Below are 144,179 nucleotides of genomic sequence, written 5' to 3'. Positions count from 1 at the left end.
AGCAGGGAAGCGAGCATTTCAGCAGTATAAATTCAGCCTGTGAACAACACATTTTGACCCTCCCTTGTATGGGAGAAGAGTGGTTCAAAAGACCAGGATTCGACTGAACAAACGCACGAACAGAGTACAAAATGGGAATCCACCAGAATTCGCATTTACCAAAACGCGAGGAAAGTACATTTTCTAGCTGTTTCTGCTCGTTTTTAGCACGTTTCAATACGTCTAGCGGGTTACACCTATATGTTGAATAATGGGTGTTATAAAGCATTCTGAACACTGTATCTTGTGGAGCTCATTGGAAGGCTGTCGGAAGAGGAGAGAAGGCAGGGAACACGCATCTAAACCAGAGAGCTGGGAAGCGAGTACATGCAACGCGAAACGGTGCAGGGAGCAGGGACAGAAAGGATGAACGCCTATGAGGAGGAGCAGCTGGTAGTCAGCCTGCTCTGGAGAGGCGAATGTGATCACCAGGGGAGTGCAGCCTGTAAAGTAGAAGGGACGATGAACACAGGGCGACTGCATTAACAGATGGCAAATACACGTTCCAAAACAGTCAGGAAAGCTGATAATGCCTTGAAGATTTCAGCCGTATACATTCAGCCTGTGAACAGCAGTAGACGTTGACCCCCCCCCCCCCCCCCGTGTATGGGAGAACAGTGGTTAAAAACTTCAGGATTCGACAACAAACGCACGGACAGTACATACATGGGAACCCATCAGAATTAGCATTTACAAAAACGCGAGGAAAGTACATTTTCTAGCTTTTTTTGCTAGTTTACAGCACGTTTCAATACGTCTAGCGGGTTACGGCTATATGTTGAATAATGGGTGTTATAGAGCATTCTGAGCACTGTGTCTCTTTTGGAGCTCATTTTTTGATTTGAAGGCAGCGGGAAGAGGAGAGAAGGCAGGGAACACGCGTCTAAACCAGAGAGCTGGGAAGAGAGTACTTGCAACGCGAAAAGGGCAGAAAGGAAGAAGGCCTCTGAGAAGGAAAAGCGTCTAAACCAGAGAGCAGGGAAGCGAGTGTTTGCAACGCGAAACGGTGCAGGGAGCAGGGACAGAAAGGGAGAACTCCTCTGAGGAGGAACAGCTGGCAGTTAGCCTTCTTTGGAGATGAGAACTTGATCACCACGGGAGAGGATTGTTGAGAGGGTTACAGAGGGGGAGGTCTGAGATCAGAAAATCCTGAGTATTCCCTGCAGTGTGTAGGGCCAGCGACATGAAGAGTTGCAGATCTCGTAAAAGTCCAGGTCAGGAAGCATACAGGTTCATGTTGAATTCTCCAAGTAGGCGGAGTTGAGTGGTAGGAGGCTAGGATGGAGAAGTCCATCCACTGAGAGAGGAAGGGGGTAGGCAAATTGCCACGCTGAGAGAATGGCCAGGAGAGAATGCATGCAGACAAGGCATTCGTGACAGGAGTCGGCCTGCAAAGGAAATCAATTTACTACAGGAATCAAGGATAAGCATTGAGATATCACATCTCATGCTATAGGAATGTCTCAGGATTGGAATGGGAAGGACTTAGATATCACATATGCTATAGGGAGGGTCTCAGTTTTGATATTAGAAGCAATGAGATATCACATCTCATGATAAAGGAAGGGTCTGAGGTTTGGAATGGGAAGGAGCTGGATATCACATCTCATGCTAAAGGAAGGGTCTCAGGTTTGGAACGGGAAGGAGTTGGATATCACATCTCATGTTATAGGAAGGGTCTCAGGTTTGGTATAAACATTGAGATATCACATCTCTGCTATCGGAAGTGTCTCAGGATTGGAATGGGAAGGAGTTGGATATCCCATCTCATGTTATAGGACGGGTCTCAGGTTTTTTATTAAAATCATTGAGATATCATATTGCATGCTGTAGGAAGGGTCTAAGGATTGGAATGGGAAGGACTTGGATATCACATCTCATGCTATAGATAGGCTCTCAGGTTTGGAAAGTGAAGGAGTTGGATATCACATTTCATGTTAGAGGAAGGATCTCAGGTTTGGTATTAGAGGCATTGAGATATCACATCTCAGGCTATAGGAAGGGTCTCAGGATTGGAATGGGAAGGAGTTGGATATCACATCTCATGCTATAGGAAGGGTCTCAGGTTTTGTTATAAGCATTGAGATATCACATCTCATGCTATAGGAAGGGTGTCAGGATTGGAATGGAAGGAGTTGGATATCACATCTCATGTTATAGGAAGGATCTCAGGTTTGGTATTAGAAGCATTGAGACATCACATCTCATGCTATAGGAAGGGTCTCAGGATTGGAATGGGAAGGAGTTGGATATCACATCTCATGCTATAGGAAGGGTCTCAGGATTGGAATGGGAAGGAGTTGTATATGACATCTCATGCCGTAGGGAGGGTCTCAGGTTTGGTATAAACATTGAGATATCACATCTCTGCTATCGAAAGGGTCTCAGGATTGGAATGGGAAGGAGTTGGATATCCCATCTCATGTTATAGGAAGAGTCTCAGGTTTGGTATTAGAAGCATTGAGATATCACATCTCATGCTATAGGAAGTGTCTCAGGATTGGAATGGGAAGGACTTGGGTATCACATCTCATGCTATAGGGAGGGTCTCAAGTTTGATATTAGAAGCATTGAGATATCACATCTCATGCTATAGGAAGGGTCTCAGGATTGGAATGGGAAGGAGTTGGATATCACATCTCATGCTATAGGAAGGGTCTCAGGTTTGGTATAAGCAGTGAGATATCACATCTCATGCTATAGGAAGTGTCTCAGGATTGGAATGGGAAGGAGTTGGATATCACATCTCATGTTATAGGAAGGATCTCAGGTTTGGTATAAGCATTGAGATATCAGATCTCTGCTATCGGAAGGGTCTCAGGATTGGAAAGGGAAGGAGTTGGATATTCCCATCTTATGTTATAGGAAGGGTCTCAGGTTTGGTATTAGAAGCATTGAGATATCACATCTCATGCTATAGAAAGGGTCTCAGGATTGGAATGGGAAGGACTTGGATATCACATCTCTTGCTATAGGGAGGGTCTCAAGTTTGATATTAGAAGCATTGAGGTATCACATTTCATGATATCGGAAGGGTCTCAAGATTGGAATGGGAAGGAGTTGGATATCACATCTCATGATAAAGGAAGGGTCTAAGGTTTGGAAGGGGAAGGATTTGGATATCACATCTCAGGTTATAGGACGGGTCTCAGGTTTGGTATTAGAAGCATTGAGATATCAAGTCTCATGGTATAGGAAGGGTCTCAGGATTGGAATGGGATGGAGTTGGATATCACATCTCAAGCTATAGGAAGGGTCTCAGGATTAGAATGGGAAGGAGTTTGATATCACATCTCATGCCATAGTATGGGTCTCAGGTTTGGTAGAAGCATTGGGATATCACATCTCATGCTATCGGAAGGGTATCGGGATTGGATTTGGAAGGAGTTGGATATCCCATCTCGAGCTATAGGAAGGGTCTCAGGTTGGAATGGGAAGGAGTTGGATATCACATCTCATGTTATAGGAAGGGTCTCAGGATTGGAATGGGAAGTACTTGGATATCACATCTCATGCTATAGGAAGGCTCTCAGGTTTGCAAGGGGAAAGAGTTGGATATCACATTTCATGCTATCAGAAGGATCTCAGGTTTGGTATAGAAGCATTGAGATAGCATATCTTATGCTATCAGAAGAGTCTCAGGATTGGAATGGGAAGGAGTTGGATATCACATCTCATGCTAAAGGGAGGGTCTCAGGTTTGGAAGGTAAGGATTTGGATATCACATCTCATGTTATAGGAAGGATCTCAGGTTTGGTATTAGAAGTATTGAGATATCACATCTCATGCTATCGGAAGGATCTCAGGTTTGGTATAGAAGCATTGAGATATATCTTATGCTATCAGAAGGGTCTCAGGATTGGAATGGGAAAGAGTTGGATATCACATCTCATGCTAAAGGGAGGGTCTCAGGTTTGGAAAGGGAAGGAGTTGGATATCACATTTCATGTTATAGGAAGGGTCTCAGGTTGGAATGGGAAGGAGTTGGATATCACATTTCATGTTATAGGAAGGGTCTCCGGATTGGAATGGGAAGGAGTTGGATATCACATCTCAAGCTTTAGGAAGGGTCTCAGGTTTGGTATAAGCATTGAGATAGCACATCCCATGCTATAGGAAGGGTCTCAGGATTGGAATGGGAAGGAGTTGGATATCACATCTCATGTTATAGGAAAGATCTCAGGTTTGGTATTAGAAGCATTGAGACATCACATTTCATGTTATAGGAAGGGTCTCAGGTTTGGAAGGGGAAGGAGTTGGATATCCAATCTCATGTTATAGGACTGGTCTCAGGTTTGGTATTAGAAGCATTGAGATATCACATCGCATGCTGTAGGAAGGTTCTCAGGATTGGAATGGGAAGGACTTGGATGTCACATCTCATGCTATAGGGAGGGTCTCAAGTTTGATATTAGAAGCATTGAGATAACAAATCTCATGATATCGGAAGGGTCTCAGGATTGGAATGGGAAGGAGTTGGATATCACATCTCATGATAAAGGAAGGGTCTGAGGTTTGGAAGGGGAAGGATTTGGATATCACATCTCATGTTATAGGACGGGTCTCAGGTTTGGTATTAGAAGCATTGAGATATCGAGTCTCATGGTATAAGAAGGGTCTCAGAATTGGAATGGGAAGGAGTTGGATATCACACCTCAAGCTTTAGGAAGGGTCTCAGGATTGGAATGGGAAGGAGTTTGATATCACATCTCATGCCATAGTATGGGTCTCAGGTTTGGTAGAAGCATTGGGATATCACATCTCATGCTATCGGAAGGGTATCAGTATTGGATTTGGAAGGAGTTGGATATCCCATCTCATGCTATAGGAAGGGTCTCAGGTTGGAATGGGAAGGAGTTGGATATCACATTTCATGTTATAGAAAGGGTCTCAGGATTGGAATGGGAAGGACTTGGATATCATATCTCATGCTATAGGAAGGCTCTCAGGTTTGGAAGGGGAAGGAGTTGGATATCACATTTCATGTTAGCGGAAGGATCTCAGGTTTGGTATTAGAGGCCTTGAGATATCACATCTCATGCTATAGGAAGGGTCTCTGGATTGGAATGGGAAGGAGTTGGATATCACATCTCAAGCTATAGGAAGGGTCTCAGGTTTGGTATAAGCATTGAGATATCACATCTCATGCTATAGGAAGGGTCTCAGGATTGGAATGGGAAGGAGTTGGATATCACATCTCATATTATAGGAAATATCTCAGGTTTGGTATTAGAAGCATTGAGACATCACATCTCATGTTATAGGAAGGGTCTGAGGATTGGAATGGGAAGAAGTTGGATATCACATCTCATGCCATAGGAAGGGTCTCAGGTTTGGTATAAGCATTGAGATATCACATCACATGCTATAGGAAGGGTCTCAGGATTGGAATGGGAAGGACTTGGATATCACATCTCATGCTATAGGCAGGGTCTCAGGTTTGGAAAGGGAAGGAGATGGATATCACATTTCATGTTAGAGATAGGATCTCAGGTTTGGTATTAGAGGCATTGAGATATCACATCTCATGCTATCAGAAGGGTCTCAGGATTGGAATGGGAAGGAGTTGTATATCACATCTCATGCTAAAGGGAGGGTCTCAGGTTTGGAAGGGGAAGGATTTGGAAATCACATCTCATGTTATAGGAAGGGTCTCAGGTTTGGTATTAGAAGCATTGAGATATCACATCTCATGCTATAGGAAGGGTCTCAGGATTGGAATGAGGAGGACTTGGATGTCACATCTCATGCTATAGGGAGGGTCTCAAGTTTGATATTAGAAGCATTGAGATAACAAATCTCATGATATCGGAAGGGTCTCAGGATTGGAATGGGAAGGAGTTGGATATCACATCTCATGATAATGGAAGGGTCTAAGGTTTGGAAGGGGAAAGATTTGGATATCACATCTCATGTTATAGGACGGGTCTCAGGTTTGGTATTAGAAGCATTGAGATTTCAAGTCTCATGGCATAGGAAGGGTCTCGGAATTGGAATGGGAAGGAGTTGGATATCACATCTCAAGCTATAGGAAGAGTCTCAGGATTGGAATGGGAATGAGTTTGATATCACATCTCATGCCATAGTATGGGTCTCAGGTTTGGTAGAAGCATTGGGATATCACATCACATGCTATTGGGAGGGTATCAGTATTGGATTTGGAAGGAGTTGGATATCCCATCTCATGCTATAGTATGGGTCTCAGGTTTGGTAGAAGCATTGGGATATCACATCTCATGCTATTGGAAGGGTATCAGTATTGGATTTGGAAGGAGTTGGATATCCCATCTCATGCTATAGGAAGGGTCTCAGATTTGGTATAAGCATTGAGATATCACATCTCATGCTATAGGAAGGGTCTCAGGATTGGAATGGGAAGGAGTTGGATATCACATCTCATGCTATAGGAAGGGTCTCGGATTTGGTATAAGCATTGAGATATCACATCTCATGCTATAGGAAGGGTCTCAGGATTGGAATGGGAAGGAGTTGTATATGACAAATCAGGCCATAGGAAGGGTCTCAGGTTTGGTATAAGCATTGAGATATCACATCTCTGCTATCGGAAGGGTCTCAGGATTGGAATGGGAAGGAGTTGGATATCCCATCTCATGTTATAGGAAGGGTCTCAGGTTTGGTATTAGAAGCATTGAGATATCACATCTCATGCTATAGGAAGAGTCTCAGGATTGGAATGGGGAGGACTTGGATGTCACATCTCATGCTATAGGGAGGGTCTCAAGTTTGATATTAGAAGCATTGAGATAACAAATCTCATGATATCGGAAGGGTCTCAGGATTGGAATGGGAAGGAATTGGATATCACATCTCATGATAAAGGAAGGGTCTAAGGTTTGGAAGGGGAAGGATTTGGATATCACATCGCATGGTTTAGGACGGGTCTCAGGTTTTGTATTAGAAGCATTGAGATATCAAGTCTCATGGTATAGGAAGGGTCTCAGAATTGGAATGGGAAGGAGTTGGATATCACATCTCAAGCTATAGGTAGGGTCTCAGGATTGGAATGGGAAGGAGTTTGATATCACATCTCATGCCATAGTATGGGTCTCAGGTTTGGTAGAAGCATTGGGATATCACATCTCATGCTATCGGAAGGGTATCAGTATTGGATTTGGAAGGAGTTGGATATCCCATCTCATGCTATAGGAAGGGTCTCAGGTTGGAATGGGAAGGAGTTGGATATCACATTTCATGTTATAGGAAGGGTCTCAGGATTGGATGGGAAGGACTTGGATATCATATCTCATGCTATAGGAAGGCTCTCAGGTTTGGAAGGGGAAGGAGTTGGATATCACATTTCATGTTGGAGGAAGGATCTCAGGTTTGGTATTAGAGGCCTTGAGATATCCCATCTCATGCTATAGGAAGGGTCTCAGGATTGGAATGGGAAGGAGTTGGATATCACATCTCAAGCTATATGAAGGGTCTCAGGTTTGGTATAAGCATTGAGATATCACATCTCATGCTATAGGAAGGGTCTCAGGATTGGAATGGGAAGGAGTTGGATATCACATCTCATGTTATAGGAAAGATCTCAGGTTTGGTATTAGAAGCATTGAGACATCACATCTCATGTTATAGGAAGGGTCTCAGGAGTGGAATGGGAAGAAGTTGGATATCACATCTCATGCTATAGGAAGGGTCTCAGGTTTGGAAGGGGAAGGAGTTGGATATCCAATCTCATGTTATAGGACTGGTCTCGGGTTTGGTATTAGAAGCATTGAGATATCACATCGCATGCTGTAGGAAGGTTCTCAGGTTTGGAATGGGGAGGAATTGGATATCACATCTCATGTCATAGGAAGGATCTCAGGTTTGGTATTAGAAGCATTGAGATATCACATCTCATGCTATAGGAATGGTCTCAGGATTGGAATGGGAAGGAGTTGGATATTACATTCTTGCTATAGGAAGGGTCTCATGTTTGGAATGGGAAGGAGTTGGATATCACATATGCTATAGGAAGGGTCTCAGGTTTGGACCGGGAAGGAGTTGGATATCACATCTCATGTTATAGGAAGGGTCTCAGGTTTGGTATAAGCATTGAGATATCACATCTCTGATATCGGAAGTGTCTCAGGATTGGAATGGGAAGGAGTTGGATATCCCATCTCATGTTATAGGATGGGTCTCAGGTTTGTTATTAGAATCATTGAGATATCATATTGCATGCTGTAGGAAGGGGCTAAGGATTGGAATGGGAAGGACTTGGATATCACATCTCATGCTATAGGTAGGCTCTCAGGTTTGGAAAGGGAAGGAGTTGGATATCACATTTCATGTTAGAGGAAGGATCTCAGGTTTGGTATTAGAGGCATTGAGATATCACATCTCATGCTATAGGAAGGGTCTCAGGATTGGAATGGGAAGGAGTTGGATATCACATCTCATGCTATAGGAAGGGTCTCAGGTTTGGTATAAGCATCGAGACATCACATCTCATGCTATAGGAAGGGTCTCGGGATTGGAATGGGAAGGAGTTGGATATCACATCTCATGTTATAGGAAGGATCTCAGGTTTGGTATTAGAAGCATTGAGACATCACATCTCATGCTATAGGAAGGGTCTCAGGATTGGAATGGGAAGGAGTTGGATATCACATCTCATGCTATAGGAAGGGTCTCAGGTTTGGTATAAGCATTGAGATATCACATCTCATGCTATAGGAAGTGTCTCAGGATTGGAATGGGAAGGACTTGGGTATCACATCTCATGCTATAGGGAGGGTCTCAAGATTGATATTAGAAGCATTGAGATATCACATCTCATGCTATAGGAAGGGTCTCAGGATTGGAATGGGAAGGAGTTGGATATCACATCTCAAGCTTTAGGAAGGGTCTCAGGTTTGGTATAAGCATTGAGATAGCACATCTCATGATATAGGAAGGGTCTCAGGATTGGAATAAGAAGGAGTTGGATATTACATCTCATGTTATAGGAAAGATCTCAGGTTTGGTATTAGAAGCATTGAGACATCACATCTCATGTTATAGGAAGGGTCTCAGGATTGGAATGGGAAGAAGTTGGATATCACATCTCATGCTATAGGAAGGGTCTCAGGTTTGGAAGGGGAAGGAGTTGGATATCCAATCTCATGTTATAGGACTGGTCTCAGGTTTGGTATTAGAAGCATTGAGATATCACATCGCATGCTGTAGGAAGGTTCTCAGGTTTGGTATTAGAAGCATTGAGACATCACATCTCATGCTATAGGAAGGGTCTCAGGATTGGAATGGGAAGGAGTTGGATATCACATCTCATGTTATAGGAAGGATCTCAGGTTTGGTATTAGAAGCATTGAGACATCACATCTCATGCTATAGGAAGGGTCTCAGGATTGGAATGGGAAGGAGTTGGATATCACATCTCATGCTATAGGAAGGGTCTTAGATTTGGTATAAGCATTGAGATATCACATCTCATGCTATAGGAAGGGTCTCAGGATTGGATTGGGAAGGAGTTGTATATGACATCTCAGGCCATAGGAAGGGTCTCAGGATTGGTATAAGTATTGAGATATCACATCTCTGCTATCGGAAGGGTCTCAGGATTGGAATGGGAAGGAGTTGGATATCCCATCTCATGATAAAGGAAGGGTCTAAGGTTGGGAAGGGGAAAGATTTGGATATCACATCTCATGTTATAGGCGGGTCTCAATTTTGATATTAGAAGCATTGAGATAACAAATCTCATGATATCGGAAGGGTCTCAGGATTGGAATGGGAAGGAGTTGGATATCACATCTCATGATAAAGGAAGGGTCTAAGGTTTGGAAGGGGAAAGATTTGGATATCACATCTCATGTTATAGGACGGGTCTCAGGTTTGGTATTAGAAGCATTGAGATATCAAGTCTCATGGTATAGGAAGGGTCTCAGAATTGGAATGGGAAGGATTTCGGATATCACATCTCAAGCTATAGGAAGAGTCTCAGGATTGGAATGGGAAGGAGTTTGATATCACATCTCATGCCATAGTATGGTTCTCAGGTTTGGTAGAAGCATTGGGATATCACATCTCATGCTATTGGAAGGGTATCAGTATTGGATTTGGAAGGAGTTGGATATCCCATCTCATGCTATAGGATGGGTCTCAGGTTGGAATGGGAAGGAGTTGGATATCACATTTCATGTTATAGGAAGGGTCTCAGGATTGGAATGGGAAGGAGTTGGATATCACATCTCAATCTTTAGGAAGGGTCTCAGGTTTGGTATAAGCATTGAGATAGCACATCTCATGCTATAGGAAGGGTCTCAGGATTGGAATGGGAAGGAGTTGGATATCACATCTCATGTTATAGGAAAGATCTCAGGTTTGGTATTAGAAGCATTGAGACATCACATCTCATGTTATAGGAAGGGTCTCAGGATTAGAATGGGAAGAAGTTGGATATCACATCTCAATCTTTAGGAAGGGTCTCAGGTTTGGTATAAGCATTGAGATAGCACATCTCATGCTATAGGAAGGGTCTCAGGATTGGAATGGGAAGGAGTTGGATATCCAATCTCATGTTATAGGACTGGTCTCAGGTTTGGTATTAGAAGCATTGAGATATCACATCGCATGCTGTAGGAAGGTTCTCAGGTTTGGAATGGGGAGTGTTAGGAAAGATTTCGTAATTGTAGGTAATTTTCCTTCCATGTGGCAACCCCTAAACTTTTTGCTATTGTTTTTAACCTTGTTCTTGACTTTGCCAGAGAAGTACAGCCTTCTGCTGCACTTCTCTGGGCTTTCGCTCCTTTCTTACGGGGAAACTGACATGCCCTTAAGACAGTCAGTACCGGGGAACGCTGTTTCCCGTAGTTTCTTTTATCGTGTTGCGGCTTTAGTGCAACATGACACAAGAGGGCACTGTAAGCTAAGTTACAGCTCTCTTGGGTCTCTAGCCTTCTACAGACCCTAGATACTCTTTTAGGATGGTATTTGATCGGTGCAAGTCATTCAGGGACTCGAATGGTGGCAGCGATCGTTTTGTTTATTTTGAGCTCCTTTTGGCGTTCTGAGCACGTTTTTCGCACTGAACCCAAAATGGTGGCCTGGCTCCCAAAATGGCCAGACCACGAGGCTCCTTTGTCTTGTCCACTGACCGTCTTGCTCCCTTCACCTTCCCCAGGTCGAGAGACCCGGGGCCTTCCTTATTTGGGCATGTACTTTCCCGCGAAACGTGGTTGCTTTCGCGGGCTTCTACATGTCGTTTGTGTGCCTCCAGGGTGTGGGCTGGGATGTCTGGTCCCAATACACATCCTGGGTGCCAGAGAGTCTAGGGTGGTGTGAATGCCTGGGACCACCGTGGTCCGTGATTGGTCCACGTATGGTATGTGTGTTGATGAGCGGATCTCCCATTGGCTCCCCTCCGTTTTGGCGCGAAGGGAACCGTGGATAAGAGGGGGCTGGAAACACCACTACCATGTCGATCTCCTGAGTTCTCACGAACGAAGGAATACAGGAGCCAAGTATCCTGCAACTACGAGGCTGGACCGAGGAATCGCTGGTGACCCGCTGAAGGAATCCTCCTTTGCACTGCTGTCGTCCGGAGAGCCCCTGTCCTCCTTTGATCGAACCAGAAGGCCTGTACTGGTGCTTCGACCTTTGGAATAGCAGGAACAGCTATTCCCGGCATCTTCAACCATCTCCTGCCAAGTAAGCCTTCGGAAGCGTCTCTGGGCCATCCAGTTGACTGACCAGCTTACAAAGGAGTTTGGCTCTGCAACCGCCGCCAGGTTGTGTTGTATTGCGAGTCCTTGTCCCTCTCCCACGCTTCGTGCACTTGGCGTTCCCAGGTCTGAAGGGAGGAGGGTTCATTTGGCTCGAATACACACGGCCGCTCCGTTGTCCTGTGCGGCAACAAAACTGTGCCGGTTTCGTCGATTGGGACGTCTTTTTGCTCTACACGACTACAAAGCGTTCCCTGCTCTTCTGAACCTGCCAGCTGCTGAAACTATCGTGGAGAAGCCTGGGTCTGCTTGCTTCGGGGACCGGTGAGTAGTATATCTAGGATCTGGTCACCCTCCTGCAGTATCCCATTGCTTTTCCCTGCTGTGAAAAAACAGCACCCTTTTGCCGCGCTCGCGCTCTGCTTCTGCCCGCTGTGGAGGCTGCGCTTGAGTTGCGGAACCTGTTCTTCTTCTGCTGTGCACTAACGTGAACCGCCTGACTTCCTCCGAAGAGCTTCCCCTTGTGCCCGTCGGCACCGGCGTGGCAGGTACTTTGAGCACAAGGCTCCACTCTTCGCAGGGCTCGGACTTCCATCTAGTTAGGTGCCTATGAAGGCGAACTGAGTCGAAAGCATTATCGCACTGCCTGTTTTCCTTCCCTGGCAGGTGGACTACATATTTCGTGCTGTAAACGCTTGCGACTGTGTATTTGTATATATATTGTGTTGATATGGTATGTGTTGGTTTGATATTGTGATATTGTGATTTTCTCGCTACGGTCATTATTTTAAAGGCCTTAAAATAAATGTGTATCTATTTTTGATATAACAACTGTTTGGAGTAGTTTGTTAGCGCTCTTGCTTTGTGTGCTCATTGCGGGCCTCAGTCACCCTCACCCCTCTTGAGACCTAGTCTTGACCGCCGCGATCGCTACCTTGATTGGTCTGGCTTGTCCAGAGGTTACCATGTTCCAAGTAATTAGGTTGGCCTTCTGAACTTCTGCGCCACCAGGACAGAGTTCAGAAATCCGTCTTAACAAATTGGTGTACAGCGGTGGGATACGACTGAAGGTACCCAGTGTTGCGCTCGAACTAAGGCATTTCAGGTTATTCCAAACAGTACACGTAGTGAATTGTTATAGTATAACTTTAAAAAGGCCATAGTCCTATCAAACAGTATGGAAACAAGTACGTTGTTAACTTTAAATGCTTCCAAATCAGAAACGCTGAAAAAGATGTGTGCGGAGAGAGGTGTTTCCTCTCAAGGCACGAAATTGGAAATGATCCAAAGAATCGTGGCGTGGCAAGAAGCGCAGCTTGACGCTATTACTTCTGAGGACAGTGCGGAAGGTGGTGGGGCTGCTCTCACTGGTAGAACCGACGGTTCTGCCGCCGCACTGTTCCACCGCGACCACGAGGACAGGGAGGACGAGCTGTCTAATGTTTCCTCTGCCAGTGCTGATGGGGAGGCTATGCTTGAATTCAAGAAGCAAGAGCTGCGGTTTAGGCAGCAGGAGCTTGAATTCAGCATAGCCAAACTAAAAATCGAACAGGCAGAAAAACAAAAAGACAGGGATCACCAGTTGGAACTGGCCAAGCTTCAGGTTGCAAATGGATCCAAGGGTCCTGGACATGGGTCTGGGGCCTCCTCTCATCCACGGTTTCCAAAAGATCTGCTCAGTGTGTATGAAGAGAGGAATGACATTATGGACTGGCTGAATGCGTTTGAGTATGCATGCGAGGTCCAGGAAGTTGACAATGCTGATAAGATTGCGTGGTTGCTCAGTAGACTGCCCCATTCTGGCTGTAGTGCCATTATGGAAATGTCGAAGGCTGAGCGGGCTGATTTCGCAATGTTAAAGCAGACTCTCATTTTAAAGTTTGGGAAGACTCCGGCCCAATATTTAAAGCGTTTTCGAGAGTATAAGAAAAAGGAAGGTGGTACTTGGGTATCTTATGTCGCTGAATCTTTGAAAAACTTAACTGGCTGGGTCGAAGGCTATAAGGTTTCTACCTTCGACGGCATGATAAATCTTGTCATGCTGGAACACATTTTTGCTTCTTCTTCCCCGGAGCTTAAGCAGCATTTGGCCGATTCGAAGGAGATAGATCCTAAGAAGCTGGCCATTGCAGCAGACTTATGGGTGTCACATCGAGTGTCCCATAAGGACAAAACTCATCCTGGTAAGCAGGAGGAGGGGAAAAAGTCCAAAGATATGGAGGGTGGGGAATCTGCTAAATCTTCTTCCCAAAAGGGCCACAAAAAGAAAAACAAGGGTAAGACACAAGAGAACTCACAGGGTAGTGGAGGTGCGCCTCCGAAACAGAATGGTTACAATAAGCCTCCCTACATAAACAGACCCACTGGGGCTTGTTTTTCTTGTGGAGCAACTGACCATGTGAAGGGGGATCCCCGTTGTAAGGTTAGACCTTTGGGGGTCCACTCCGCTAATCTGGCCTTCTCCTCCTACGAGGAAGAAGAGATTACAGGAGCATCCTTCTCCTCGGACTCATTTCCCAGCGGAATAGAGGCCGAGGTAGTTTTAGTGTCCCTGGGTTCCTGGGAGCCTAAAGTCGCAGAGGCGTATGCTAGGATTCCGGATAATACCAAGCACTACTTTAAAGACAGTGTGCTGATCAATGGAGTGGATACTCCAGCTCTTAGGGATAGTGGGTGCAGTCGAACTGTAGTGGATTCTACCTTGGTAGACTCAGAGGAAGTTGCCAGAGCTACTCTGATGCCCACTAAATTGGCTGACGGCCCCCTCCGTATGTTTCCCGTGATCCCTGTTAATCTAACTTTAAATGGTACAGCAGTCAGGATTCCAGTGAGCATTCAGAGAAACGTCCCGGGAAAGGTCTTATTAGGTAATGATCTCAGAGCTTTAGGGCTCGTAGGAGACACTGCCGAACGACCCTACACACGGTCTCAAGCACGGGCAGCATTGGCCAAGTCCAATACGCCGCCCCAGCCGAAGGGGCAACCCAAGGCGAAAGGAGTCTACAAGTCAAGACGGGGGAAAGAGAATATTCCCCCGAGCTCGCCTACCACTGCGGTGGAGGAAGTTGGTCAATCGCCCGAGCCTGACGAGGAGGTGGCGATGCCTGAAGTATTCGACCCCAACGATCATCCCGAAATAAAAGACTTGTTAGTTGAAGGAGGTCCTGATAGGGACGAATTCAGTAAAGGCCAACGTGAGTGCCCATCTCTGGAAGGCCTAAGGAGACAGGCCTGCTCCCAGCTTGAGGGTGAACCTCCTGGGAAGCATAGGATTTATTGGGAAGGTGGACTCCTGTATAGTGAGCCCACAGAGTCTACAGAAGGAGACCATAGGAGGTTGGTGGTTCCCCTTGCTGTTAGACCCTTCCTCCTGCAGTTGGCGCATGAAGTTCCCCTTGCTGGTCACCTTGGTATGAAGAGGACCAAGCAAAGGTTATCCATGCACTTCTACTGGCCCAAGATGGGGGTGCAAGTAGAAAGTCACTGCAGGAGTTGCGCCTCCTGCCAGTTATCTGGTAAGGTTGGCGCGACAATCCAAGCTCCGTTGGTACCGCTCCCAGTTGTGGGGGTACCATTTGAAAGGGTAGGGATCGACATCGTCGGTCCCCTTGACCCGCAAACATCCTCGGGCAATAGGTTTATCCTGGTGCTGGTCGACCATGCAACCAGGTATCCTGAGGCCATCCCATTGAAAACTGTAACTGCCAAGTCAGTTGCAAAAGCTTTACTCGGCATATTTACTAGGGTTGGCTTCCCTAAAGAAGTTGTGTCAGATCGTGGCAGCAACTTTATGTCGAAGTATATGCAGGCTATGTGGAAAGAATGTGGGGTCACCTACAAGTTCTCTTCTGCATACCACCCCCAGACCAATGGTCTGGTGGAACACTTCAACAGAACGTTAAAGAGCATGATTGGGGCTCTGGAGGAGCCCCAGAGAAGAAAATGGGATCTTCTTTTACCATGCTTGCTGTTTGCCTACCGAGAGGTACCACAGGAGGGTGTTGGCTTCAGCCCCTTCGAACTTCTGTTCGGTCATCCCGTACGGGGACCCTTAGCCATTGTCAAGGAGGGATGGGAGATGCCCACTCCCCCTGTTACTACCAATGTAGTTGATTATGTGCTAGGGCTCAGAAAACGGATGGTACTTCTGATGGGCTTGGCTAGTGATAAATTGAAGGCAGGGCAAGCGCTGGTGAAACATTGGTACGACCAGAAAGCTTCCCTCATCAACTTTACACCTGGTCAGCAAGTCCTGATCATGAATCCAATAAGGCCTCGAGCTTTACAGGACAAATGGTCAGGCCCTTACACAGTGGTGGAGCCCCTGGGTGAGGTGAACTATTTAGTGGACCTTGGAAGGCCTGGACAGGCTCCAAAAGTGTTTCACGTGAATAGGCTGAAGGCTTTCGTCCCAAGAGTCGAAATCGCAGCACTGCTACTGGCGTCAGACATTGAGGAAGAGGAGTCAGAACCTCTCCCCGACCTGTTCCACAGCGGTCCTTCAGATAGCTCCATTGAGGGTGTCCGAGTGGCCCCTCACCTGACTTCTGATCAGCAGGCGGAGGTGAAAAGTTTGCTTAGGCAGTTTTCCCCCCTGTTCTCACAGTCGCCTGGTTTGACACCTTGGTGCAAACATAACATTGACACAGGAGACAGTGTACCTACCAAAAGTAGGGGATACAGGATGTCGGATAAAGTACGGTCTTATATTAAGACAGAGGTCAACAAAATGTTAGACCTTGGGGTGATTGAACCCTCTAGTAGTCCTTGGTCCAGTCCTGTGGTTCTGGTTCCAAAGGCAGGCACTTCTGAATTGAGGTTCTGCGTGGATTACAGGGCTCTGAATGCTGTCACCAAGACAGATGCCCACCCCTTGCCTCGAACAGATGAGCTGGTGGATACTTTGGGTGCCTCCAAGTACCTCAGCACGTTTGACCTCACTGCTGGCTATTGGCAAATAGCGTTAGCAGAACATGCCAGGGAGAAGACAGCATTTTCTACACCAGACGGCCTTTACCAATTCCGGGTAATGCCGTTCGGGTTGAAGAATGCACCTGCCACTTTCCAGAGGCTTGTGAATCATGTGTTGAATGGGTTGGACGAATTCTGTCTTGCATATCTGGACGATATAGCAGTTTTCAGTGCCACCTGGGAAGACCATGTGAAACACCTCGGGATTGTGCTCCAGGCTCTTCAGAAAGCCCACTTGACCATAAAGGCTAGTAAGTGCCAGATTGGACAAGGCTCAGTGGTTTACCTTGGACATGAAGTAGGTGGAGGGAGGATACAGCCTCTACCCAGTAAAGTACAAGCAGTACAAGACTGGCCTACCCCCACTACGCAAACCCAAGTGAGAGCCTTTTTAGGACTCACGGGGTATTACCGCACTTTTGTGGCAGACTATGGCACCATAGCTGCTCCTCTGACTGCCCTCACAACTCCGAAGAAACCCAAGAAGGTAACTTGGACTGACGAGTGTGAGAAGGCCTTCAATGGCTTAAAAGACTCCTTGTGCCAGGCCCCTGTCCTAAGGGCCCCTGATTATCAAAGACCTTTTATCGTGCAGACGGATGCCTCTGACACTGGGATAGGAGCTGTACTATCACAAGTAGATGAGAAGGGTAAGGAACACCCTATCGGTTTTATTAGTCGCCAGCTTAAGGACAGAGAGCTCAGGTGGTCCACGGTAGAGAAATAATGTTTCTCTGTTGTGTGGGCCCTAAGGAAGCTGAGGCCCTACCTCTATGGGACCCACTTCACTGTGCAGACTGACCATAAGCCGTTAAAGTGGCTAATGAACATGAAGGGGGAGAATCCAAAGTTGCTTAGGTGGTCCATAAGTCTACAAGGCTTCGACTTCACTATTGAGCATAGGCCAGGTGTCCAACATAGCAATGCTGATGGGTTGTCCAGAGTGTTTAACCGACCTGAACAAGAGACTCATCCAGGGGTGGATTAGTTCCCCCTGTCCATAGTCTGGGAGGGGCGAGTGTTAGGAAAGATTTCATAATTGTAGGTAATTTTCCTTCCATGTGGCAACCCCTAAACTTTTTGCTATTGTTTTTAACCTTGTTCTTGACTTTGCCAGAGAAGTACAGCCTTCTGCTGCACTTCTCTGGGCTTTCGCTCCTTTCTTACGGGGAAACTGACATGCCCTTAAGACAGTCAGTACCGGGGAACGCTGTTTCCCGTAGTTTCTTTTATCGTGTTGCGGCTTTAGTGCAACATGACACAAGAGGGCACTGTAAGCTAAGTTACAGCTCTCTTGGGTCTCTAGCCTTCTACAGACCCTAGATACTCTTTTAGGATGGTATTTGATCGGTGCAAGTCATTCAGGGACTCGAATGGTGGCAGCGATCGTTTTGTTTATTTTGAGCTCCTTTTGGCGTTCTGAGCACGTTTTTCGCACTGAACCCAAAATGGTGGCCTGGCTCCCAAAATGGCCAGACCACGAGGCTCCTTTGTCTTGTCCACTGACCGTCTTGCTCCCTTCACCTTCCCCAGGTCGAGAGACCCGGGGCCTTCCTTATTTGGGCATGTACTTTCCCGCGAAACGTGGTTGCTTTCGCGGGCTTCTACATGTCGTTTGTGTGCCTCCAGGGTGTGGGCTGGGATGTCTGGTCCCAATACACATCCTGGGTGCCAGAGAGTCTAGGGTGGTGTGAATGCCTGGGACCACCGTGGTCCGTGATTGGTCCACGTATGGTATGTGTGTTGATGAGCGGATCTCCCATTGGCTCCCCTCCGTTTTGGCGCGAAGGGAACCGTGGATAAGAGGGGGCCGGAAACACCACTACCATGTCGATCTCCTGAGTTCTCACAAACGAAGGAATACAGGAGCCAAGTATCCTGCAACTACGAGGCTGGACCGAGGAATCGCTGGTGACCCGCTGAAGGAATCCTCCTTTGCACTGCTGTCGTCCGGAGAGCCCCTGTCCTCCTTTGATCGAACCAGAAGGCCTGTACTGGTGCTTCGACCTTTGGAATAGCAGGAACAGCTATTCCCGGCATCTTCAACCATCTCCTGCCAAGTAAGCCTTCGGAAGCGTCTCTGGGCCATCCAGTTGACTGACCAGCTTACAAAGGAGTTTGGCTCTGCAACCGCCGCCAGGTTGTGTTGTATGGCGAGTCCTTGTCCCTCTCCCACGCTTCGTGCACTTGGCGTTCCCAGGTCTGAAGGGAGGAGGGTTCATTTGGCTCGAATACACACGGCCGCTCCGTTGTCCTGTGCGGCAACAAAACTGTGCCGGTTTCGTCGATTGGGACGTCTTTTTGCTCTACACGACTACAAAGCGTTCCCTGCTCTTCTGAACCTGCCAGCTGCTGAAACTATCGTGGAGAAGCCTGGGTCTGCTTGCTTCAGGGACCGGTGAGTAGTATATCTAGGATCTGGTCGCCCTCCTGCAGTATCCCATTGCTTTTCCCTGCTGTGTAAAAACAGCACCCTTTTGCCGCGCTCGCGCTCTGCTTCTGCCCGCTGTGGAGGCTGCGCTTGAGTTGCGGAACCTGTTCTTCTTCTGCTGTGCACTAACGTGAACCGCCTGACTTCCTCCGAAGAGCTTCCCCTTGTGCCCGTCGGCACCGGCGTGGCAGGTACTTTGAGCACAAGGCTCCACTCTTCGCAGGGCTCAGACTTCCATCTAGTTAGGTGCCTATGAAGGCGAACTGAGTCGAAAGCATTATCGCACTGCCTGTTTTCCTTCCCTGGCAGGTGGACTACATATTTCGTGCTGTAAACGCTTGCGACTGTGTATTTGTATATATATTGTGTTGATATGGTATGTGTTGGTTTGATATTGTGATATTGTGATTTTCTCGCTACGGTCATTATTTTAAAGGCCTTAAAATAAATGTGTATCTATTTTTGATATAACAACTGTTTGGAGTAGTTTGTTAGCGCTCTTGCTTTGTGTGCTCATTGCGGGCCTTCAGTCACCCTCACCCCTCTTGAGACCTAGTCTTGACCGCCGCGATCGCTACCTTGATTGGTCTGGCTTGTCCAGAGGTTACCCTGTTCCAAGTAATTAGGTTGGCCTTCTGAACTTCTGCGCCACCAGGACAGAGTTCAGAAATCCGTCTTAACAGGGAGGAATTGGATATCACATTTCATGTCATAGGAAGGATCTCAGGTTTGGTATTAGAAGCATTGAGATATCACATCTCATGCTATAGGAATGGTCTCAGGATTGGAATGGGAAGGAGTTGGATATTACATTCTTGCTATAGGAAGGGTCTCATGTTTGGAATGGGAAGGAGTTGGATATCACATATGCTATAGGAAGGGTCTCAGGTTTGAAACGGGAAGGAGTTGGATATCACATCTCATGTTATAGGAAGGGTCTCAGGTTTGAAACGGGAAGGAGTTGGATATCACATCTCATGTTATAGGACGGGTCTCAGGTTTGTTATTAGAATCATTGAGATATCATATTGCATGCTGTAGGAAGGGTCTAAGGATTGGAATGGGAAGGACTTGGATATCACATCTCATGCTATAGGTAGGCTCTCAGGTTTGGAAAGGGAAGGAGTTCGATATCACATTTCATGTTAGAGGAAGGATCTCAGGTTTGGTATTAGAGGCATTGAGATATCACATATCATGCTATAGGAAGGGTCTCAGGATTGGAATGGGAAGGAGTTGGATATCACATCTCATGCTATAGGAAGGGTCTCAGATTTGGTATAAGCATCGAGATATCACATCTCATGCTATAGGAAGGGTCTCGGGATTGGAATGGGAAGGAGTTGGATATCACATCTCATGCCATAGGAAGGGTCTTAGGTTTGGTATAAGCATTGAGATATCACATCTCTGCTATTGGAAGGGTCTCAGGATTGGAATGGGAAGGAGTTGGATATCCCATCTCATGTTATAGGAAGAGTCTCAGGTTTGGTATTAGAAGCATTGAGATATCACATCTCATGCTATAGGAAGTGTCTCAGGATTGGAATGGGAAGGACTTGAGTATCACATCTCATGCTATAGGGAGGGTCTCAAGTTTGATATTAGAAGCATTGAGATATCACATCTCATGCTATAGGAAGGGTCTCAGGATTGGAATGGGAAGGAGTTGGATATCACATCTCATTCTATAGGAAGGGTCTCAGGTTTGGTATAAGCAGTGAGATATCACATCTCATGCTATAGGAAGTGTCTCAGGATTGGAATGGGAAGGAGTTGGATATCACATCTCATGTTATAGGAAGGATCTCAGGTTTGGTATAAGCATTGAGATATCACATCTCTGCTATCGGAAGGGTCTCAGGATTGGAATGGGAAGGAGTTGGATATTCCCATCTCATGTTATAGGAAGGGTCTCAGGTTTGGTATTAGAAGCATTGAGATATCCCATCTCATGATATAGGAAGGGTCCCAGGTTGGAATGGGAAGGAGTAGGATATCACATTTCATGTTATAGGAAGGGTCTCAGGATTGGAATGGAAAGGACTTGGATATCATATCTCATGCTATAGGAAGGCTCTCAGGTTTGGAAGGGGAAGGAGTTGGATATCACATTTCATGTTAGAGGAAGGATCTCAGGTTTGGTATTAGAGGCCTTGAGATATCACATCTCATGCTATAGGAAGGGTCTCAGGATTGGAATGGGAAGGAGTTGGATATCACATCTCAAGCTATAGGAACGGTCTCAGGTTTGGTATAAGCATTGTGATATCGCATCTCATGCTATAGGAAGGGTCTCAGGATTGGAATGGGAAGGAGTTGGATATCACATCTCATGGTATAGGAAAGATCTCAGGTTTGGTATTAGAAGCATTGAGACATCACATCTCATGTTATAGGAAGGGTCTCAGGATTGGAATGGGAAGAAGTTGTATATCACATCTCATGCTATAGGAAGGGTCTCAGGTTTGGTATAAGCATTGAGATATCACATCTCATGCTATAGGAAGGGTCTCAGGATTGGAATGGGAAGGAGTTGTATATGACATCTCATGCCATAGGAAGGGTCTCAGGTTTGGTGTAAGCATTGAGATATCACATCACATGCTATAGGAAGGGTCTCAGGATTGGAATGGGAAGGACTTGGATATCACATCTCATGCTATAGGCAGGGTCTCAGGTTTGGAAAGGGAAGGAGATGGATATCACATTTCATGTTAGAGGTAGGATCTCAGGTTTGGAATTAGAGGCATTGAGTTATCACATCTCATGCTATCAGAAGGGTCTCAGGATTGGAATGGGAAGGAGTTGGATATCACATCTCATGCTAAAGGGAGGGTCTCAGGTTTGGAAGGGGGAGGATTTGGAAATCACATCTCATGTTATAGGAAGGATCTCAGGTTTGGTATTAGAAGCATTGAGATATCACATCTCATGCTATCGGAAGTATCTCAGGTTTGGTATTAGAGGCATTGAGATATCACATCTCATGCTATCATAAGGGTCTCAGGATTGGAATGGGAAGGAGTTGGATATCACATCTCATGTTATAGGAAGGATCTCAGGTTTGGTATTAGAAGCATTGAGACATCACATCTCATGCTATAGGAAGGGTCTCAGGATTGGAATGGGAAGGAGTTGGATATCACATCTCATGCTATAGGAAGGGTCTCAGATTTGGTATAAGCATTGAGATATCACATCTCATGCTATAGGAAGGGTCTCAGGATTGGAATGGGAAGGAGTTGTATATGACATCTCAGGCCATAGGAAGGGTCTCAGGTTTGGTATAAGCATTGAGATATCACATCTCTGCTATCGGAAGGGTCTCAGGATTGGAATGGGAATGAGTTGGATATCCCATCTCATGTTATAGGAAGAGTCTCAGGTTTGGTATTAGAAGCATTGAGATATCCCATCTCATGCTATAGGAAGGGTCTCAGGTTGGAATTGAAAGGAGTTGGATATCACATTTCATGTTATAGGAAGGGTCTCAGGATTAGAATTGGAAGGACTTGGCTATCATATCTCATGCTATAGGAAGGCTCTCAGGTTTGGAAGGGGAAGGAGTTGGATATCACATTTCATGTTAGAGGAACGATCTCAGGTTTGGTATTAGAGGCCTTGAGATATCACATCTCATGCTATAGGAAGGGACTCAGGATTGGAATGGTAAGGAGTTGGATATCACATCTCAAGCTATAGGAACGGTCTCAGGTTTGGTATAAGCATTGTGATATCACATCTCATGCTATAGGAAGGGTCTCAGGATTGGAATGGGAAGGAGTTGGATATCACATCTCATGTTATAGGAAAGATCTCAGGTTTGGTATTAGAAGCACTGCGACATCACATCTCATGTTATAGGAAGGGTCTCAGGATTGGAATGGGAAGAAGTTGGATATCACATCTCATGCTATAGGAAGGGTCTCAGGTTTGGTATAAGCATTGAGATATCACATCTCATGCTATAGGAAGGGTCTCAGGTTTGGAATGGGAAGGAGTTGTATATGACATCTCATGCCATAGGAAGGGTCTCAGGTTTGGTATAAGCATTGAGATATCACATCACATGCTATAGGAAGGGTCTCAGGATTGGAATGGAAAGGACTTGGATATCACATCTCATGCTATAGGCAGGGTCTCAGGTTTGGAAAGGGAAGGAGATGGATATCACATTTCATGTTAGAGGTAGGATCTCAGGTTTGGTATTAGAGGCATTGAAATATCACATCTCATGCTATCAGAAGGGTCTCAGGATTGGAATGGGAAGGAGTTGGATATCACATCTCATGCTAAAGGGAGGGTCTCAGGTTTGGAAGGGGAAGGATTTGGAAATCACATCTCATGTTATAGGAAGGATCTCAGGTTTGGTATTAGAAGCATTGAGATATCACATCTCATGCTATCGGAAGTATCTCAGGTTTGGTATTAGAGGCATTGAGATATCACATCTCATGCTATCATAAGGGTCTCAGGATTGGAATGGGAAGGAGTTGGATATCACATCTCATGTTATAGGAAGGATCTCAGGTTTGGTATTAGAAGCATTGAGACATCACATCTCATGCTATAGGAAGGGTCTCAGGATTGGAATGGGAAGGAGTTGGATATCACATCTCATGCTATAGGAAGGGTCTCAGATTTGGTATAAGCATTGAGATATCACTTCTCATGCTATAGGAAGGGTCTCAGGATTGGAATGGGAAGGAGTTGTATATGACATCTCAGGCCATAGGAAGGGTCTCAGGTTTGGTATAAGCATTGAGATATCACATCCCTGCTATCGGAAGGGTCTCAGGATTGGAATGGGAAGGAGTTGGATATCCCATCTCATGTTATAGGAAGGGTCTCAGGTTTGGTATTAGAAGCATTGAGACATCACATCTCATGTTATAGGAAGGGTCTCAGGATTGGAATGGGAAGAAGTTGGATATCACATCTCATGCTATAGGAAGGGTCTCAGGTTTGGTATAAGCATGTAGATATCACATCTCATGCTATAGGAAGGGTCTCAGGATTGGAATGGGAAGGAGTTGTATATGACATCTCATGCCATAGGAAGGGTCTCAGGTTTGGTATAAGCATCGAGATATCACATCACATGCTATAGGAAGGGTCTCAGGATTAGAATGGGAAGGACTTGGATATCACATCTCATGCTATAGGCAGGGTCTCAGGTTTGGAAAGGGAAGGAGATGGATATCACATTTCATGTTAGAGGTAGGATCTCAGGTTTGGTATTAGAGGCATTGAAATATCACATCTCTTGCTATCAGAAGGGTCTCAGGATTGGAATGGGAAGGAGTTGGATATCACATCTCATGCTAAAGGGAGGGTCTCAGGTTTGGAAGTGGAAGGATTTGGAAATCACATCTCATGTTATAGGAAGGATCTCAGGTTTGGTATTAGAAGCATTGAGATATCACATCTCATGCTGTCAGAAATATCTCAGGTTTGGTATTAGAGGCATTGAGATATCACATCTCATGCTATCATAAGGGTCTCAGGATTGGAATGGGAAGGAGTTGGATATCACATCTCATGTTATAGGAAGGATCTCAGGTTTGGTATTAGAAGAATTGAGACATCACATCTCATGCTATAGGAAGGGTCTCAGGATTGGAATGGGAAGAAGTTGGATATCACATCTCATGCTATAGGAAGGGTCTCAGATTTGGTATAAGCATTGAGATATCACATCTAATGCTATAGGAAGGGTCTCAGGATTGGAATGGGAAGGAGTTGCATATGACATCTCAGGCCATAGGAAGGGTCTCAGGTTTGGTATAAGCATTGAGATATCACATCTCTGCTATCGGAAGGGTCTCAGGATTGGAATGGGAAGGAGTTGGATATCCCAAATCATGTTATAGGAAGGGTCTCAGGTTTGGTATTAGAAGCATTGAGATATCACATCTCATGCTATAGGAAGGGTCTCAGGTTTGGTATAAGCATTGTGATATCACATCTCATGCTATAGGAAGGGTCTCAGGATTGGAATGGGGAGGAGTTGGATATCACATCTCATGTTATAGGAAAGATCTCAGGTTTGGTATTAGAAGCATTGCGACATCACATCTCATGTTATAGGAAGGGTCTCAGGATTGGAATGGGAAGAAGTTGGATATCACATCTCATGCTATAGGAAGGGTCTCAGGTTTGGTATAAGCATTGAGATATCACATATCATGCTATAGGAAGGGTCTCAGGATTGGAATGGGAAGGAGTTGTATATGACATCTCATGCCATAGGAAGGGTCTCAGGTTTGGTATAAGCATTGAGATATCACATCACATGCTATAGGAAGGGTCTCAGGATTGGAATGGAAAGGACTTGGATATCACATCTCATGCTATAGGCAGGGTCTCAGGTTTGGAAAGGGAAGGAGATGATATCACATTTCATGTTAGAGGTAGGATCTCGGGTTTGGTATTAGAGGCATTGAAATATCACATCTCATGCTATCAGATGGGTCTCAGGATTGGAATGGGAAGGAGTTGGATATCACATCTCATGCTAAAGGGAGGGTCTCAGGTTTGGAAGGGGAAGGATTTGGAAATCACATCTCATGTTATAGGAAGAATCTCAGGTTTAGTATTAGAAGCATTGAGATATCACATCTCATGCTATCGTAAGTATCTCAGGTTTGGTATTAGAGGCATTGAGATATCACATCTCATGCTATCATAAGGGTCTCAGGATTGGAATGGGAAGGAGTAGGATATCACATCTCATGTTATAGGAAGGATCTCAGGTTTGGTATTAGAAGCATTGAGACATCACATCTCATGCTATAGGAAGGGTCTCAGGATTGGAATGGGAAGGAGTTGGATATCACATCTCATGCTATAGGAAGGGTCTCAGATTTGGTATTAGAAGCATTGAGACATCACATCTCATGCTATAGGAAGGGTCTCAGGATTGGAATGGGGAGGACTTGGATGTCACATCTCATGTTATAGGAAGGCTCTCAGGTTTGGAAGGGGAAGGAGTTGGATATCACATTTCATGTTAGAGGAACAAACTCAGGTTTGGTATTAGAGGCCTTGAGATATCACATCTCATGCTATAGGAAGGGTCTCAGGATTGGAATGGGAAGGAGTTGGATATCACATCTCAAGCTATAGGAACGGTCTCAGGTTTGGTATAAGCATTGTGATATCACATCTCATGCTATAGGAAGGGTCTCAGGATTGGAATGGGAAGGAGTTGGATATCACATCTCATGTTATAGGAAAGATCTCAGGTTTGGTATTAGAAGCATTGCGACATCACATCTCATGTTATGGGAAGGGTCTCAGGATTGGAATGGGAAGAAGTTGGATATCACATCTCATGCTATATAAAGGGTCTCAGGTTTGGTATAAGCATTGAGATATCACATCTCATGCTATAGGAAGGGTCTCAGGATTGGAATGGGAAGGAGTTGTATATGACATCTCATGCCATAGGAAGGGTCTCAGGTTTGGTATAAGCATTGAGATATCACATCACATGCTATAGGAAGGGTCTCAGGATTGGAATGGAAAGGACTTGGATATCACATCTCATGCTATAGGCAGGGTCTCAGGTTTGGAAAGGGAAGGAGATGGATATCACATTTCATGTTAGAGGTAGGATCTCAGGTTTGGTATTAGAGGCATTGAAATATCACATCTCATGCTATCAGATGGGTCTCAGGATTGGAATGGGGAGGACTTGGATGTCACATCTCATGTTATAGGGAGGGTCTCAAGTTTGATATTAGAAGCATTGAGATAACAAATCTCATGATATCGGAAGGGTCTCAGGATTGGAATGGGAAGGAATTGGATATCACATCTCATGATAAAGGAAGGGTCTAAGGTTTGGAAGGGGAAGGATTTGGATATCACATCTCATGTTATAGGACGGGTCTCAGGTTTGGTATTAGAAGCATTGAGATATCAAGTCTCATGGTATAGGAAGGGTCTCAGAATTGGAATGGGAAGGAGTTGGATATCACATCTCAAGCTATAGGTAGGGTCTCAGGATTGGAATGGGAAGGAGTTTGATATCACATCTCATGCCATAGTATGGGTCTCAGGTTTGGTAGAAGCATTGGGATATCACATCTCATGCTATCGGAAGGGTATCAGTATTGGATTTGGAAGGAGTTGGATATCCCATCTCATGCTATAGGAAGGGTCTCAGGTTGGAATGGGAAGGAATTGGATATCACATTTCATGTTATAGGAAGGCTCTCAGGTTCGGAAGGGGAAGGAGTTGGATATCACATTTCATGTTAGAGGTAGGATCTCAGGTTTGGTATTAGAGGCCTTGAGATATCACATCTCATGCTATAGGAAGGGTCTCAGGATTGGAATGGGAAGGAGTTGTATATGACATCTCATGCCATAGGAAGGGTCTCAGGTTTGGTATAAGCATTGAGATATCACATCACATGCTATAGGAAGGGTCTCAGGATTGGAATGGAAAGGACTTGGATATCACATCTCATGCTATAGGCAGGGTCTCAGGTTTGGAAAGGGAAGGAGATGGATATCACATTTCATGTTAGAGGTACGATCTCGGGTTTGGTATTAGAGGCATTGAAATATCACATCTCATGCTATCAGATGGGTCTCAGGATTGGAATGGGAAGGAGTTGGATATCACATCTCATGTTATAGGAAAGATCTCAGGTTTGGTATTAGAAGCATTGCGACATCACATCTCATGTTATGGGAAGGGTCTCAGGATTGGAATGGAAAGGACTTGGATATCACATCTCATGCTATAGGCAAGGTCTCAGGTTTGGAAAGTGAAGGAGATGGATATCACATTTCATGTTAGAGGTAGGATCTCAGGTTTGGTATTAGAGGCATTGAAATATCACATCTCATGCTATCAGATGGGTCTCAGGATTGGAATGGGAAGGAGTTGGATATCACATCTCATGCTAAAGGGAGGGTCTCAGGTTTGGAAGGGGAAGGATTTGGAAATCACATCTCATGTTATAGGAAGGATCTCAGGTTTGGTATTAGAAGCATTGAGATATCACATCTCATGCTATCGGAAGTATCTCAGGTTTGGTATTAGAGGCATTGAGATATCACATCTCATGCTATCATAAGGGTCTCAGGATTGGAATGGGAAGGAGTTGGATATCACATCTCATGTTATAGGAAGGATCTCAGGTTTGGTATTAGAAGCATTGAGACATCACATCTCATGCTATAGGAAGGGTCTCAGGATTGGAATGGGAAGGAGTTGGATATCACATCTCATGCTATAGGAAGGGTCTCAGATTTGGTATTAGAAGCATTGAGACATCACATCTCATGCTATAGGAAGGGTCTCAGGATTGGAATGGGGAGGACTTGGATGTCACATCTCATGTTATAGGAAGGCTCTCAGGTTTGGAAGGGGAAGGAGTTGGATATCACATTTCATGTTAGAGGAACGAACTCAGGTTTGGTATTAGAGGCCTTGAGATATCACATCTCATGCTATAGGAAGGGTCTCAGGATTGGAATGGGAAGGAGTTGGATATCACATCTCAAGCTATAGGAACGGTCTCAGGTTTGGTATAAGCATTGTGATATCACATCTCATGCTATAGGAAGGGTCTCAGGATTGGAATGGGAAGGAGTTGGATATCACATCTCATGTTATAGGAAAGCTCTCAGGTTTGGTATTAGAAGCATTGCGACATCACATCTCATGTTATGGGAAGGGTCTCAGGATTGGAATGGGAAGAAGTTGGATATCACATCTCATGCTTTATAAAGGGTCTCAGGTTTGGTATAAGCATTGAGATATCACATCTCATGCTATAGGAAGGGTCTCAGGATTGGAATGGGAAGGAGTTGTATATGACATCTCATGCCATAGGAAGGGTCTCAGGTTTGGTATAAGCATTGAGATATCACATCACATGCTATAGGAAGGGTCTCAGGATTGGAATGGAAAGGACTTGGATATCACATCTCATGCTATAGGCAGGGTCTCAGGTTTGGAAAGGGAAGGAGATGGATATCACATTTCATGTTAGAGGTAGGATCTCAGGTTTGGTATTAGAGGCATTGAAATATCACATCTCATGCTATCAGATGGGTCTCAGGATTGGAATGGGAAGGAGTTGGATATCACATCTCATGCTAAAGGGAGGGTCTCAGGTTTGGAAGGGGAAGGATTTGGAAATCACATCTCATGTTATAGGAAGGATCTCAGGTTTGGTATTAGAAGCATTGAGATATCACATCTCATGCTATCGGAAGTATCTCAGGTTTGGTATTAGAGGCATTGAGATATCACATCTCATGCTATCATAAGGGTCTCAGGATTGGAATGGGAAGGAGTTGGATATCACATCTCATGTTATAGGAAGGATCTCAGGTTTGGTATTAGAAGCATTGAGACATCACATCTCATGCTATAGGAAGGGTCTCAGGATTGGAATGGGAAGGAGTTGGATATCACATCTCATGCTATAGGCAGGGTCTCAGGTTTGGAAAGGGAAGGAGATGGATATCACATTTCATGTTAGAGGTAGGATCTCAGGTTTGGTATTAGAGGCATTGAAATATCACATCTCATGCTATCAGATGGGTCTCAGGATTGGAATGGGAAGGAGTTGGATATCACATCTCATGCTAAAGGGAGGGTCTCAGGTTTGGAAGGGGAAGGATTTGGAAATCACATCTCATGTTATAGGAAGGATCTCAGGTTTGGTATTAGAAGCATTGAGATATCACATCTCATGCTATCGGAAGTATCTCAGGTTTGGTATTAGAGGCATTGAGATATCACATCTCATGCTATCATAAGGGTCTCAGGATTGGAATGGGAAGGAGTTGGATATCACATCTCATGTTATAGGAAGGATCTCAGGTTTGGTATTAGAAGCATTGAGACATCACATCTCATGCTATAGGAAGGGTCTCAGGATTGGAATGGTAAGGAGTTGGATATCACATCTCATGCTATAGGAAGGGTCTCAGATTTGGTATAAGCATTGAGATATCACATCACATGCTATAGAAAGGGTCTCAGGATTGGAATGGGAAGGACTTGGATATCACATCTCATGCTATAGGCAGGGTCTCAGCTTTGGAAAGGGAAGGAGATGGATATCACATTTCATGTTAGAGGTAGGATCTCAGGTTTGGTATTAGAGGCATTGAAATATCACATCTCATGCTATCAGAAGGGTCTCAGGATTGGAATGGGAAGGAGTTGGATATCACATCTCATGCTAAAGGGAGGGTCTCAGGTTTGGAAGTGGAAGGATTTGGAAATCACATCTCATGTTATAGGAAGGATCTCAGTTTTGGTATTAGAAGAATTGAGACATCACATCTCATGCTATAGGAAGGGTCTCAGGATTGGAATGGGAAGAAGTTGGATATCACATCTCATGCTATAGGAAGGGTCTCAGATTTGGTATAAGCATTGAGATATCACATCTAATGCTATAGGAAGGGTCTCAGGATTGGAATGGGAAGGAGTTGCATATGACATCTCAGACCATAGGAAGGGTCTCAGGTTTGGTATAAGCATTGAGATATCACATCATATGCTATAGGAAGGGTGTCAGGATTGGAATGGGAAGGACTTGGATATCACATCTCATGCTATAGGCAGGGTCTCAGGTTTGGAAAGGGAAGGAGATGGATATCACATTTCATGTTAGAGGTAGGATCTCAGGTTTGGTATTAGAGGCATTGAAATATCACATCTCATGCTATCAGATGGGTCTCAGGATTGGAATGGGAAGGAGTTGGATATCACATCTCATGCTAAAGGGAGGGTCTCAGGTTTGGAAGGGGAAGGATTTGGAAATCACATCTCATGTTATAGGAAGGATCTCAGTTTGGTATTAGAAGCATTGAGATATCACATCTCATGCTATCGGAAGTATCTCAGGTTTGGTATTAGAGGCATTGAGATATCACATCTCATGCTATCATAAGGGTCTCAGGATTGGAATGGGAAGGAGTTGGATATCACATCTCATGTTATAGGAAGGATCTCAGGTTTGGTATTAGAAGCATTGAGACATCACATCTCATGCTATAGGAAGGGTCTCAGGATTGGAATGGGAAGGAGTTGGATATCACATCTCATGCTATAGGAAGGGTCTTAGATTTGGTATAAGCATTGAGATATCACATCACATGCTATAGGAAGGATCTCAGGTTTGGTATTAGAAGCATTGAGACATCACATCTCATGCTATAGGAAGGGTCTCAGGATTGGAATGGGAAGGACTTGGATATCACATCTCATGCTATAGGCGGGGTCTCAGGTTTGGAAAGGGAAGGAGATGGATATCACATTTCATGTTAGAGGTAGGATCTCAGGTTTGGTATTAGAGGCATTGAAATATCACATCTCATGCTATCAGAAGGGTCTCAGGATTGGAATGGGAAGGAGTTGGATATCACATTTCATGCTAAAGGGAGGGTCTCAGGTTTGGAAGTGGAAGGATTTGGAAATCACATCTCATGTTATAGGAAGGATCTCAGTTTTGGTATTAGAAGAATTGAGACATCACATCTCATGCTATAGGAAGGGTCTCAGGATTGGAATGGGAAGAAGTTGGATATCACATCTCATGCTATAGGAAGGGTCTCAGATTTGGTATAAGCATTGAGATATCACATCTAATGCTATAGGAAGGGTCTCAGGATTGGAATGGGAAGGAGTTGCATATGACATCTCAGGCCATAGGAAGGGTCTCAGGTTTGGTATAAGCATTGAGATATCACATCTCTGCTATCGGAAGGGTCTCAGGATTGGAATGGGAAGGAGTTGGATATCCCAAATCATGTTGTAGGAAGGGTCTCAGGTTTGGTATTAGAAGCATTGAGATATCACATCTCATGCTATAGGAAGGGTCTCAGGATTGGAATGGGGAGGACTTGGATGTCACATCTCATGTTATAGGGAGGGTCTCAAGTTTGATATTAGAAGCATTGAGATAACAAATCTCATGATATCGGAAGGGTCTCAGGATTGGAATGGGAAGGAATTGGATATCACATCTCATGATAAATGAAGGGTCTAAGGTTTGGAAGGGGAAGGATTTGGATATCACATCTCATGTTATAGGACGGGTCTCAGGTTTGGTATTAGAAACATTGAGATATCAAGTCTCATGGTATAGGAAGGGTCTCAGAATTGGAATGGGAAGGAGTTGGATATCACATCTCAAGCTATAGGTAGGGTCTCAGGATTGGAATGGGAAGGAGTTTGATATCACATCTCATGCCATAGTATGGGTCTCAGGTTTGGTAGAAGCATTGGGATATCACATCTCATGCTATCGGAAGGGTATCAGTATTGGATTTGGAAGGAGTTGGATATCCCATCTCATGCTATAGGAAGGGTCTCAGGTTGGAATGGGAAGGAATTGGATATCACATTTCATGTTATAGGAAGGCTCTCAGGTTTGGAAGGGGAAGGAGTTGGATATCACATTTCATGTTAGAGGAAGGATCTCAGGGTTGGTATTAGAGGCCTTGAGATATCACATCTCATGCTATAGGAAGGGTCTCAGGATTGGAATGGGAAGGAGTTGGATATCACATCTCAAGCTATAGGAAGGGTCTCAGCTTTGGTATAAGCATTGAGATATCACATCTCATGCTATAGGAAGGGTCTCAGGATTGGAATGGGAAGGAGTTGGATATCACATCTCATGTTATAGGAAAGATCTCAGGTTTGGTATTAGAAGCATTGAGACATCACATCTCATGTTATAGGAAGGGTCTCAGGATTGGAATGGGAAGAAGTTGGATATCACATCTCATGCTATAGGAAGAGTCTCAGGTTTGGAAGGGGAAGGAGTTGGATATTCAATCTCATGTTATAGGACTGGTCTCGGGTTTGGTATTAGAAGCATTGAGATATCACATCGCATGCTGTAGGAAGGTTCTCAGGTTTGGAATGGGGAGGAATAGGATATCACATCTCATGTCATAGGAAGGATCTCAGGTTTGGTGTTAGAAGCATTGAGATATCACATCTCATGCTATAGGAATGGTCTCAGGATTGGAATGGGAAGGAGTTGGATATTACACTCTTGCTATAGGAAGGGTCTCATGTTTGGAATGGGAAGGAGTTGGATATCACATATGCTATAGGAAGGGTCTCAGGTTTGGACCGGGAAGGAGTTGGATATCACATTTCATGTTAGAGGAACGAACGCAGGTTTGGTATTAGAGGCCTTGAGATATCACATCTCATGCTATAGGAATGGTCTCAGGATTGGAATGGGAAGGAGTTGGATATCACATCTCAAGCTATAGGAACGGTCTCAGGTTTGGTATAAGCATTGTGATATCACATCTCATGCTATAGGAAGGGTCTCAGGATTGGAATGGGAAGGAGTTGGATATAACATCTCATGTTATAGGAAAGGTCTCAGGTTTGGTATTAGAAGCATTGCGACATCACATCTCATGTTATGGGAAGGGTCTCAGGATTGGAATGGGAAGAAGTTGGATATCACATCTCATGCTATATAAAGGGTCTCAGGTTTGGTATAAGCATTGAGATATCACATCTCATGCTATAGGAAGGGTCTCAGGATTGGAATGGGAAGGAGTTGTATATGACATCTCATGCCATAGGAAGGGTCTCAGGTTTGGTATAAGCATTGAGATATCACATCACATGCTATAGGAAGGGTCTCAGGATTGGAATGGAAAGGACTTGGATATCACATCTCATGCTATAGGCAGGGTCTCAGGTTTGGAAAGGGAAGGAGATGGATATCACATTTCATGTTAGAGGTAGGATCTCAGGTTTGGTATTAGAGGCATTGAAATATCACATCTCATGCTATCAGATGGGTCTCAGGATTGGAATGGGAAGGAGTTGGATATCACATCTCATGCTAAAGGGAGGGTCTCAGGTTTGGAAGGGGAAGGATTTGGAAATCACATCTCATGTTATAGGAAGGATCTCAGGTTTGGTATTAGAAGCATTGAGATATCACATCTCATGCTATCGGAAGTATCTCAGGTTTGGTATTAGAGGCATTGAGATATCACATCTCATGCTATCATAAGGGTCTCAGGATTGGAATGGGAAGGAGTTGGATATCACATCTCATGTTATAGGAAGGATCTCAGGTTTGGTATTAGAAGCATTGAGACATCACATCTCATGCTATAGGAAGGGTCTCAGGATTGGAATGGGAAGGAGTTGGATATCACATCTCATGCTATAGGCAGGGTCTCAGATTTGGTATAAGCATTGAGATATCACATCACATGCTATAGGAAGGGTCTCAGGATTGGAATGGGAAGGACTTGGATATCACATCTCATGCTATAGGCAGGGTCTCAGGTTTGGAAAGGGAAGGAGATGGATATCACATTTCATGTTAGAGGTAGGATCTCAGGTTTGGTATTAGAGGCATTGAAATATCACATCTCATGCTATCAGAAGGGTCTCAGGATTGGAATGGGAAGGAGTTGGATATCACATCTCATGCTAAAGGGAGGGTCTCAGGTTTGGAAGTGGAAGGATTTGGAAATCACATCTCATGTTATAGGAAGGATCTCAGTTTTGGTATTAGAAGAATTGAGACATCACATCTCATGCTATAGGAAGGGTCTCAGGATTGGAATGGGAAGAAGTTGGATATCACATCTCATGCTATAGGAAGGGTCTCAGATTTGGTATAAGCATTGAGATATCACATCTAATGCTATAGGAAGGGTCTCAGGATTGGAATGGGAAGGAGTTGCATATGACATCTCAGGCCATAGGAAGGGTCTCAGGTTTGGTATAAGCATTGAGATATCACATCTCTGCTATCGGAAGGGTCTCAGGATTGGAATGGGAAGGAGTTGGATATCCCAAATCATGTTATAGGAAGGGTCTCAGGTTTGGTATTAGAAGCATTGAGATATCACATCTCATGCTATAGGAAGGGTCTCAGGATTGGAATGGGGAGGACTTGAATGTAACATCTCATGCTATAGGGAGGGTCTCAAGTTTGATATTAGAAGCATTGAGATAACAAATCTCATGATATCGGAAGGGTCTCAGGATTGGAATGGGAAGGAATTGGATATCACATCTCATGATAAAGGAAGGGTCTAAGGTTTGGAAGGGGAAGGATTTGGATATCACATCTCATGTTATAGGAAGGGTCTCAGGATTGGAATGGGGAGGACTTGAATGTCACATCTCATGCTATAGGGAGGGTCTCAAGTTTGATATTAGAAGCATTGAGATAACAAATCTCATGATATCGGAAGGGTCTCAGGATTGGAATGGGAAGGAATTGGATATCACATCTCATGATAAAGGAAGGGTCTAAGGTTTGGAAGGGGAAGGATTTGGATATCACATCTCATGTTATAGGACGGGTCTCAGGTTTGGTATTAGAAACATTGAGATATCAAGTCTTATGGTATAGGAAGGGTCTCAGCATTGGAATGGGAAGGAGTTGGATATCACATCTCAAGCTATAGGTAGGGTCTCAGGATTGGAATGGGAAGGAGTTTGATATCACATCTCATGCCATAGTATGGGTCTCAGGTTTGGTAGAAGCATTGGGATATCACATCTCATGCTATCGGAAGGGTATCAGTATTGGATTTGGAAGGAGTTGGATATCCCATCTCATGCTATAGGAAGGGTCTCAGGTTGGAATGGGAAGGAATTGGATATCACATTTCATGTTATAGGAAGGCTCTCAGGTTTGGAAGGGGAAGGAGTTGGATATCACATTTCATGTTAGAGGAAGGATCTCAGGTTTGGTATTAGAGGCCTTGAGATATCACATCTCATGCTATAGGAAGGGTCTCAGGATTGGAATGGGAAGGAGTTGGATATCACATCTCAAGCTATAGGAAGGGTCTCAGGTTTGGTATAAGCATTGAGATATCACATCTCATGCTATAGGAAGGGTCTCAGGATTGGAATGGGAAGGAGTTGGATATCACATCTCATGTTATAGGAAAGATCTCAGGTTTGGTATTAGAAGCATTGAGACATCACATCTCATGTTATAGGAAGGGTCTCAGGATTGGAATGGGAAGAAGTTGGATATCACATCTCATTCTATAGGAAGAGTCTCAGGTTTGGAAGGGGAAGGAGTTGGATATCCAATCTCATGTTATAGGACTGGTCTCGGGTTTGGTATTAGAAGCATTGAGATATCACATCGCATGCTGTAGGAAGGTTCTCAGGTTTGGAATGGGGAGGAATTGGATATCACATCTCATGTCATAGGAAGGATCTCAGGTTTGGTATTAGAAGCATTGAGATATCACATCTCATGCTATAGGAATGGTCTCAGGATTGGAATGGGAAGGAGTTGGATATTACACTCTTGCTATAGGAAGGGTCTCATGTTTGGAATGGGAAGGAGTGGGATATCACATATGCTATAGGAAGGGTCTCAGGTTTGGACCGGGAAGGAGTTGGATATCACATCTCATGTTATAGGAAGGGTCTCAGGTTTGGTATAAGCATTGAGATATCACATCTCTGCTATCGGAAGTGTCTCAGGATTGGAATGGGAAGGAGTTGGATATCCCATCTCATGTTATAGGACGGGTCTCAGGTTTGTTATTAGAATCATTGAGATATCATATTGCATGCTGTAGGAAGGGTCTAAGGATTGGAATGGGAAGGACTTGGATATCACATCTCATGTTATAGGTAGGCTCTCAGGTTTGGAAAGGGAAGGAGTTGGATATCACATTTCATGTTAGAGGAAGGATCTCAGGTTTGGTATTAGAGGCATTGAGATATCACATCTCATGCTATAGGAAGAGTCTCAGGATTGGAATGGGAAGGAGTTGGATATCACATCTCATGCTATAGGAAGGGTCTCAGGTTTGGTATAAGCATTGAGATATCACATCTCATGCTATAGGAAGGGTCTCGGGTTTGGAATGGGAAGGAGTTGGATATCACATCTCATGTTATAGGAAGGATCTCAGGTTTGGTATTAGAAGCATTGAGACATCACATCTCATGCTATAGGAAGGGTCTCAGGATTGGAATGGGAAGGAGTTGGATATCACATCTCATGCTATAGGAAGGGTCTCAGGTTTGGTATAAGTATTGAGATATCACATCTCATGCTATAGGAAGGGTCTCAGGATTGGAATGGGAAGGAGTTGTGTATGACATCTCATGCCATAGGAAGGATCTCAGGTTTGGTATAAGCATTGAGATATCACATCTCTGCTATCGGAAGGGTCTCAGGATTGGAATGGGAAGGAGTTGGATATTTCCATCTCATGTTATAGGAAGGGTCTCAGGTTTGGTATTAGAAGCATTGAGATATCACATCTCATGCTATAGGAAGGGTCTCAGGATTGGAATGGGAAGGACTTGGATATCACATCTCATGCTATAGGGAGGGTCTCAAGTTTGATATTAGAAGCATTGAGATATCACATCTCATGATATCGGAAAAGTCTCAGGATTTGAATGGGAAGGAGTTGGATATCACATCTCATGATAAAGGAAGGGTCTAAGGTTTGGAAGGGGAAGGATTTGGATATCACATCTCATGTTATAGGACGGGTCTCAGGTTTGGTATTAGAAGCATTAAGATATCACATCTCATGCTATCAGAAGAGTCTCAGAATTGGAATGGGAAGGAGTTGGATATCACATCTCATGCCATAGTATGGGTCTCAGGTTTGGTAGAAGCATTGGGATATCACATCTCATGCTATCGGAAGGATTTCAGGATTGGATTTGGAAGGAGTTGGATATCCCATCTCATGCTATAGGAAGGGTCTCAGGTTGGAATGGGAAGGAGTTTGATATCACATCTCATGCCATAGTATGGGTCTCAGGTTTCGTAGAAGCATTGGGATATCACATCTCATGCTATCGGAAGGGTATCAGGATTGGATTTGGAAGGAGTTGAATATCCCATCTCATGCTATAGGAAGGGTCTCAGGTTGGAATGGGAAGGAGTTGGATATCACATCTCATGTTATAGGAAGGGTCTCAGGATTGGAATGGAAAGGACTTGGATATCATATCTCATGCTATAGGAAGGCTCTCAGGTTTGGAAGGGGAAGGAGTTGGATATCACATTTCATGTTAGAGGAAGGATCTCAGGTTTGGTATTAGAGGCATTGAGATATCACATCTCATGCTATAGGAAGGGTCTCAGGATTGGAATGGGAAGGAGTTGGATATCACATCTCAAGCTATAGGAAGGGTCTCAGGTTTGGTATAAGCATTGAGATATCACATCTCATGCTATAGGAATGGTCTCAGGATTGGAATGGGAAGGAGTTGGATATCACATCTCATGTTATAGGAAAGATCTCAGGTTTGGTATTAGAAGCATTGAGATATCACATCTCATGCTATAAGCAGGGTCTCAGGATTGGAATGGGAAGGAGTTGTATATGGCATCTCATGCCATAGGAAGGGTCTCAGGTTTGGAAAGGGAAGGAGTTGGATATCATATTTCATGTTAGAGGTAGGATCTCAGGTTTGGTATTAGAGGCATTGAGATATCACATCTCATGCTATCAGAAGGGTCTCAGGATTGGAATGGGAAGGAGTTTGATATCACATCTCATGCTAAAGGGAGGGTCTCAGGTTTGGAAGGGGAAGGATTTGGATATCACATCTCATGTTATAGGAAGGATCTCAGGTTTGGTATTAGAAGCATTGAGATATCACATCTCATGCTATCGGAAGTATCTCAGGTTTGGTATTAGAGGCATTGAGATATCACATCTCATGCTATCATAAGGGTCTCAGGATTGGAATGGGAAGGAGTTGGATATCACATTTCATGCTAAAGGGAGGGTCTCAGGTTTGGAAGGGGAAGGATTTGGATATCACATCACATGTTATAAGAAGGATCTCAGGTTTGGTATTAGAAGCATTGAGATATCACATCTCATGCTATCGGAAGGGTCTCAGGATTGGAATGGGAAGGAGTTGGATATCACATCTTATGCTATAGGAAGGGTCTCAGGTTTGGAACGGGAAGGAGTTGGATATCACATCTCATGTTATAGGAAGAGTCTCAGGTTTGGTATAAGCATTGAGATATCACATCTCTGCAATCGGAAGTGTCTCAGGATTGGGATGGGAAGGAGTTGGATATCACATCTCATGCTATAGGAAGGGTCTCAGGTTTGGAACGGGAAGGAGTTGGATATCCCATCTCATGTTATAGGACGGGTCTCAGGTTTGGTATTAGAAGCATTGAGATATCACATCGCATGCTGTAGGAAGGGTCTCAGGATTGGAATGGGAAGGAGTTGGATATTACATTCTTGCTATAGGAAGGGTCTCATGTTTGGAATGGGAAGGAGTTGGATATCACATAGGCTATAGGAAGGTTCTCAGGTTTGGAACGGGAAGGAGTTGGATATCACATCTCATGCTATAGGAAGGGTCTCAGGTTTGGAATAAGCATTGAGATATCACATCTCTGCTATCGGAAGTGTCTCAGGATTGGAATGGGAAGGAGTTGGATTTCACATCTCATGCTATAGGAAGGGTCTCAGGTTTGGAATAAGCATTGAGATATCACATCTCTGCTATCGGAAGTGTCTCAGGATTGGAATGGGAAGGAGTTGGATATCACATCTCATGCTATAGGAAGGGTCTCAGGTTTGGAATAAGCATTGAGATATCACATCTCTGCTATCGGAAGTGTCTCAGGATTGGAATGGGAAGGAGTTGGATTTCACAGCTCATGCTATAGGAAGGGTCTCAGGATTGGAATGGGAAGGAGTTGGATATCACATCTCATGCTATAGGAAGGGTCTCATGTTTGGAAAGGGAAGGAGTTGGATATCACATATGCTATAGGAAGGGTCTCAGGTTTGGAACGGGAAGGAGTTGGATATCACATCTCATGCTATAGGAAGGGTCTCAGGTTTGGAATAAGCATTGAGATATCACATCTCTGCTATCGGAAGTGTCTCAGGATTGGAATGGGAAGGAGTTGGATATCACATCTCATGTTATAGGACGGGTCTCAGGTTTGTTATTAGAATCATTGAGATATCATATTGTATGCTGTAGGAAGGGTCTAAGGATTGGAATGGGAAGGTCTTGGATATCACATCTCATGCTATAGGTAGGCTCTCAGGTTTGGAAAGGGAAGGAGTTGGATATCACATTTCATGTTAGAGGAAGGATCTCAGATTTGGTATTAGAGGCATTGAGATATCACATCTCATGCTATAGGAAGGGTCTCAGGATTGGAATGGGAAGGAGTTGGATATCACATCTCATGCTATAGGAAGGGTCTCAGGTTTGGTATAAACATTGAGATATCACATCTCATGCTATAGGAAGGGTCTCAGGATTGGAATGGGAAGGAGTTGGATATCACATCTGATGTTATAGGAAGGATCTCAGGTTTGGTATTAGAAGCATTGCGACATCACATCTCATGCTATAGGAAGGGTCTCAGGATTGTAATGGGAAGGAGTTGGATATCACATCTGATGTTATAGGAAGGATCTCAGGTTTGGTATTAGAAGCATTGAGATATCACATCTCATGCTATCAGAAATATCTCAGGTTTGGTATTAGAGGCATTGAGATATCACATCTCATGCTATCATAAGGGTCTCAGGATTGGAATGGGAAGGAGTTGGATATCACATCTCATGTTATAGGAAGGATCTCAGGTTTGGTATTAGAACAATTGAGACATCACATCTCATGCTATAGGAAGGGTCTCAGGATTGGAATGGGAAGAAGTTGGATATCACATCTCATGCTATAGGAAGGGTCTCAGATTTGGTATAAGCATTGAGATATCACATCTAATGCTATAGGAAGGGTCTCAGGATTGGAATGGGAAGGAGTTGCATATGACATCTCAGGCCATAGGAAGGGTCTCAGGTTTGGTATAAGCATTGAGATATCACATCTCTGCTATCGGAAGGGTCTCAGGATTGGAATGGGAAGGAGTTGGATATCCCAAATCATGTTATAGGAAGGGTCTCAGGTTTGGTATTAGAAGCATTGAGATATCACATCTCATGCTATAGGAAGGGTCTCAGGTTTGGTATAAGCATTGTGATATCACATCTCATGCTATAGGAAGGGTCTCAGGATTGGAATGGGAAGGAGTTGGATATCACATCTCATGTTATAGGAAAGATCTCAGGTTTGGTATTAGAAGCATTGCGACATCACATCTCATGTTATAGGAAGGGTCTCAGGATTGGAATGGGAAGAAGTTGGATATCACATCTCATGCTATAGGAAGGGTCTCAGGTTTGGTATAAGAATTGAAATATCACATCTCATGCTATAGGAAGGGTCTCAGGATTGGAATGGGAAGGAGTTGTATATGACATCTCATGCCATAGGAAGGGTCTCAGGTTTGGTATAAGCATTGAGATATCACATCACATGCTATAGGAAGGGTCTCAGGATTGGAATGGAAAGGACTTGGATATCACATCTCATGCTATAGGCAGGGTCTCAGGTTTGGAAAGGGAAGGAGATGGATATCACATTTCATGTTAGAGGTAGGATCTCAGGTTTGGTATTAGAGGCATTGAAATATCACATCTCATGCTATCAGATGGGTCTCAGGATTGGAATGGGAAGGAGTTGGATATCACATCTCATGCTAAAGGGAGGGTCTCAGGTTTGGAAGGGGAAGGATTTGGAAATCACATCCATGTTATAGGAAGGATCTCAGGTTTGGTATTAGAAGCATTGAGATATCACATCTCATGCTATCGGAAGTATCTCAGGTTTGGTATTAGAGGCATTGAGATATCACATCTCATGCTATCATAAGGGTCTCAGGATTGGAATGGGAAGGAGTAGGATATCACATCTCATGTTATAGGAAGGATCTCAGGTTTGGTATTAGAAGCATTGAGACATCACATCTCATGCTATAGGAAGGGTCTCAGGATTGGAAAGGGAAGGAGTTGGATATCACATCTCATGCTATAGGAAGGGTCTCAGATTTGGTATTAGAAGCATTGAGACATCACATCTCATGCTATAGGAAGGGTCTCAGGATTGGTATTAGAAGCATTGAGATATCACATCTCATGCTATCGGAAGTATCTCAGGTTTGGTATTAGAGGCATTGAGATATCACATCTCATGCTATCATAAGGGTCTCAGGATTGGAATGGGAAGGAGTTGGATATCACATCTCATGTTATAGGAAGGATCTCAGGTTTGGTATTAGAAGCATTGAGACATCACATCTCATGCTATAGGAAGGGTCTCAGGATTGGAATGGGAAGGAGTTGGATATCACATCTCATGCTATAGGAAGGGTCTCAGATTTGGTATAAGCATTGAGATATCACATCACATGCTATAGGAAGGGTCTCAGGATTGGAATGGGAAGGACTTGGATATCACATCTCATGCTATAGGCAGGGTCTCAGGTTTGGAAAGGGAAGGAGATGGATATCACATTTCATGTTAGAGGTAGGATCTCAGGTTTGGTATTAGAGGCATTGAAATATCACATCTCATGCTATCAGAAGGGTCTCAGGATTGGAATGGGAAGGAGTTGGATATCACATCTCATGCTAAAGGGAGGGTCTCAGGTTTGGAAGTGGAAGGATTTGGAAATCACATCTCATGTTATAGGAAGGATCTCAGGTTTGGTATTAGAAGCATTGAGATATCACATCTCATGCTATCAGAAGTATCTCAGGTTTGGTATTAGAGGCATTGAGATATCACATCTCATGCTATCATAAGGGTCTCAGGATTGGAACGGGAAGGAGTTGGATATCACATCTCATGTTATAGGAAGGATCTCAGGTTTGGTATTAGAAGAATTGAGACATCACATCTCATGCTATAGGAAGGGTCTCAGGATTGGAATGGGAAGAAGTTGGATATCACATCTCATGCTATAGGAAGGGTCTCAGATTTGGTATAAGCATTGAGATATCACATCTAATGCTATAGGAAGGGTCTCATGATTGGAATGGGAAGGAGTTGCATATGACATCTCAGGCCATAGGAAGGGTCTCAGGTTTGGTATAAGCATTGAGATATCACATCTCTGCTATCGGAAGGGTCTCAGGATTGGAATGGGAAGGAGTTGGATATCCCAAATCATGTTATAGGAAGGGTCTCAGGTTTGGTATTAGAAGCATTGAGATATCACATCTTATGCTATAGGAAGGGTCTCAGGTTTGGAATCGGGAGGACTTGGATGTCACATCTCATGTTATAGGGAGGGTCTCAAGTTTGATATTAGAACCATTGAGATAACAAATCTCATGATATCGGAAGGGTCTCAGGATTGGAATGGGAAGGAATTGGATATCACATCTCATGATAAAGGAAGGGTCTAAGGTTTGGAAGTGGAAGGATTTGGATATCACATCTCATGTTATAGGACGGGTCTCAGGTTTGGTATTAGAAGCATTGAGATATCAAGTCTCATGGTATAGGAAGGGTCTCAGAATTGGAATGGGAAGGAGTTGGATATCACATCTCAAGCTATAGGTAGGGTCTCAGGATTGGAATGGGAAGGAGTTTGATATCACATCTCATGCCATAGTATGGGTCTCAGGTTTGGTAGAAGCATTGGGATATCACATCTCATGCTATCGGAAGGGTATCCGTATTGGATTTGGAAGGAGTTGGATATCCCATCTCATGCTATAGGAAGGGTCTCAGGTTGGAATGGGAAGAAATTGGATATCACATTTCATGTTATAGGAAGGCTCTCAGGTTTGGAAGGGGAAGGAGTTGGATATCACATTTCATGTTAGAGGAAGGATCTCAGGTTTGGTATTAGAGGCCTTGAGATATCACATCTCATGCTATAGGAAGGGTCTCAGGATTGGAATGGGAAGGAGTTGTATATCACATCTCAAGCTATAGGAAGGGTCTCAGGTTTGGTATAAGCATTGAGATATCACATCTCATGCTATAGGAAGGGTCTCAGGATTGGAATGGGAAGGAGTTGGATATCACATCTCATGTTATAGGAAAGATCTCAGGTTTGGTATTAGAAGCATTGAGACATCACATCTCATGTTATAGGAAGGGTCTCAGGATTGGAATGGGAAGAAGTTGGATATCACATATCATGCTATAGGAAGAGTCTCAGGTTTGGAAGGGGAAGGAGTTGGATATCCAATCTCATGTTATAGGACTGGTCTCGGGTTTGGTATTAGAAGCATTGAGATATCACATCGCATGCTGTAGGAAGGTTCTCAGGTTTGGAATGGGGAGGAATTGAATATCACATCTCATGTCATAGGAAGGATCTCAGGTTTGGTATTAGAAGCATTGAGATATCACATCTCATGCTATAGGAATGGTCTCAGGATTGGAATGGGAAGGAGTTGGATATTACACTCTTGCTATAGGAAGGGTCTCATGTTTGGAATGGGAAGGAGTTGGATATCACATATGCTATAGGAAGGGTCTCAGGTTTGGACCGGGAAGGAGTTGGATATCACATCTCATGTTATAGGAAGGGTCTCAGGTTTGGTATAAGCATTGAGATATCACATCTCTGCTATCGGAAGTGTCTCAGGATTGGAATGGGAAGGAGTTGGATATCCCATCTCATGTTATAGGACGGGTCTCAGGTTTGTTATTAGAATCATTGAGATATCATATTGCATGCTGTAGGAAGGGTCTAAGGATTGGAATGGGAAGGACTTGGATATCACATCTCATGTTATAGGTAGGCTCTCAGGTTTGGAAAGGGAAGGAGTTGGATATCACATTTCATGTTAGAGGAAGGATCTCAGGTTTGGTATTGGAGGCATTGAGATATCACATCTCATGCTATAGGAAGAGTCTCAGGATTGATATGGGAAGGAGTTGGATATCACATCTCATGCTATAGGAAGGGTCTCAGGTTTGGTATAAGCATTGAGATATCACATCTCATGCTATAGGAAGGGTCTCGGGATTGGAATGGGAAGGAGTTGGATATCACATCTCATGTTATAGGAAGGATCTCAGGTTTGGTATTAGAAGCATTGAGACATCACATCTCATGCTGTAGGAAGGGTCTCAGGATTGGAATGGGAAGGAGTTGGATATCACATCTCATGCTATAGGAAGGGTCTCAGGTTTGGTATAAGCATTGAGATATCACATCTCATGCTATAGGAAGGGTCTCAGGATTGGAATGTGAAGGAGTTGTACATGACATCTCATGCCATAGGAAGGGTCTTAGGTTTGGTATAAGCATTGAGATATCACATCTCTGCTATCGGAAGGGTCTCAGGATTGGAATGGGAAGGAGTTGGATATCCCATCTCATGTTATAGGAAGAGTCTCAGGTTTGGTATTAGAAGCATTGAGACATCACATCGCATGCTGTAGGAAGGGTCTCAGGATTGGAATGGGAAGGACTTGGGTATCACATCTCATGCTATAGGGAGGGTCTCAAGTTTGATATTAGAAGCATTGAGATATCACATCTCATGCTATAGGAAGGGTCTCAGGATTGGAATGGGAAGGAGTTGGATATCACATCTCATGCTATAGGAAGGGTCTCAGGTTTGGTATAAGCAGTGAGATATCACATCTCATGCTATAGGAAGTGTCTCAGGATTGGAATGGGAAGGAGTTGGATATCACATCTCATGTTATAGGAAGGATCTCAGGTTTGGTATAAGCATTGAGATATCACATCTCTGCTATCGGAAGGGTCTCAGGATTGGAATGGGAAGGAGTTGGATATTTTCATCTTATGTTATAGGAAGGGTCTCAGGTTTGGTATTAGAAGCATTGAGATATCACATCTCATGCTATAGGAAGGGTCTCAGGATTGGAATGGGAAGGACTTGGATATCACATCTCATGCTATAGGGAGGGTCTCAAGTTTGATATTAGAAGCATTGAGATATCACATCTCATGATATCGGAAAAGTCTCAGGATTTGAATGGGAAGGAGTTGGATATCACATCTCATGATAAAGGAAAGGTCTAAGGTTTGGAAGGGGAAGGATTTGGATATCACATCTCATGTTATAGGACGGGTCTCAGGTTTGGTATTGGAAGCATTGAGATATCAAGTCTCATTGTATAAGAAGGGTCTCAGAATTGGAATGGGAAGGAGTTGGATATCACATCTCAAGCTATAGGAAGGGTCTCAGGATTGGAATGGGAAGGAGTTTGATATCACATCTCATGCATAGTATGGGTCTCAGGTTTGGTAGAACCATTGGGATATCACATCTCATGCTATCGGAAGGGTATCAGGATTGGATTTGGAAGGAGTTGGATATCACATCTCATGCCATAGTATGGGTCTCAGGTTTGGTAGAAGCATTGGGATATCACATCTCATGCTATCGGAAGAGTCTCAGAATTGGAATGGGAAGGAGTTGGATATCACATCTCATGCCATAGCATGGGTCTCAGGTTTGGTAGAAGCATTGGGATATCACATCTCATGCTATCGGAAGGATTTCAGGATTGGATTTGGAAGGAGTTGGATTTCCCCTTCTCATGCTATAGGAAGGGTCTCAGGTTGGAATGGGAAGGAGTTTGATATCACATCTCATGCCATAGTATGGGTCTCAGGTTTGGTAGAAGCATTGGGATATCACATCTCATGCTATCGGAAGGGTATCAGGATTGGATTTGGAAGGAGTTGGATATCCCATCTCATGCTATAGGAAGGGTCTCAGGTTGGAATGGGAAGGAGTTGGATATCACATCTCATGTTATAGGAAGGGTCTCAGGATTGGAATGGAAAGGACTTTGATATCATATCTCATGCTATAGGAAGGCTCTCAGGTTTGGTATTAGAGGCATTGAGATATCACATCTCATGCTATAGGAAGGGTCTCAGGATTGGAATGGGAAGGAGTTGGATATCACATCTCAAGCTATAGGAAGGGTCTCAGGTTTGGTATAAGCACTGAGATATCACATCTCATGCTACAGGAATGGTCTCAGGATTGGAATGGGAAGGAGTTGGATATCACATCTCATGTTATAGGAAAGATCTCAGGTTTGGTATTAGAAGCATTGAGATATCACATCTCATGCTATAAGCAGGGTCTCAGGATTGGAATGGGAAGGAGTTGTATATGGCATCTCATGCCATAGGAAGGGTCTCAGGTTTGGTATAAGCATTGAGATATCACATCTCATGCTATAGGAAGGGTCTCAGGATTGGAATGGGAAGGACTTGGATATCACATCTCATGCTATAGGCAGGATCTCAGGTTTGGAAAGGGAAGGAGTTGGATATCATATTTCATGTTAGAGGTAGGATCTCAGGTTTGGTATTAGATGCATTGAGATATCACATCTCATGCTATCAGAAGGGTCTCAGGATTGGAATGGGAAGGAGTTGGATATCACATCTCATGCTAAAGGGAGGGTCTCAGGTTTGGAAGGGGAAGGATTTGGATATCACATCTCATGTTATAGGAAGGATCTCAGGTTTGGTATTAGAAGCATTGAGATATCACATCTCATGCTATCAGAAGTATCTCAGGTTTGGTATTAGAGGCATTGAGATATCACATCTCATGCTATCATAAGGGTCTCAGGATTGGAATGGGAAGGAGTTGGATATCACATTTCATGCTAAAGGGAGGGTCTCAGGTTTGGAAGGGGAAGGATTTGGATATCACATCACATGTTATAAGAAGGATCTCAGGTTTGGTATTGTTAAGACGGATTTCTGAACTCTGTCCTGGTGGCGCAGAAGTTCAGAAGGCCAACCTAATTACTTGGAACAGGGTAACCTCTGGACAAGCCAGACCAATCAAGGTAGCGATCGCGGCGGTCAAGACTAGGTCTCAAGATGGGTGAGGGTGACTGAAAGCCCGCAATGAGCACACAAAGCAAGAGCGCTTACAAACTACTCCAAACAGTTGTTATATCAAAAATAGATACACATTTATTTTAAGGCCTTTAAAACAATGACCGTAGCGAGAAAATCACAATATCACAATACTAAACCAACACATACCATATCAACACAATATATATACAAATACGACAGTCTTAAGCATTAGAGGCACGAAATGTGTAGTCCAACTGCCAGGGAAGGAAAACAGGCAGTGCGATAACGCTTTAGACTCAGTTCGCCTTCAGAGGCACCTAACTAGATGGAAGTCCGAGCCCTGCGAAGAGTGGAGCCTTGTGCTCAAAGTACCTGCCACGCCGGTGCCAACGGGCAAAAGGAGAAGCTCTTCGGAGGAAGTCAGGCAGTTCGGGTTAGTGCACAGCAGAAGGAGAACAGGTTCCGCAACTCAAGCGCAGCCTCCACAGCGGGCAGAAGCAGAGCGCGAGTACGGCCAAAAGGGTGCTGTTTTTACACAGCAGGGAAAAGCAATGGGATACTGCAGGAGGGCGACCAGATCCTAGCTAAACTACTCACCGGTCCCCGAAGCAAGCAGACCCAGGCTTCTCCACGTTAGTTTCAGCAGCTGGCAGGTTCAGAAGAGCAGGGAACGCCTCGTAGTCGTGTAGAGCAAAAAGACGTCCCAATCGACGAAACCAGCACAGTTTGTTGCCGCAGCAGGACAACGGAGCGGCCGTGTGTATTCGAGCCAAATGTACACTCCTCCCTTCAGACTTGGGAACGCCAAGTGTACGAAGCATGGGAGAGTGACAAGGACTCGAAATACAACACAACCTGGTGGCGGTTACAGAGCAGGACTCCCTTGTAAGCTGGTCAGTCAACTGGATGGCCCAGAGACGCTTCTGAAGGCTTACTTGGCAGGAGATGATGAAGTCGCCGGGAATAGCTGTTCCTGCTATTCCAAAGGTCGAAGCACCAGTACAGGCCTTCTGGTTCGATCAAAGGAGGAAAGGGTTTCACAGGACGACAGCAGTGCAAAGGAGGATTCCTTCAGCGGGTCACCAGCGATTCCTCGGTCCAGCCTCGTGGTTGCAGGATACTTGGCTCCTGTATTCCTTCGTTCGTGAGAACTCAGGAGATCGACCTGGTAGTGGTGTTTCCAGCCCCCTCTTATCCACGATTCCCTTAGCGCCAAAACGGAGGGGAGCCAATGGGAGATCCGCTCATCAACACACATAGCATACGTGGACCAATCACGGACCACGGTGGTCCCAGGCATTCACACTACCCTAGACTCTCTGGCACCCAGGATGTGTATTGGGACCAGACATCCCAGCCCACACCCTGGAGGCACACAAACGACATGTAGAAGCCCGCGAAAGCAACCACGTTTCGCGGGAAAGTACATGCCCAAATAAGGAAGGCCCCGGGTCGCTCGACCTGGGGAAGGTGAAGGGAGCAAGACGGTCAGTGGACAGGACAAAGGAGCCTCGTGGTCTGGCCATTTTGGGAGCCAGGCCACCATTTTGGGTTCAGTGCGAAAAACGTGCTCAGAACGCCAAAAGGAGCTCAAAATAAACAAAACGATCGCTGCCACCATTCCAGTCCCTGAATGACTTGCACCGATCAAATACCATCCTAAAAGAGTATCTAGGGCCTGTAGAAGGCTAGAGACCCAAGAGAGCTGTAACTTAGCTTACAGTGCCCTCTTGTGTCATGTTGCACTAAAGCCGCAACATGATAAAAGAAACTACGGAAAACAGCGTTCCCCGGTACTGACTGTCTTAAGGGCATGTCAGTTTCCCCGTAAGAAAGGAGCAAAAGCCCAGAGGAGTGCGGCAGAAGGCTGCACTTCTCTGGCAAAGTCAAGAACAAGGTGAAAAACAACAGCAAAAAGTTTAGGGGTTGCCACATGGAAGGAAAATTACCTACAATTATGAAATCTTTCCTAACAGGTATTAGAAGCATTGATATATCACATCTCATGCTATCGGAAGGGTCTCAGGATTGGAATGGGAAGGAGTTGGATATCACATCTTATGCTATAGGAAGGGTCTCAGGTTTGGAACGGGAAGGAGTTGGATATCACATCTCATGTTATAGGAAGAGTCTCAGGTTTGGTATAAGCATTGAGATATCACATCTCTGCAATCGGAAGTGTCTCAGGATTGGGATGGGAAGGAGTTGGATATCACATCTCATGCTATAGGAAGGGTCTCAGGTTTGGAACGGGAAGGAGTTGGATATCCCATCTCATGTTATAGGACGGGTCTCAGGTTTGGTATTAGAAGCATTGAGATATCACATCGCATGCTGTAGGAAGGGTCTCAGGATTGGAATGGGAAGGAGTTGGATATTACATTCTTGCTATAGGAAGGGTCTCATGTTTGGAATGGGAAGGAGTTGGATATCACATATGCTATAGGAAGGGTCTCAGGTTTGGAACGGGAAGGAGTTGGATATCACATCTCATGCTATAGGAAGGGTCTCAGGTTTGGAATAAGCATTGAGATATCACATCTCTGCTATCGGAAGTGTCTCAGGATTGGAATGGGAAGGAGTTGGATATCACATCTCATGTTATAGGACGGGTCTCAGGTTTGTTATTAGAATCATTGAGATATCATATTGTATGCTGTAGGAAGGGTCTAAGGATTGGAATGGGAAGGTCTTGGATATCACATCTCATGCTATAGGTAGGCTCTCAGGTTTGGAAAGGGAAGGAGTTGGATATCACATTTCATGTTAGAGGAAGGATCTCAGGTTTGGTATTAGAGGCATTGAGATATCACATCTCATGCTATAGGAAGGGTCTCAGGATTGGAATGGGAAGGAGTTGGATATCACATCTCATGCTATAGGAAGGGTCTCATGTTTGGAATGGGAAGGAGTTGGATATCACATATGCTATAGGAAGGGTCTCAGGTTTGGAACGGGAAGGAGTTGGATATCACATCTCATGCTATAGGAAGGGTCTCAGGTTTGGAATAAGCATTGAGATATCACATCTCTGCTATCGGAAGTGTCTCAGGATTGGAATGGGAAGGAGTTGGATATCACATCTCATGTTATAGGACGGGTCTCAGGTTTGTTATTAGAATCATTGAGATATCATATTGTATGCTGTAGGAAGGGTCTAAGGATTGGAATGGGAAGGTCTTGGATATCACATCTCATGCTATAGGTAGGCTCTCAGGTTTGGAAAGGGAAGGAGTTGGATATCACATTTCATGTTAGATGAAGGATCTCAGATTTGGTATTAGAGGCATTGAGATATCACATCTCATGCTATAGGAAGGGTCTCAGGATTGGAATGGGAAGGAGTTGGATATCACATCTCATGCTATAGGAAGGGTCTCAGGTTTGGTATAAACATTGAGATATCACATCTCATGCTATAGGAAGGGTCTCAGGATTGGAATGGGAAGGAGTTGGATATCGCATCTGATGTTATAGGAAGGATCTCAGGTTTGGTATTAGAAGCATTGAGACATCACATCTCATGCTATAGGAAGGGTCTCAGGATTGAAATGGGAAGGAGTTGGATATCACATCTCATGCTATAGGAAGGGTCTCAGGTTTGGTATACGCATTGAGATATCACATCTCATGCTATAGGAAGGGTCTCAGGATTGGAATGGGAAGGAGTTGTATATGACATCTCATGCCATAGGAAGGGTCTCAGGTTTGGTATAAGCATTGAGATATCACATCTCTGCTATCGGAAGGGTCTCAGAATTGGAATGGGAAGGAGTTGGATATCCCATCTCATGTTATAGGAAGAGTCTCAGGTTTGGTATTAGAAGCATTGAGATATCACATCTCATGCTATAGGAATGGTCTCAGGATTGGAATGGGAAGGAGTTTGATATCACAGCTCATGCCATGTATGGGTCTCAGGTTTGGTATAAGCATTGAGATATCACATCTCATGCTATAGGAAGGGTCTCAGGATTGGAATGGGAAGGAGTTGTATATGACATCTCATGCCATAGGAAGGGTCTCAGGTTTGGTATAAGCATTGAGATATCACATCTCTGCTATCGGAAGGGTCTCAGGATTGGAATGGGAAGGAGTTGGATATCCCATCTCATGTTATAGGAAGAGTCTCAGGTTTGGTATTAGAAGCATTGAGATATCACATCTCATGCTATAGGAAGGGTCTCAGGATTGGAATGGGAAGGAGTTGTATATGACATCTCATGCCATAGGAAGGGTCTCAGGTTTGGTATAAGCATTGAGATATCACATCTCTGCTATCGGAAGGGTATCAGGATTGGATTTGGAAGGATTTGGATATCACATTTCATGTTATAGGAAGTATCTCAGGTTTGGTATTAGAAGCATTGAGATATCACATCTCATGCTATCGGAAGGATCTCAGGTTTGGTATTATAGGCATTGAGATATCACATCTCATGCTATCAGAAGGGTCTCAGGATTGGAATGGGAAGGAGTCGGATATCACATCTCATGCTAAAGGGAGGGTCTCAGGTTTGGAAGTGGAAGGATTTGGATATCACATCTCATGTTATATGAAGGATCTCAGGTTTGGTATTAGAAGCATTGAGATATCACATCTCATGCTATAGGAAGGGTCTCAGGATTGGAATGGGAAGGAGTTGGATATCACATCTCAAGCTATAGGAAGGGTCTCAGGATTGGAATGAGAAGGAGTTGGATATCACATCTCATGCTATAGGAAGGGTCTCAGGTCTGGAATCGGAAGGAGTTGTATATGACATTTCATGCCATAGGAAGTGTCTCAGGTTTGGTATAAGCATTGAGATATCACATCTCTGCTATTGGAAGGGTCTCAGGATTGGAATGGGAAGGAGTTGGATATCCCATCTCATTATAGGAAGGGTCTCAGGTTTGGTATTAGAAGCATTGAGATATCACATCTCATGGTATAGGACGGGTCTCAGGATTGGAATGGGAAGGACATGGATATCACATCTCTTGTTATAGGAAGGGTCTCAGGTTTGGTATTAGAAGCATTGAGATATCACATCTCATGCTATAGGAAGGGTCTCAGAATTGGAATGGGGAGGAGTTGGATATCACATCTCAAGCTATAGGAAGGGTCTCAGGATTGGAATGGGAAGGACTTGGATATCACATCTCATGTTATAGGAAGGCTCTCAGGTTTGGAAGGGGAAGGAGTTGGATATCACATTTCATGTTAGAGGTAGGATCTCAGGTTTGGTATTAGAGGCATTGAGATATCACATCTCATGCTATCAGAAGGATCTCAGGATTGGAATGGGAAGGAGTTGGATATCACATCTCATGCTAAAGGGAGGGTCTCAGGTTTGGAAGGGGAAGGATTTGGATATTACATCTCGTGTTATAGGAATGATCTCAGGTTTGGTATTAGAAGCATTGAGATATCACATCTCATGCTATCGGAAGGATCTCAGGTTTGGTGTTAGAAGCATTGAGATATCAAATCTCATGCTATAGGAAGGGTCTCAGGATTGGAATGGGAAGGAGTTGGATATCACATCTCATGCTATAGGAAGGGTCTCAGGATTGGAATGGGAAGGAGTTGTATATGACATCTCATGCCACAGGAAGGGTCTCAGGTTTGGTATAAGCATTGAGATATCACATCTCTGCTATCGGAAGGGTCTCAGGATTGAAATGGGAAGGAGTTGGATATCCCATCTTATGTTATAGGAAGGGTCTCAGGTTTGGTATTAGAAGCATTGAGATATCACATCTCATGCTATCAGAAGGGTCTCAGGATTTGAATGGGAAGGAGTCGGATATCACATCTCATGCTAAAGGGAGGGTCTCAGGTTTGGTATTAGAAGCATTGAGATATCACATCTCATGTTATAGGAAGAATCTCAGGTTTGGTATTAGAGGCATTGAGATATCCCATCTCATGCTATCAGAAGGGTCTCAGGATTGGTATGGGAAGGAGTCGGATATCACATCTCATGCTAAAGGGAGGGTCTCAGGTTTGGTATTAGAAGCATTGAGATATCACATCTCATGTTATAGGAAGAATCTCAGGTTTGGTATTAGAGGCATTGAGATATCACATGCTATAGGAAGGGTCTCAGGATTGGAATGGGAAGGAGTTGGATATCACATCTCATGCTAAAGGAAGGGTCTCAGTTTTGGTAGAAGCATTGAGATATCACATCTCATGGTATAGGAAGGGTCTCAGTATTGGAATGGGAAGGAGTTGGATATCACATCTCATCCAATAGGAAGGATCTCAGGATTGGAATGGGAAGGATTTGGATGTCACATCTCTTGCTATAGGAAGGGTCTCAGTTTTTTTATTAGAAACATTGAGATATCACATCTCATGCTATAGGAAGGGTTTCAGGATTGGAATGGGAAGGATTTGTATATCACATCTCATGCTAAAGGAAGGGTCTCAGGTTTGGAAGGGGAAGGATTTGGATATCATATCTCATGTTATAGGACGGGTCGCAGGTTTGGTATTAGAAGCTTTGAGATATCACATCTCATGCTATAGGAAGGTCTCAGGATTGGAATGGGAAGGAGTTGGATATCCCTTCTCATGCTATAGGAAGGCTCTCAGGTTGGAATGGGAAGGAGTTGGATATCACATCTCATGTTATAGGAAGGGTCTCAGGATTGGAATGGGAAGGATTTGGATATCACATCTCTTGCTATAGGAAGGGTCTCAGGTTTTTTATTAGAAACATTGAGATATCACATCTCATGCTATAGGAAGGGTTTCAGGATTGGAATGGGAAGGATTTGGATATCACATCTCATGCTAAAGGAAGGGTCTCGGGTTTGGAAGGGGAAGGATTTGGATATCATATCTCATGTTATAGGACGGGTCCCAGGTTTGGTATTAGAAGATTTGAGATATCACATCTCATGCTATAGGAAGGGTCTCAGGATTGGAATGGGAAGGAGTTGGATATCACATCTCATGCTAAAGGAAGGGACTCAGGTTTGATAGAAGCATTGAGATATCACATCTCATGCTATAGGAAGGGTCTCAGGATTGGAATGGGAAGGAGTTGGATATCACATCTCATGCCATAGGAAGGGTCTCAGGTTTGGTACAAGCATTGAGATATCACATCTCTGCTATCGGAAGGGTCTCAGGATAGGAATGGGAAGGAGTTGGATATCACATCTCAAGCTATCTCAGGATTGGAATGGGAAGGAGTTTGATATCACATCTCAAGCTATAGGAAGGTTCTCAGGTTTGGAAGGGGAAGGATTTGGATCTCACATCTCATGTTTTAGGATGGTTCTCATGTTTGGTTTTAGAAGCATTGAGATATCACATCTAATGCTATCGGAAGGGTCTCAGGTTTGGAAAGGGAAGGATTTGGATTTCACATATGTTTAAGGACGGGTCTCAGGTTTGGTATTAGAAGCATTGAGATATCACATCTCATGGTATAGGAAGGGTCTCAGGATTGGAATGGGAAGGAGTTGGATATCACATCTCAAGCTATCACAGGATTGGAATGGGAAGGAGTTTGATATCACATCTCAAGCTATAGGAAGGGTCTCAGGTTTGGAAAGGGAAGGATTTGGATTTCACATCTCATGTTATAGGATGGTTCTCATGTTTGGTTTTAGAAGCATTGAGATATCACATCTAATGCTATCGGAAGGGTCTCAGGTTTGGAAAGGGAAGGATTTGGATTTCACATATGTTATTGGATGGTTCTCAGGTTTGGTTTTAGAAGCATTAAGATATCACATCTCATGCTATAGGAAGGGTCTCAGGTTTTGGAATAGGAAGGAGTTGGATACACATCTCATGTTATAGGAAGGATCTCAGGTTTGGTATTAGAAAAATTGTGATATCACATATCATGCTATAGGAAGGGTCTCAGGATTGGAATGGGAAGGAGTTGGATATGACATCTCATGCCACAGGGAGGGTCTCAGGTTTGGTATAAGCATTGAGATATCACATCTCTGCTATCGGAAGGGTCTCAGGATTGGAATGGGAAGGAGTTGGATATCCCATCTTATGTTATAGGAAGGGTCTCAGGTTTGGTGTTAGAAGCATTGAGATATCACATCTCATGCTATCAGAAGGGTCTCAGGATTGAAATGGGAAGGAGTCGGATATCACATCTCATGCTAAAGGGAGGGTCTCAGGTTTGGTATTAGAAGCATTGAGATATCACATCTCATGTTATAGGAAGAATCTCTGGTTTGGTATTAGAGGCATTGAGATATCACATCTCATGCTATCAGAAGGGTCTCAGGATTGGAATGGGAAGGAGTCGGATATCACATCTCATGCTAAAGGGAGGGTCTCAGGTTTGGTATTAGAAGCATTGAGATATCACATCTCATGTTATAGGAAGAATCTCAGGTTTGGTATTAGAGGCATTGAGATATCACATCTCATGCTATAGGAAGGGTTTCAGGATTGGAATGGGAAGGATTTGGATATCACATCTCATGCTAAAGGAAGGGTCTCAGGTTTGGAAGGGGAAGGATTTGGATATCATATCTCATGTTATAGGACGGGTCCCAGGTTTGGTATTAGAAGCTTTGAAATATCACATCTCATGCTATAGGAAGGGTCTCAGGATTGGAATGGGAAGGAGTTGGATATCACATCTCATGCTAAAGGAAGGGACTCAGGTTTGATAGAAGCATTGAGATATCACATCTCATGCTATAGGAAGGGTCTCAGGATTGGAATGGGAAGGAGTTGGATATCACATCTCATGTCATAGGAAGGGTCTCAGGTTTGGTCCAAGCATTGAGATATCACATCTCTGCTATCGGAAGGGTCTCAGGATAGGAATGGGAAGGACTTAGATATCACATCCCATGCTATAGGGAGGGTCTCAGGTTTGGAAAGGGAAGGATTTGGATTTCACATCTCATGTTATAGGATGGTTCTCATGTTTGGTTTTAGAAGCATTGAGATATCACATGTAATGCTATCGGAAGGGTCTCAGGTTTGGAAAGGGAAGGATTTGGATTTCACATATGTTATTGGATGGTTCTCAGGTTTGGTTTTAGAAGCATTAAGATATCACATCTCAGGCTATAGGACGGGTCTCAGGTTTGGAATGGGAAGGAGTTGGATACACATCTCATGTTATAGGAAGGATCTCAGGTTTGGTATTAGAAAAATTGTGATATCACATATCATGCTATAGGAAGGGTCTCAGGATTGGAATGGGAAGGAGTTGGATATCACATCTCATGCTAAAGGAAAGATCTCAGGTTTGGAAGGGGAAGGATTTGGATCTCACATCTCATGTTTTAGGACGGGTGTCAGGTTTGGTATTAGAAGCATTGAGATATCACATCTCATGGTATAGGAAGGGTCTCAGGATTGGAATGGGAAGGAGTTGGATATCACATCTCAAGCTATCTCAGGATTGGAATGGGAAGGAGTTTGATATCACATCTCATGCAATCGGAAGGGTCTCAGGTTTGGAATGGGAAGGAGTTGGATATCACATCTCATGTTATAGGAAGGATCGTAGGTTTATTATTAGAAGCATTGAGATATCGCATCTCATGCTATAGGAAGGGTCTCAGGATTGGAATCGGAAGGAGTTGTATTTGACATCTCATGCCATAGGAAGGGTCTCAGGTTTGATATAAGCATTGAGATATCACATCTCTGCTATCGGAAGGGTCTCAGGATTGGAATGGGAAGGAGTTGGATATCCCATCTCATTATAGGAAGGGTCTCAGGTTTGGTATTAGAAGCATTGAGATATCACATCTCATGCTATAGGAAGGGTCTCAGGATTGGAATGGGAAGGACTTGAATATCACATCTCATGTTATAGCAAGGGTCTCAGGTTTGGTATTAGAAGCATTGAGATATCACATCTCATGCTATAGGAAGGGTCTCAGGATTGGAATGGGAACGACTTGGATATCACATCTCATGATAAAGGAAGGGTCTAAGGTTTGGAAGGGGAAGGATTTGGATATCACATCTCATGTTATAGGACCGGTCTCAGGTTTGGTATTAGAAGCATTGAGATATCAAGTCCCATGGTATAGGACGGGTCTCAGAATTGGAATGGGAAGGAGTTGGATATCACATCTCAAGCTATAGGAAGGGTGTTAGGATTGGAATGGGAAGGAGTTTCATATCACATCTCATGCCATGGTATGGGTCTCAGGTTTTGTAGAAGCATTGGGATATCACATCTCATGCCAGCGGAAGGGTATCAGGATTGGATTTGGAAGGAGTTGGATATCCCATCTCATGCTATAGGAAGGGTCTCAGGTTGGAATGGGAAGGAATTGGATATCACATCTCATGTTATAGGAAGGGTATCAGGATTGGAATGGGAAGGACTTGGATATCACATCTCATGCTAAAGGAAGGGTCTCAGGTTTGGAAGGGGAAGGATTTGGATATCATATCTCATGTTATAGGACGGGTCCCAGGTTTGGTATTAGAAGCTTTGAAATATCACATCTCATGCTATAGGAAGGGTCTCAGGATTGGAATGGGAAGGAGTTGGATATCACATCTCATGCTAAAGGAAGGGACTCAGGTTTGATAGAAGCATTGAGATATCACATCTCATGCTATAGGAAGGGTCTCAGGATTGGAATGGGAAGGAGTTGGATATCACATCTCATGTCATAGGAAGGGTCTCAGGTTTGGTCCAAGCATTGAGATATCACATCTCTGCTATCGGAAGGGTCTCAGGATAGGAATGGGAAGGACTTAGATATCACATCCCATGCTATAGGGAGGGTCTCAGGTTTGGAAAGGGAAGGATTTGGATTTCACATCTCATGTTATAGGATGGTTCTCATGTTTGGTTTTAGAAGCATTGAGATATCACATGTAATGCTATCGGAACGGTCTCAGGTTTGGAAAGGGAAGGATTTGGATTTCACATATGTTATTGGATGGTTCTCAGGTTTGGTTTTAGAAGCATTAAGATATCACATCTCAGGCTATAGGAAGGGTCTCAGGTTTGAAATGGGAAGGAGTTGGATACACATCTCATGTTATAGGAAGGATCTCAGGTTTGGTATTAGAAAAATTGTGATATCACATATCATGCTATAGGAAGGGTCTCAGGATTGGAATGGGAAGGAGTTGGATATCACATCTCATGCTAAAGGAAAGATCTCAGGTTTGGAAGGGGAAGGATTTGGATCTCACATCTCATGTTTTAGGACGGGTGTCAGGTTTGGTATTAGAAGCATTGAGATATCACATCTCATGGTATAGGAAGGGTCTCAGGATTGGAATGGGAAGGAGTTGGATATCACATCTCAAGCTATCTCAGGATTGGAATGGGAAGGAGTTTGATATCACATCTCATGCAATCGGAAGGGTCTCAGGTTTGGAATGGGAAGGAGTTGGATATCACATCTCATGTTATAGGAAGGATCTTAGGTTTATTATTAGAAGCATTGAGATATCGCATCTCATGCTATAGGAAGGGTCTCAGGATTGGAATCGGAAGGAGTTGTATTTGACATCTCATGCCATAGGAAGGGTCTCAGGTTTGGTATAAGCATTGAGATATCACATCTCTGCTATCGGAAGGGTCTCAGGATTGGAATGGGAAGGAGTTGGATATCCCATCTCATTATAGGAAGGGTCTCAGGTTTGGTATTAGAAGCATTGAGATATCACATCTCATGCTATAGGAAGGGTCTCAGGATTGGAATGGGAAGGACTTGAATATCACATCTCATGTTATAGCAAGGGTCTCAGGTTTGGTATTAGAAGCATTGAGATATCACATCTCATGCTATAGGAAGGGTCTCAGGATTGGAATGGGAACGACTTGGATATCACATCTCATGATAAAGGAAGGGTCTAAGGTTTGGAAGGGGAAGGATTTGGATATCACATCTCATGTTATAGGACCGGTCTCAGGTTTGTTATTAGAAGCATTGAGATATCAAGTCCCATGGTATAGGACGGGTCTCAGAATTGGAATGGGAAGGAGTTGGATATCACATCTCAAGCTATAGGAAGGGTGTCAGGATTGGAATGGGAAGGAGTTTGATATCACATCTCATGCCATGGTATGGGTCTCAGGTTTTGTAGAAGCATTGGGATATCACATCTCATGCTAGCGGAAGGGTATCAGGATTGGATTTGGAAGGAGTTGGATATTCCATCTCATGCTATAGGAAGGGTCTCAGGTTGGAATGGGAAGGAATTGGATATCACATCTCATGTTATAGGAAGGGTATCAGGATTGGAATGGGAAGGACTTGGATATCACATCTCATGCTATAGGAAGGCTATCAGGTTTGGAAGGGGAAGGAGTTGCATATCAAATTTCATTTTAGAGGTAGGATCTCAGGTTTGGTATTAGAGGCATTGAGATATCACATCTCATGCTATAGGAAGGGTCTCACGATTGGAATGGGAAGGATTTGGATATCACATCTCATGCTATAGGAACGGTCTCAGGTTTGGTATAAGCATTGAGATATCACATCTCATGCTATAGAAACGGTCTCAAGATTGCAATGGGAAGGAGTTGGATATCACATCTCATGTTATAGGAAGGATCTCAGATTTGGTATTAGAAGCATTGAGACATCACATCTCATGCTATAGGAAGGGTCTCAGGATTGGAATGGGAAGGAGTTGGATATCACATCTCATGTTATAGGAAGGGTCTCAGGATTGGAATGGGAAGCACTTCGATATCACATCTCATGTTATAGGAAGGCTCCCAGGTTTAGAAGGGGAAGGAGTTGGATATCACATTTCATGTTAGAGGTAGGATCTCAGGTTTGGTATTAGAGGCATTGAGATATAACATCTCATGCTATCAGAAGGGTCTCAGGATTGGAATGGGAAGGAGTTGGATATCACATCTCATGCTAAAGGGAGGGTCTCAGGTTTGGAAGGGGAAGGATTTGGATATCACATCTCATGCTATAGGAAGGGTCTCAGGATTGGAATGGGAAGGATTTGGATATCACATCTCATGCTATAGGAAGGGTCTCAGGTTTGGTATAAGCATTGAGATATCACATCTCATGCTATAGGAAGGGTCTCAGGATTGGAATGGGAAGGAGTTGGATATCACATTTCATGCTATAGGTAGGCTCTCAGTTTTGGAAAGGGAAGGTTTTGGATATCACATCTCATGCTATAGGAAGGGTCTCACGATTGGAATGGGAAGGATTTGGATATCACATCTCATGCTATAGGAAGGGTCTCAGGATTGGAATGGGAAGGAGTTGGATATCACATCTCATGTTATAGGAAGGGTCTCAGGATTGGAATGGGAAGGAGTTGGATATCACATCTCATGCTATAGGAAGGGTCTCAGGTTTGGTATAAGCATTGAGATATCACATCTCATGCTATAGGAAGGGTCTCAGGATTGGAATGGGAAGGAGTTGTATATGACATCTCATGCCATAGGAAGGGTCTCAGGTTTGGTATCAGCATTGAGATATCACATCTCTGCTATCGGAAGGGTCTCAGGATTGGAATGGGAAGGAGTTGGATATCCCATCTTATGTTATAGGAAGGGTCTCAGGTTTGGTATTAGAAGCATTGAGATATCACATCTCATGCTATAGGAAGGGTCTCAGGATTGGAATGGGAAGGACTTGAATATCCCATCTCATGCTATAGGGAGGCTCTCACGTTTGGAAAGGGAAGGAGTTGGATATCACATTTCATGTTAGAGGTAGGATCTCAGGTTTGGTATTAGAGGCATTGAATATCACATCTCATGCTATCAGAAGGGTCTCAGGTTGGAATGCGAAGGAGTTGGATATCACATCTCATGTTATAGGAAGGGTCTCAGGATTGGAATGGGAAATACTTCGATATCACATCTCATGCTATAGGAAGGCTCTCAGGTTTGCAAGGGGAAGGAGTTGGATATCACATTTCATGTTAGAGGTAGGATCTCAGGTTTGGTATTAGAGGCATTGAGATATCACATCTCATGCTATCAGAAATGTCTCAGGATTGGAATGGGAAGGAGTTGGATATCACATCTCATGCTAAAGGGAGGGTCTCTGGTTTGGAAGGGGAAGGATTTGGATATCACATCTCATGTTATAGGAAGGATCTCAGGTTTGGTATTAGAAGCATTGAGATATCACATCTCATGCTATAGGAATGGTCTCAGGATTGGAATGGGAAGGAGTTTGATATTAGATTCTTGCTATAGAAAGGGTCTCAGGTTTGGAACGGGAAGGAGTTGGATATCACATCTCATGTTATAGGAAGGGTCTCAGGTTTGGTATAAGCATTGAGATATCACATCTCTGCTATCGGAAGTGTCTCAGGATTGGAATGGGAAGGAGTTGGATATCCCATCTCATGTTATAGGAAGGATCTCAGGTTTGGTATTAGAAGCATTGAGATATCACATCTCATGCTATAGGAATGGTCTCAGGATTGGAATGGGAAGGAGTTGGATATTAGATTCTTGCTATAGAAAGGGTCTCAGGTTTGGAACGGGAAGGAGTTGGATATCACATCTCATGTTATAGGAAGGGTCTCAGGTTTGGTCTAAGCATTGAGATATCACATCTCTGTTATCGGAAGTTTCTCAGGATTGAAATGGGAAGGAGTTGGATATCCCATCTCATGTTATAGGACGGGTCTCAGGTTTGGTAATAGAATCATTGAGATATCACATCTCATGCTGTAGGAAGTGTCTAAGGATTGGAATGGGAAGGACTTGGATATCACATCTCATGCTATAGGTAGACTCTCAAGTTTGGAAAGGGAAGGAGTGGGATATCACATTTCATGTTCAAGGAAGGATCTCAGGTTTGGTATTAGAGGCATTGAGATATCACATCTCATGCTATAGGAAGGGTCTCAGGATTGGAATGGGAAGGATTTGGATATCACATCTCATGATATAGGAAGGGTCTCAGGTTTGGTATAAGCATTGAGATATCACATCTCATGCTATAGGAAGGGTCTCAGGATTGGAATGGGAAGGAGTTGGATATCACATCTCATGCTATAGGTAGGCTCTCAGGTTTGGAAAGGGAAGGATTTGGATATCACATTTCATGTTAGAGGAAGGATCTCAGGTTTGGTATTAGAGGCATTGAGATATCACATCTCATGCTATAGGAAGGGTCTCACGATTGGAATGGGAAGGATTTGGATATCACATTTCATGCTATAGGAAGGGTCTCAGGTTTGGTATAAGCATTGAAATATCACATCCCATGCTATAGGAAGGGTCTCAGGATTGGAATGGAAGGAGTTGGATATCACATCTCATGTTATAGGAAGGATCTCAGATTTGGTATTAGAAGTATTGAGACATCACATCTCATGCTATAGGAAGGGTCTCAGGATTGGAATGGGAAGGAGTTGGATATCACATCTCATGTTATAGGAAGGGTCTCAGGATTGGAATGGGAAGGAGTTGGATATCACATCTCATGCTAAAGGGAGGGTCTCAGGTTTGGAAGGGGAAGGATTTGAATATCACATCTCGTGTTATAGGAAGGATCTCAGGTTTGGTATTAGAAGAATTGAAATATCACATCTCATGCTATCGGAAGGATCTCAGGTTTGGTATTAGAAGCATTGAGATATCACATCTCATGCTATCAGAACAGTCTCAGGATTGGAATGGGAAGGAGTTGGATATCACATCTCATGCTAAAGGGAGGGTCTCTGGTTTGGAAGGGGAAGGATTTGGATATCACATCTCATGTTATAGGAAGGATCTCAGGTTTGTTATTAGAAGCATTGAGATATTACATCTCATGCTATAGGAAGGGTCTCAGGATTGGAATGGGAAGGAGTTGGATATCATATCTCATGCTATAGGAAGGGTCTCAGGAATGGAATGGGAAGGAGTTTTATATGACATCTCATGCCATAGGAAGGATCTCATGTTTTGTATTAGAAGCATTGAGACATCACATCTCATGTTATAGGAAGGGTATCAGGATTGGAATGGGAAGGAGTTGGATATCACATCTCATGCTATAGGAAGGGTCTCAGGTTTGGTATAAGCATTGAGATATCACATATCATGCTATAGGAAGGGTCTCAGGATTGGAATGGGAAGGAGTTGTATATGACATCTCATGCCATAGGAAGGGTCTCAGGTTTGGTATAAGCATTGAGATATCACATCTCTGCTATCGGAAGGGTCTAAGGTTTGGAAGGGGAAGGATTTGGATATCACATCTCATGTTATAGGACCGGTCTCAGGTTTGGTATTAGAAGCATTGAGATATCAAGTCCCATGGTATAGGACGGGTCTCAGAATTGGAATGGGAAGGAGTTGGATATCACATCTCAAGCTATAGGAAGGGTGTCAGGATTGGAATGGGAAGGAGTTTGATATCACATCTCATGCCATGGTATGGGTCTCAGGTTTTGTAGAAGCATTGGGATATCACATCTCATGCTAGCGGAAGGGTATCAGGATTGGATTTGGAAGGAGTTGGATATCCCATCTCATGCTATAGGAAGGGTCTCAGGTTGGAATGGGAAGGAATTGGATATCACATCTCATGTTATAGGAAGGGTATCAGGATTGGAATGGGAAGGACTTGGATATCACATCTCATGCTATAGGAAGGCTATCAGGTTTGGAAGGGGAAGGAGTTGCATATCAAATTTCATTTTAGAGGTAGGATCTCAGGTTTGGTATTAGAGGCATTGAGATATCACATCTCATGCTATAGGAAGGGTCTCACGATTGGAATGGGAAGGATTTGGATATCACATCTCATGCTATAGGAAGGGTCTCAGGTTTGGTATAAGCATTGAGATATCACATCTCTGCTATCGGAAGGGTCTCAGGATAGGAATGGGAAGGAGTTGGATATCACATCTCAAGCTATCTCAGGATTGGAATGGGAAGGAGTTTGATATCACATCTCAAGCTATAGGAAGGTTCTCAGGTTTAGAAGGGGAAGGATTTGGATCTCACATCTCATGTTTTAGGATGGTTCTCATGTTTGGTTTTAGAAGCATTGAGATATCACATCTAATGCTATCGGAAGGGTCTCAGGTTTGGAAAGGGAAGGATTTGGATTTCACATATGTTTAAGGACGGGTCTCAGGTTTGGTATTAGAAGCATTGAGATATCACATCTCATGGTATAGGAAGGGTCTCAGGATTGGAATGGGAAGGAGTTGGATATCACATCTCAAGCTATCACAGGATTGGAATGGGAAGGAGTTTGATATCACATCTCAAGCTATAGGAAGGGTCTCAGGTTTGGAAAGGGAAGGATTTGGATTTCACATCTCATGTTATAGGATGGTTCTCATGTTTGGTTTTAGAAGCATTGAGATATCACATCTAATGCTATCGGAAGGGTCTCAGGTTTGGAAAGGGAAGGATTTGGATTTCACATATGTTATTGGATGGTTCTCAGGTTTGGTTTTAGAAGCATTAAGATATCACATCTCATGCTATAGGAAGGGTCTCAGGTTTTGGAATGGGAAGGAGTTGGATACACATCTCATGTTATAGGAAGGATCTCAGGTTTGGTATTAGAAAAATTGTGATATCACATATCATGCTATAGGAAGGGTCTCAGGATTGGAATGGGAAGGAGTTGGATATGACATCTCATGCCACAGGGAGGGTCTCAGGTTTGGTATAAGCATTGAGATATCACATCTCTGCTATCGGAAGGGTCTCAGGATTGGAATGGGAAGGAGTTGGATATCCCATCTTATGTTATAGGAAGGGTCTCAGGTTTGGTGTTAGAAGCATTGAGATATCACATCTCATGCTATCAGAAGGGTCTCAGGATTGGAATGGGAAGGAGTCGGATATCACATCTCATGCTAAAGGGAGGGTCTCAGGTTTGGTATTAGAAGCATTGAGATATCACATCTCATGTTATAGGAAGAATCTCAGGTTTGGTATTAGAGGCATTGAGATATCACATCTCATGCTATAGGAAGGGTTTCAGGATTGGAATGGGAAGGATTTGGATATCACATCTCATGCTAAAGGAAGGGTCTCAGGTTTGGAAGGGGAAGGATTTGGATATCATATCTCATGTTATAGGACGGGTCCCAGGTTTGGTATTAGAAGCTTTGAAATATCACATCTCATGCTATAGGAAGGGTCTCAGGATTGGAATGGGAAGGAGTTGGATATCACATCTCATGCTAAAGGAAGGGACTCAGATTTGATAGAAGCATTGAGATATCACATCTCATGCTATAGGAAGGGTCTCAGGATTGGAATGGGAAGGAGTTGGATATCACATCTCATGTCATAGGAAGGGTCTCAGGTTTGGTCCAAGCATTGAGATATCACATCTCTGCTATCGGAAGGGTCTCAGGATAGGAATGGGAAGGACTTAGATATCACATCCCATGCTATAGGGAGGGTCTCAGGTTTGGAAAGGGAAGGATTTGGATTTCACATCTCATGTTATAGGATGGTTCTCATGTTTGGTTTTAGAAGCATTGAGATATCACATGTAATGCTATCGGAAGGGTCTCAGGTTTGGAAAGGGAAGGATTTGGATTTCACATATGTTATTGGATGGTTCTCAGGTTTGGTTTTAGAAGCATTAAGATATCACATCTCAGGCTATAGGACGGGTCTCAGGTTTGGAATGGGAAGGAGTTGGATACACATCTCATGTTATAGGAAGGATCTCAGGTTTGGTATTAGAAAAATTGTGATATCACATATCATGCTATAGGAAGGGTCTCAGGATTGGAATGGGAAGGAGTTGGATATCACATCTCATGCTAAAGGAAAGATCTCAGGTTTGGAAGGGGAAGGATTTGGATCTCACATCTCATGTTTTAGGACGGGTGTCAGGTTTGGTATTAGAAGCATTGAGATATCACATCTCATGGTATAGGAAGGGTCTCAGGATTGGAATGGGAAGGAGTTGGATATCACATCTCAAGCTATCTCAGGATTGGAATGGGAAGGAGTTTGATATCACATCTCATGCAATCGGAAGGGTCTCAGGTTTGGAATGGGAAGGAGTTGGATATCACATCTCATGTTATAGGAAGGATCTTAGGTTTATTATTAGAAGCATTGAGATATCGCATCTCATGCTATAGGAAGGGTCTCAGGATTGGAATCGGAAGGAGTTGTATTTGACATCTCATGCCATAGGAAGGGTCTCAGGTTTGATATAAGCATTGAGATATCACATCTCTGCTATCGGAAGGGTCTCAGGATTGGAATGGGAAGGAGTTGGATATCCCATCTCATTATAGGAAGGGTCTCAGGTTTGGTATTAGAAGCATTGAGATATCACATCTCATGCTATAGGAAGGGTCTCAGGATTGGAATGGGAAGGACTTGAATATCACATCTCATGTTATAGCAAGGGTCTCAGGTTTTGTATTAGAAGCATTGAGATATCACATCTCATGCTATAGGAAGGGTCTCAGGATTGGAATGGGAACGACTTGGATATCACATCTCATGATAAAGGAAGGGTCTAAGGTTTGGAAGGGGAAGGATTTGGATATCACATCTCATGTTATAGGACCGGTCTCAGGTTTGGTATTAGAAGCATTGAGATATCAAGTCCCATGGTATAGGACGGGTCTCAGAATTGGAATGGGAAGGAGTTGGATATCACATCTCAAGCTATAGGAAGGGTGTTAGGATTGGAATGGGAAGGAGTTTCATATCACATCTCATGCCATGGTATGGGTCTCAGGTTTTGTAGAAGCATTGGGATATCACATCTCATGCCAGCGGAAGGGTATCAGGATTGGATTTGGAAGGAGTTGGATATCCCATCTCATGCTATAGGAAGGGTCTCAGGTTGGAATGGGAAGGAATTGGATATCACATCTCATGTTATAGGAAGGGTATCAGGATTGGAATGGGAAGGACTTGGATATCACATCTCATGCTAAAGGAAGGGTCTCAGGTTTGGAAGGGGAAGGATTTGGATATCATATCTCATGTTATAGGACGGGTCCCAGGTTTGGTATTAGAAGCTTTGAAATATCACATCTCATGCTATAGGAAGGGTCTCAGGATTGGAATGGGAAGGAGTTGGATATCACATCTCATGCTAAAGGAAGGGACTCAGGTTTGATAGAAGCATTGAGATATCACATCTCATGCTATAGGAAGGGTCTCAGGATTGGAATGGGAAGGAGTTGGATATCACATCTCATGTCATAGGAAGGGTCTCAGGTTTGGTCCTTGTTAAGACGGATTTCTGAACTCTGTCCTGGTGGCGCAGAAGTTCAGAAGGCCAACCTAATTACTTGGAACAGGGTAACCTCTGGACAAGCCAGACCAATCAAGGTAGCGATCGCGGCGGTCAAGACTAGGTCTCAAGAGGGGTGAGGGTGACTGAAAGCCCGCAGTGAGCACACAAAGCAAGAGCGCTGACAAACTACTCCAAACAGTTGTTATATCAAAAATAGATACACATTTATTTTAAGGCCTTTAAAATAATGACCGTAGCGAGAAAATCACAATATCACAATATTAAACCAACACATACCATATCCACACAATATATATACAAATACACAGTCGCAAGCGTTTAAAGCACGAAATATGTAGTCCACCTGAAAGGAAAGGAAAACAGGCAGTGCGATAACACTTTAGACTCAGTTCGCCTTCAGAGGCACCTAACTAGATGGAAGTCCGAGCCCTGCGAAGAGTGGAGCCTTGTGCTCAAAGTACCTGCCACGCCGGTGCCAACGGGCAAAAGGGGAAGCTCTTCGTAGGAAGTCAGGCAGTTCGGGTTAGTGCACAGCAGAAGGAGAACAGGTTCCGCAACTCAAGCGCAGCCTCCACAGCGGGCAGAAGCAGAGCGCGAGCGCGGCAAAAGGGTGCTGTTTTTACACAGCAGGGAAAAGCAATGGGATACTGCAGGAGGGCGACCAGATCCTAGATATACTACTCACCGGTCCCCGAAGCAAGCAGACCCAGGCTTCTCCACGATAGTTTCAGCAGCTGGCAGGTTCAGAAGAGCAGGGAACGCTTTGTAGTCGTGTAGAGCAAAAAGACGTCCCAATCGACGAAACCGGCACAGTTTTGTTGCCGCACAGGACAACGGAGCGGCCGTGCGTATTCGAGCCAAATGAACCCTCCTCCCTTCAGACCTGGGGACGCCAAGCGTACGAAGCGTGGGAGAGGGACAAGGACTCGCAATACAACACAACCTGGCGGCGGTTGCAGAGCCAAACTCCTTGGTAAGCTGGTCAGTCAACTGGATGGCCCAGAGACGCTTCCGAAGGCTTACTTGGCAGGAGATGGTTGAAGAGGCCGGGAATAGCTGTTCCTGCTATTCCAAAGGTCGAAGCACCAGTACAGGCCTTCTGGTTCGATCAAAGGAGGACAGGGGCTCTTCGGACGACAGCAGTGCAAAGGAGGATTCCTTCAGCGGGTCACCAGCGATTCCTCGGTCCAGCCTCGTAGTTGCAGGATACTTGGCTCCTGTATTCCTTCGTTTGTGAGAACTCAGGAGATCGACATGGTAGTGGTGTTTCCAGCCCCCTCTTATCCACGGTTCCCTTCGCGCCAAAACGGAGGGGAGCCAATGGGAGATCCGCTCATCAAAACACATACCATACGTGGACCAATCACGGACCACGGTGGTCCCAGGCATTCACACCACCCTAGACTCTCTGGCACCCAGGATGTGTATTGGGACCAGACATCCCAGCCCACACCCTGGAGGCACACAAACGACATGTAGAAGCCCGCGAAAGCAACCACGTTTCGCGGGAAAGTACATGCCCAAATAAGGAAGGCCCCGGGTCGCCGGACCTGGGGAAGGTGAAGGGAGCAAGACGGACAGTGGACAGGACAAAGGAGCCTCGCGGCCTGGCCATTTTGGGAGCCAGGCCACCATTTTGGGTTCAGTGCAAAAACGTGCTCAGAACGCCAAAAGGAGCTCAAAATAAACAAAACGATCGCTGCCACCATTCCAGTCCCTGAATGACTTGTACCGATCAAATACCATCCTAAAAGAGTATCTAGGGCCTGTAGAAGGCTAGAGACCCAAGAGAGCTGTAACTTAGCTTACAGTGCCCTCTTGTGTCGTGTTGCACTAAAGCTGCGACACGATAAAAGAAACTACGGGAAACCACGTTCCCCGGTACTGACTGTCTTAAGGGCATGTCAGTTTCCCCGTAAGAAAGGAGCGAAAGCCCAGAGAAGTGCGGCAGAAGGCTGTACTTCTCTGGCAAAGTCAATAACAAGGTTAAAAACAATAGCAAAAAGTTTAGGGGTTGCCACATGGAAGGAAAATTCCCTACAATTACGAAATCTTTCCTAACACTCGCCCCTCCCAGACTATGGACAGGGGGAACTAATCCACCCCTGGATGAGTCTCTTGTTCAGGTCGGTTAAACATTCTGGACAACCCATCAGCATTGCTATGTTGGACACCTGGTCTATGCTCAATAGTGAAGTCGAAGCCTTGAAGACTTATGGACCACCTAAGCAACTTTGGATTCTCCCCCTTCATGTTCATTAGCCACTTTAACGGCTTATGGTCAGTCTGCACAGTGAAGTGGGTCCCATAGAGGTAGGGCCTCAGCTTCCTTAGGGCCCACACAACAGAGAAACATTATTTCTCTACCGTGGACCACCTGAGCTCTCTGTCCTTAAGCTGGCGACTAATAAAACCGATAGGGTGTTCCTTACCCTTCTCATCTACTTGTGATAGTACAGCTCCTATCCCAGTGTCAGAGGCATCCGTCTGCACGATAAAAGGTCTTTGATAATCAGGGGCCCTGAGCACAGGGGCCTGGCACAAGGAGTCTTTTAAGCCATTGAAGGCCTTCTCACACTCGTCGGTCCAAGTTACCTTCTTGGGTTTCTTCGGAGTTGTGAGGGCAGTCAGAGGAGCAGCTATGGTACCATAGTCTGCCACAAAATTGCGGTAATACCCCGTGAGTCCTAAAAAGGCTCTCACTTGGGTTTGCGTAGTGGGGGTAGGCCAGTCTTGTACTGCTTGTACTTTACTGGGTAGAGGCTGTATCCTCCCTCCACCTACTTCATGTCCAAGGTAAACCACTGAGCCTTGTCCAATCTGGCACTTACTAGCCTTTATGGTCAAGTGGGCTTTCTGAAGAGCCTGGAGCACAATCCCGAGGTGTTTCACATGGTCTTCCCAGGTGGCACTGAAAACTGCTATATCGTCCAGATATGCAAGACAGAATTCGTCCAACCCATTCAACACATGATTCACAAGCCTCTGGAAAGTGGCAGGTGCATTCTTCAACCCGAACGGCATTACCCGGAATTGGTAAAGGCCGTCTGGTGTAGCAAATGCTGTCTTCTCCCTGGCATGTTCTGCTAACGCTATTTGCCAATAGCCAGCAGTGAGGTCAAACGTGCTGAGGTACTTGGAGGCACCCAAAGTATCCACCAGCTCATCTGTTCGAGGCAAGGGGTGGGCATCTGTCTTGGTGACAGCATTCAGAGCCCTGTAATCCACGCAGAACCTCAATTCAGAAGTGCCTGCCTTTGGAACCAGAACCACAGGACTGGACCAAGGACTACTAGAGGGTTCAATCACCCCAAGGTCTAACATCTTATTGACCTCAGTCTTAATATAAGACCGTACTTTATCTGACATCCTGTATCCCCTACTTTTGGTAGGTACACTGTCTCCTGTGTCAATGTTATGTTTGCACCAAGGTGTCAAACCAGGGGACTGTGAAAACAGGGGGGAAAACTGCCTAAGCAAACTTTTCACCTCAGCCTGCTGATCAGAAGTCAGGTGAGGGGCCACTCGGACACCCTCAACGGAGCTATCTGAAGGACCGCTCTGGAACAGGTCGGGGAGAGGTTCTGACTCCTCTTCCTCAACGTCTGACACCAGTAGCAGTGCTGCGATTTCGACTCTTGGGACGAAAGCCTTCAGCCTATTTACGTGGAACACTTTTGGAGCCTGTCCAGGCCTTCCAAGGTCCACTAAATAGTTTACCTCACCCAGGGGCTCCACCACTGTGTAAGGGCCTGACCATTTGTCCTGTAAAGCGCGAGGCCTTATTGGATTCATGATCAGGACTTGCTGACCAGGTGTAAAGTTGATGAGGGAAGCTTTCTGGTCGTACCAATGTTTCACCAGCGCTTGCCCTGCCTTCAATTTATCACTAGCCAAGCCCATCAGAAGTACCATCCGTTTTCTGAGCCCTAGCACATAGTCAACTACATTGGTAGTAACAGGGGGAGTGGGCATCTCCCATCCCTCCTTGACAATGGCTAAGGGTCCCCGTACGGGATGACCGAACAGAAGTTCGAAGGGGCTGAAGCCAACACCCTCCTGTGGTACCTCTCGGTAGGCAAACAGCAAGCATGGTAAAAGAAGATCCCATTTTCTTCTCTGGGGCTCCTCCAGAGCCCCAATCATGCTCTTTAACGTTCTGTTGAAACGTTCCACCAGACCATTGGTCTGGGGGTGGTATGCAGAAGAGAACTTGTAGGTGACCCCACATTCTTTCCACATAGCCTGCATATACTTCGACATAAAGTTGCTGCCACGATCTGACACAACTTCTTTAGGGAAGCCAACCCTAGTAAATATGCCGAGTAAAGCTTTTGCAACTGACTTGGCAGTTACAGTTTTCAATGGGATGGCCTCAGGATACCTGGTTGCATGGTCGACCAGCACCAGGATAAACCTATTGCCCGAGGATGTTTGCGGGTCAAGGGGACCGACGATGTCGATCCCTACCCTTTCAAATGGTACCCCCACAACTGGGAGCGGTACCAACGGAGCTTGGATTGTCGCGCCAACCTTACCAGACAACTGGCAGGAGGCGCAACTCCTGCAGTGACTTTCTACTTGCACCCCCATCTTGGGCCAGTAGAAGTGCATGGATAACCTTTGCTTGGTCCTCTTCATACCAAGGTGACCAGCAAGGGGAACTTCATGCGCCAACTGCAGGAGGAAGGGTCTAACAGCAAGGGGAACCACCAACCTCCTATGGTCTCCTTCTGTAGACTCTGTGGGCTCACTATACAGGAGTCCACCTTCCCAATAAATCCTATGCTTCCCAGGAGGTTCACCCTCAAGCTGGGAGCAGGCCTGTCTCCTTAGGCCTTCCAGAGATGGGCACTCACGTTGGCCTTTACTGAATTCGTCCCTATCAGGACCTCCTTCAACTAACAAGTCTTTTAGTTCAGGATGATCGTTGGGGTCGAATACTTCAGGCATCGCCACCTCCTCGTCAGGCTCGGGCGATTGACAAACTTCCTCCACCGCAGTGGTAGGCGAGCTCGGGGGAATATTCTCTTTCCCTCGTCTTGACTTGTAGACTCCTTTCGCCTTGGGTTTCCCCTTCGGCTGGGGCGGCATATTGGACTTGGCCAATGCTGCCCGTGCTGGAGACCGTGTGTAGGGTCTTTCGGCAGTGTCTCCTACGAGCCCTAAAGCTCTGAGATCATTACCTAATAAGACCTTTCCCGGGACGTTTCTCTGAATGCTCACTGGAATCCTGACTGCTGTACCATTTAAAGTTAGATTAACAGGGATCACGGTAAACATACGGAGGGGGCCGTCAGCCAACTTAGTGGGCATCAGAGTAGCTCTGGCAACTTCCTCTGAGTCTACCAAGGTAGAATCCACTACAGTTCGACTGCACCCACTATCCCTAAGAGCTGGAGTATCCACTCCATTGATCAGCACACTGTCTTTAAAGTAGTGCTTGGTATTATCCGGAATCCTAGCATACGCCTCTGCGACTTTAGGCTCCCAGGAACCCAGGGACACTAAAACTACCTCGGCCTCTATTCCGCTGGGAAATGAGTCCGAGGAGAAGGATGCTCCTGTAATCTCTTCTTCCTCGTAGGAGGAGAAGGCCAGATTAGCGGAGTGGACCCCCAAAGGTCTAACCTTACACCGGGGATCCCCCTTCACATGGTCAGTTGCTCCACAAGAAAAACAAGCCCCAGTGGGTCTGTTTACGTAGGGAGGCTTATTGTAACCAGAGTTCTGTTTCGGAGGCGCACCTCCACTACCCTGTGAGTTCTCTTGTGTCTTACCCTTGTTTTTCTTTTTGTGGCCCTTTTGGGAAGAAGATTTAGCAGATTCCCCACCCTCCATATCTTTGGACTTTTTCCCCTCCTCCTGCTTACCAGGATGAGTTTTGTCCTTATGGGACACTCGATGTGACACCCATAAGTCTGCTGCAATGGCCAGCTTCTTAGGATCTATCTCCTTCGAATCGGCCAAATGCTGCTTAAGCTCCGGGGAAGAAGAAGCAAAAATGTGTTCCAGCATGACAAGATTTATCATGCCGTCGAAGGTAGAAACCTTATAGCCTTCGACCCAGCCAGTTAAGTTTTTCAAAGATTCAGCGACATAAGATACCCAAGTACCACCTTCCTTTTTCTTATACTCTCGAAAACGCTTTAAATATTGGGCCGGAGTCTTCCCAAACTTTAAAATGAGAGTTTGCTTTAACATTGCGAAATCAGCCCGCTCAGCCTTCGACATTTCCATAATGGCACTACAGCCAGAATGGGGCAGTCTACTGAGCAACCACGCAATCTTATCAGCACTGTCAACTTTTTGAACCTCGCATGCATACTCAAACGCATTCAGCCAGTCCATAATGTCATTCCTTTCTTCATACACACTGAGCAGATCTTTTGGAAACCGTGGATGAGAGGAAGCCCCAGAACCATGTCCAGGACCCTTGGATCCATTTGCAACCTGAAGCTTGGCCAGTTCCAACTGGTGATCCCTGTCTTTTTGTTTTTCTGCCTGTTCGATTTTTAGTTTGGCTATGCTGAATTCAAGCTCCTGCTCCCTAAACCGCAGCTCTTGCTTCTTGAATTCAAGCATAGCCTCCCCATCAGCACTGGCAGAGGAAACATTAGACATTACATCCTCCCTGTCCTCGTGGTCGTGATGGATCAGTGCAGCGGCAGAACCTTCGGTTCTGCCAGTGAGAGCAGCCCCACCACCTTCCGCACTGTCCTCAGAAGTAATAGCGTCAAGCTGCGCTTCTTGCCACGCCACGATTCTTTGGATCATTTCCAATTTCGTGCCTTGAGAGGAAACACCTCTCTCCGCACACATCTTTTTCAGCGTTTCTGATTTGGAAGCATTTAAAGTTAACAACGTACTTGTTTCCATACTGTTTGATAGGACTATGGCCTTTTTAAAGTTATACTATAACAATTCACTACGTGTACTGTTTGGAATAACCTGAAATGCCTTAGTTCGAGCGCAACACTGGATACCTTCAGTCGTATCCCACCGCTGTACACCAATTTGTTAAGACGGATTTCTGAACTCTGTCCTGGTGGCGCAGAAGTTCAGAAGGCCAACCTAATTACTTGGAACAGGGTAACCTCTGGACAAGCCAGACCAATCAAGGTAGCGATCGCGGCGGTCAAGACTAGGTCTCAAGAGGGGTGAGGGTGACTGAAAGCCCGCAGTGAGCACACAAAGCAAGAGCGCTGACAAACTACTCCAAACAGTTGTTATATCAAAAATAGATACACATTTATTTTAAGGCCTTTAAAATAATGACCGTAGCGAGAAAATCACAATATCACAATATTAAACCAACACATACCATATCCACACAATATATATACAAATACACAGTCGCAAGCGTTTAAAGCACGAAATATGTAGTCCACCTGAAAGGAAAGGAAAACAGGCAGTGCGATAACACTTTAGACTCAGTTCGCCTTCAGAGGCACCTAACTAAATGGAAGTCCGAGCCCTGCGAAGAGTGGAGCCTTGTGCTCAAAGTACCTGCCACGCCGGTGCCAACGGGCAAAAGGGGAAGCTCTTCGTAGGAAGTCAGGCAGTTCGGGTTAGTGCACAGCAGAAGGAGAACAGGTTCCGCAACTCAAGCGCAGCCTCCACAGCGGGCAGAAGCAGAGCGCGAGCGCGGCAAAAGGGTGCTGTTTTTACACAGCAGGGAAAAGCAATGGGATACTGCAGGAGGGCGACCAGATCCTAGATATACTACTCACCGGTCCCCGAAGCAAGCAGACCCAGGCTTCTCCACGATAGTTTCAGCAGCTGGCAGGTTCAGAAGAGCAGGGAACGCTTTGTAGTCGTGTAGAGCAAAAAGACGTCCCAATCGACGAAACCGGCACAGTTTTGTTGCCGCACAGGACAACGGAGCGGCCGTGCGTATTCGAGCCAAATGAACCCTCCTCCCTTCAGACCTGGGGACGCCAAGCGTACGAAGCGTGGGAGAGGGACAAGGACTCGCAATACAACACAACCTGGCGGCGGTTGCAGAGCCAAACTCCTTGGTAAGCTGGTCAGTCAACTGGATGGCCCAGAGACGCTTCCGAAGGCTTACTTGGCAGGAGATGGTTGAAGAGGCCGGGAATAGCTGTTCCTGCTATTCCAAAGGTCGAAGCACCAGTACAGGCCTTCTGGTTCGATCAAAGGAGGACAGGGGCTCTTCGGACGACAGCAGTGCAAAGGAGGATTCCTTCAGCGGGTCACCAGCGATTCCTCGGTCCAGCCTCGTAGTTGCAGGATACTTGGCTCCTGTATTCCTTCGTTTGTGAGAACTCAGGAGATCGACATGGTAGTGGTGTTTCCAGCCCCCTCTTATCCACGGTTCCCTTCGCGCCAAAACGGAGGGGAGCCAATGGGAGATCCGCTCATCAAAACACATACCATACGTGGACCAATCACGGACCACGGTGGTCCCAGGCATTCACACCACCCTAGACTCTCTGGCACCCAGGATGTGTATTGGGACCAGACATCCCAGCCCACACCCTGGAGGCACACAAACGACATGTAGAAGCCCGCGAAAGCAACCACGTTTCGCGGGAAAGTACATGCCCAAATAAGGAAGGCCCCGGGTCGCCGGACCTGGGGAAGGTGAAGGGAGCAAGACGGACAGTGGACAGGACAAAGGAGCCTCGCGGCCTGGCCATTTTGGGAGCCAGGCCACCATTTTGGGTTCAGTGCAAAAACGTGCTCAGAACGCCAAAAGGAGCTCAAAATAAACAAAACGATCGCTGCCACCATTCCAGTCCCTGAATGACTTGTACCGATCAAATACCATCCTAAAAGAGTATCTAGGGCCTGTAGAAGGCTAGAGACCCAAGAGAGCTGTAACTTAGCTTACAGTGCCCTCTTGTGTCGTGTTGCACTAAAGCTGCGACACGATAAAAGAAACTACGGGAAACCACGTTCCCCGGTACTGACTGTCTTAAGGGCATGTCAGTTTCCCCGTAAGAAAGGAGCGAAAGCCCAGAGAAGTGCGGCAGAAGGCTGTACTTCTCTGGCAAAGTCAATAACAAGGTTAAAAACAATAGCAAAAAGTTTAGGGGTTGCCACATGGAAGGAAAATTCCCTACAATTACGAAATCTTTCCTAACACTCGCCCCTCCCAGACTATGGACAGGGGGAACTAATCCACCCCTGGATGAGTCTCTTGTTCAGGTCGGTTAAACATTCTGGACAACCCATCAGCATTGCTATGTTGGACACCTGGTCTATGCTCAATAGTGAAGTCGAAGCCTTGAAGACTTATGGACCACCTAAGCAACTTTGGATTCTCCCCCTTCATGTTCATTAGCCACTTTAACGGCTTATGGTCAGTCTGCACAGTGAAGTGGGTCCCATAGAGGTAGGGCCTCAGCTTCCTTAGGGCCCACACAACAGAGAAACATTATTTCTCTACCGTGGACCACCTGAGCTCTCTGTCCTTAAACTGGCGACTAATAAAACCGATAGGGTGTTCCTTACCCTTCTCATCTACTTGTGATAGTACAGCTCCTATCCCAGTGTCAGAGGCATCCGTCTGCACGATAAAAGGTCTTTGATAATCAGGGGCCCTGAGCACAGGGGCCTGGCACAAGGAGTCTTTTAAGCCATTGAAGGCCTTCTCACACTCGTCGGTCCAAGTTACCTTCTTGGGTTTCTTCGGAGTTGTGAGGGCAGTCAGAGGAGCAGCTATGGTACCATAGTCTGCCACAAAATTGCGGTAATACCCCGTGAGTCCTAAAAAGGCTCTCACTTGGGTTTGCGTAGTGGGGGTAGGCCAGTCTTGTACTGCTTGTACTTTACTGGGTAGAGGCTGTATCCTCCCTCCACCTACTTCATGTCCAAGGTAAACCACTGAGCCTTGTCCAATCTGGCACTTACTAGCCTTTATGGTCAAGTGGGCTTTCTGAAGAGCCTGGAGCACAATCCCGAGGTGTTTCACATGGTCTTCCCAGGTGGCACTGAAAACTGCTATATCGTCCAGATATGCAAGACAGAATTCGTCCAACCCATTCAACACATGATTCACAAGCCTCTGGAAAGTGGCAGGTGCATTCTTCAACCCGAACGGCATTACCCGGAATTGGTAAAGGCCGTCTGGTGTAGAAAATGCTGTCTTCTCCCTGGCATGTTCTGCTAACACTATTTGCCAATAGCCAGCAGTGAGGTCAAACGTGCTGAGGTACTTGGAGGCACCCAAAGTATCCACCAGCTCATCTGTTCGAGGCAAGGGGTGGGCATCTGTCTTGGTGACAGCATTCAGAGCCCTGTAATCCACGCAGAACCTCAATTCAGAAGTGCCTGCCTTTGGAACCAGAACCACAGGACTGGACCAAGGACTACTAGAGGGTTCAATCACCCCAAGGTCTAACATCTTATTGACCTCAGTCTTAATATAAGACCGTACTTTATCTGACATCCTGTATCCCCTACTTTTGGTAGGTACACTGTCTCCTGTGTCAATGTTATGTTTGCACCAAGGTGTCAAACCAGGGGACTGTGAAAACAGGGGGGAAAACTGCCTAAGCAAACTTTTCACCTCAGCCTGCTGATCAGAAGTCAGGTGAGGGGCCACTCGGACACCCTCAACGGAGCTATCTGAAGGACCGCTCTGGAACAGGTCGGGGAGAGGTTCTGACTCCTCTTCCTCAACGTCTGACGCCAGTAGCAGTGCTGCGATTTCGACTCTTGGGACGAAAGCCTTCAGCCTATTTACGTGGAACACTTTTGGAGCCTGTCCAGGCCTTCCAAGGTCCACTAAATAGTTTACCTCACCCAGGGGCTCCACCACTGTGTAAGGGCCTGACCATTTGTCCTGTAAAGCGCGAGGCCTTATTGGATTCATGATCAGGACTTGCTGACCAGGTGTAAAGTTGATGAGGGAAGCTTTCTGGTCGTACCAATGTTTCACCAGCGCTTGCCCTGCCTTCAATTTATCACTAGCCAAGCCCATCAGAAGTACCATCCGTTTTCTGAGCCCTAGCACATAGTCAACTACATTGGTAGTAACAGGGGGAGTGGGCATCTCCCATCCCTCCTTGACAATGGCTAAGGGTCCCCGTACGGGATGACCGAACAGAAGTTCGAAGGGGCTGAAGCCAACACCCTCCTGTGGTACCTCTCGGTAGGCAAACAGCAAGCATGGTAAAAGAAGATCCCATTTTCTTCTCTGGGGCTCCTCCAGAGCCCCAATCATGCTCTTTAACGTTCTGTTGAAGTGTTCCACCAGACCATTGGTCTGGGGGTGGTATGCAGAAGAGAACTTGTAGGTGACCCCACATTCTTTCCACATAGCCTGCATATACTTCGACATAAAGTTGCTGCCACGATCTGACACAACTTCTTTAGGGAAGCCAACCCTAGTAAATATGCCGAGTAAAGCTTTTGCAACTGACTTGGCAGTTACAGTTTTCAATGGGATGGCCTCAGGATACCTGGTTGCATGGTCGACCAGCACCAGGATAAACCTATTGCCCGAGGATGTTTGCGGGTCAAGGGGACCGACGATGTCGATCCCTACCCTTTCAAATGGTACCCCCACAACTGGGAGCGGTACCAACGGAGCTTGGATTGTCGCGCCAACCTTACCAGACAACTGGCAGGAGGCGCAACTCCTGCAGTGACTTTCTACTTGCACCCCCATCTTGGGCCAGTAGAAGTGCATGGATAACCTTTGCTTGGTCCTCTTCATACCAAGGTGACCAGCAAGGGGAACTTCATGCGCCAACTGCAGGAGGAAGGGTCTAACAGCAAGGGGAACCACCAACCTCCTATGGTCTCCTTCTGTAGACTCTGTGGGCTCACTATACAGGAGTCCACCTTCCCAATAAATCCTATGCTTCCCAGGAGGTTCACCCTCAAGCTGGGAGCAGGCCTGTCTCCTTAGGCCTTCCAGAGATGGGCACTCACGTTGGCCTTTACTGAATTCGTCCCTATCAGGACCTCCTTCAACTAACAAGTCTTTTAGTTCAGGATGATCGTTGGGGTCGAATACTTCAGGCATCGCCACCTCCTCGTCAGGCTCGGGCGATTGACAAACTTCCTCCACCGCAGTGGTAGGCGAGCTCGGGGGAATATTCTCTTTCCCTCGTCTTGACTTGTAGACTCCTTTCGCCTTGGGTTTCCCCTTCGGCTGGGGCGGCATATTGGACTTGGCCAATGCTGCCCGTGCTGGAGACCGTGTGTAGGGTCTTTCGGCAGTGTCTCCTACGAGCCCTAAAGCTCTGAGATCATTACCTAATAAGACCTTTCCCGGGACGTTTCTCTGAATGCTCACTGGAATCCTGACTGCTGTACCATTTAAAGTTAGATTAACAGGGATCACGGGAAACATACGGAGGGGGCCGTCAGCCAACTTAGTGGGCATCAGAGTAGCTCTGGCAACTTCCTCTGAGTCTACCAAGGTAGAATCCACTACAGTTCGACTGCACCCACTATCCCTAAGAGCTGGAGTATCCACTCCATTGATCAGCACACTGTCTTTAAAGTAGTGCTTGGTATTATCCGGAATCCTAGCATACGCCTCTGCGACTTTAGGCTCCCAGGAACCCAGGGACACTAAAACTACCTCGGCCTCTATTCCGCTGGGAAATGAGTCCGAGGAGAAGGATGCTCCTGTAATCTCTTCTTCCTCGTAGGAGGAGAAGGCCAGATTAGCGGAGTGGACCCCCAAAGGTCTAACCTTACACCGGGGATCCCCCTTCACATGGTCAGTTGCTCCACAAGAAAAACAAGCCCCAGTGGGTCTGTTTACGTAGGGAGGCTTATTGTAACCAGAGTTCTGTTTCGGAGGCGCACCTCCACTACCCTGTGAGTTCTCTTGTGTCTTACCCTTGTTTTTCTTTTTGTGGCCCTTTTGGGAAGAAGATTTAGCAGATTCCCCACCCTCCATATCTTTGGTCTTTTTCCCCTCCTCCTGCTTACCAGGATGAGTTTTGTCCTTATGGGACACTCGATGTGACACCCATAAGTCTGCTGCAATGGCCAGCTTCTTAGGATCTATCTCCTTCGAATCGGCCAAATGCTGCTTAAGCTCCGGGGAAGAAGAAGCAAAAATGTGTTCCAGCATGACAAGATTTATCATGCCGTCGAAGGTAGAAACCTTATAGCCTTCGACCCAGCCAGTTAAGTTTTTCAAAGATTCAGCGACATAAGATACCCAAGTACCACCTTCCTTTTTCTTATACTCTCGAAAACGCTTTAAATATTGGGCCGGAGTCTTCCCAAACTTTAAAATGAGAGTTTGCTTTAACATTGCGAAATCAGCCCGCTCAGCCTTCGACATTTCCATAATGGCACTACAGCCAGAATGGGGCAGTCTACTGAGCAACCACGCAATCTTATCAGCACTGTCAACTTTTTGAACCTCGCATGCATACTCAAACGCATTCAGCCAGTCCATAATGTCATTCCTTTCTTCATACACACTGAGCAGATCTTTTGGAAACCGTGGATGAGAGGAAGCCCCAGAACCATGTCCAGGACCCTTGGATCCATTTGCAACCTGAAGCTTGGCCAGTTCCAACTGGTGATCCCTGTCTTTTTGTTTTTCTGCCTGTTCGATTTTTAGTTTGGCTATGCTGAATTCAAGCTCCTGCTCCCTAAACCGCAGCTCTTGCTTCTTGAATTCAAGCATAGCCTCCCCATCAGCACTGGCAGAGGAAACATTAGACATTACATCCTCCCTGTCCTCGTGGTCGTGATGGATCAGTGCAGCGGCAGAACCTTCGGTTCTGCCAGTGAGAGCAGCCCCACCACCTTCCGCACTGTCCTCAGAAGTAATAGCGTCAAGCTGCGCTTCTTGCCACGCCACGATTCTTTGGATCATTTCCAATTTCGTGCCTTGAGAGGAAACACCTCTCTCCGCACACATCTTTTTCAGCGTTTCTGATTTGGAAGCATTTAAAGTTAACAACGTACTTGTTTCCATACTGTTTGATAGGACTATGGCCTTTTTAAAGTTATACTATAACAATTCACTACGTGTACTGTTTGGAATAACCTGAAATGCCTTAGTTCGAGCGCAACACTGGATACCTTCAGTCGTATCCCACCGCTGTACACCAATTTGTTAAGACGGATTTCTGAACTCTGTCCTGGTGGCGCAGAAGTTCAGAAGGCCAACCTAATTACTTGGAACAGGGTAACCTCTGGACAAGCCAGACCAATCAAGGTAGCGATCGCGGCGGTCAAGACTAGGTCTCAAGAGGGGTGAGGGTGACTGAAAGCCCGCAGTGAGCACACAAAGCAAGAGCGCTGACAAACTACTCCAAACAGTTGTTATATCAAAAATAGATACACATTTATTTTAAGGCCTTTAAAATAATGACCGTAGCGAGAAAATCACAATATCACAATATTAAACCAACACATACCATATCCACACAATATATATACAAATACACAGTCGCAAGCGTTTAAAGCACGAAATATGTAGTCCACCTGAAAGGAAAGGAAAACAGGCAGTGCGATAACACTTTAGACTCAGTTCGCCTTCAGAGGCACCTAACTAGATGGAAATCCGAGCCCTGCGAAGAGTGGAGCCTTGTGCTCAAAGTACCTGCCACGCCGGTGCCAACGGGCAAAAGGGGAAGCTCTTCGTAGGAAGTCAGGCAGTTCGGGTTAGTGCACAGCAGAAGGAGAACAGGTTCCGCAACTCAAGCGCAGCCTCCACAGCGGGCAGAAGCAGAGCGCGAGCGCGGCAAAAGGGTGCTGTTTTTACACAGCAGGGAAAAGCAATGGGATACTGCAGGAGGGCGACCAGATCCTAGATATACTACTCACCGGTCCCCGAAGCAAGCAGACCCAGGCTTCTCCACGATAGTTTCAGCAGCTGGCAGGTTCAGAAGAGCAGGGAACGCTTTGTAGTCGTGTAGAGCAAAAAGACGTCCCAATCGACGAAACCGGCACAGTTTTGTTGCCGCACAGGACAACGGAGCGGCCGTGCGTATTCGAGCCAAATGAACCCTCCTCCCTTCAGACCTGGGGACGCCAAGCGTACGAAGCGTGGGAGAGGGACAAGGACTCGCAATACAACACAACCTGGCGGCGGTTGCAGAGCCAAACTCCTTGGTAAGCTGGTCAGTCAACTGGATGGCCCAGAGACGCTTCCGAAGGCTTACTTGGCAGGAGATGGTTGAAGAGGCCGGGAATAGCTGTTCCTGCTATTCCAAAGGTCGAAGCACCAGTACAGGCCTTCTGGTTCGATCAAAGGAGGACAGGGGCTCTCCGGACGACAGCAGTGCAAAGGAGGATTCCTTCAGCGGGTCACCAGCGATTCCTCGGTCCAGCCTCGTAGTTGCAGGATACTTGGCTCCTGTATTCCTTCGTTCGCGAGAACTCAGGAGATCGACATGGTAGTGGTGTTTCCTGCCCCCTCTTATCCACGGTTCCCTTCGCGCCAAAACGGAGGGGAGCCAATGGGAGATCCGCTCATCAAAACACATACCATACGTGGACCAATCACGGACCACGGTGGTCCCAGGCATTCACACCACCCTAGACTCTCTGGCACCCAGGATGTGTATTGGGACCAGACATCCCAGCCCACACCCTGGAGGCACACAAACGACATGTAGAAGCCCGCGAAAGCAACCACGTTTCGCGGGAAAGTACATGCCCAAATAAGGAAGGCCCCGGGTCGCCGGACCTGGGGAAGGTGAAGGGAGCAAGACGGACAGTGGACAGGACAAAGGAGCCTCGCGGCCTGGCCATTTTGGGAGCCAGGCCACCATTTTGGGTTCAGTGCAAAAACGTGCTCAGAACGCCAAAAGGAGCTCAAAATAAACAAAACGATCGCTGCCACCATTCCAGTCCCTGAATGACTTGTACCGATCAAATACCATCCTAAAAGAGTATCTAGGGCCTGTAGAAGGCTAGAGACCCAAGAGAGCTGTAACTTAGCTTACAGTGCCCTCTTGTGTCGTGTTGCACTAAAGCTGCGACACGATAAAAGAAACTACGGGAAACCACGTTCCCCGGTACTGACTGTCTTAAGGGCATGTCAGTTTCCCCGTAAGAAAGGAGCGAAAGCCCAGAGAAGTGCGGCAGAAGGCTGTACTTCTCTGGCAAAGTCAATAACAAGGTTAAAAACAATAGCAAAAAGTTTAGGGGTTGCCACATGGAAGGAAAATTCCCTACAATTACGAAATCTTTCCTAACAGTCCAAGCATTGAGATATCACATCTCTGCTATCGGAAGGGTCTCAGGATAGGAATGGGAAGGACTTAGATATCACATCCCATGCTATAGGGAGGGTCTCAGGTTTGGAAAGGGAAGGATTTGGATTTCACATCTCATGTTATAGGATGGTTCTCATGTTTGGTTTTAGAAGCATTGAGATATCACATGTAATGCTATCGGAAGGGTCTCAGGTTTGGAAAGGGAAGGATTTGGATTTCACATTTGTTATTGGATGGTTCTCAGGTTTGGTTTTAGAAGCATTAAGATATCACATCTCAGGCTATAGGAAGGGTCTCAGGTTTGGAATGGGAAGGAGTTGGATACACATCTCATGTTATAGGAAGGATCTCAGGTTTGGTATTAGAAAAATTGTGATATCACATATCATGCTATAGGAAGGGTCTAAGGATTGGAATGGGAAGGAGTTGGATATCACATCTCATGCTAAAGGAAAGATCTCAGGTTTGGAAGGGGAAGGATTTGGATCTCACATCTCATGTTTTAGGACGGGTGTCAGGTTTGGTATTAGAAGCATTGAGATATCACATCTCATGGTATAGGAAGGGTCTCAGGATTGGAATGGGAAGGAGTTGGATATCACATCTCAAGCTATCTCAGGATTGGAATGGGAAGGAGTTTGATATCACATCTCATGCAATCGGAAGGGTCTCAGGTTTGGAATGGGAAGGAGTTGGATATCACATCTCATGTTATAGGAAGGATCTTAGGGTTATTATTAGAAGCATTGAGATATCGCATCTCATGCTATAGGAAGGGTCTCAGGATTGGAATCGGAAGGAGTTGTATTTGACATCTCATGCCATAGGAAGGGTCTCAGGTTTGGTATAAGCATTGAGATATCACATCTCTGCTATCGGAAGGGTCTCAGGATTGGAATGGGAAGGAGTTGGATATCCCATCTCATTATAGGAAGGGTCTCAGGTTTGGTATTAGAAGCATTGAGATATCACATCTCATGCTATAGGAAGGGTCTCAGGATTGGAATGGGAAGGACTTGAATATCACATCTCATGTTATAGCAAGGGTCTCAGGTTTGGTATTAGAAGCATTGAGATATCACATCTCATGCTATAGGAAGGGTCTCAGGATTGGAATGGGAACGACTTGGATATCACATCTCATGATAAAGGAAGGGTCTAAGGTTTGGAAGGGGAAGGATTTGGATATCACATCTCATGTTATAGGACCGGTCTCAGGTTTGGTATTAGAAGCATTGAGATATCAAGTCCCATGGTATAGGACGGGTCTCAGAATTGGAATGGGAAGGAGTTGGATATCACATCTCAAGCTATAGGAAGGGTGTCAGGATTGGAATGGGAAGGAGTTTGATATCACATCTCATGCCATGGTATGGGTCTCAGGTTTTGTAGAAGCATTGGGATATCACATCTCATGCTAGCGGAAGGGTATCAGGATTGGATTTGGAAGGAGTTGGATATCCCATCTCATGCTATAGGAAGGGTCTCAGGTTGGAATGGGAAGGAATTGGATATCACATCTCATGTTATAGGAAGGGTATCAGGATTGGAATGGGAAGGACTTGGATATCACATCTCATGCTATAGGAAGGCTATCAGGTTTGGAAGGGGAAGGAGTTGCATATCAAATTTCATTTTAGAGGTAGGATCTCAGGTTTGGTATTAGAGGCATTGAGATATCACATCTCATGCTATAGGAAGGGTCTCACGATTGGAATGGGAAGGATTTGGATATCACATCTCATGCTATAGGAACGGTCTCAGGTTTGGTATAAGCATTGAGATATCACATCTCATGCTATAGAAACGGTCTCAAGATTGCAATGGGAAGGCGTTGGATATCACATCTCATGTTATAGGAAGGATCTCAGATTTGGTATTAGAAGCATTGAGACATCACATCTCATGCTATAGGAAGGGTCTCAGGATTGGAATGGGAAGGAGTTGGATATCGCATCTCATGTTATAGGAAGGGTCTCAGGATTGGAATGGGAAGCACTTCGATATCACATCTCATGTTATAGGAAGGCTCCCAGGTTTAGAAGGGGAAGGAGTTGGATATCACATTTCATGTTAGAGGTAGGATCTCAGGTTTGGTATTAGAGGCATTGAGATATAACATCTCATGCTATCAGAAGGGTCTCAGGATTGGAATGGGAAGGAGTTGGATATCACATCTCATGCTAAAGGGAGGGTCTCAGGTTTGGAAGGGGAAGGATTTGGATATCACATCTCATGCTATAGGAAGGGTCTCAGGATTGGAATGGGAAGGATTTGGATATCACATCTCATGCTATAGGAAGGGTCTCAGGTTTGGTATAAGCATTGAGATATCACATCTCATGCTATAGGAAGGGTCTCAGGATTGGAATGGGAAGGAGTTGGATATCACATTTCATGCTATAGGTAGGCACTCAGTTTTGGAAAGGGAAGGTTTTGGATATCACATCTCATGCTATAGGAAGGGTCTCACGATTGGAATGGGAAGGATTTGGATATCACATCTCATGCTATAGGAAGGGTCTCAGGATTGGAATGGGAAGGAGTTGGATATCACATCTCATGTTATAGGAAGGGTCTCAGGATTGGAATGGGAAGGAGTTGGATATCACATCTCATGCTTTAGGAAGGGTCTCAGGTTTGGTATAAGCATTGAGATATCACATCTCATGCTATAGGAAGGGTCTCAGGATTGGAATGGGAAGGAGTTGTATATGACATCTCATGCCATAGGAAGGGTCTCAGGTTTGGTATCAGCATTGAGATATCACATCTCTGCTATCGGAAGGGTCTCAGGATTGGAATGGGAAGGAGTTGGATATCCCATCTTATGTTATAGGAAGGGTCTCAGGTTTGGTATTAGAAGCATTGAGATATCACATCTCATGCTATAGGAAGGGTCTCAGGATTGGAATGGGAAGGACTTGAATATCCCATCTCATGCTATAGGGAGGCTCTCACATTTGGAAAGGGAAGGAGTTGGATATCACATTTCATGTTAGAGGTAGGATCTCAGGTTTGGTATTAGAGGCATTGAATATCACATCTCATGCTATCAGAAGGGTCTCAGGTTGGAATGGGAAGGAGTTGGATATCACATCTCATGTTATAGGAAGGGTCTCAGGATTGGAATGGGAAATACTTCGATATCACATCTCATGCTATAGGAAGGCTCTCAGGTTTGCAAGGGGAAGGAGTTGGATATCACATTTCATGTTAGAGGTAGGATCTCAGGTTTGGTATTAGAGGCATTGAGATATCACATCTCATGCTATCAGAAATGTCTCAGGATTGGAATGGGAAGGAGTTGGATATCACATCTCATGCTAAAGGGAGGGTCTCTGGTTTGGAAGGGGAAGGATTTGGATATCACATCTCATGTTATAGGAAGGATCTCAGGTTTGGTATTAGAAGCATTGAGATATCACATCTCATGCTATAGGAATGGTCTCAGGATTGGAATGGGAAGGAGTTGGATATTAGATTCTTGCTATAGAAAGGGTCTCAGGTTTGGAACGGGAAGGAGTTGGATATCACATCTCATGTTATAGGAAGGGTCTCAGGTTTGGTATAAGCATTGAGATATCACATCTCTGCTATCGGAAGTGTCTCAGGATTGGAATGGGAAGGAGTTGGATATCCCATCTCATGTTATAGGAAGGATCTCAGGTTTGGTATTAGAAGCATTGAGATATCACATCTCATGCTATAGGAATGGTCTCAGGATTGGAATGGGAAGGAGTTGGATATTAGATTCTTGCTATAGAAAGGGTCTCAGGTTTGGAACGGGAAGGAGTTGGATATCACATCTCATGTTATAGGAAGGGTCTCAGGTTTGGTCTAAGCATTGAGATATCACATCTCTGCTATCGGAAGTTTCTCAGGATTGAAATGGGAAGGAGTTGGATATCCCATCTCATGTTATAGGACGGGTCTCAGGTTTGGTAATATAATCATTGAGATATCACATCTCATGCTGTAGGAAGTGTCTAAGGATTGGAATGGGAAGGACTTGGATATCACATCTCATGCTATAGGTAGACTCTCAAGTTTGGAAAGGGAAGGAGTGGGATATCACATTTCATGTTCAAGGAAGGATCTCAGGTTTGGTATTAGAGGCATTGAGATATCACATCTCATGCTATAGGAAGGGTCTCAGGATTGGAATGGGAAGGATTTGGATATCACATCTCATGATATAGGAAGGGTCTCAGGTTTGGTATAAGCATTGAGATATCACATCTCATGCTATAGGAAGGGTCTCAGGATTGGAATGGGAAGGAGTTGGATATCACATCTCATGCTATAGGTAGGCTCTCAGGTTTGGAAAGGGAAGGATTTGGATATCACATTTCATGTTAGAGGAAGGATCTCAGGTTTGGTATTAGAGGCATTGAGATATCACATCTCATGCTATAGGAAGGGTCTCACGATTGGAATGGGAAGGATTTGGATATCACATCTCATGCTATAGGAAGGGTCTCAGGTTTGGTATAAGCATTGAAATATCACATCCCATGCTATAGGAAGGGTCTCAGGATTGGAATGGAAGGAGTTGGATACCACATCTCATGTTATAGGAAGGATCTCAGATTTGGTATTAGAAGTATTGAGACATCACATCTCATGCTATAGGAAGGGTCTCAGGATTGGAATGGGAAGGAGTTGGATATCACATCTCATGTTATAGGAAGGGTCTCAGGATTGGAATGGGAAGGAGTTGGATATCACATCTCATGCTAAAGGGAGGGTCTCAGGTTTGGAAGGGGAAGGATTTGAATATCACATCTCGTGTTATAGGAAGGATCTCAGGTTTGGTATTAGAAGAATTGAAATATCACATCTCATGCTATCGGAAGGATCTCAGGTTTGGTATTAGAAGCATTGAGATATCACATCTCATGCTATCAGAACAGTCTCAGGATTGGAATGGGAAGGAGTTGGATATCACATCTCATGCTAAAGGGAGGGTCTCTGGTTTGGAAGGGGAAGGATTTGGATATCACATCTCATGTTATAGGAAGGATCTCAGGTTTGTTATTAGAAGCATTGAGATATTACATCTCATGCTATAGGAAGGGTCTCAGGATTGGAATGGGAAGGAGTTGGATATCATATCTCATGCTATAGGAAGGGTCTCAGGAATGGAATGGGAAGGAGTTTTATATGACATCTCATGCCATAGGAAGGATCTCATGTTTGGTATTAGAAGCATTGAGACATCACATCTCATGTTATAGGAAGGGTATCAGGATTGGAATGGGAAGGAGTTGGATATCACATCTCATGCTATAGGAAGGGTCTCAGGTTTGGTATAAGCATTGAGATATCACATATCATGCTATAGGAAGGGTCTCAGGATTGGAATGGGAAGGAGTTGTATATGACATCTCATGCCATAGGAAGGGTCTCAGGTTTGGTATAAGCATTGAGATATCACATCTCTGCTATCGGAAGGGTCTGAGGTTTGGAAGGGGAAGGATTTGGATATCACATCTCATGTTATAGGACCGGTCTCAGGTTTGGTATTAGAAGCATTGAGATATCAAGTCCCATGGTATAGGACGGGTCTCAGAATTGGAATGGGAAGGAGTTGGATATCACATCTCAAGCTATAGGAAGGGTGTCAGGATTGGAATGGGAAGGAGTTTGATATCACATCTCATGCCATGGTATGGGTCTCAGGTTTTGTAGAAGCATTGGGATATCACATCTCATGCTAGCGGAAGGGTATCAGGATTGGATTTGGAAGGAGTTGGATATCCCATCTCATGCTATAGGAAGGGTCTCAGGTTGGAATGGGAAGGAATTGGATATCACATCTCATGTTATAGGAAGGGTATCAGGATTGGAATGGGAAGGACTTGGATATCACATCTCATGCTATAGGAAGGCTATCAGGTTTGGAAGGGGAAGGAGTTGCATATCAAATTTCATTTTAGAGGTAGGATCTCAGGTTTGGTATTAGAGGCATTGAGATATCACATCTCATGCTATAGGAAGGGTCTCACGATTGGAATGGGAAGGATTTGGATATCACATCTCATGCTATAGGAACGGTCTCAGGTTTGGTAAAAGCATTGAGATATCACATCTCATGCTATAGAAACGGTCTCAAGATTGCAATGGGAAGGAGTTGGATATCACATCTCATGTTATAGGAAGGATCTCAGATTTGGTATTAGAAGCATTGAGACATCACATCTCATGCTATAGGAAGGGTCTCAGGATTGGAATGGGAAGGAGTTGGATATCACATCTCATGTTATAGGAAGGGTCTCAGGATTGGAATGGGAAGCACTTCGATATCACATCTCATGTTATAGGAAGGCTCCCAGGTTTAGAAGGGGAAGGAGTTGGATATCACATTTCATGTTAGAGGTAGGATCTCAGGTTTGGTATTAGAGGCATTGAGATATAACATCTCATGCTATCAGAAGGGTCTCAGGATTGGAATGGGAAGGAGTTGGATATCACATCTCATGCTAAAGGGAGGGTCTCAGGTTTGGAAGGGGAAGGATTTGGATATCACATCTCATGCTATAGGAAGGGTCTCAGGATTGGAATGGGAAGGATTTGGATATCACATCTCATGCTATAGGAAGGGTCTCAGGTTTGGTATAAGCATTGAGATATCACATCTCATGCTATAGGAAGGGTCTCAGGATTGGAATGGGAAGGAGTTGGATATCACATTTCATGCTATAGGTAGGCTCTCAGTTTTGGAAAGGGAAGGTTTTGGATATCACATCTCATGCTATAGGAAGGGTCTCACGATTGGAATGGGAAGGATTTGGATATCACATCTCATGCTATAGGAAGGGTCTCAGGATTGGAATGGGAAGGAGTTGGATATCACATCTCATGTTATAGGAAGGGTCTCAGGATTGGAATGGGAAGGAGTTGGATATCACATCTCATGCTATAGGAAGGGTCTCAGGTTTGGTATAAGCATTGAGATATCACATCTCATGCTATAGGAAGGGTCTCAGGATTGGAATGGGAAGGAGTTGTATATGACATCTCATGCCATAGGAAGGGTCTCAGGTTTGGTATCAGCATTGAGATATCACATCTCTGCTATCGGAAGGGTCTCAGGATTGGAATGGGAAGGAGTTGGATATCCCATTTTATGTTATAGGAAGGGTCTCAGGTTTGGTATTAGAAGCATTGAGATATCACATCTCATGCTATAGGAAGGGTCTCAGGATTGGAATGGGAAGGACTTGAATATCCCATCTCATGCTATAGGGAGGCTCTCACGTTTGGAAAGGGAAGGAGTTGGATATCACATTTCATGTTAGAGGTAGGATCTCAGGTTTGGTATTAGAGGCATTGAATATCACATCTCATGCTATCAGAAGGGTCTCAGGTTGGAATGGGAAGGAGTTGGATATCACATCTCATGTTATAGGAAGGGTCTCAGGATTGGAATGGGAAATACTTCGATATCACATCTCATGCTATAGGAAGGCTCTCAGGTTTGCAAGGGGAAGGAGTTGGATATCACATTTCATGTTAGAGGTAGGATCTCAGGTTTGGTATTAGAGGCATTGAGATATCACATCTCATGCTATCAGAAATGTCTCAGGATTGGAATGGGAAGGAGTTGGATATCACATCTCATGCTAAAGGGAGGGTCTCTGGTTTGGAAGGGGAAGGATTTGGATATCACATCTCATGTTATAGGAAGGATCTCAGGTTTGGTATTAGAAGCATTGAGATATCACATCTCATGCTATAGGAATGGTCTCAGGATTGGAATGGGAAGGAGTTGGATATTAGATTCTTGCTATAGAAAGGGTCTCAGGTTTGGAACGGGAAGGAGTTGGATATCACATCTCATGTTATAGGAAGGGTCTCAGGTTTGGTATAAGCATTGAGATATCACATCTCTGCTATCGGAAGTGTCTCAGGATTGGAATGGGAAGGAGTTGGATATCCCATCTCATGTTATAGGAAGGATCTCAGGTTTGGTATTAGAAGCATTGAGATATCACATCTCATGCTATAGGAATGGTCTCAGGATTGGAATGGGAAGGAGTTGGATATTAGATTCTTGCTATAGAAAGGGTCTCAGGTTTGGAACGGGAAGGAGTTGGATATCACATCTCATGTTATAGGAAGGGTCTCAGGTTTGGTCTAAGCATTGAGATATCACATCTCTGCTATCGGAAGTTTCTCAGGATTGAAATGGGAAGGAGTTGGATATCCCATCTCATGTTATAGGACGGGTCTCAGGTTTGGTAATAGAATCATTGAGATATCACATCTCATGCTGTAGGAAGTGTCTAAGGATTGGAATGGGAAGGACTTGGATATCACATCTCATGCTATAGGTAGACTCTCAAGTTTGGAAAGGGAAGGAGTGGGATATCACATTTCATGTTCAAGGAAGGATCTCAGGTTTGGTATTAGAGGCATTGAGATATCACATCTCATGCTATAGGAAGGGTCTCAGGATTGGAATGGGAAGGATTTGGATATCACATCTCATGATATAGGAAGGGTCTCAGGTTTGGTATAAGCATTGAGATATCACATCTCATGCTATAGGAAGGGTCTCAGGATTGGAATGGGAAGGAGTTGGATATCACATCTCATGCTATAGGTAGGCTCTCAGGTTTGGAAAGGGAAGGATTTGGATATCACATTTCATGTTAGAGGAAGGATCTCAGGTTTGGTATTAGAGGCATTGAGATATCACATCTCATGCTATAGGAAGGGTCTCACGATTGGAATGGGAAGGATTTGGATATCACATCTCATGCTATAGGAAGGGTCTCAGGTTTGGTATAAGCATTGAAATATCACATCCCATGCTATAGGAAGGGTCTCAGGATTGGAATGGAAGGAGTTGGATATCACATCTCATGTTATAGGAAGGATCTCAGATTTGGTATTAGAAGCATTGAGACATCACATCTCATGCTATAGGAAGGGTCTCAGGATTGGAATGGGAAGGAGTTGGATATCACATCTCATGTTATAGGAAGGGTCTCAGGATTGGAATGGGAAGGAGTTGGATATCACATCTCATGCTAAAGGGAGGGTCTCAGGTTTGGAAGGGGAAGGATTTGAATATCACATCTCGTGTTATAGGAAGGATCTCAGGTTTGGTATTAGAAGAATTGAAATATCACATCTCATGCTATCGGAAGGATCTCAGGTTTGGTATTAGAAGCATTGAGATATCACATCTCATGCTATCAGAACAGTCTCAGGATTGGAATGGGAAGGAGTTGGATATCACATCTCATGCTAAAGGGAGGGTCTCTGGTTTGGAAGGGGAAGGATTTGGATATCACATCTCATGTTATAGGAAGGATCTCAGGTTTGTTATTAGAAGCATTCAGATATTACATCTCATGCTATAGGAAGGGTCTCAGGATTGGAATGGGAAGGAGTTGGATATCATATCTCATGCTATAGGAAGGGTCTCAGGAATGGAATGGGAAGGAGTTTTATATGACATCTCATGCCATAGGAAGGATCTCATGTTTGGTATTAGAAACATTGAGGCATCACATCTCATGTTATAGGAAGGGTATCAGGATTGGAATGGGAAGGAGTTGGATATCACATCTCATGCTATAGGAAGGGTCTCAGGTTTGGTATAAGCATTGAGATATCACATATCATGCTATAGGAAGGGTCTCAGGATTGGAATGGGAAGGGGTTGTATATGACATCTCATGCCATAGGAAGGGTCTCAGGATTGGAATGGGAAGGACTAGGATATCACATCTCATGCTATAGGAAGGGTCTCAGGATTGGAATGGGAAGGACTTGGATATCACATCTCATGCTATAGGAAGGGTCTCAGGATTGGAATGGGAAGGACTTGGATATCACATCTCATGTTATAGGAAGGGTCTCAGGTTTGGTATTAGAAGCATTGAGATATCACATCTCATGCTATAGGAAGGGTCTCAGGAATGGAATGGGAAGGACTTGGATATCACATCTCATGATAAAGGAAGGGTCTAAGGTTTGGAAGGGGAAGGATTTGGATATCACATCTCATGTTATAGGACGGGTCTCAGGTTTGGTATTAGAAGCATTGTGATATCACATCTCATGCTATAGGAAGTGTCTCAGGATTGGAATGGGAAGGAGTTGGATATCACATCTCATGCTATAGGAAGGGTTTCAGGTTTGGTAGAAGCATTGAGATATCACATCTCATGCTATAGGAAGAGTCTCAGGTTTGGGAAGGGAAGGATTTGGATTTCACATCTCATGTTATAGGATGGTTCTCATGTTTGGTTTTTGAAGCATTGAGATATCACATCTCATGCTATCGGAAGGGTCTCAGGTTTGGAATGGGAAGGAGTTGGATATCACATCTCATGTTATAGGAAGGATCTCATGTTTGGTATTAGAAGCATTGAGATATCACATCTCATGCTATAGGAAGGGTCTCCGGATTGGAATGTGAAGGATTTGGATATTACATCTCATGCTAAAGGAAGGGTCTCAGGTTTGGAATGGGAAGGAGTTGGATATGACATCTCTTGTTATAGGGAGGGTCTCAGGATTTGAATGGCAAGGAGTTGGATATCACATCTCATGCCATAGGAAGGGTCTCAGGTTTGGTATAAGCATTGAGATATCACATCTCTGCTATCGGAAGGGTATCAGGATTGGATTGGGAAGGAGTTGGATATCCCTTCTCATGCTATAGGAAGGGTCTCAGGTTGGAATGGGAAGGAGTTGGATATCACATCTCATGTTATAGGAAGGGTCTCAGGATTGGAATGGGAAGGATTTGGATATCGCATCTCTTGCCATAGGAAGGGTCTCAGGTTTTTTATTAGAAACATTGAGATATCACATCTCATGCTATAGGAAGGGTTTTAGGATTGGAAGGGGAAGGATTTGGATATCATATCTCATGTTAAAGGAAGGGTCTCAGGTTTGGAAGGGGAAGGATTTGGATATCATATCTCATGTTATAGGACGGGACCCAGGTTTGGTATTAGAAGCATTGAGATATCACATCTCATGGTATAGGAAGGGTCTCAGGGTTGGAATGGGAAGGAGTTGGATATCACATCTCATCCAATAGGAAGGGTCTCAGGTTTGGAATGGAAAGGAATTGGATATCACATCTCATGTTATAGGAAGGGTCTCCGGTTTGGTAGAAGCGTTGAGATATCACATCTCTGCTATCGGAAGAGTCTCAGGGTTGGAATGGGAAGGAGTTGGATATCACATCTCATCCAATAGGAAGGGTCTCAGGTTTGGAATGGCAAGGAGTTGGATATCACATATCATGCCATAGGAAGGGTCTCAGGTTTGGCATAAGAAGGAGTTGGATATCCCATCTCATGCTATAGGAAGGGTCTCAGGTTGGAATGGGAAGGAGTTGGATATGACATCTCATGTTATAGGAAGGGTCTCAGGATTGGAATGGGAAGGACTTGGATATCACATCTCATGCTGTAGGAAGGCTCTCAGGTTTGGAAAGGGAAGGAGTTGGATATCACATTTCATGTTAGAGGTAGGATCTCAGGTTTGGTATTAGAGGCATTGAGATATCACATCTCATGCTATCAGAAGGGTATCAGGATTGGAATGGGAAGGAGTTGGATATCACATCTCATGCTAAAGATAGGGTCTCAGGTTCGGAAGGGGAAGGATTTGGATATCACATCTCATGTTATAGGAAGGATCTCAGGTTTGGTATTAGAAGCATTGAGGTATCACATCTCATGCTATCGGAAGGATCTCAGGTTTGGTATTAGAAGCATTTAGATATCACATCTCATGCTATAGGAAGGGTCTCAGGATTGGAATGGGAAGGAGTTGGATATCACATCTCATGTTATAGCAAGGATCTCAGGTTTGGTATTAGAAGCATTGAGATATCACATCTCATGCTATAGGACTGGTCTCAGGATTGGAATGGGAAGGAGTTGGATATCACATCTCATGCTAAAGGAAGGGTCTCAGTTTTGCTAGAAGCATTGAGATTTCACATATCATGCTATAGGAAGGGTCTCAGGATTGGAATGGGAAGGAGTTGGATATCACATCTCATGCTATAGGAAGGGTCTCAGGTTTGGTATAAGCATTGAGATATCACATCTCTGCTATCGGAAGGGTCTCAGGATTGGAATGGGAAGGACTTAGATATCACATCTCATGCTATAGGGAGGGTCTCAGTATTGATATTAGAAGCATTGAGATATCACATCTCAAGCTATCGGAAGGGTCTCAGGATTGGAATGGGAAGGAGTTGGATATCACATCTCATGCTATAGGAAGGGTCTCAGGTTAGGAAGGGGAAGGAGTTGGATATCACATTTCATGTTAGAGGAAGGATCTCAGGTTTGGTATTAGAGGCCTTGAGATATCACATCTCATGCTATAGGAAGGGTCTCAGGATTGGAATGGGAAGGAGTTGGATATCACATCTCAAGCTATAGGAAGGGTCTCAGGTTTGGTATAAGCATTGAGATATCACATCTCATGCTATAGGAAGGGTCTCAGGATTGGAATGGGAAGGAGTTGGATATCACATCTCATGTTATAGGAAAGATCTCAGGTTTGGTATTAGAAGCATTGAGACATCACATCTCATGTTATAGGAAGGGTCTTAGGATTGGAATGGGAAGAAGTTGGATATCACATCTCATGCTATAGGAAGGGTCTCAGGTTTGGTATAAGCATTGAGATATCACATCTCATGCTATAGGAAGGGTCTCAGGATTGGAATGGGAAGGAGTTGTATATGACATCTCATGCCATAGGAAGGGTCTCAGGTTTGGTATACGCATTGAGATATCACATCACATGCTATAGGAAGGGTCTCAGGATTGGAATGGGAAGGACTTGATATCACATCTCATGCTATAGGCAGGGTCTCAGGTTTGGAAAGGGAAGGAGATGGATATCACATTTCATGTTAGAGGTAGGATCTCAGGTTTGGTATTAGAGGCATTGAGATATCACATCTCATGCTATCAGAAGGGTCTCAGGATTGGAATGGGAAGGAGTTGTATATCACATCTCATGCTAAAGGGAGGGTCTCAGGTTTGGAAGGGGAAGGATTTGGAAATCACATCTCATGTTATAGGGAGGATCTCAGGTTTGGTATTAAAAGCATTGAGATATCACATCTCATGCTATCGGAAGTATCTCAGGTTTGGTATTAGAGGCATTGAGATATCACATCTCATGCTATCATAAGGGTCTCAGGATTGGAATGGGAAGGAGTTGGATATCACATCTCATGTTATAGGAAGGATCTCAGGTTTGGTATTAGAAGCATTGAGATATCACATCTCATGCTATAGGAAGGGTCTCAGGATTGGAACGGGAAGGAGTTAGATATCACATCTCATGTTATAGGAAGAGTCTCAGGTTTGGTATAAGCATTGAGATATCACATCTCTGCTATCGGAGGTGTCTCAGGATTGGGATGGGAAGGAATTGGATATCACATCTCATGCTATAGGAAGGGTATCAGGTTTGGAACGGGAAGGAGTTGGATATCCCATCTCATGTTATAGGACAGGTCTCAGGTTTTATATTAGAAGCATTGAGATATCACATCTCTGCTATTGGAAGGGTCTCAGGATTGGAATGGGAAGGACTTGGATATCAGAATTCATGTTATAGGAAGGGTCTCAGGGTTGGTATTAGAAGCATTGAGATATCACATCTCATGCTATAGGAAGGGTCTCAGGATTGAAATGGGAAGGACTTGGATATCACATCTCATGTTATAGGAAGGGTCTCAGGTTTGGTATTAGAAGCATTGACATATCACATCTCATGCTATAGGAAGGGTCTCAGGAATGGAATGGGAAGGACTTGGATATCACATCTCATGATAAAGGAAGGGTCTAAGGTTTGGAAGGGGAAGGATTTGGATATCACATCTCATGTTATTGGACCGGTCTCAGGTTTGGTATTAGAAGCATTGAGATATCAAGTCTCATGGTATAGGACGGGAGTTTGATATCACATCTCATGCCATGGTATGGGTCTCAGGTTTTGTAGAAGCATTGGGATATCACATCTCATGCTATCGGAAGGGTATCAGGATTGGATTTGGAAGGAGTTGGATATCCCATCTCATGCTATAGGAAGGGTCTCAGGTTGGAATGGGAAGGAGTTGGATATGACATCTCATGTTATAGGAAGGGTCTCAGGATTGGAATGGGAAGGACTTGGATATCAGATCTCATGCTGTAGGAAGGCTCTCAGGTTTGGAAAGGGAAGGAGTTGGATATCACATTTCATGTTAGAGGTAGGATCTCAGGTTTGGTATTAGAGGCATTGAGATATCACATCTCATGCTATCAGAAGGGTATCAGGATTGGAATGGGAAGGAGTTGGATATCACATCTCATGCTAAAGGGAGGGTCTCAGGTTCGGAAGGGGAAGGACTTGGATATCACATCTCATGTTATAGGAAGGGTCTCAGGTTTGGTATTAGAAGCATTGAGATATCACATCTCATGCTATAGGAAGGGTATCAGGAATGGAATGGGAAGGACTTGGATATCACATCTCATGATAAAGGAAGGGTCTAAGGTTTGGAAGGGGAAGGATTTGGATATCACATCTCATGTTATAGGACGGGTCTCAGGTTTGGTATTAGAAGCATTGTGATATCACATCTCATGCTATAGGAAGTGTCTCAGGATTGGAATGGGAAGGAGTTGGATATCACATCTCATGCTATAGGAATGGTTTCAGGTTTGGTAGAAGCATTGAGATATCACATCTCATGCTATAGGAAGAGTCTCAGGTTTGGGAAGGGAAGGATTTGGATTTCACATCTCATGTTATAGGATGGTTCTCATGTTTGGTTTTTGAAGCATTGAGATATCACATCTCATGCTATCGGAAGGGTCTCAGGTTTGGAATGGGAAGGAGTTGGATATCACATCTCATGTTATAGGAAGGATCTCATGTTTGGTATTAGAAGCATTGAGATATCACATCTCATGCTATAGGAAGGGTCTCCGGATTGGAATGTGAAGGATTTGGATATTACATCTCATGCTAAAGGAAGGGTCTCAGGTTTGGAATGGGAAGGAGTTGGATATGACATCTTTTGTTATAGGGAGGGTCTCAGGATTTGAATGGCAAGGAGTTGGATATCACATCTCATGCCATAGGAAGGGTCTCAGGTTTGGTATAAGCATTGAGATATCACATCTCTGCTATCGGAAGGGTCTCAGGATTGGATTGGGAAGGAGTTGGATATCCCTTCTCATGCTATAGGAAGGGTCTCAGGATTGGAATGGGAAGGAGTTGGATATCACATCTCATGTTATAGGAAAGATCTCAGGTTTGGTATTAGAAGCATTGAGACATCACATCTCATGTTATAGGAAGGGTCTTAGGATTGGAATGGGAAGAAGTTGGATATCACATCTCATGCTATAGGAAGGGTCTCAGGTTTGGTATAAGCATTGAGATATCACATCTCATGCTATAGGAAGGGTCTCAGGATTGGAATGGGAAGGAGTTGTATATGACATCTCATGCCATAGGAAGGGTCTCAGGTTTGGTATACGCATTGAGATATCACATCACATGCTATAGGAAGGGTCTCAGGATTGGAATGGGAAGGACTTGATATCACATCTCATGCTATAGGCAGGGTCTCAGGTTTGGAAAGGGAAGGAGATGGATATCACATTTCATGTTAGAGGTAGGATCTCAGGTTTGGTATTAGAGGCATTGAGATATCACATCTCATGCTATCAGAAGGGTCTCAGGATTGGAATGGGAATGAGTTGTATATCACATCTCATGCTAAAGGAAGGGTCTCAGGTTTGGAAGGGGAAGGATTTGGAAATCACATCTCATGTTATAGGGAGGATCTCAGGTTTGGTATTAAAAGCATTGAGATATCACATCTCATGCTATCGGAAGTATCTCAGGTTTGGTATTAGAGGCATTGAGATATCACATCTCATGCTATCATAAGGGTCTCAGGATTGGAATGGGAAGGAGTTGGATATCACATCTCATGTTATAGGAAGGATCTCAGGTTTGGTATTAGAAGCATTGAGATATCACATCTCATGCTATAGGAAGGGTCTCAGGATTGGAACGGGAAGGAGTTAGATATCACATCTCATGTTATAGGAAGAGTCTCAGGTTTGGTATAAGCATTGAGATATCACATCTCTGCTATCGGAGGTGTCTCAGGATTGAAATGGGAAGGACTTGGATATCACATCTCATGTTATAGGAAGGGTCTCAGGTTTGGTATTAGAAGCATTGACATATCACATCTCATGCTATAGGAAGGGTCTCAGGAATGGAATGGGAAGGACTTGGATATCACATCTCATGATAAAGGAAGGGTCTAAGGTTTGGAAGGGGAAGGATTTGGATATCACATCTCATGTTATTGGACCGGTCTCAGGTTTGGTATTAGAAGCATTGAGATATCAAGTCTCATGGTATAGGACGGGAGTTTGATATCACATCTCATGCCATGGTATGGGTCTCAGGTTTTGTAGAAGCATTGGGATATCACATCTCATGCTATCGGAAGGGTATCAGGATTGGATTTGGAAGGAGTTGGATATCCCATCTCATGCTATAGGAAGGGTCTCAGGTTGGAATGGGAAGGAGTTGGATATGACATCTCATGTTATAGGAAGGGTCTCAGGATTGGAATGGGAAGGACTTGGATATCAGATCTCATGCTGTAGGAAGGCTCTCAGGTTTGGAAAGGGAAGGAGTTGGATATCACATTTCATGTTAGAGGTAGGATCTCAGGTTTGGTATTAGAGGCATTGAGATATCACATCTCATGCTATCAGAAGGGTATCAGGATTGGAATGGGAAGGAGTTGGATATCACATCTCATGCTAAAGGGAGGGTCTCAGGTTCGGAAGGGGAAGGACTTGGATATCACATCTCATGTTATAGGAAGGGTCTCAGGTTTGGTATTAGAAGCATTGAGATATCACATCTCATGCTATAGGAAGGGTCTCAGGAATGGAATGGGAAGGACTTGGATATCACATCTCATGATAAAGGAAGGGTCTAAGGTTTGGAAGGGGAAGGATTTGGATATCACATCTCATGTTATAGGACGGGTCTCAGGTTTGGTATTAGAAGCATTGTGATATCACATCTCATGCTATAGGAAGTGTCTCAGGATTGGAATGGGAAGGAGTTGGATATCACATCTCATGCTATAGGAAGGGTTTCAGGTTTGGTAGAAGCATTGAGATATCACATCTCATGCTATAGGAAGAGTCTCAGGTTTGGGAAGGGAAGGATTTGGATTTCACATCTCATGTTATAGGATGGTTCTCATGTTTGGTTTTTGAAGCATTGAGATATCACATCTCATGCTATCGGAAGGGTCTCAGGTTTGGAATGGGAAGGAGTTGGATATCACATCTCATGTTATAGGAAGGATCTCATGTTTGGTATTAGAAGCATTGAGATATCACATCTCATGCTATAGGAAGGGTCTCCGGATTGGAATGTGAAGGATTTGGATATTACATCTCATGCTAAAGGAAGGGTCTCAGGTTTGGAATGGGAAGGAGTTGGATATGACATCTTTTGTTATAGGGAGGGTCTCAGGATTTGAATGGCAAGGAGTTGGATATCACATCTCATGCCATAGGAAGGGTCTCAGGTTTGGTATAAGCATTGAGATATCACATCTCTGCTATCGGAAGGGTCTCAGGATTGGATTGGGAAGGAGTTGGATATCCCTTCTCATGCTATAGGAAGGGTCTCAGGTTGGAATGGGAAGGAGTTGGATATCACATCTCATGTTATAGGAAGGGTCTCAGGATTGGAATGGGAAGGATTTGGATATCGCATCTCTTGCTATAGGAAGGGTCTCAGGTTTTTTATTAGAAACATTGAGATATCACATCTCATGCTATAGGAAGGGTTTTAGGATTGGAATGGGAAGTATTTGGATATCACATCTCATGCTAAAGGAAGGGTCTCAGGTTTGGAAGGGGAAGGATTTGTATATCATATCTCATGTTATAGGACGGGACCCAGGTTTGGTATTAGAAGCATTGAGATATCACATCTCATGGTATAGGAAGGGTCTCAGGGTTGGAATGGGAAGGAGTTGGATATCACATCTCATCCAATAGGAAGGGTCTCAGGTTTGGAATGGGAAGGAATTGGATATCACATCTCATGTTATAGGAAGGGTCTCAGGTTTGGTAGAAGCGTTGAGATATCACATCTCTGCTATCGGAAGGGTCTCAGGATTGGATTGGGAAGGAGTTGGATATCCCTTCTCATGCTATAGGAAGGGTCTCAGGATTTGAATGGCAAGGAGTTGGATATCACATATCATCCCATAGGAAGGGTCTCAGGTTTGGCATAAGAAGGAGTTGGATATCCCATCTCATGCTATAGGAAGGGTCTCAGGTTGGAATGGGAAGGAGTTGGATATGACATCTCATGTTATAGGAAGGGTCTCAGGATTGGAATGGGAAGGACTTGGATATCACATCTCATGCTGTAGGAAGGCTCTCAGGTTTGGAAAGGGAAGGAGTTGGATATCACATTTCATGTTAGAGGTAGGATCTCAGGTTTGGTATTAGAGGCATTGAGATATCACATCTCATGCTATCAGAAGGGTATCAGGATTGGAATGGGAAGGAGTTGGATATCACATCTCATGCTAAAGGGAGGGTCTCAGGTTCGGAAGGGGAAGGATTTGGATATCACATCTCATGTTATTGGAAGGATCTCATGTTTGGTATTAGAAGCATTGAGATATCACATCTCATGCTATCGGAAGGATCTCAGGTTTGGTATTAGAAGCATTGAGATATCACATCTCATGCTATAGGAAGGGTCTCAGGATTGGAATGGGAAGGAGTTGGATATCACATCTCATGTTATAGGAAGGATCTCAGGTTTGGTATTAGAAGCATTGAGATATCACATCTCATGCTATAGGACTGGTCTCAGGATTGGAATGGGAAGGAGTTGGATATCACATCTCATGCTAAAGGAAGGGTCTCAGTTTTGGTAGAAGCATTGAGATTTCACATATCATGCTATAGGAAGGGTCTCAGGATTGGAATGGGAAGGAGTTGGATATCACATCTCATGCTATAGGAAGGGTCTCAGGTTTGGTATAAGCATTGAGATATCACATCTCTGCTATCGGAAGGGTCTCAGGATTGGAATGGGAAGGACTTAGATATCACATCTCATGCTATAGGGAGGGTCTCAGTATTGATATTAGAAGCATTGAGATATCACATCTCAAGCTATCGGAAGGGTCTCAGGATTGGAATGGGAAGGAGTTGGATATCACATCTCATGCTATAGGAAGGGTCTCAGGTTAGGAAGGGGAAAGAGTTGGATATCACATTTCATGTTAGAGGAAGGATCTCAGGTTTGGTATTAGAAGCATTGAGACATCACATCTCATGTTATAGGAAGGGTCTTAGGATTGGAATGGGAAGAAGTTGGATATCACATCTCATGCTATAGGAAGGGTCTCAGGATTGGAATGGGAAGGAGTTGGATATCACATCTCATGTTATAGGAAAGATCTCAGGTTTGGTATTAGAAGCATTGAGACATCACATCTCATGTTATAGGAAGGGTTTTAGGATTGGAATGGGAAGAAGTTGGACATCACATCTCATGCTATAGGAAGGGTCTCAGGTTTGGTATAAGCATTGAGATATCACATCTCATGCTATAGGAAGGGTCTCAGGATTGGAATGGGAAGGAGTTGTATATGACATCTCATGCCATAGGAAGGGTCTCAGGTTTGGTATACGCATTGAGATATCACATCACATGCTATAGGAAGGGTCTCAGGATTGGAATGGGAAGGACTTGAATATCACATCTCATGCTATAGGCAGGGTCTCAGGTTTGGAAAGGGAAGGAGATGGATATCACATTTCATGTTAGAGGTAGGATCTCAGGTTTGGTATTAGAGGCATTGAGATATCACATCTCATGCTATCAGAAGGGTCTCAGGATTGGTATTAGAAGCATTGAGATATCACATCTCATGCTATCGGAAGGATCTCAGGTTTGGTATTAGAAGCATTGAGATATCACATCTCATGCTATAGGAAGGGTCTCAGGATTGGAATGGGAAGGAGTTGGATATCACATCTCATGTTATAGGAAGGATCTCAGGTTTGGTATTAGAAGCATTGAGATATCACATCTCATGCTATAGGACTGGTCTCAGGATTGGAATGGGAAGGAGTTGGATATCACATCTCATGCTAAAGGAAGGGTCTCAGTTTTGGTAGAAGCATTGAGATTTCACATATCATGCTATAGGAAGGGTCTCAGGATTGGAATGGGAAGGAGTTGGATATCACATCTCATGCTATAGGAAGGGTCTCAGGTTTGGTATAAGCATTGAGATATCACATCTCTGCTATCGGAAGGGTCTCAGGATTGGAATGGGAAGGACTTAGATATCACATCTCATGCTATAGGGAGGGTCTCAGTATTGATATTAGAAGCATTGAGATATCACATCTCAAGCTATCGGAAGGGTCTCAGGATTGGAATGGGAAGGAGTTGGATATCACATCTCATGCTATAGGAAGGGTCTCAGGTTAGGAAGGGGAAAGAGTTGGATATCTCATTTCATGTTAGAGGAAGGATCTCAGGTTTGGTATTAGAAGCATTGAGACATCACATCTTATGTTATAGGAAGGGTCTTAGGATTGGAATGGGAAGAAGTTGGATATCACATCTCATGCTATAGGAAGGGTCTCAGGATTGGAATGGGAAGGAGTTGGATATCACATCTCATGTTATAGGAAAGATCTCAGGTTTGGTATTAGAAGCATTGAGACATCACATCTCATGTTATAGGAAGGGTCTTAGGATTGGAATGGGAAGAAGTTGGATATCACATCTCATGCTATAGGAAGGGTCTCAGGTTTGGTATAAGCATTGAGATATCACATCTCATGCTATAGGAAGGGTCTCAGGATTGGAATGGGAAGGAGTTGTATATGACATCTCATGCCATAGGAAGGGTCTCAGGTTTGGTATACGCATTGAGATATCACATCACATGCTATAGGAAGGGTCTCAGGATTGGAATGGGAAGGACTTGAATATCACATCTCATGCTATAGGCAGGGTCTCAGGTTTGGAAAGGGAAGGAGATGGATATCACATTTCATGTTAGAGGTAGGATCTCAGGTTTGGTATTAGAGGCATTGAGATATCACATCTCATGCTATCAGAAGGGTCTCAGGATTGGAATGGGAAGGAGTTGTATATCACATCTCATGCTAAAGGGAGGGTCTCAGGTTTGGAAGGGGAAGGATTTGGAAATCACATCTCATGTTATAGGAAGGATCTCAGGTTTGGTATTAAAAGCATTAAGATATCACATCTCATGCTATCGGAAGTATCTCAGGTTTGGTATTAGAGGCATTGAGATATCACATCTCATGCTATCATAAGGGTCTCAGGATTGGAATAGGAAGGAGTTGGATATCACATCTCATGTTATAGGAAGGATCTCAGGTTTGGTATTAGAAGCATTGAGATATCACATCTCATGCTATAGGAAGGGTCTCAGGATTGGAATGGGAAGGAGTTGGATATCACATCTTATGCTATAGGAAGGGTCTCAGATTTGGTATAAGCATTGAGATATCACATCTCATGCTATAGGAAGGGTCTCAGGATTGGAATGGGAAGGAGTTGGATATCACATCTCATGCTATAGGAAGGGTCTCAGGTTTGGAACGGGAAGGAGTTAGATATCACATCTCATGTTATAGGAAGAGTCTCAGGTTTGGTATAAGCATTGAGATATCACATCTCTGCTATCGGAGGTGTCTCAGGATTGGGATGGGAAGGAATTGGATATCACATCTCATGCTATAGGAAGGGTATTAGGTTTGGAACGTGAAGGAGTTGGATATCCCATCTCATGTTATAGGACAGGTCTCAGGTTTGATATTAGAAGCATTGAGATATCACATTTCTGCTATTGGAAGGGTCTCAGGATTGGAATGGGAAGGACTTGGATATCAGAATTCATGTTATAGGAAGGGTCTCAGGTTTGGTATTAGAAGCATTGAGATATCACATCTCATGCTATAGGAAGGGTCTCAGGATTGAAATGGGAAGGACTTGGATATCACTTCTCATGTTATAGGAAGGGTCTCAGGTTTGGTATTAGAAGCATTGAGATATCACATCTCATGCAATAGGAAGGGTCTCAGGAATGGAATGGGAAGGACTTGGATATCACATCTCATGATAAAGGAAGGGTCTAAGGTTTGGAAGTGGAAGGATTTGGATATCACATCTCATGTTATTGGACCGGTCTCAGGTTTGGTATTAGAAGCATTGAGATATCAAGTCTCATGGTATAGGACGGGAGTTTGATATCACATCTCATGCCATGGTATGGGTCTCAGGTTTTGTAGAAGCTTTGGGATATCACATCTCATGCTATCGGAAGGGTATCAGGATTGGATTTGGAAGGAGTTGGATATCCCATCTCATGCTATAGGAAGGGTCTCAGGTTGGAATGGGAAGGAGTTTGATATGACATCTCATGTTATAGGAAGGGTCTCAGGATTGGAATGGGAAGGACTTGGATATCACATCTCATGCTGTAGGAAGGCTCTCAGGTTTGGAAAGGGAAGGAGTTGGATATCACATTTCATGTTAGAGGTAGGATCTCAGGTTTGGTATTAGAGGCATTGAGATATCACATCGCATGCTATCAGAAGGGTATCAGGATTGGAATGGGAAGGAGTTGGATATCACATCTCATGCTAAAGGGAGGGTCTCAGGTTCGGAAGGGGAAGGATTTGGATATCACATCTCATGTTATAGGAAGGATCTCAGGTTTGGTATTAGAAGCATTGAGATATCAAGTCTCATGGTATAAGAAGGGTCTCAGAATTGGAATGGGAAGGAGTTTGATATCACATCTCATGCCATAGTATGGGTCTCAGGTTTGGTAGAAGCATTGGGATATCACATCTCATGCTATCGGAAGGGTATCAGTATTGGACTTGGAAGAAGTTGGATATCCCATCTCATGCTATAGGAAGGGTCTCAGGTTTGAATGGGAAGGAGTTGGATATCACATTTCATGTTATAGGAAGGGTCTCAGGATTGGAATGGGAAGGACTTGGGTATCATATCTCATGCTATAGGACGGGTCTCAGGTTTGTTATTAGAATCATTGAGATATCATATTGCATGCTGTAGGAAGGGTCTAAGGATTGGAAAGGGAAGGAGTTGGATATCACATTTCATGTTAGAGGAAGGATCTCAGGTTTGGTATTAGAAGCATTGAGATATCACATCTCATGCTATAGGAAGGGTCTCAGGATTGGAATGGGAAGTAGTTGGATATCACATCTCATGCTATCGGAAGGGTCTCAGGTTTGGTATAAGCATTGAGATATCACATCTCATGCTATAGGACGGGTCTCAGGATTGGAATGGAAGGAGTTGGATATCACATCTCATGTTATAGGAAGGATCTCAGGTTTGGTATTAGAAGCATTGAGACGTCACATCTCATGCTATAGGAAGGGTCTCAGGGTTGGAATGGGAAGGAGTTGGATTTCACAACTCATCCAATAGGAAGGGTCTCAGGATTGGAATGTGAAGGATTTGGATATCACATCTCATGCTAAAGGAAGGGTCTCAGGTTTGGTAGAAGCATTGAGATATCACGTCTCTGCTATCGGAAGGGTCTCAGGATTGGATTGGGAAGGAGTTGGATATCCCTTCTCATGCTATAGGAAGGGTCTCAGGATTTGAATGGCAAGGAGTTGGATATCACATCTCATGCCATAGGAAGGGTCTCAGGTTTGGTATAAGCATTGAGATATCACATCTCTGCTATCGGAAGGGTCTCAGGATTGGAATGGGAAGGAGTTGGATATTCCCATCTCATGTTATAGGAAGGGTCTCAGGTTTGGTATTAGAAGCATTGAGATATCACATCTCATGCTATAGGAAGGGTCTCAGGATTGGAATGGGAAGGACTTGGATATCACATCTCATGCTATAGGGAGGGTCTCAAGTTTGATATTAGAAGCTTTGAGATATCACATCTCATGATATCGGAAGGGTCTCAGGATTGGAATGGGAAGGAGTTGGATATCACATCTCATGATAAAGGAAGGGTCTAAGGTTTGGAAGGGGAAGGATTTGGATATCACATCTCATGTTATATTACGGGTCTCAGGTTTGGTATTAGAAGCATTGAGATATCAAGTCTCAGAGTATAGGAAGGGTCTCAGAATTGGAATGGGAAGGAGTTGGATATCACATCTCAAGCTATAGGAAGGGTCTCAGGATTGGAATGGGAAGGACTTGGATATCACATCTCATGCTATAGGAAGGCTCTCAGGTTTGGAAGGGGAAAGAGTTGGATATCACATTTCATGTTAGAGGTAGGATCTCAGGTTTGGTATTAGAGGCATTGAGATATCACATCTCATGCTATCAGAAGGGTCTCAGGAATGGAATGGGAAGGAGTTGGATATCACATCTCATGCTAAAGGGAGGGTCTCAGGTTTGGAAGGGGAAGGATTTGGATATCACATCTCATGTTATAGGAAGGATCTCAGGTTTGATATTAGAAGCATTGAGATATCACATCTCATGCTATCGGAAGGATCTCAGGTTTGGTATTAGAAGCATTAAGATATCACATCTCATGCTATCAGAAGGGTCTCAGTATTGGAATGGGAAGGAGTTGGATATCACATCTCATGCTAAAGGGAGGGTCTCAGGTTTGGAAGGGGAAGGATTTGGATATCACATCTCAAGTTATCGGAAGGATCTCACGTTTGGTATTAGAAGTATTGAGATATCATATCTCATGCTATAGGAAGGGTCTCAGGATTGGAATGGGAAGGAGTTGGATATCACATCTCATGCTATAGGAAGGGTCTCAGGTTTGGTATAAGCAGTGAGATATCACATCTCATGCTATAGGAAGTGTCTCAGAATTGGAATGGGAAGGAGTTGGATATCACATCTCATGTTATAGGAAGGATCTCAGGTTTGGTATAAGCATTGAGATATCACATCTCTGCTATCGGAAGGGTCTCAGGATTGGAATGGGAAGGAGTTGGATATCACATCTCATGCTAAAGGGAGGGTCTCAGGTTTGGAAGGGGAAGGATTTGGATATCACATCTCATGTTATCGGAAGGATCTCACGTTTGGTATTAGAAGTATTGAGATATCATATCTCATGCTATAGGAAGGGTCTCAGGATTGGAATGGGAAGGAGTTGGATATCACATCTCATGCTATAGGAAGGGTCTCAGGTTTGGTATAAGCAGTGAGATATCACATCTCATGCTATAGGAAGTGTCTCAGAATTGGAATGGGAAGGAGTTGGATATCACATCTCATGTTATAGGAAGGATCTCAGGTTTGGTATAAGCATTGAGATATCACATCTCTGCTATCGGAAGGGTCTCAGGATTGGAATGGGAAGGAGTTGGATATTCCCATCTCATGTTATAGGAAGGGTCTCAGGTTTGGTATTAGAAGCATTGAGATATCACATCTCATGCTATAGGAAGGGTCTCAGGATTGGAATGGGAAGGACTTGGATATCACATCTCATGCTATAGGGAGGGTCTCAAGTTTGATATTAGAAGCTTTGAGATATCACATCTCATGATATCGGAAGGGTCTCAGGATTGGAATGGGAAGGAGTTGGATATCACATCTCATGATAAAGGAAGGGTCTAAGGTTTGGAAGGGGAAGGATTTGGATATCACATCTCATGTTATATTACGGGTCTCACGTTTGGTATTAGAAGCATTGAGATATCAAGTCTCATAGTATAGGAAGGGTCTCAGAATTGGAATGGGAAGGAGTTGGATATCACATCTCAAGCTATAGGAAGGGTCTCAGGATTGGAATGGGAAGGACTTGGATATCACATCTCATGCTATAGGAAGGCTCTCAGGTTTGGAAGGGGAAAGAGTTGGATATCACATTTCATGTTAGAGGTAGGATCTCAGGTTTGGTATTAGAGGCATTGAGATATCACATCTCATGCTATCAGAAGGGTCTCAGGAATGGAATGGGAAGGAGTTGGATATCACATCTCATGCTAAAGGGAGGGTCTCAGGTTTGGAAGGGGAAGGATTTGGATATCACATCTCATGTTATAGGAAGGATCTCAGGTTTGGTATTAGAGGCATTGAGATATCACATCTCATGCTATCAGAAGGGTCTCAGGAATGGAATGGGAAGGAGTTCGATATCACATCTCATGCTAAAGGGAGGGTCTCAGGTTTGGAAGGGGAAGGAGTTGGATATCACATCTCATGCTAAAGGGAGGGTCTCAGGTTTGGAAGGGGAAGGATTTGGATATCACATCTCATGTTATAGGAAGGATCTCAGGTTTGGTATTAGAAGCATTAAGATATCACATCTCATGCTATCGGAAGGATCTCAGGTTTGGTATTAGAAGCATTGAGATATCACATCTCATGCTATCAGAAGAGTCTCAGGATTGGAATAGGAAGGAGTTGGATATCACATCTCATGCTAAAGGGAGGGTCTCAGGTTTGGAAGGGGAAGGATTTGGATATCACATCTCATGTTATCGGAAGGATCTCACGTTTGGTATTAGAAGTATTGAGATATCATATCTCATGCTACAGGAAGGGTCTCAGGATTGGAATGGGAAGGAGTTGGATATCACATCTCATGCTATAGGGAGGGTCTCAGGATTGGAATGGGAAGGACTTAGATATCACATATCATGCTATAGGGAGGGTCTCAGTTTTGATATTAGACGCATTGAGATATCACATCTCATGCTATCGGAGGTGTCTCAGGATTGGAATGGGAAGGTGCTGGATATCACATCTCAAGCTAAAGGAAGGGTCTCAGGTTTGGAACGGGAAGGATTTGGATATCACATCTCATGTTATCGGAAGGATCTCACGTTTGGTATTAGAAGTATTGAGATATCATATATCATGCTATAGGAAGGGTCTCAGGATTGGAATGGGAAGGAGTTGGATATCACATCTCATGCTATAGGGAGGGTCTCAGGATTGGAATGGGAAGGACTTAGATATCACATATCATGCTATAGGGAGGGACTCAGTTTTGATATTAGAAGCATTGAGATATCACATCTCATGCTATCGGAAGTGTCTCAGGATTGGAATGGGAAGGTGCTGGATATCACATCTCATGTTATAGGAAGGGTCTCAGGATTGGAATGGGAAGGATTTGGATATCACATCTCTTGCTATAGGAAGGGTCTCAGGATTGGAATGGGTAGGAGTTGGATATTACTTTCTTGCTATAGGAAGGGTCTCATGTTTGGAATGGGAAGGAGTTGGATATCACATATGCTATAGTTAGTGTCTCAGGTTTGGAACGGGAAGGAGTTGGATATCACATCTCATGTTATAGGAAGGGTCTCAGGTTTGGTATAAGCATTGAGATATCACATCTCATGCTATAGGAAGGGTCTCAGGTTTGGTATAAGCATTGAGCTATCACATCTCATGCTATAGGACGGGTCTCAGGATTGGAATGGAAGGAGTTGGATATCACATCTCATGTTATAGGAAGGATCTCAGGTTTGGTATTAGAAGCATTGAGACATCACATCTCATGCTATAGGAAGGGTCTCAGGGTTGGAATGGGAAGGAGTTGGATATCACATCTCATCCAATAGGAAGGGTTTCAGGTTTGGAATGGGAAGGAATTGGATATCACATCTCATGTTATAGGAAGGATCTCAGGTTTGGTATTAGAAGCATTGAGATATCACATCTCATGCTATAGGAAGGGTCTCAGGATTGGAATGTGAAGGATTTGGATATCACATCTCATGCTAAAGGAAGGGTCTCAGGTTTGGTAGAAGCATTGAGATATCACGTCTCTGCTATCGGAAGGGTCTCAGGATTGGATTGGGAAGGAGTTGGATATCCCTTCTCATGCTATAGGAAGGGTCTCAGGATTTGAATGGCAAGGAGTCGGATATCACATCTCATGCCATAGGAAGGGTCTCAGGTTTGGTATAAGCATTGAGATATCACATCTCTGCTATCGGAAGGGTCTCAGGATTGGATTGGGAAGGAGTTGGATATCCCTTCTCATGCTATAGGAAGTGTCTCAGGTTGGAATGGGAAGGAGTTGGATATCACATCTCATGTTATAGGAAGGGTCTCAGGATTGGAATGGGAAGGATTTGGATATCACATCTCTTGCTATAGGAAGGGTCTCAGGATTGGAATGGGTAGGAGTTGGATATTACTTTCTTGCTATAGGAAGGGTCTCATGTTTGGAATGGGAAGGAGTTGGATATCACATATGCTATAGTTAGTGTCTCAGGTTTGGAACGGGAAGGAGTTGGATATCACATCTCATGTTATAGGAAGGGTCTCAGGTTTGGTATAAGCATTGAGATATCACATCTCTGCTATCGGAAGCGGCTCAGGATTGGAATGGGAAGGAGTTGGATATCCCATCTCATGTTATAGTAAGAGTCTCTGGTTTGGTATTAGAATCATTGAGATATCACATCGCATGCTGTAGGAAGGGTCTAAGGATTGGAATGGGATCGACTTGGATATCACATCTCATGCTATAGGTAGGCTCTCAGGTTTGGTATAAGCATTGAGATATCACATCTCATGCTATAGGAAGGGTCTCAGATTTGGTATAAGCATTGAGATATCACATCTCATGCTAAAGGAAGGGTCTCAGGATTGGAATGGGAAGGAGTTGTATATGACATCTCAGGCCATAGGAAGGGTCTCAGGTTTGGTATAAGCATTGAGATATCACATCTCTGCTATCGGAAGGGTCTCAGGATTGGAATGGGAAGGATTTGGATATCCCATCTCATGTTATAGGAAGGGTCTCATGTTTGGTATTAGAAGCATAGAGATATCACATCTCATGCTATAGGAAGGGTCTCAGGATTGGAATGGGAAGGACTTGGATGTCACATCTCATGCTATAGGGAGGGTCTCAAGTTTGATATTAGAAGCATTGAGATAACAAATCTCATGATATCGGAAGGGTCTCAGGATTGGAATGGGAAGGAGTTGGATACCACATCTCATGATAAAGGAAGGGTCTAAGGTTTGGAAGGGGAAGGATTTGGATATCACATCTCATGTTATAGGACGGGTCTCAGGTTTGGTATTAGAAGCATTGAGATATCAAGTCTCATGGTATAAGAAGGGTCTCAGAATTGGAATGGGAAGGAGTTGGATATCACACCTCAAGCTATAGGAAGGGTCTCAGGATTGGAATGGGAAGGAGTTTGATATCACATCTCATGCCATAGTATGGGTCTCAGGTTTGGTAGAAGCATTGGGATATCACATCTCATGCTATCGGAAGGGTATCAGTATTGGATTTGGAAGACGTTGGATATCCCATCTCGCTGCTATAGGAAGGGTCTCAGGTTGGAATGGGAAGGAGTTGGATATCACATTTCATGTTATAGGAAGGGTCTCAGGATTGGAATGGGAAGGACTTGGATATCATATCTCATGCTATAGGACGGGTCTCAGGTTTGTTATTAGAATCATTGAGATATCATATTGCATGCTGTAGGAAGGGTCTAAGGATTGGAATGGGAAGGACTTGGATATCACATCTCATGCTATAGATAGGCTCTTAGGTTTGGAAAGGGAAGGAGTTGGATATCACATTTCATGTTAGAGGAAGGATCTCAGGTTTGGTATTAGAAGCATTGAGATATCACATCTCATGCTATAGGAAGGGTCTCAGGATTGGAATGGGAAGTAGTTGGATATCACATCTCATGCTATAGGAAGGGTCTCAGGTTTGGTATAAGCATTGAGATATCACATCTCATGCTATAGGACTGGTCTCAGGATTGGAATGGAAGGAGTTGGATATCACATCTCATGTTATAGGAAGGATCTCAGGTTTGGTATTAGAAGCATTGAGACATCACATCTCATGCTATAGGAAGGGTCTCAGGGTTGGAATGGGAAGGAGTTGGATATCACATCTCATCCAATAGGAAGGGTCTCAGGTTTGGAATGGGAAGGAATTGGATATCACATCTCATGTTATAGGAAGGATCTCAGGTTTGGTATTAGAAGCATTGAGATATCACATCTCATGCTATAGGAAGGGTCTCAGGATTGGAATGTGAAGGATTTGGATATCACATCTCATGCTAAAGGAAGGGTCTCAGGTTTGGTAGAAGCATTGAGATATCAAGTCTCTGCTATCGGAAGGGTCTCAGGATTGGATTGGGAAGGAGTTGGATATCCCTTCTCATGCTATAGGAAGGGTCTCAGGATTTGAATGGCAAGGAGTTGGATATCACATCTCATGCCATAGGAAGGGTCTCAGGTTTGGTATAAGCATTGAGATACCACATCTCTGCTATCGGAAGGGTCTCAGGATTGGAATGGGAAGGAGTTGGATATTCCCATCTCATGTTATAGGAAGGGTCTCAGGTTTGGTATTAGAAGCATTGAGATATCCCATCTCATGCTATAGGAAGGGTCTCAGGATTGGAATGGGAAGGACTTGGATATCACATCTCATGCTATAGGGAGGGTCTCAAGTTTGATATTAGAAGCTTTGAGATATCACATCTCATGATATCGGAAGGGTCTCAGGATTGGAATGGGAAGGAGTTGGATATCACATCTCATGATAAAGGAAGGGTCTAAGGTTTGGAAGGGGAAGGATTTGGATATCACATCTCAAGCTATAGGAAGGGTCTCAGGATTGGAATGGGAAGGACTTGGATATCACATCTCATGCTATAGGAAGGCTCTCAGGTTTGGAAGGGGAAAGAGTTGGATATCACATTTCATGTTAGAGGTAGGATCTCAGGTTTGGTATTAGAGGCATTGAGATATCACATCTCATGCTATAGGAAGGGTCCCAGGGTTGGAATGGGAAGGAGTTGGATATCACATCTCATCCAATAGGAAGGGTCTCAGGTTTGGAATGGGAAGGAATTGGATATCACATCTCATGTTATAGGAAGGATCTCAGGTTTGGTATTAGAAGCATTGAGATATCACATCTCATGCTATAGGAAGGGTCTCAGGATTGGAATGTGAAGGATTTGGATATCACATCTCATGCTAAAGGAAGGGTCTCAGGTTTGGTAGAAGCATTGAGATATCACGTCTCTGCTATCAGAAGGGTCTCAGGATTGGATTGGGAAGGAGTTGGATATCCCTTCTCATGCTATAGGAAGGGTCTCAGGATTTGAATGGCAAGGAGTTGGATATCACATCTCATGCCATAGGAAGGGTCTCAGGTTTGGTATAAGCATTGAGATATCACATCTCTGCTATCGGAAGGGTCTCAGGATTGGAATGGGAAGGAGTTGGATATTCCCATCTCATGTTATAGGAAGGGTCTCAGGTTTGGTATTAGAAGCATTGAGATATCCCATCTCATGCTATAGGAAGGGCCTCAGGATTGGAATGGGAAGGACTTGGATATCACATCTCATGCTATAGGGAGGGTCTCAAGTTTGATATTAGAAGCTTTGAGATATCACATCTCATGATATCGGAAGGGTCTCAGGATTGGAATGGGAAGGAGTTGGATATCACATCTCATGATAAAGGAAGGGTCTAAGGTTTGGAAGGGGAAGGATTTGGATATCACATCTCATGTTATATTACGGGTCTCAGGTTTGGTATTAGAGGCATTGAGATATCAAGTCTCAGAGTATAGGAAGGGTCTCAGAATTGGAATGGGAAGGAGTTGGATATCACATCTCAAGCTATAGGAAGGGTCTCAGGATTGGAATGGGAAGGACTTGGATATCACATCTCATGCTATAGGAAGGCTCTCAGGTTTGGAAGGGGAAAGAGTTGGATATCACATTTCATGTTAGAGGTAGGATCTCAGGTTTGGTATTAGAGGCATTGAGATATCACATCTCATGCTATCAGAAGGGTCTCAGGAATGGAATGGGAAGGAGTTGGACATCACATCTCATGCTAAAGGGAGGGTCTCAGGTTTGGAAGGGGAAGGATTTGGATATCACATCTCATGTTATAGGAAGGATCTCAGGTTTGGTATTAGAAGCATTGAGATATCACATCTCATGCTATCGGAAGGATCTCAGGTTTGGTATTAGAAGCATTGAGATATCACATCTCATGCTATCAGAAGGGTCTCAGGATTGGAATGGGAAGGAGTTGGATATCACATCTCATGCTAAAGGGAGGGTCTCAGGTTTGGAAGGGGAAGGATTTGGATATCACATCTCATGTTATCGGAAGGATCTCACGTTTGGTATTAGAAGTATTGAGATATCATATCTCATGATATAGGAAGGGTCTCAGGATTGGAATGGGAAAGAGTTGGATATCACATCTCATGCTATAGGGAGTGTCTCAGGATTGGAATGGGAAGGACTTAGATATCACATATCATGCTATAGGGAGGGTCTCAGTTTTGATATTAGAAGCATTGAGATATCACATCTCATGCTATCGCAAGTGTCTCAGGATTGGAATGGGAAGGAGCTGGATATCACATCTCATGCTAAAGGAAGGGTCTCAGGTTTGGAACGGGAAGGATTTGGATATCACATCTCATGTTATAGGAAGGGTCTCAGGTTTGGTATAAGCATTGAGATATCACATCTCTGCTATCGGAAGTGTCTCAGGATTGGAATGGGAAGGAGTTGGATATCCCATCTCATGTTATAGGACGGGTCTCAGGTTTGTTATTAGAATCATTGAGATATCATATTGCATGCTGTAGGAAGGGTCTAAGGGTTGGAATGGGAAGGACTTGGATATCACATCTCATGCTATAGATAGGCTCTTAGGTTTGGAAAGGGAAGGAGTTGGATATCACATTTCATGTTAGAGGAAGGATCTCAGGTTTGGTATTAGAAGCATTGAGATATCACATCTCATGCTATAGGAAGGGTCTCAGGATTGGAATGGGAAGTAGTTGGATATCACATCTCATGCTATAGGAAGAGTCTCAGGTTTGGTATAAGCATTGAGATATCACATCTCATGCTATAGGACGGGTCTCAGGATTGGAATGGAAGGAGTTGGATATCACATCTCATGTTATAGGAAGGATCTCAGGTTTGGTATTAGAAGCATTGAGACATCACATCTCATGCTATAGGAAGGGTCTCAGGGTTGGAATGGGAAGGAGTTGGATATCACATCTCATCCAATAGGAAGGGTCTCAGGTTTGGAATGGGAAGGAATTGGATATCACATCTCATGTTATAGGAAGGATCTCAGGTTTGGTATTAGAAGCATTGAGATATCACATCTCATGCTATAGGAAGGGTCTCAGGATTGGAATGTGAAGGATTTGGATATCACATCTCATGCTAAAGGAAGGGTCTCAGGTTTGGTAGAAGCATTGAGATATCACGTCTCTGCTATCGGAAGGGTCTCAGGATTGGATTGGGAAGGAGTTGGATATCCCTTCTCATGCTATAGGAAGGGTCTCAGGATTTGAATGGCAAGGAGTTGGATATCACATCTCATGCCATAGGAAGGGTCTCAGGTTTGGTATAAGCATTGAGATATCACATCTCTGCTATCGGAAGGGTCTCAGGATTGGATTGGGATGGAGTTGGATATCCCTTCTCATGCTATAGGAAGTGTCTCAGGTTGGAATGGGAAGGAGTTGGATATCACATCTCATGTTATAGGAAGGGTCTCAGGATTGGAATGGGAAGGATTTGGATATCACATCTCTTGCTATAGGAAGGGTCTCAGGATTGGAATGGGTAGGAGTTGGATATTACTTTCTTGCTATAGGAAGGGTCTCATGTTTGGAATGGGAAGGAGTTGGATATCACATATGCTATAGTTAGTGTCTCAGGTTTGGAACGGGAAGGAGTTGGATATCACATCTCATGTTATAGGAAGGGTCTCAGGTTTGGTATAAGCATTGAGATATCACATCTCTGCTATCGGAAGCGGCTCAGGATTGGAATGGGAAGGAGTTGGATATCCTATCTCATGTTATAGGAAGAGTCTCTGGTTTGGTATTAGAATCATTGAGATATCACATCGCATGCTGTAGGAAGGGTCTAAGGATTGGAATGGGATGGACTTGGATATCACATCTCATGCTATAGGTAGGCTCTCAGGTTTGGTATAAGCATTGAGATATCACATCTCATGCTATAGGAAGGGTCTCAGGATTGGAATGGGAAGGATTTGGATATCACATCTCATGCTATAGGAAGGGTCTCAGATTTGGTATAAGCATTGAGATATCACATCTCATGCTAAAGGAAGGGTCTCAGGATTGGAATGGGAAGGAGTTGTATATGACATCTCAGGCCATAGGAAGGATCTCAGGTTTGGTATAAGCATTGAGATATCACATCTCTGCTATCGGAAGGGTCTCAGGATTGGAATGGGAAGGAGTTGGATATCCCATCTCATGTTATAGGAAGGGTCTCAGGTTTGGTATTAGAAGCATAGAGATATCACATCTCATGCTATAGGAAGGGTCTCAGGATTGGAATGGGAAGGACTTGGATGTCACATCTCATGCTATAGGGAGGGTCTCAAGTTTGATATTAGAAGCATTGAGATAACAAATCTCATGATATCGGAAGGGTCTCAGGATTGGAATGGGAAGGAGTTGGATACCACATCTCATGATAAAGGAAGGGTCTAAGGTTTGGAAGGGGAAGGATTTGGATATCACATCTCATGTTATAGGACGGGTCTCAGGTTTGGTATTAGAAGCATTGAGATATCAAGTCTCATGGTATAAGAAGGGTCTCAGAATTGGAATGGGAAGGAGTTGGATATCACACCTCAAGCTATAGGAAGGGTCGCAGGATTGGAATGGGAAGGAGTTTGATATCACATCTCATGCCATAGTATGGGTCTCAGGTTTGGTAGAAGCATTGGGATATCACATCTCATGCTATCGGAAGGGTATCAGTATTGGATTTGGAAGAAGTTGGATATCCCATCTCATGCTATAGGAAGGGTCTCAGGTTGGAATGGGAAGGAGTTGGATATCACATTTCATGTTATAGGAAGGGTCTCAGGATTGGAATGGGAAGGACTTGGATATCATATCTCATGCTATAGGACGGGTCTCAGGTTTGTTATTAGAATCATTGAGATATCATATTGCATGCTGTAGGAAGGGTCTAAGGATTGGAATGGGAAGGACTTGGATATCACATCTCATGCTATAGATAGGCTCTTAGGTTTGGAAAGGGAAGGAGTTGGATATCACATTTCATGTTAGAGGAAGGATCTCAGGTTTGGTATTAGAAGCATTGAGATATCGCATCTCATGCTATAGGAAGGGTCTCAGGATTGGTATTAGAAGCATTGAGATATCAAGTCTCATGGTATAAGAAGGGTCTCAGGATTTGAATGGCAAGGAGTTGGATATCACATCTCATGCCATAGGAAGGGTCTCAGGTTTGGTATAAGCATTGAGATATCACATCTCTGCTATCGGAAGGGTCTCAGGATTGGATTGGGATGGAGTTGGATATCCCTTCTCATGCTATAGGAAGTGTCTCAGGTTGGAATGGGAAGGAGTTGGATATCACATCTCATGTTATAGGAAGGGTCTCAGGATTGGAATGGGAAGGATTTGGATATCACATCTCTTGCTATAGGAAGGGTCTCAGGATTGGAATGGGTAGGAGTTGGATATTACTTTCTTGCTATAGGAAGGGTCTCATGTTTGGAATGGGAAGGAGTTGGATATCACATATGCTATAGTTAGTGTCTCAGGTTTGGAACGGGAAGGAGTTGGATATCACATCTCATGTTATAGGAAGGGTCTCAGGTTTGGTATAAGCATTGAGATATCACATCTCTGCTATCGGAAGCGGCTCAGGATTGGAATGGGAAGGAGTTGGATATCCTATCTCATGTTATAGGAAGAGTCTCTGGTTTGGTATTAGAATCATTGAGATATCACATCGCATGCTGTAGGAAGGGTCTAAGGATTGGAATGGGATGGACTTGGATATCACATCTCATGCTATAGGTAGGCTCTCAGGTTTGGTATAAGCATTGAGATATCACATCTCATGCTATAGGAAGGGTCTCAGGATTGGAATGGGAAGGATTTGGATATCACATCTCATGCTATAGGAAGGGTCTCAGATTTGGTATAAGCATTGAGATATCACATCTCATGCTAAAGGAAGGGTCTCAGGATTGGAATGGGAAGGAGTTGTATATGACATCTCAGGCCATAGGAAGGATCTCAGGTTTGGTATAAGCATTGAGATATCACATCTCTGCTATCGGAAGGGTCTCAGGATTGGAATGGGAAGGAGTTGGATATCCCATCTCATGTTATAGGAAGGGTCTCAGGTTTGGTATTAGAAGCATAGAGATATCACATCTCATGCTATAGGAAGGGTCTCAGGATTGGAATGGGAAGGACTTGGATGTCACATCTCATGCTATAGGGAGGGTCTCAAGTTTGATATTAGAAGCATTGAGATAACAAATCTCATGATATCGGAAGGGTCTCAGGATTGGAATGGGAAGGAGTTGGATACCACATCTCATGATAAAGGAAGGGTCTAAGGTTTGGAAGGGGAAGGATTTGGATATCACATCTCATGTTATAGGACGGGTCTCAGGTTTGGTATTAGAAGCATTGAGATATCAAGTCTCATGGTATAAGAAGGGTCTCAGAATTGGAATGGGAAGGAGTTGGATATCACACCTCAAGCTATAGGAAGGGTCGCAGGATTGGAATGGGAAGGAGTTTGATATCACATCTCATGCCATAGTATGGGTCTCAGGTTTGGTAGAAGCATTGGGATATCACATCTCATGCTATCGGAAGGGTATCAGTATTGGATTTGGAAGAAGTTGGATATCCCATCTCATGCTATAGGAAGGGTCTCAGGTTGGAATGGGAAGGAGTTGGATATCACATTTCATGTTATAGGAAGGGTCTCAGGATTGGAATGGGAAGGACTTGGATATCATATCTCATGCTATAGGACGGGTCTCAGGTTTGTTATTAGAATCATTGAGATATCATATTGCATGCTGTAGGAAGGGTCTAAGGATTGGAATGGGAAGGACTTGGATATCACATCTCATGCTATAGATAGGCTCTTAGGTTTGGAAAGGGAAGGAGTTGGATATCACATTTCATGTTAGAGGAAGGATCTCAGGTTTGGTATTAGAAGCATTGAGATATCGCATCTCATGCTATAGGAAGGGTCTCAGGATTGGTATTAGAAGCATTGAGATATCAAGTCTCATGGTATAAGAAGGGTCTCAGAATTGGAATGGGAAGGAGTTGGATATCACACCTCAAGCTATAGGAAGGGTCTCAGGATTGGAATGGGAAGGAGTTTGATATCACATCTCATGCCATAGTATGGGTCTCAGGTTTGGTAGAAGCATTGGGATATCACATCTCATGCTATCGGAAGGGTATCAGTATTGGATTTGGAAGAAGTTGGATATCCCATCTCATGCTATAGGAAGGGTCTCAGGTTGGAATGGGAAGGAGTTGGATATCACATTTCATGTTATAGGAAGGGTCTCAGGATTGGAATGGGAAGGACTTGGATATCATATCTCATGCTATAGGACGGGTCTCAGGTTTGTTATTAGAATCATTGAGATATCATATTGCATGCTGTAGGAAGGGTCTAAGGATTGGAATGGGAAGGACTTGGATATCACATCTCATGCTATAGATAGGCTCTTAGGTTTGGAAAGGGAAGGAGTTGGATATCACATTTCATGTTAGAGGAAGGATCTCAGGTTTGGTATTAGAAGCATTGAGATATCGCATCTCATGCTATAGGAAGGGTCTCAGGATTGGAATGGGAAGTAGTTGGATATCACATCTCATGCTATAGGAAGGGTCTCAGGTTTGGTATAAGCATTGAGATATCACATCTCATGCTATAGGACGGGTCTCAGGATTGGAATGGAAGGAGTTGGATATCACATCTCATGTTATAGGAAGGATCTCAGGCTTGGTATTAGAAGCATTGAGACATCACATCTCATGCTATAGGAAGGGTCTCAGGGTTGGAATGGGAAGGAGTTGGATATCACATCTCATCCAATAGGAAGGGTCTCAGGTTTGGAATGGGAAGGAATTGGATATCACATCTCATGTTATAGGAAGGATCTCAGGTTTGGTATTAGAAGCATTGAGATATCACATCTCATGCTATAGGAAAGGTCTCAGGATTGGAATGTGAAGTTTTTGGATATCACATCTCATGCTAAAGGAAGGGTCTCAGGTTTGGTAGAAGCATTGAGATATCACGTCTCTGCTATCGGAAGGGTCTCAGGATTGGATTGGGAAGGAGTTGGATATCCCTTCTCATGCTATAGGAAGGGTCTCAGGATTTGAATGGGAAGGAGTTGGATATCACATCTCATGTTATAGGAAGGGTCTCAGGATTGGAATGGGAAGGATTTGGATATCACATCTCTTGCTATAGGAAGGGTCTCAGGATTGGAATGGGTAGGAGTTGGATATTACTTTCTTGCTATAGGAAGGGTCTCATGTTTGGAATGGGAAGCAGTTGGATATCACATATGCTATAGTTAGTGTCTCAGGTTTGGAACGGGAAGGAGTTGGATATCACATCTCATGTTATAGGAAGGGTCTCAGGTTTGGTATAAGCATTGAGATATCACATCTCTGCTATCGGAAGCGGCTCAGGATTGGAATGGGAAGGAGTTGGATATCCCATCTCATGTTATAGGAAGAGTCTCTGGTTTGGTATTAGAATCATTGAGATATCACATTGCATGCTGTAGGAAGGGTCTAAGGATTGGAATGGGATGGACTTGGATATCACATCTCATGCTATAGGTAGGCTCTCAGGTTTGGTATAAGCATTGAGATATCACATCTCATGCTATAGGAAGGGTCTCAGGATTGGAATGGGAAGGAATTGGATATCACATCTCAGGCCATAGGAAGGGTCTCAGGTTTGGTATAAGCATTGAGATATCACATCTCTGCTATCGGAAGGGTCTCAGAATTGGAATGGGAAGGAGTTGGATATCCCATCTCATGTTATAGGAATGGTCTCAGGTTTGGTATTAGAAGCATAGAGATATCACATCTCATGCTATAGGAAGGGTCTCAGGATTGGAATGGAAAGGACTTGGATGTCACATCTCATGCTATAGGGAGGGGCTCAAGTTTGATATTAGAAGCATTGAGATAACAAATCTCATGATATCGGAAGGGTCTCAGGATTGGAATGGGAAGGAGTTGGATATCACATCTCATGATAATGGAAGGGTCTAAGGTTTGGAAGGGGAAGGATTTGGATATCACATCTCATGTTATAGGACGGGTCTCAGGTTTGGTATTAGAAGCATTGAGATATCAAGTCTCATGGTATAAGAAGGGTCTCAGAATTGGAATGGGAAGGAGTTGGATATCACACCTCAAGCTATAGGAAGGGTCTCAGGATTGGAATGGGAAGGAGTTTGATATCACATCTCATGCCATAGTATGGGTCTCAGGTTTGGTAGAAGCATTGGGATATCACATCTCATGCTATCGGAAGGGTATCAGTATTGGATTTGGAAGAAGTTGGATATCCCATCTCATGCTATAGGAAGGGTCTCAGGTTGGAATGGGAAGGAGTTGGATATCACATTTCATGTTATAGGAAGGGTCTCAGGATTGGATTGGGAAGGAGTTGTATATGACATCTCATGTTATAGGAAGGGTCTCAGGTTTGGTATTAGAAGCATTGAGATATCACATCTCATGCTATAGGAAGGGTCTCAAGATTGGAATGGGGAGGACTTGGATGTCACATCTCATGCTATAGGGAGGGTCTCAAGTTTGATATTAGAAGCATTGAGATAACAAATCTCATGATATCGGAAGGGTCTCAGGATTGGAATGGGAAGGAGTTGGATATCACATCTCATGATAAAGGAAGGGTCTGAGGTTTGGAAGGAGAAAGATTTGGATATCACATCTCATGTTATAGGACGGGTCTCAGGTTTGGTATTAGAAGCATTGAGATATCAAGTCTCATGGCATAGGAAGGGTCTCAGAATTGGAATGGGAAGGAGTTGGATATCACATCTCAAGCTATAGGAAGAGTCTCAGGATTGGAATGGGAATGAGTTTGATATCACATCTCATGCCATAGTATGGGTCTCAGGTTTGGTAGAAGCATTGGGATATCACAATTCATGCTATTGGAAGGGTATCAGTATTGGATTTGGAAGGAGTTGGATATCCCATCTCATGCTATAGGAAGGGTCTCAGGTTGGAATGGGAAGGAGTTGGATATCACATTTCATGTTATAGGAAGGGTCTCAGGATTGGAATGGGAAGGACTTGGATATCATATCTCATGCTATAGGAAGGCTCTCAGGTTTGGAAGGGGAAGGAGTTGGATATCACATTTCATGTTAGAGGAAGGATCTCAGGTTTGGTATTAGAGGCCTTGAGATATCACATCTCATGCTATAGGAAGGGTCTCAGGATTGGAATGGGAAGGAGTTGGATATCACATCTCAAGCTTTAGGAAGGGTCTCAGGTTTGGTATAAGCATTGAGATAGCACATCTCATGCTATAGGAAGGGTCTCAGGATTGGAATGGGAAGGAGTTGGATATCACATCTCATGTTATAGGAAAGATCTCAGGTTTGGTATTAGAAGCATTGAGACATCACATCTCATGTTATAGGAAGGGTCTCAGGATTGGAATGGGAAGAAGTTGGATATCACATCTCATGCTATAGGAAGGGTCTCAGGTTTGGAAGGGGAAGGAGTTGGATATCCAATCTCATGTTATAGGACTGGTCTCAGGTTTGGTATTAGAAGCATTGAGATATCACATCGCATGCTGTAGGAAGGTTCTCAGGTTTGGTATTAGAAGCATTGAGACATCACATCTCATGCTATAGGAAGGGTCTCAGGATTGGAATGGGAAGGAGTTGGATATCACATCTCATGTTATAGGAAGGATCTCAGGTTTGGTATTAGAAGCATTGAGACATCACATCTCATGCTATAGGAAGGGTCTCAGGATTGGAATGGGAAGGAGTTGGATATCACATCTCATGCTATAGGAAGGGTCTCACATTTGGTATAAGCATTGAGATATCACATCTCATGCTATAGGAAGGGTCTCAGGATTGGATTGGGAAGGAGTTGTATATGACATCTCAGGCCATAGGAAGGGTCTCAGGATTGGTATAAGCATTGAGATATCACATCTCTGCTATCGGAAGGGTCTCAGGATTGGAATGGGAAGGAGTTGGATATCCCATCTCATGTTATAGGAAGGGTCTCAGGTTTGGTATTAGAAGCATTGAGATATCACATCTCATGCGATAGGAAGGGTCTCAGGATTGGAATGGGGAGGACTTGGATGTCACATCTCATGCTATAGGGAGGGTCTCAAGTTTGATATTAGAAGCATTGAGATAACAAATCTCATGATATCGGAAGGGTCTCAGGATTGGAATGGGAAGGAGTTGGATATCACATTTCATGATAAAGGAAGGGTCTAAGGTTTGGAAGGGGAAAGATTTGGATATCACATCTCATGTTATAGGACGGGTCTCAGGTTTGGTATTAGAAGCATTGAGATATCAAGTCTCATGGCATAGGAAGGGTCTCAGAATTGGAATGTGAAGGAGTTGGATATCACATCTCAAGCTATAGGAAGAGTCTCAGGATTGGAATGGGAAGGAGTTTGATATCACATCTCATGCCATAGTATGGGTCTCAGGTTTGGTAGAAGCATTGGGATATCACATCTCATGCTATTGGAAGGGTATCAGTATTGGATTTGGAAGGAGTTGGATATCCCATCTCATGCTATAGGAAGGGTCTCAGGTTGGAATGGGAAGGAGTTGGATATCACATTTCATGTTATAGGAAGGGTCTCAGGATTGGAATGGGAAGGACTTGGATATCATATCTCATGCTATTGGAAGGCTCTCAGGTTTGGAAGGGGAAGGAGTTGGATATCACATTTCATGTTAGAGGAAGGATCTCAGGTTTGGTATTAGAGGCCTTGAGATATCACATCTCATGCTATAGGAAGGGTCTCAGGATTGGAATGGGAAGGAGTTGGATATCACATCTCAAGCTTTAGGAAGGGTCTCAGGTTTGGTATAAGCATTGAGATAGCACATCTCATGCTATAGGAAGGGTCTCAGGATTGGAATGGGAAGGAGTTGGATATCACATCTCATGTTATAGGAAGGATCTCAGGTTTGGTATTAGAAGCATTGAGACATCACATCTCATGCTATAGGAAGGGTCTCAGGATTGGAATGGGAAGGAGTTGGATATCACATCTCATGCTATAGGAAGGGTCTCAGATTTGATATAAGCATTGAGATATCACATCTCTGCTATCGGAAGGGTCTCAGGATTGGAATGGGAAGGAGTTGGATATCTCATCTCATGCTATAGGGAGGGTCTCAATTTTGATATTTGAAGCATTGAGATAACAAATCTCATGATATCGGAAGGGTCTCAGGATTGGAATGGGAAGGAGTTGGATATCACATCTCATGATAAAGGAAGGGTCTAAGGTTTGGAAGGGGAAAGATTTGGATATCACATCTCATGTTATAGGACGGGTCTCGGGTTTGGTATTAGAAGCATTGAGATATCAAGTCTCATGGTATAGGAAGGGTCTCAGAATTGGAATGGCAAGGAGTTGGATATCACATCTCAAGCTATAGGAAGAGTCTCAGGATTGGAATGGGAAGGAGTTTGATATCACATCTCATGCCATAGTATGGTTCTCAGGTTTGATAGAAGCATTGGGATATCACATCTCATGCTATTGGAAGGGTATCAGTATTGGATTTGGAAGGAGTTGGATATCCCATCTCATGCTATAGGAAGGGTCTCAGGTTGGAATGGGAAGGAGTTGGATATCACATTTCATGTTATAGGAAGGGTCTCAAGGTTTTGGAATGGGAAGGACTTGGATATCATATCTCATGCTATAGGAAGGCTCTCAGGTTTGGAAGGAGAAGGAGTTGGATATCACATCTCATGTTATAGGAAGGGTCTCAGGATTGGAATGGGAAGAAGTTGGATATCACATCTCATGCTATAGGAAGGGTCTCGGGTTTGGAAGGGGAAGGAGTTGGATATCCAATCTCATGTTATAGGACTGGTCTCAGGTTTGGTATTAGAAGCATTGAGATATCACATCGCATGCTGTAGGAAGGTTCTCAGGTTTGGAATGGGGAGGAATTGGATATCACATCTCATGTCATAGGAAGGATCTCAGGTTTGGTATTAGAAGCATTGAGATATCACATCTCATGCTATAGGAATGGTCTCAGGATTGGAATGGGAAGGAGTTGGATATTACATTCCTGCTATAGGAAGGGTCTCATGTTTGGAATGGGAAGGTGTTGGATATCACATATGCTATAGGAAGGGTCTCAGGTTTGGAACCGGAAGGAGTTGGATATCACATCTCATGTTATAGGAAGGGTCTCAGGTTTGGTATAAGCATTGAGATATCACATCTCTGCTATCGGAAGTGTCTCAGGATTGGAATGGGAAGGTGTTGGATATCCCATCTCATGTTATAGGACGGGTCTCAGGTTTGTTATTAGAATCATTGAGATATCATATTGCATGCTGTAGGAAGGGTCTAAGGATTGGAATGGGAAGGAGTTGGATATCCCATCTCATGTTATAGGAAGAGTCTCAAGTTTGGTATTAGAAGCATTTAGATATCACATCTCATGCTATAGGAAGTGTCTCAGGATTGGAATGGGAAGGAGTTGGATATCACATTTCATGTTAGAGGAAGGATCTCAGGTTTGGTATTAGAGGCATTGAGATATCACATCTCATGCTATAGGAAGGGTCTCAGGATTGGAATGGGAAGGAGTTGGATATCACATCTCATGCTATAGGAAGGGTCTCAGGTTTGGTATAAGCATTGAGATATCACATCTCATGCTATAGGAAGGGTCTCAGGATTGGAATGGGAAGGAGTTGGATATCACATCTCATGTTATAGGAAGGATCTCAGGTTTGGTATTAGAAGCATTGAGACATCACATCTCATGCTATCGGAAGGGTCTCAGGATTGGAATGGGAAGGACTTGGATATCACATCTCATGCTATAGGGAGGGTCTCAAGTTTGATATTAGAAGCATTGAGATATCATATCTCATGCTATAGGAAGGGTCTCAGGATTGGAATGGGAAGGAGTTGGATATCACATCTCATGCTTTAGGAAGGGTCTCAGGTTTCGTATAAGCAGTGAGATATCACATCTCATGCTATATGAAGTGTCTCAGGATTGGAATGGGAAGGAGTTGGATATCACATCTCATGATATAGGAAGGGTCTCAGGATTGGAATGGGAAGGACTTGGATATCACATCTCATGCTATAAGGAGGGTCTCAAGTTTGATATTAGAAGCATTGAGATATCACATCTCATGATATCGGAAGGGTCTCAGGGATGGAATGGGAAGGAGTTGGATATCACATCTCATGATAAAGGAAGTGTCTAAGGTTTGGAACGGGAAGGAGTTTGATATCACATCTCATGCCATAGTGTGGGTCTCAGGTTTGGTAGAAGCATTGGGATATCACATCTCATGCTATCGGAAGGGTATCAGGATTGGATTTGGAAGGAGTTGGATATCCCATCTCATGCTATAGGAAGGGTCTCAGGTTGGAATGGGAAGGAGTTGGATATCACATCTCATGTTATAGGAAGGGTCTCAGGATTGGAATTAGAAGGACTTGGATATCACATCTCATGCTATAGGAAGGCTCTCAGGTTTGGAAGGGGAAAGAGTTGGATATCACATTTCATGTTAGAGGTAGGATCTCAGGTTTGGTATTAGAAGCATTTAGATATCACATCTCATGCTATAGGAAGTGTCTCAGGATTGGAATGGGAAGGAGTTGGATATCACATTTCATGTTAGAGGAAGGATCTCAAGTTTGGTATTAGAGGCATTGAGATATCACATCTCATGCTATAGGAAGGGTCTCAGGATTGGAATGGGAAGGAGTTGGATATCACATCTCATGCTATAGGAAGGGTCTCAGGTTTGGTATAAGCATTGAGATATCACATCTCATGCTATAGGAAGGGTCTCAGGATTGGAATGGGAAGGAGTTGGATATCACATCTCATGTTATAGGAAGGATCTCAGGTTTGGTATTAGAAGCATTGAGACATCACATCTCATGCTATCGGAAGGGTCTCAGGATTGGATTGGGAAGGACTTGGACATCTCATGCTATAGGGAGGGTCTCAAGTTTGATATTAGAAGCATTGAGATATCATATCTCATGCTATAGGAAGGGTCTCAGGATTGGAATGGGAAGGAGTTGGATATCACATCTCATGCTATAGGAAGGGTCTCAGGTTTGGTATAAGCAGTGAGATATCACATCTCATGCTATAGGAAGTGTCTCAGGATTGGAATGGGAAGGAGTTGGATATCACATCTCATGTTATAGGAAGGATCTCAGGTTTGGTATAAGCATTGAGATATCACATCTCTACTATCGGAAGGGTCTCAGGATTGGAATATGAAGGAGTTGGATATTCCCATCTCATGTTATAGGAAGTGTCTCAGGTTTGGTATTAGAAGCATTGGGATATCACATCTCATGCTATAGGAAGGGTCTCAGGATTGGAATGGGAAGGACTTGGATATCACATCTCATGCTATAAGGAGGGTCTCAAGTTTGATATTAGAAGCATTGAGATATCACATCTCATGATATCGGAAGGGTCTCAGGGATGGAATGGGAAGGAGTTGGATATCACATCTCATGATAAAGGAAGTGTCTAACGGTTGGAAGGGGAAGGAGTTTGATATCACTTCTAATGCCATAGTGTGGGTCTCAGGTTTGGTAGAAGCATTGGGATATCACATCTCATGCTATCGGAAGGGTATCAGGATTGGATTTGGAAGGAGTTGGATATCCCATCTCATGCTATAGGAAGGGTCTCAGGTTGGAATGGGAAGGAGTTGGATATCACATCTCATGTTATAGGAAGGGTCTCAGGATTGGAATTAGAAGGACTTGGATATCACATCTCATGCTATAGGAAGGCTCTCAGGTTTGGAAGGGGAAAGAGTTGGATATCACATTTCATGTTAGAGGTAGGATCTCAGGTTTGGTATTAGAGGCATTGAGATATCACATCTCATGCTATCAGAAGAGTCTCAGGATTGGAATGGGAAGGAGTTGGATATCACATTTCATGCTAAAGGGAGGGTCTCAGGTTTGGAAGGGGAAGGATTTGGATATCACATCTCATGTTATAGGAAGGATCTCAGGTTTGGTATTAGAAGCATTGAGATATCACATCTCATGCTATCGGAAGGATCTCAGGTTTGGTATAGAAGCATTGAGATATCACATCTCATGCTATCAGAAGGTTCTCAGGATTGGAATGGGAAGGAGTTGGATATCACATCTCATGCTAAAGGGAGGGTCTCAGTTTTGGAAGGGGAAGGATTTGGATATCACATCTCATGTTATCGAAAGGATCTCAGGTTTGGTATTAGAAGTATTGAGATATCACATCTCATGCTATAGGAAGGGTCTCAGGATTGGAATGGGAAGGAGTTGGTTATCACATCTCATGCTAAAGGAAGGGTCTCAGGTTTGGTAGAAGCATTGAGATATCACATCTCATGCTATAGGAAGGGTCTCAGGATTGGAATGGGAAGGACTTAGATATCACATATCATGCTATAGGGAGGGTCTCAGTTTTGATATTAGAAGCATTGAGATATCACATCTCATGCTATCAGAAGGGTCTCAGGATTGGAATGGGAAGGAGCTGGATATCACATCTCATGCTAAAGGAAGGGTCTCAGGTTTGGAACGGGAAGGAGTTGGATATCACATCTCATGTTATAGGAAGGGTCTCAGGTTTGGTATAAGCATTGAGATATCACATCTCTGCTATCGGAAGTGTCTCAGGATTGGAATGGGAAGGACTTGGATATCACATCTCATGGTATAGATAGGCTCTCAGGTTTGGAAAGGGAAGGAGTTGGATATCACATTTCATGTTAGAGGAAGGACCTCAGGTTTGGTATTAGAGGCATTGAGATATCAGATCTCAGGCTATAGGAAGGGTCTCAGGATTGGAATGGGAAGGAGTTGGATATCACATCTCATGCTATAGGAAGGGTCTCAGGATTGGAATGGGAAGGAGTTGGATATCACATCTCATGCTAGAGGAAGGGTCTCAGGTTTGGTATAAGCATTGAGATATCACATCTCGTGCTATAGGAAGGGTCTCAGGATTGGAATGGGAAGGAGTTGTATATGACATCTCATGCCGTAGGAAGGGTCTCAGGTTTGGTATAAGCATTGAGATATCACATCTCTGCTATCGAAAGGGTCTTAGGATTGGAATGGGAAGGAGTTGGATATCCCATCTCATGTTATAGGAAGAGTCTCAGGTTGGAATGGGAAGGAGTTGGATATCGCATTTCATGTTATAGGAAGGGTCTCAGGATTGGAATGGGAAGGACTTGGATATCATATCCCATGCTATAGGAAGGCTCTCAGGTTTGGAAGGGGAAGGAGTTGGATATCACATTTCATGTTAGAGGAAGGATCTCAGGTTTGGTATTAGAGGCCTTGAGATATCACATCTCATGCTATAGGAAGGGTCTCAGGTTTGGTATAAGCATTGAGATATCACATCTCTGCTATCGGAAGCGGCTCAGGATTGGAATGGGAAGGAGTTGGATATCCCATCTCATGTTATAGGAAGAGTCTCTGGTTTGGTATTAGAATCATTGAGATATCACATCGCATGCTGTAGGAAGGGTCTAAGGATTGGAATGGGATGGACTTGGATATCACATCTCATGCTATAGGTAGGCTCTCAGGTTTGGTATAAGCATTGAGATATCACATCTCATGCTATAGGAAGGGTCTCAGGATTGGAATGGGAAGGATTTGGATATCACATCTCATGCTATAGGAAGGGTCTCAGATTTGGTATAAGCATTGAGATATCACATCTCATGCTAAAGGAAGGGTCTCAGGATTGGAATGGGAAGGAGTTGTATATGACATCTCAGGCCATAGGAAGGGTCTCAGGTTTGGTATTAGAAGCATAGAGATATCACATCTCATGCTATAGGAAGGGTCTCAGGATTGGAATGGGAAGGACTTGGATGTCACATCTCATGCTATAGGGAGGGTCTCAAGTTTGATATTAGAAGCATTGAGATACCAAATCTCATGATATCGGAAGGGTCTCAGGATTGGAATGGGAAGGAGTTGGATACCACATCTCATGATAAAGGAAGGGTCTAAGGTTTGGAAGGGGAAGGATTTGGATATCACATCTCATGTTATAGGACGGGTCTCAGGTTTGGTATTAGAAGCATTGAGATATCAAGTCTCATGGTATAAGAAGGGTCTCAGAATTGGAATGGGAAGGAGTTGGATATCACACCTCAAGCTATAGGAAGGGTCTCAGGATTGGAATGGGAAGGAGTTTGATATCACATCTCATGCCATAGTATGGGTCTCAGGTTTGGTAGAAGCATTGGGATATCACATCTCATGCTATCGGAAGGGTATCAGTATTGGATTTGGAAGAAGTTGGATATCCCATCTCATGCTATAGGAAGGGTCTCAGGTTGGAATGGGAAGGAGTTGGATATCACATTTCATGTTATAGGAAGGGTCTCAGGATTGGAATGGGAAGGACTTGGATATCATATCTCATGCTATAGGACGGGTCTCAGGTTTGTTATTAGAATCATTGAGATATCATATTGCATGCTGTAGGAAGGGTCTAAGGATTGGAATGGGAAGGACTTGGATATCACATCTCATGCTATAGATAGGCTCTTAGGTTTGGAAAGGGAAGGAGTTAGATATCACATTTCATGTTAGAGGAAGGATCTCAGGTTTGGTATTAGAAGCATTGAGATATCACATCTCATGCTATAGGAAGGGTCTCAGGATTGGAATGGGAAGTAGTTGGATATCACATCTCATGCTATAGGAAGGGTCTCAGGTTTGGTATAAGCATTGAGATATCACATCTCATGCTATAGGACGGGTCTCAGGATTGGAATGGAAGGAGTTGGATATCACATCTCATGTTATTGGAAGGATCTCAGGTTTGGTATTAGAAGCATTGAGACATCACATCTCATGCTATAGGAAGGGTCTCAGGGTTGGAATGGGAAGGAGTTGGATATCACATCTCATCCAATAGGAATGGTCTCAGGTTTGGAATGGGAAGGAATTGGATATCACATCTCATGTTATAGGAAGGATCTCAGGTTTGGTATTAGAAGCATTGAGATATCACATCTCATGCTATAGGAAGGGTCTCAGGATTGGAATGTGAAGGATTTGGATATCACATCTCATGCTAAAGGAAGGGTCTCAGGTTTGGTAGAAGCATTGAGATATCACGTCTCTGCTATCGGAAGGGTCTCAGGATTGGATTGGGAAGGAGTTGGATATCCCTTCTCATGCTATAGTAAGGGTCTCAGGATTTGAATGGGAAGGAGTTGGATATCACATCTCATGTTATAGGAAGGGTCTCAGGATTGGAATGGGAAGGATTTGGATATCACATCTCTTGCTATAGGAAGGGTCTCAGGATTGGAATGGGTAGGAGTTGGATATTACTTTCTTGCTATAGGAAGGGTCTCATGTTTGGAATGGGAAGCAGTTGGATATCACATATGCTATAGTTAGTGTCTCAGGTTTGGAACGGGAAGGAGTTGGATATCACATCTCATGTTATAGGAAGGGTCTCAGGTTTGGTATAAGCATTGAGATATCACATCTCTGCTATCGGAAGCGGCTCAGGATTGGAATGGGAAGGAGTTGGATATCCCATCTCATGTTATAGGAAGAGTCTCTGGTTTGGTATTAGAATCATTGAGATATCACATCGCATGCTGTAGGAAGGGTCTAAGGATTGGAATGGGATGGACTTGGATATCACATCTCATGCTATAGGTAGGCTCTCAGGTTTGGTATAAGCATTGAGATATCACATCTCATGCTATAGGAAGGGTCTCAGGATTGGAATGGGAAGGAATTGGATATCACATCTCATGCTATAGGAAGGGTTTCAGATTTGGTATAAGCATTGAGATATCACATCTCATGCTAAAGAAAGGTTCTCAGGATTGGAATGGGAAGGAGTTGTATATGACATCTCAGGCCATAGGAAGGGTCTCAGGTTTGGTATAAGCATTGAGATATCACATCTCTGCTATCGGAAGGGTCTCAGGATTGGAATGGGAAGGAGTTGGATATCCCATCTCATGTTATAGGAATGGTCTCAGGTTTGGTATTAGAAGCATAGAGATATCACATCTCATGCTATAGGAAGGGTCTCAGGATTGGAATGGGAAGGACTTGGATGTCACATCTCATGCTATAGGGAGGGTCTCAAGTTTGATATTAGAAGCATTGAGATAACAAATCTCATGATATCGGAAGGGTCTCAGGATTGGAATGGGAAGGAGTTGGATATCACATCTCAAGCTATAGGAAGGGTCTCAGGTTTGGTATAAGCATTGAGATATCACATCTCATGCTATAGGAAGGGTCTCAGGATTGGAATGGGAAGGAGTTGGATATCACATCTCATGTTATAGGAAATATCTCAGGTTTGGTATTAGAAGCATTGAGACATCACATCTCATGTTATAGGAAGGGTCTCAGGATTGGAATGGGAAGGACTTGGATATCATATATCATGCTATAGGAAGGCTGTCAGGTTTGGAAGGGGAAGGAGTTGGATATCACATCTCAAGCTATAGGAAGGGTCTCAGGATTGGAATGGGAAGGAGTTGGATATCACATCTCAAGCTATAGGAAGGGTCTCAGGTTTGGTATAAGCATTGAGATATCACATCTCATGCTATAGGAAGGGTCTCAGGATTGGAATGGGAAGGAGTTGGATATCACATCTCATGTTATAGGAAATATCTCAGGTTTGGTATTAGAAGCATTGAGACATCACATCTCATGTTATAGGAAGGGTCTCAGGATTGGAATGGGAAGGACTTGGATATCATATATCATGCTATAGGAAGGCTGTCAGGTTTGGAAGGGGAAGGAGTTGGATATCACATCTCAAGCTATAGGAAGGGTCTCAGGATTGGAATGGGAAGGAGTTGGATATCACATCTCAAGCTATAGGAAGGGTCTCAGGTTTGGTATAAGCATTGAGATATCACATCTCATGCTATAGGAAGGGTCTCAGGATTGGAATGGGAAGGAGTTGGATATCACATCTCATGTTATAGGAAATATCTCAGGTTTGGTATTAGAAGCATTGAGACATCACATCTCATGTTATAGGAAGGGTCTCAGGTTTGGTATAAGCATTGAGATATCACATCTCATGCTATAGGAAGGGTCTCAGGATTGGAATGGGAAGGAGTTGTATATGACATCTCATGCCATAGGAAGGGTCTCAGGTTTGGTATAAGCATTGAGATATCACATCTCATGCTATAGGAAGGGTCTCAGGATTGGAATGGGAAGGAGTTGTATATGACATCTCATGCCATAGGAAGGGTCTCAGGTTTGGTATAAGCATTGAGATATCACATCACATGCTTTAGGAAGGGTCTCAGGATTGGAATGGGAAGGACTTGGATATCACATCTCATGCTATAGGCAGGGCCTCAGGTTTGGAAAGGGAAGGAGATGGATATCACATTTCATGTTAGAGATAGGATCTCAGGTTTGGTATTAGAGGCATTGAGATATCACATCTCATGCTATCAGAAGGGTCTCAGGATTGGAATGGGAAGGAGTTGGATATCACATCTCATGCTATAGGAAGGGTCTCACATTTGGTATAAGCATTGAGATATCACATCTCATGCTATAGGAAGGGTCTCAGGATTGGATTGGGAAGGAGTTGTATATGACATCTCAGGCCATAGGAAGGGTCTCAGGATTGGTATAAGCATTGAGATATCACATCTCTGCTATCGGAAGGGTCTCAGGATTGGATTTGGAAGAAGTTGGATATCCCATCTCATGCTATAGGAAGGGTCTCAGGTTGGAATGGGAAGGAGTTGGATATCACATTTCATGTTATAGGAAGGGTCTCAGGATTGGAATGGGAAGGACTTGGATATCATATCTCATGCTATAGGAAGGCTCTCAGGTTTGGAAGGGGAAGGAGTTGGATATCACATCTCAAGCTATAGGAAGGGTCTCAGGATTGGAATGGGAAGGAGTTGGATATCACATCTCAAGCTATAGGAAGGGTCTCAGGTTTGGTATAAGCATTGAGATATCACATCTCATGCTATAGGAAGGGTCTCAGGATTGGAATGGGAAGGAGTTGGATATCACATCTCATGTTATAGGAAATATCTCAGGTTTGGTATTAGAAGCATTGAGACATCACATCTCATGTTATAGGAAGGGTCTCAGGATTGGAATGGGAAGAAGTTGGATATCACATCTCATGCTATAGGAAGGGTCTCAGGTTTGGTATAAGCATTGAGATATCACATCTCATGCTATAGGAAGGGTCTCAGGATTGGAATGGGAAGGAGTTGTATATGACATCTCATGCCATAGGAAGGGTCTCAGGTTTGGTATAAGCATTGAGATATCACATCACATGCTATAGGAAGGGTCTCAGGATTGGAATGGGAAGGACTTGGATATCACATCTCATGCTATAGGCAGGGCCTCAGGTTTGGAAAGGGAAGGAGATGGATATCACATTTCATGTTAGAGATAGGATCTCAGGTTTGGTATTAGAGGCATTGAGATATCACATCTCATGCTATCAGAAGTGTCTCAGGATTGGAATGGGAAGGAGTTGTATATCACATCTCATGCTAAATGGAGGGTCTCAGGTTTGGAAGGGGAAGGATTTGGAAATCACATCTCATGTTATAGGAAGGATCTCAGGTTTGGTATTAGAAGCATTGAGATATCACATCTCATGCTATCGGAAGTATCTCAGGTTTGGTATTAGAGGCATTGAGATATCACATCTCATGCTATCATAAGGGTCTCAGGATTGGAATGGGAAGGAGTTGGATATCACATCTCATGTTATTGGAAGGATCTCAGGTTTGGTATTAGAAGCATTGAGACATCACATCCCATGCTATAGGAAGGGTCTCAGGATTGGAATGGGAAGGAGTTGGATATCACATCTCATGCTATAGGAAGGGTCTCAGATTTGGTATAAGCATTGAGATATCACATCTCATGCTATAGGAAGGGTCTCAGGATTGGATTGGGAAGGAGTTGTATATGACATCTCATGTTATAGGAAGGGTCTCAGGATTGGAATGGGGAGGACTTGGATGTCACATCTCATGCTATAGGGAGGGTCTCAAGTTTGATATTAGAAGCATTGAGATAACAAATCTCATGATATCGGAAGGGTCTCAGGATTGGAATGGGAAGGAGTTGGATATCACATCTCATGATAAAGGAAGGGTCTAAGGTTTGGAAGGGGAAAGATTTGGATATCACATATCATGTTATAGGACGGGTCTCAGGTTTGGTATTAGAAGCATTGAGATATCAAGTCTCATGGCATAGGAAGGGTCTCAGAATTGGAATGGGAAGGAGTTGGATATCACATCTCAAGCTATAGGAAGAGTCTCAGGATTGGAATGGGAATGAGTTTGATATCACATCTCATGCCATAGTATGGGTCTCAGGTTTGGTAGAAGCATTGGGATATCACATCTCATGCTATTGGAAGGGTATCAGTATTGGATTTGGAAGGAGTTGGATATCCCATCTCATGCTATAGGAAGGGTCTCAGGTTGGAATGGGAAGGAGTTGGATATCACATTTCATGTTATAGGAAGGGTCTCAGGATTGGAATGGGAAGGACTTGGATATCATATCTCATGCTATAGGAAGGCTCTCAGGTTTGGAAGGGGAAGGAGTTGGATATCACATTTCATGTTAGAGGAAGGATCTCAGGTTTGGTATTAGAGGCCTTGAGATATCACATCTCATGCTATAGGAAGGGTCTCAGGATTGGAATGGGAAGGAGTTGGATATCACATCTCAAGCTTTAGGAAGGGTCTCAGGTTTGGTATAAGCATTGAGATAGCACATCTCATGCTATAGGAAGGGTCTCAGGATTGGAATGGGAAGGAGTTGGATATCACATCTCATGTTATAGGAAAGATCTCAGGTTTGGTATTAGAAGCATTGAGACATCACATCTCATGTTATAGGAAGGGTCTCAGGATTGGAATGGGAAGAAGTTGGATATCACATCTCATGCTATAGGAAGGGTCTCAGGTTTGGAAGGGGAAGGAGTTGGATATCCAATCTCATGTTATAGGACTGGTCTCAGGTTTGGTATTAGAAGCATTAAGATATCACATCGCATGCTGTAGGAAGGTTCTCAGGTTTGGTATTAGAAGCATTGAGACATCACATCTCATGCTATAGGAAGGGTCTCAGGATTGGAATGGGAAGGAGTTGGATATCACATCTCATGTTATAGGAAGGATCTCAGGTTTGGTATTAGAAGCATTGAGACATCACATCTCATGCTATAGGAAGGGTCTCAGGATTGGAATGGGAAGGAGTTGGATATCACATCTCATGCTATAGGAAGGGTCTCACATTTGGTATAAGCATTGAGATATCACATCTCATGCTATAGGAAGGGTCTCAGGATTGGATTGGGAAGGAGTTGTATATGACATCTCAGGCCATAGGAAGGGTCTCAGGATTGGTATAAGCATTGAGATATCACATCTCTGCTATCGGAAGGGTCTCAGGATTGGAATGGGAAGGAGTTGGATATCCCATCTCATGTTATAGGAAGGGTCTCAGGTTTGGTATTAGAAGCATTGAGATATCACATCTCATGCTATAGGAAGGGTCTCAGGATTGGAATGGGGAGGACTTGGATGTCACATCTCATGCTATAGGGAGGGTCTCAAGTTTGATATTAGAAGCATTGAGAAAACAAATCTCATGATAAAGGAAGGGTCTAAGGTTTGGAAGGGGAAAGATTTGGATATCACATCTCATGTTATAGGACGGGTCTCAGGTTTGGTATTAGAAGCATTGAGATATCAAGTCTCATGGCATAGGAAGGGTCTCAGAATTGGAATGTGAAGGAGTTGGATATCACATCTCAAGCTATAGGAAGAGTCTCAGGATTGGAATGGGAAGGAGTTTGATATCACATCTCATGCCATAGTATGGGTCTCAGGTTTGGTAGAAGCATTGGGATATCACATCTCATGCTATTGGAAGGGTATCAGTATTGGATTTGGAAGGAGTTGGATATCCCATCTCATGCTATAGGAAGGGTCTCAGGTTGGAATGGGAAGGAGTTGGATATCACATTTCATGTTATAGGAAGGGTCTCAGGATTGGAATGGGAAGGACTTGGATATCATATCTCATGCTATAGGAAGGCTCTCAGGTTTGGAAGGGGAAGGAGTTGGATATCACATTTCAAGTTAGAGGAAGGATCTCAGGTTTGGTATTAGAGGCCTTGAGATATCACATCTCATGCTATAGGAAGGGTCTCAGGATTGGAATGGGAAGGAGTTGGATATCACATCTCAAGCTTTAGGAAGGGTCTCAGGTTTGGTATAAGCATTGAGATAGCACATCTCATGCTATAGGAAGGGTCTCAGGATTGGAATGGGAAGGAGTTGGATATCACATCTCATGTTATAGGAAGGATCTCAGGTTTGGTATTAGAAGCATTGAGACATCACATCTCATGCTATAGGAAGGGTCTCAGGATTGGAATGGGAAGGAGTTGGATATCACATCTCATGCTATAGGAAGGGTCTCAGATTTGGTATAAGCATTGAGATATCACATCTCTGCTATCGGAAGGGTCTCAGGATTGGAATGGGAAGGAGTTGGATATCCCATCTCATGCTATAGGGAGGGTCTCAATTTTGATATTAGAAGCATTGAGATAACAAATCTCATGATATCGGAAGGGTCTCAGGATTGGAATGGGAAGGAGTTGGATATCACATCTCATGATAAAGGAAGGGTCTAAGGTTTGGAAGGGGAAAGATTTGGATATCACATCTCATGTTATAGGAAGGGTCTCAGGTTTGGTATTAGAAGCATTGAGATATCAAGTCTCATGGTATAGGAAGGGTCTCAGAATTGGAATGGGAAGGAGTTGGATATCACATCTCAAGCTATAGGAAGAGTCTCAGGATTGGAATGGGAAGGAGTTTGATATCACATCTCATGCCATAGTATGGTTCTCAGGTTTGATAGAAGCATTGGGATATCACATCTCATGCTATTGGAAGGGTATCAGTATTGGATTTGGAAGGAGTTGGATATCCCATCTCATGCTATAGGAAGGGTCTCAGGTTGGAATGGGAAGGAGTTGGATATCACATTTCATGTTATAGGAAGGGTCTCAGGATTGGAATGGGAAGGACTTGGATATCATATCTCATGCTATAGGAAGGCTCTCAGGTTTGGAAGGAGAAGGAGTTGGATATCACATTTCATGTTAGAGGAAGGATCTCAGGTTTGGTATTAGAGGCCTTGAGATATCACATCTCATGCTTTAGGGAGGGTCTCAGGTTGGAATGGGAAGGAGTTGGATATCACATTTCATGTTATAGGAAGGGTCTCAGGATTGGAATGGGAAGGAGTTGGATATCACATCTCAAGCTTTAGGAAGGGTCTCAGGTTTGGTATAAGCATTGAGATAGCACATCTCATGCTATAGGAAGGGTCTCAGGATTGGAATGGGAAGGAGTTGGATATCACATCTCATGTTATAGGAAAGATCTCAGGTTTGGTATTAGAAGCATTGAGACATCACATCTCATGTTATAGGAAGGGTCTCAAGATTGGAATGGGAAGAAGTTGGATATCACATCTCATGCTATAGGAAGGGTCTCAGGTTTGGAAGGGGAAGGAGTTGGATATCCAATCTCATGTTTTAGGACTGGTCTCAGGTTTGGTATTAGAAGCATTGAGATATCACATCGCATGCTGTAGGAAGGTTCTCAGGTTTGGAATGGGGAGGAATTGGATATCACATCTCATGTCATAGGAAGGATCTCAGGTTTGGTATTAGAAGCATTGAGATATCACATCTCATGCTATAGGAATGGTCTCAGGATTGGAATGGGAAGGAGTTGGATATTACATTCCTGCTATAGGAAGGGTCTCATGTTTGGAATGGGAATGTGTTGGATATCACATATGCTATAGGAAGGGTCTCAAGTTTGGAACGGGAAGGAGTTGGATATCACATCTCATGTTATAGGAAGGGTCTCAGGTTTGGTATAAGCATTGAGATATCACATCTCTGCTATCGGAAGTGTCTCAGGATTGGAATGGGAAGGTGTTGGATATCCCATCTCATGTTATAGGACGGGTCTCAGGTTTGTTATTAGAATCATTGAGATATCATATTGCATGCTGTAGGAAGGGTCTAAGGATTGGAATGGGAAGGAGTTGGATATCCCATCTCATGTTATAGGAGGAGTCTCAAGTTTGGTATTAGAAGCATTTAGATATCACATCTCATGCTATAGGAAGTGTCTCAGGATTGGAATGGGAAGGAGTTGGATATCACATGTCATGTTAGAGGAAGGATCTCAGGTTTGGTATTAGAGGCATTGAGATATCACATCTCATGCTATAGGAAGGGTCTCAGGATTGGAATGGGAAGGAGTTGGATATCACATCTCATGCTATAGGAAGGGTCTCAGGTTTGGTATAAGCATTGAGATATCACATCTCATGCTATAGGAAGGGTCTCAGGATTGGAATGGGAAGGAGTTGGATATCACATCTCATGTTATAGGAAGGATCTCAGGTTTGGTATTAGAAGCATTGAGACATCACATCTCATGCTATCGGAAGGGTCTCAGGATTGGAATGGGAAGGACTTGGATATCACATCTCATGCTATAGGGAGGGTCTCAAGTTTGATATTAGAAGCATTGAGATATCATATCTCATGCTATAGAAAGGGTCTCAGGATTGGAATGGGAAGGAGTTGGATATCACATCTCATGCTATAGGAAGGGTCTCAGGTTTGGTATAAGCAGTGAGATATCACATCTCATGCTATAGGAAGTGTCTCAGGATTGGAATGGGAAGGAGTTGGATATCACATCTCATGTTATAGGAAGGATCTCAGGTTTGGTATAAGCATTGAGATATCACATCTCTACTATCGGAAGGGTCTCAGGATTGGAATGGGAAGGAGTTGGATATTCCCATCTCATGTTATAGGAAGGGTCTCAGGTTTGGTATTAGAAGCATTGAGATATCACATCTCATGCTATAGGAAGGGTCTCAGGATTGGAATGGGAAGGACTTGGATATCACATCTCATGCTATAAGGAGGGTCTCAAGTTTGATATTAGAAGCATTGAGATATCACATCTCATGATATCGGAAGGGTCTCAGGGATGGAATGGGAAGGAGTTGGATATCACATCTCATGATAAAGGAAGTGTCTAAGGTTTGGAAGGGGAAGGAGTTTGATATCACATCTCATGCCATAGTATGGGTCTCAGGTTTGGTAGAAGCATTGGGATATCACATCTCATGCTATTTGAAGGGTATCAGGATTGGATTTGGAAGGAGTTGGATATCCCATCTCATGCTATAGGAAGGGTCTCAGGTTGGAATGGGAAGGAGTTGGATATCACATCTCATGTTATAGGAAGGGTCTCAGGATTGGAATTAGAAGGACTTGGATATCACATCTCATGCTATAGGAAGGCTCTCAGGTTTGGAAGGGGAAAGAGTTGGATATCACATTTCATGTTAGAGGTAGGATCTCAGGTTTGGTATTAGAGGCATTGAGATATCACATCTCATGCTATCAGAAGAGTCTCAGGATTGGAATGGGAAGGAGTTGGATATCACATCTCATGCTAAAGGGAGGGTCTCAGGTTTGGAAGGGGAAGGATTTGGATATCACATCTCATGTTATAGGAAGGATCTCAGGTTTGGTATTAGAAGCATTGAGATATCACATCTCATGCTATCGGAAGGATCTCAGGTTTGGTATAGAAGCATTGAGATATCACATCTCATGCTATCAGAAGGTTCTCAGGATTGGAATGGGAAGGAGTTGGATATCACATCTCATGCTAAAGGGAGGGTCTCAGGTTTGGAAGGGGAAGGATTTGGATATCACATCTCATGTTATCGGAAGGATCTCAGGTTTGGTATTAGAAGTATTGAGATATCACATCTCATGCTATAGGAAGGGTCTCAGGATTGGAATGGGAAGGAGTTGGTTATCACATCTCATGCTATAGGAAGGGTCTCAGGATTGGAATGGGAAGGACTTAGATATCACATATCATGCTATAGGGAGGGTCTCAGTTTTGATATTAGAAGCATTGAGATATCACATCTCATGCTATCGGAAGTGTCTCAGGATTGGAATGGGAAGGAGCTGGATATCACATCTCATGCTAAAGGAAGGGTCTCAGGTTTGGAACGGGAAGGAGTTGGATATCACATCTCATGTTATAGGAAGGGTCTCAGGTTTGGTATAAGCATTGAGATATCACATCTCTGCTATCGGAAGTGTCTCAGGATTGGAATGGGAAGGACTTGGATATCACATCTCATGCTATAGATAGGCTCTCAGGTTTGGAAAGGGAAGGAGTTGGATATCACATTTCATGTTAGAGGAAGGATCTCAGGTTTGGTATTAGAGGCATTGAGATATCAGATCTCAGGCTATAGGAAGGGTCTCAGGATTGGAATGGGAAGGAGTTGGATATCACATCTCATGCTATAGGAAGGGTCTCAGGATTGGAATGGGAAGGAGTTGGATATCACATCTCATGCTAGAGGAAGGGTCTCAGGTTTGGTATAAGCATTGAGATATCACATCTCGTGCTATAGGAAGGGCCTCAGGATTGGAATGGGAAGGAGTTGTATATGACATCTCATGCCGTAGGAAGGGTCTCAGGTTTGGTATAAGCATTGAGATATCACATCTCTGC

This window comes from Ambystoma mexicanum, chromosome 2p (assembly GCF_040938575.1).
Source record: "Ambystoma mexicanum isolate Mex_15411 chromosome 2p, UKY_AmexF1_1, whole genome shotgun sequence".
In the NCBI taxonomy this organism is placed as follows: domain Eukaryota; kingdom Metazoa; phylum Chordata; class Amphibia; order Caudata; family Ambystomatidae; genus Ambystoma; species Ambystoma mexicanum.
The sequence above is the reverse complement of the archived record's forward strand: the minus strand, read 5'-3'. Positions refer to the sequence as shown.